Raw genomic sequence first — 144179 nt, forward strand, 5'->3', positions numbered from 1 at the left:
TGCCAGTGGGCACATGCCCAAAAAGACAAGCAGAAGACGCAAGAAGGGTCAAGAAGTCGGCAACAGAAAATCGAAGTCAGCTATTGGCAACTGAAGTCGGTATCGACTAAAGGCAGCCGAGTGCAGAGAAAGAAATTAATTAAACGGGACTCGGACGTGCACTGAGCGAGTAGACCAACCAGGACAGAAACACGGGTCCCCTAAATGTGCGGAAAGTTCCCGAAGAGTGCTAATCGCATTATTAAAAGCGCTCAGTCTTCAAGTGCGAGGTGACCCTTCAGAAGCATAGTTGCGCGTCCAAATTTTAACGGGATTGGTATTGTCGGGATATTTCACGCACTCACCGGTTAGTTTGTGTGTTCTAACCGTTTTCCCGCAACTTCGGTTACTGGGTAGTCTATGGTTTAATGGGTAGAGCATCGGGATGCTGTGCTGAGGGAGCAGTGTTCAAAACCAACCGTTGGACCGGCTTGGGTCAATGAGTACGTTACACTGGGTATACGCCACATTTTAATAAACTTCCTTGATGGGCCATGGGTACGTCCCGCTATTTATTGACAAAAAAAAACTCGAAATTTTTCTGGTGCTGGGCGGTACCGAACTCACGTCATTTACGTTCAGACAGTCTTGTCTCGGTCGCACGCGGACTTCGTGGCGGCGGCGCTAGATGGCGGGGCGTGTCCAGAGAAATGAAGTCCCCCGAATAAAACTAAAGGTAGCGACATTCTTCTATCTTGCCGCCGCAGCTGCTGCGAGGAGCCTGAGAGGGGGCAGGAGAGCAGGTCTGCGTCTTCCAAGTGGATGGGCGCCGTCACGTGGTATCTTTCGCGCCCTCTTCTCTATTTTTTTTTCATCTTTTCCGCGTCTCGGCGCACTCACCACCATGACAGTGGGCCGTCGAGACTCTAGGAAATTTCTTCAAAAACGAATAGCCGTTAGGCTATTCACCACCTCAGGCCTCCTGATCCGCCTCAAATTCCGCTTCTGCTGGGCCACCTCCTATGGTCTATCACCAGTCCACTCCTCCGGCCGAAGCCACTGGGCCTTCCCGGCCGGGCTGCTCCGCTGCTGCCATGGCGACTCTCTACCTTTCTCCCTCCTTCTATCTCATTCACTCCCATATCCACCCCACTGCTGGCGCTGAGCCGTGCTCCCGCAAGGGTTGCAGAAGATAGTGCCAGCGTTTCCCCCTTTCCCCACAAGAACCACTTCTCTCTCGAGTTGCTGCGGCGAGTCATTCGAAAGGGATTTGACATGTTTTGGCTAAGTTTCGTGGCTACCCGCCTCACTGAAGAGCTATATCTTTGTTTGTTTTATGTTAGGGGTTGCGTTTAAGGCTATTCTGAACGTGCCATTGTGTACGAACAGAGCTTTTTTTCTTCGTTCACGGGTACGGAGGCCAGGCATGGTTAAGCTTATGCACGGATAGACTTTCACGAAGGTTGCTTTCTCAGTTCTCGTTCAGGTATCTTTCACCTGCTTGCGCTATCGTCAACAAGTGTATGAAGCTATAGAGTGCGTAGCACGTCTGCTGTCATATATCGTGCTAAAGACGTAGCACGCGTTATTATTGTGCTGCTGAGAGTGCGTAGCTTTGTCAGCCCATACTTTTGTTAGGCGCTACAAGTATATTTTGCGACGACAAGCTGTTGATGACAAGTGCAAATGATTTTGAATATTGTGAGTAGGCTTTCTCCCCTTCGCCGTCTTGACGGAATAAGGGAAATTGCGAAAAAAAAAAATAGTTGGGGTGGGAGCGGCTAGCTAATGAACAGGTATGTAACCGGAAAACGTATTTTATATATATATATATATGGTGTGTTTCTGGTTTCTGCTCCCTGTGTTTGTATAAACATTCATGTGTCTTTCAATTATATACCTGTGGATAGCAGTGTTCCGGTTTCTTTTTTTCTTCTTTCCTTTCTTTTTGCCCAGGTTCCAGGAAATCAAGCAATGTGATGCAAGTGTTCTCGAAGTGGGGGTTCATCAGTTGTGAGACAGATTGATCAACAGCTGTCCAACAGCTGCCGTAAACATCCGACGGCAGCAATAAACGGCACATTTGTGCAAGAGGGAGAATCAAAGCGCTTAACACTCGCGCTGCAGCGAACAAGGCCAACAGTTGTAAGGTGCCTCGCTGCTGGAAACCGTTCCTACGTGTAACTTCCGTCCTTGCATGCGCTTTGTTTGCAAATGAAGTACAGGTTCCACTGGAACGTTCGCGCTCGAGAGCCAGCGGCGCCAGTTTGTCGTAAAGGCGTCTGACCAGTTTCACTGCATGCACAGATGCCCAGCGTCATGACGAGACGACGAGAATAGTTCAGATGCCCCGCGTTGATCGCGCGCGTTCCTACATGACGCTCGCGTTATTCGAGCCAATATGTCACGCGCCTTACGTTCGGTCGTCGTGGTACTAAGATGATCAAATGATAAAGCTGCACAAGCTCGCTACATCACAGCACTCGACCGGGTACACGCAAGTACACACGTACGCCGTTCGAGCAGAGCAAACACATCCGGGTTGTTGAATCAGCAGGTATATACACAGTGCTGCACATACGAAAAGGCATCGCCTTTCGCGTATACCGGCGAAACCTTGACTTCATCGCAGCCCTTTCAAGCCAGGCAAGTGTCTTTAGATAGCCAAATCAAGAATCTGCAATGCAATAGAAATAACTCGCGAAGCGGCTTCATCTATGCAAGCCGCGACAGTGTTATTGCATATACACTGTGGATGACTTAACACTCAAATAAAGCTCTGGCAGGTAAAGGAACATCGTCTACATTAAGCGTACATTATTGGCGAGACAAAGAACTTTGATTTCTGTGCTAGTAAAATAGACTAAAAGAAATTTGTCCACGAAACTGGCCTCAAAAGGCTTCTAACTAGAAGCAGGCAGCCAACCCGAAGCGGCAGAACAAGTGCGCAGTTATGGCGCCGATAGCATTCAGTCGTCGACCGGCACACACAATAAACAAGTCTATAATATACGCTAGAAATCCACGAGCAAACAACACCCAACAACAATTTTTAATGTCTCAGCTCGCGTAACTCTACGGGCGAAGCCCGGGGCGCCCCAGAGCGAACGAGCAAACTGCGAGGGCGAGAGACAAGGGAAAGGGAGAGGGGCGAGGAGACCACAAGAAGGAGAGGCCGGGCGAAGAGGAATGCGGCTACTTTTAGTTTTGTTGAAGGGGAATTACGAGAAATGAGCGAGAAGGGCGCCCTGCTGCTTTCACGCCTCATGCTTGACGCTTTCCGTCGGTGGCAGTACGGTGTGCCGCGACATCGCTTCAATCCTATACTCGCACTAACGTCGGCAGTCATCCTGCGATGGGTTCTATCGGAATTTTTACCTTCACTTTTTGTTACTAACCCCTATTCTTTCTTTTCTTGAGGGAGGGGGGGGGGCAAAAAAAAGGGCCTGTTCCAGTTGATAATTTTCTCCTTTCTTGCCGCCGCTCTTCCTATCTCCGTTGAATGTTCCTCGAATATTGGGCAGTTCGCCTACGTAACTTTGTTTCCCCCATAACTTTGTCCGCACGCATTTTTGCTGCAATGCCGTGACCACAGTGATCACAGTGGCCACGTAGTTTCCTTAGAATGGCATCGAACTTCTTTCGTTATATGCTTAACACGCTGGGAAGCAACGTAATGGGAACGTCTGCGGCCAGCGGAGCAGACGACCGAACGCGCCGCACGCGCTGTACAGCCAAACACAGCACTACAGCGCAGACGCAGCAGCTGAGGGCAAAATGCTGCAGTTCATCGTCAAAAAAAAAAAAGGGCGCCGTGAAATCTTTACGAGTGCTCCACGACAACGGAACTGCAATGGCGAAAAACCACCGCCGTGCATACACGTGTAAACACTGTCGACTAGTAGACGGCGCCAGGAGCAATTCACCCCAAATGTAGTGACGAGTGCGACTCCGCTCGATTTCACAGGGAACGGTGTCCTAGGACATTCCGTATATGCTGTTCTACAAGCCTGCCGACGCACATTTCAAATAATCGAGCAGAGCACATCGGCCGACAGCTTCAAGTTGCCGTCACGTAGCGAACGTGTCCCACCACTGAGTCACACCACTGACGTCACACGCGAGAGAGCGCCACTCAAAAATCTCGGGGCTAATAACCACAGAGGCGCAGGCCTCGTGCACGTGCGCCGTCGTAACACTCTTTCCCCCTCTCCCCCAAATGGTCGGCTGCGCGCGCGGTCCGCCAACACCTCCTAGACAGAGGGTGTTGGTTCAACACCCTCTGTCTAGGAGGGTGTTGGTTCTCTAGAGGGTGTTGGTTGGTTCCGCCCAGGGTACCCCTCTGGGAACGCATGCGGGGCATGCATGCAGGGGCTAGAGGTTAACACTTTCGCTGTAAAAAAAAAAAGTAACGAGCAGTCAGAAAGCAGACACTAGAGGACACAATGACCGAATAATTTCATTTCTGACAATGAATTCAAAGGGAAAAAGGTGCATTACCACCGGCACCGGATGGATGGATGCTATGAGCGTCCGCTTTGGAACCGCGGGGTGGTGGGTTGCGCAACCAAGCTCTTATTATTATATTGTCTGACGTCCTACCTACGTTAAAGAAGAAAAAAAGAAAAAAGCCCACGATAAATTCCCATAACCAAACTTTCTGAACCCCCATTGTGAACTTTGTTTTTGTACGCCTCCGTTGTTTGTCGTTTCCCTACTTTTCCTCCACCAATCTTCCAATGGCCTCTTACTAATCTCTGTTGCGAATATGTTTACTTTCCCCTGCTCTCGCTGAAAACCCAAGAGCTTCAAGGAGGCCAGAGGCGCCTAAATCGACCGCTGGGCCGATATATCTACCCATTCTAATAAAACATGCTCCATCGTTTCCCTAGCTTTACCGCAGCAAGCACATGCTTCTTCTTCCTTGTTGTATCACGCTTTATAAGTGCGTTTACGAAGGTATCCTGAAGATCGCTTCGAAAAGTAAACAGCTTCCGTTTCAGTTGTCATAAATTGTTTATTTCCTGATTTCGTTTTTTTCCCTCTTAAGTAGTTACTCATAGCAGGTTTATTTTCCACTGCCGCCACCCATGAGATTATCTCAGCCTCGCTGACTTTCCGCTTGACGTTCTTTGTTGCTGTGATGCTCACCATACAGGTTGTTGGTAAGTTTCCTAGTTCTTTTCCTCCACTGTGAATAAATGCTTCTTCCTGTACAAATACCTGAAAACTTTCCCGGCACATTTACTTTCTTCCATATTCCTCAGTCGCTCTTCATAATCAATTTTACTGTGAGCTTCTCTCACTTCAAAGCTTGTCCAGCCCATATCACCCTGCACAGCTTCATTTGTTGTCTTCCCGTGAGCGACCAATGAGAGGCGCCTCACTGACCTTTCGTTGCTATTGAGTCCTGATTGTGCCCCTGATTTCAAGTAAACAACTACATTTCCGAATGTAAGTCCTGGAACACTTACACCTTTCCACATACCTCGGAGGACCTCGTACCTATTGTATCCCTATAGCGCTCTGTGCTTCATTGTGACTGCATTTCTCTTCCCCTTTACTGTTATTGTTTTTTCCTGTGTTTCCATATATCTATTGCCTTCGTTCATCCATATACCCAGGTATTTATATTTTTTTACCCGAGGTATTTCCGTTCTCCCCTAGAGTTGGACAGTGCGTGGAAAGGGTTCTCCCACTGGTCGCACACACAAAGGGGAGCGACCGGGGTGTTACATGCCAACCGTAACACCTTCATTTCTTTGTTCCTGCCATGGGCGGTGAGGACGTTGCCCAGGTGAGGTTCGTCCATCGATGAGAATTAGTGTTATTGCGTAACGAAAACAAGCGGCAACATTTGCTTAGACCACCGTTTTCAAACTATTTCGTTCTGTAAACGCGTCATGCGTATTTAGAACTAAAGCAAGAAAAGTGAGAAGCTTAGCTTCGCTGGTTCTTGACCGAACAACTAGCTGGGGCGTCTCTCTCTCTCTCCCTCACACACACACACACACACACACACACACACACACACACACACACACACACACACACACACACACACACACACACACACACACACACACACACACACACACACACACACACACACACACACACACACACACACACACGCACGCACGCACGCAGGCCCTCCGGCGTTCTCAATATAACATAATTTATATATAACATATAACAACATAACATACAACCGGGATTATATAACATATAGCCCCGGTTTCGAGGAACATGCGCGCTCCAAGCGGTTGCCGGACATCCTAACTTATTTTTTTTTTTGCTTTCTCTTTTAAATTTAAATCGGGCGAAACGCGGGAAGTGGTTGTCTTTGTGCGTCCGTCGAGCTTACCTCTCCGCTCACCCTTGCCACTCGCTCAGTGATATCACAAGTCGGATCGCGCTTGGTCATCTGCTTCGGCTGTCGTCCCAAGTATGAAGATGAGAAAGACAAGACAGAAAAGCTTGATCAGGCGTGCAACGAACGGAAAACGCAGGAAACCAGGTCAACCAAGCATTAGACGAACATGGCTAAATCGGGGCATCACATAAGTTGTGCTGCTCTGCGGTGTTCTAACACCGGGAATTCCAGTTCTGCGAAGTTTTTCAGGTTTCCTAATGAAAGCAGGTAAGTGCAAGTATATCACTTTATTTTCTGAACAGGTATTCATTTTGCACGAGTGAGCCAGTTCTATGGGAGCCCGAGTGGATTGATGTAGGAGCAGTGTCGCTCGACCCATTCGTCATGACGGCAGCCTATCTGCTGTCGGTGAAGTACTTGTATTGAAATGCTTGAGTGCGTGTTTGTTGGGTTATACCTTTTGTGCACTCTTTAATTTGTTGACACATACAAACAAGGCTAAAGTAAAGAAAAAAAAAAGAGACACAGCCGTGATGTTTTATCAAATTTCAAGAGAAGTGACGGCAAAAGGATGCACACACGTAATTTCTTGTTGCATTTTGATGCACCACTACTAAGATATCGTACTGAACTAGGTTTAGGCTCTCTATTTTATCTGAATTTTAAAGCGTAGACGGTACTATACGCTCAGTTACCTTGCTTTAGGCTCAGCTTCGGTGTGTGCAAGCTTTTCAGCACTTGTATTACACGAGGCGCAATGCTATTTGTTTTGCCGGCTAAATGCATATTATAATACCAGTAACACAAGTATAGACTATTTATTGCTAATTAGGTACGAACTGGTAATCCTCAATGCGATGAAGAGTGCTATTAATTTTTTTTATGAATGGTTGGTTCCTTGCGTTGCTGTTATGTCAAAATAGTGTCCTAATACTCGCCGTGCTTTTCTGTATATATGAGTATGACGCAAAGTATGACGATGGGCAGATTATATGCGCTTGAAAACACTATAGAGATATGCCCCTTCATTCGGCATGTAGTCCAAATAATGAAAGCAATTATAGGCTACTTCCTGTTCATGCAGATGCATGTAGCCAGTTTAAAATTCTGTGGGTCCTTACTTCTCATACTGTCAATGAGATACGTGCATTGTGCTCTACCTTCTTTCTGTAAGCCACAAAATGTACCGCCGTTATAACATACGTGATAGTCAAGCTCCGTGTGACCAGCCCGTGATGGTTAATTTTCGCATTGGCTTGGATCTTCTGGAATCTATGTTCGCTCATTATGTACAAATTTCAGTTGTGAATGAAAATTTCTTTTGCAGATTGACACTTCCACATTGCGTGGGCGTCAGTCTTCTTGCAGTACGGAATATGTGAATAAAAACAAAAACGTTCAACTTTTGCTTGTGCTGAGTTTTGGCTGACTGAAAAATCGACCAGCTTTAGTTGATCCACTTCATAACACACGAACAAAATTAACGAATAATGGTGCCAGGAAGTTATTTATACTGCTCCCCCCTCACTATATGTGTGGACTAGTTGAACTGCAGTCCTAAACTTAACCGCAACTTGGGAATTTCAAAACGACTACTTTCACGAAATGACAAAGTGTAGTATATTACCTGCGGCTATTGGTATTTAACGACGGTCTGCTATATATATATATATATATATATATATGGGTTGTTTGTTCACCAGCCTACTTTTTCCCCACTTGTGCATTGAAGTCGCCCATTGCCAAGCAATTATAACGAAGCTATATATATATATATATATATATATATATATATATATATATATATATATATATATATATATATATATATATATATATATATATAGTTCTCATTATAGTTGCTTGTCAATGGGCGACTTCAATGCAAACGTGGAGAATAAGCAGGCTGGTGAACAAGCAATTGGCAACTACGGCGTGGGTTCTATAGGAATACTCGAGGAGAGATGTTGGCAGAATTCGCGGAATGGTATAAGCTGCGAATATTGAGCACCTTCTTCGGGAATTGTTGGAACAAAAAGTGGACCTATAAAAGTCCAAGTGACACGTGAAACAAGAAATGAGATTGATTTCATTACTTTCTGCCGATTCCAGCATAGTGCAGGATGTAGATGTGTTAGCTAGGGTAAAGGTGCAGTGATCATAGGTTAGTGAGGGCTAGGATTCACTTCAATTTGAACAGAGAAAGAGTAAAATTGGTCAAGAAGGAACAGGCCAACCTATACGCAGTAAGGGTAAAAACAGACCAATTCAGTTTGGCACTGGCAAACAAATATGAAGCTTTAGTAGAGAGAGATGAAGATGACATACATGCAATGAATGAAACCGTAACTAGGTTGGCTTCAGAAGCAGCAATTGAAGTGGGAGGTAAGGCACCAAAACAACCAGTAGGTATAAGCTCTCCCAAGTAACAGAGGACCTAATAAAGAAACGACAAAGAATGAAAGTTTCCAACTCAAGAGATCAGATAGGATTCGCGGAACTGTCAAAACTAATCAACAAGGAGAAAATAAGGGATATTCGAATTTATAACGTAAGAAAGAATGAGGAAGCAGAAAAAAAATGGACGCAGCCTGATATCGGTGAGAAGGAAACTTGGCGTCGGACAGACCAAGATGTATGCACTGAAAGATAAGCAGGGTAATATCATCAGCAATCTCGAAGATATAGTAAAAGCCGCGGAAGAATTCTATACTGCCCTGTACAGTACCCAGAGGAGCCGCGATACCTCCATTCGAAGTAGTAATGAACAGGTTACAAAGGCTTCTTCTGTACTAGCGGTGAGGTTAGAAGGGCCTTATAAGGCATGAAACGGGGAAAAGCGGCAGGAAAATATGGACTACCAGTTGACTTATTCAAAGATGGAGGAGACATAATGCTTGAGAAACTCGCGGCCCTTTATACGAACTGTCTATCGACTTCGAGGGTCCCAGAGAACTGGAAGAATGCCAACATTATACTAATCCAAAAAGGGAGACATTAAAGAATTGAAAATTTGTAGGGCCATTAGCTTACTTCCACTATTATATAAAATATTCACCACGATAATCTCAAATAGAATAAGGGCAACACTGAACTTTAATCAACCAAGGGAACAGGCAGGTTTCAGGGAGGGATACTGTGCAATAATTCACATTCATGTCATGATTCAGGTAATCGAGAAATCCGCAGAGTACCCTCAGCCTCTCTATATGGCTTTCATAGATTACGAAAAGGCATTTGATTCAGTAGAAATACCAGCAATCATAGAGGCATTACGTAATCAAGGAGTACAGACCGGTTACGTTAATATCTTGGAAAATATTTACAGAGATTCCACAGCTAGCTTAATTCTATACGAGAAAAGTAGAAATATACCGATAAAGAAAGGGGTCAGACAAGGAGACGCAATCTTTCCAATGCTATTCACTGCGTACTTGGAAGAATTCAAGCTATTAAACTGGGAAGGCTTAGGAGTAAGGATAAATGGCGAATATCTCAGCAACCTTCGATTCGCAGAAGACATTTTCCTGTTCAGCAACTCTGGGGACGAGTTACAACAAATGATTGAGGACCTTAACAGAAAGAGTATAAGAGTGGGGTTGAAGATTAATATGCAGAAGACAAAGATTATGATCAATAGCCGGGCAAGGGAACAAGAGTTCAGGATCGCCAGTCAGCCTCTAGAGTCTGTGAGTGAGTATGTTTACCTGGGTCAATTACTCACAGAAGACCCTGATCATGAGGATGAAATTTACATAAGAATAAAAATGTGTTAGAGCGCATTCAGCAGACATGTCAGATCCTGACTGGAGCTTACCATTATTATTAAAAAAAAAAGGTGTACAATCAATGCATTCTGCCAGTACTGACATGTGGGGAAGAAACTTGGAGGCTGACAAAGAAGCTTGAGAACAAGTTGAGGACCGCGCATAGAACGATGGAACGAAGAATGTTAGGCGTAACGTTAAGAGAGGAAAAGAGCAGTGCGAATCAGAGAGCAAACAGGGATAGCCGATATTCTAATTGACATTATGAGAAAGAAGTGGAGCTGGGCAGGTCATGTAATGCGTAGGTTAGATAACCGCTGGACCTGTAGGGTTACAGAATGGGTGCCAAGAGAAGAAAAGCGCAGTCGAGGACGGCAGGACTAGGTGGGGTGATTAAATGAAGAAATTCGCAGGCGCTACGCTCCGTTCCATACATATATAGCAGTGAACACTGTGGAGGCTTCAGAGACTTCTTGCCATGGCTTGGTTCGCACTTGAATACAGTTCGATGTTTTTTGACGGCAACTGTGGCCTACTGTTGTTTATATATAGGCTCAGTATTGAATGAAACAAGTTTTAACCCTTAGTAACAAACGCACTGCGGTATACGGCTGGTAATACGTTGTTTTAAATAATTTTTCATTTTTCTTGTTCTTTTCGTGCTTTTTTTATTTGCAGCCCGTCACCAGGCGCGTTACGTGCATGCTTGCTCGAGTGAACGCTATTGGTGTGCAGCGAAGCATGGACGAAGCATAGACGGAACGCGCGGAGTGATAACTTTTCTTGACCGAACTTCTTGCGTAGCTTCCACAGCGTTGACTGCTATGTATGGAACGGAGTATAGTTGGAATCGGTTGGCACAGAACAGGGGTAATTGGCGATCACAGGGCCTTCGTCCGGCAGTGGGCATATGAGGCCTTTATGCAGTGGGCATATGAGGTCTTTATGAGGCCTTCCTCCGGCAGTGGGCATAAAATAGGCTAATGATGATGATAATTGTGGTGATGATGATGTGTACGAGCGCTGTTCCAGTGCTTTAAAGAAATGGTTAGAAGCTTCCAAGGTAAACGCGGCAGAAAATTAAGCGCTTCGTAAACACGGCACACTTCAGCGGGTTTGCGCCGCGATTTGGCCAACGTCGCCGCGCGGCCAGCAGGCCTGTATGAGGGCCAGCAGACCTGCACAGCCTGCTTGCATGCGAAGTGAGAAAGGAAGGCTTCTCGGCAAGCCTCCTCCTCCTCCACCTCCTCCCGGCGGCGCGCCCCGTCTCTCTGCCTTCTGACCTCATCAGTGACGTCATGGAGGCAATGTTTTGTTTGTGAATTATTTCTGGTTGGATATCCGGCAACCGCCAGTGGTGGAAGCGGGGCTGCCGCCGCGTGTCGGAATGGGACCGAGTGTCGCAAGTGAGGTGTAGGGAGTTTCCGCACCCTGCTGAAAGTGTGTTGAACAGAAATAGCCTTGTGCTAACCTAAACAAACACAAAATTTTTGTGTTGGAAAGTCGTAATGCGACCTATTTGCCAAGAAAATAGCGTAAAGCATGCTTGGCGATTGCGAAACATGATAGACCGTGGTGCATCTAATGTCCGAGACAAACCGCTTGTCAGGAAAATTGTGATATTTTCCTTTTCAGAAGTTTGATGCTTGGAACACCAAGTGATTAGAAGTACGCGTGAAATCTAAAATTTTGTATTCGACTACAATGCCACTTAACCAACGCGAAATTTTGCGGATGAGCGCTGCGATCGGACTTCATTTCCAAATGTGCGTGGAGTCTAAGTTACCCGCTCGGCGTGACGCTTTATGACTAAGTCACGAGTTTTACGACTATCCCTGCCAGCGAAGGCTCTGACAATATGAAAAGAGGTTTCTTTACATAAAAAACTATGGCGGAACCACCACGTAATTATTAGGCATGCCGTAGTAGAGGAGTGCGGATTAATTCGGACCACCTGGGTTTCTCTAACGGGCATCTCAATCCAGCTATACACGAGCGTTTTTACATTTCGCCCACATTGAAATGCAGCCTGTGTCGAATCAGCGCCCACGAACTTGGCAGCGATATGTCACAGGCCCTGAGCGAACACAACTGATGGCGACATAAAATATACATTAAATATATACCATAACGCAGTGATTTGGGCTCGTTGGTAAGACATCGTGAGGCTTGTAGCGCTGTAAGCCTCACGATGTCTTACCAACAAGCCCGAATAACTGCGTTACAGCATTTAATTTCTAGTGCATCGGGCTCCTTTCTACTAGCGCCTGTGTGTGTCACGTCTTGCTTTCGTCCTTGTATTTTTCACTCACTATAAGCCTCACGAAAAAAAAAAAATACCTTTTGTTGTCCTCCTGATGCTGTCATTTGTAAATCAAAATAAATAAATAAATAAATAAATAAATAAATAAATAAATAGATACCAGCAAGAAATACATATAACAATAGGAGAGCGTTCGAGTCGAGGCACGACAAAGGAGAGTCCTCCGTCTGACGTCACCGGAGAACCGTTTGCAGCGCCGCCAATCAGTCGCGCACGAGATGCGTTGGAGGTGCCGGAGCTGCTGGAATGGGGACGGCTAGGGAAGAGGGGGAAAGAGTGTGGGAGACGGCGCCTGTGCACGTGGCCTGCGCTCCTATGGTTACAACGTCACGGCGCGGCTGCAGCAGCGGTTGCGGCAGGTGCATGGGTGGTGCGGTGACTGCTACGGCACTTGTGTCGGCCTAGTGTGGCGCCGCATGAAAAAAAAATATTTCATAATGTATGCAGCTCACGTATGCAGCCTAAACAGCTTCACTGGTAATCCGACCCCATAGGAATGTTGCGGCCCAGCGAATTAAAAAAAAAATTATTTCTTCCTTCTATATTCCCCGTCATCATCGTGGGTATGAGCCATATATTTTGAGGCAACAACGGCAAAACACCTACTCGCTCAGAGAAGAAGAAGCTTCCGCGAAGGCCCCTGCAGCAGCGCGCGTACGCCAACCCAGTCGCTTTTTTGAATATGAAATTACCCCGTGAGTACTGTATTTGTACGAATGTGACTACCGTAAGCGTTTACCGATGCAGTTTCTGTTACGGCAACTGTGACCAAAGGGTGTTCTTCTGTAAGGCAGCGTATTTCGACGACAGCTGTCGGACACGTTGTCGTGACTGACTGTGGTGGTCTTAAATGTGCACCAAAAGGAAATATTAGGTTGTTTCCGTAATTACATACCTAACCTCTACGTCAATGAAAATGTCAGTGTTACCACGTGCCTGTATTATGTAAGACTCGAAAGTGGACGGGGGAGGGGGGGAGTTCAGTAATCTGGAGGAATAGGTGAAGTGGCGACACTACTTTGAGGTCACCGCATTATGAGCTCCCCGTGGAGTCTTAGATTCTGATAGCATGCATCTGGTCAGGAATAGTTAACGGATCACCTAGGGCCGGTGTACGCAACGTAGCGTTTCCATTTGCTTGGTCCTATTAATTGTCTATCAACCACCGCTCACGACCGGCTGACGTTGGTGGTTATGCACAGGCGAAGCACCACTTGGACCACTGACGGAAGAGCTAAAAGGAAAATAACCGGCACGAGATATCTTACGCTATCGCGGCCTATATAGGACTGCGTATTCATTTCATTCTAAAGGAATTCAACCTTGAAACTCAACTCCACCTTGAAAATTTTCAGAACTTTCACAGCCCAAGCATGCGAGAATGCATTAAAACCCGTGTCGTCACCCCCACGTATACCGGTAACCGCGGTTTGGGCTAGAAAGAAAGAATTGATCGAAGCTTTGGCCTTCATTTTTCTCCGCTAGCAACAGGCCTTTTCCTTCTGCAAAATAAACGCTACCTGTGACTTGAAAGAATACATAACTGATATAAAATAAATTAGTTTCACCCTTTGGTGACACTTAAGTGGGCGCCAAAGAGTAACACCAAATCAATTTAGATTGCTAAATCATGTTTTCATAGCTATATTCATCAGGCGGGGCAATACGGTGTTTACTGTAGTCCGACGAGCAATGTAGTCCGAACTCTCTTTTTTGAATGTCGCGCTGAAACCTCGTTGCCTGTACGTCAGTGTGACGTCACGGATCTCGAACGTCGAGGTGTATGTCGAATGTCTGCACTATTTAGGGAAACAGTCGCTTGCATCTCGAGCAGTTACTTGAACATTGCAAGAAAGTCGCTTTAGCCTCAGCCTGTTCGCGTGGTCGCCTTTGCTGCGCAGCAGAAGAGCCGTGCCCTGAAGACATCGTCTTGCAAGTTGTGTAGGCTATTCATGAACAGCGAATATCATCTGCAACACGGCTGATGCTTTCTTTTTCTGCTTTTGTTTTTGTTTTCTCGTTTTATCTGCTAACCGTCGGAATAGTGCAATCGCGTAAACCACCAAATGGAAAGGAAAGGCCGAACACCTTCGCTGTCATTTTAACGGTGCGCAAAATTACGGTTTTAGTGCTCCGCGAGGGTGTCGGCTCAAAGAATCAGTCACGGAGAGATACAGGGGCGCCAGAGTCCTGTAGTATATTTAAAATGTGGAATGACTCTTGTTGCATTTGGGTTCCGCTTTGAAGACGAAATGAAAAAAAAAAAGAGAAAGAAAAAAGAAAAAAAAAAGTCGCACGGAAGTGTAGTGCTTATCGTGGTTTCAATTTTAGGCTGACTTAGAAGACAGATGCGGTGTGTCGAATCCCGGTGCCACAAAATTCACAGCAGTGACACACAGTTTCAATGAGCTGTCTCATCGAAGGCGAGAAAATAAAGCAGCCAATTCGTGGCATTTTCGATTTCGATCACAGCAGATGGGAGCTGCAGCTTGTCACCTGGTCCGACACAAACAGCCCTTAATGCTACGACTAAGTGGCACGGCCCCCTCGTAACGTTGTGCTCCGCCCTTCAGTTCTCAGGACGCGACAGTGCAATCAATGTGACAGATTCGCTGCTCAATGTCAGCTGTCCGAGAGAAGAGCTAATGAGTTCTGTGGAAAGCCGCGAGACGGAGCAGCTTCCAGCGCGTCGAGTTGCTGCTCTATTGCTTCCGAGTAATTGATTTAATCTCCCTCGCCCTGTCATCTGCTCCTGATTGGCTCTGTTAATTAAAAAAAAAAGACTGCCTCGAAAAGGCGGCGGTGGTGGGTTCAGCCACTCGGATCAGGACGAAGTTTTTCTCCAAATGCGAATTTTCTTTTCTATGGAGGCCGTACGTGTTTTCGTTGTAGCTTTATGCTTGTTTCAAATGGATCCCAGCTGTATATCTTAGAGAACGAACAAAACAAACAGCTCATATCAGTGTAGCTAAGTGCTACCAAATAATTTCTTTGCTCGCTCTTTCAGCGACGTGGCGTGGAGGCAAAGAACGTTTCAAAATTTCCCGCTGCATTGATCTACTTCGAAGGATATATCTCGAGCAGCATCACTCTTAAAAATGTTTACGCCCTTTGGGGCTTATCTCGTCCCACAACAATGATCGTCATCCGCCTTGCCCGCGCTACCTTTCGCGAAAACTCTGCGATGGCTACTTTCCTGTGGATAATGCTGTGTCACGCTAATAACGCGCGTGCGGTTCGTGACCTGGACGTATCAGATGTGCAGCGTTACAGAGAAAATTCAGGCGAGATAGATGACGATTATCGTTGCGCCGCAAGATAAGCCCCAAACGATGTTTAAGAGTGCTCACTTGCGACAAGGACACAAAGGAGCAGACAGGACACGTTCTGATAAGCCCGCGGGTGTTCGTTTTATTGCGTCATTGTGAGGTTCCGTACAAGGTCCAAGTGCGATAACATCGCGGCGGCGTGCTATATGCTGTAGGTGCGAGGGAAAGCAAGCAACGGGGAACAGAGAAGTATGGTCGCTTGATGCGGCGGCGTCTGCTCGCACCCGCAAGGTAGGAAGGCGAGGAGCGTGCGTGCCGTCTTCTCACGCGCGCAAGGATGGGGGAGCGGGCAGGTGTGCGCGCTTTAGGAGGGGATGGGGGACAGGTTAGTTAAAGCCCCTTAAACTTCGTAACGTAGCGATACTGTCCTCGTCCGCCTTCACTCCTCCTCGTTCCTCCTCTCTTTCACGCTCCCTCCTCTACCGTGGCGCCGCCTACACTGCTCGAGCGTAGCAACGGCGCCATCATGCGCTCCTCGCCACTCCGTAGACGCTTCTCGAGCAAAAGTGGCGCTGATGCACGGCGCGAGGGCCCACGTGATGCTATAAGGCCAATAGCAACGCGGCGTCGGCCCCGGCCAGAGCGCGCGAGGAGGAGGCGGCATTCTGCAAAGCGTGTCGCTACTTTACGAAGTTTAAGGGGTTTTAAGGTTAATGCGCATCCCCTCTTCTCCGGCTGTGGTGGCTGAGCGCGGCCGCGCGCGCCCTATCCTGGAGGTAATCTGCGGTGGGTTCCAAGTCTAGGCGACCCGAGATAGCTGATGGCTTCGTGTGCGCCGTGTTCTGGCGCGCCTAGTTCGCGATAAAGCGAGAGCTAGCAGGAAGGGGATTTCGGTCGCCGCTGCTGGCCCCTCTTCACCACGCCAGCGTTCTAAACGGCGAGTGTCCGCGGTCATCGACTTAAATATGTGTCTGTGTTTGCATGTGCGCGCGTGACAGCGGTGCTTGTCAATTTAGTTAGTAGGCGAATGCTTACGGCAGCTTATGCAACCGATAAAGCTACTAATTTTACTTCGTGTAGTTGCCTATAAGTTTGTTATCGCAATCAGTGCTTCGCCTTTTGGGCGAAACTGCGACTTTTTGTGTTCTTGTCTTAACAAGTGACGCTGTTCGCAATATATCGCAAGCAATTCGTACAACTTTTTGTTCTATAGAAGGCGAACCAAACAATTTCTGAATGCGCAGCGCAGTTTTCGCTAAAAGATACATGCACGTTGCTTAGCTGCATTTCATGGTTGTTCGGTGCTTCAATTGTGTTAAGAGCATTTACGACTTATTTTGTACCAGCGAAATTAAGAATGTCCGCAGTCACACGGCCGTATAAGTAAGATTCACAATTATTGGCTTTGTTAGCTTGACAACGTTCACTTTGTTTGAGCTCCTAGTAGATGACTTCCATTGCTTGCTATACTTTTTCAGGAACAAAGGGAGTGATGTGTACTTTTCTATACGGGGATTAACTGCTCGTCCATTATTTAACTCCGTTTTGGAGAATTGTCTTACACACCCAGTAGGACACGTTCACTCTGCTTGTGCTCAGTTAGAGTGAACGTGTTTCGAAAAAGTGGCTTAAAGGCAAAAAAGAAAATAAAGAAGGAAATGACAAGTTGAGTTAACAAATATAACGATCTTATAAATTGGTTAAGATCGCAAGAGGGGTTGAGAGGACTTCCTTTGTTCTCAGTGGGGGATGCATAGTCCTAATCTTGCTATACTTACCGAAGCGCATTTATTATCTGATCTTGTAGTCCAGTTTGGTGTGGAGCAAGGTGGAAGCAACCAAGCTGACATACAAGGTACGTTCAGTACCGTCAGTACTGTCGCTGACTGTAAACTGCAAACGGTCACGTATTGAAAATTCGCGAGGACTTCTGTATCCAGCGCTTTGACTCCTGTCAAGCACTGTATACATTAATATATGCGACGTTTCACGGTCATTAAGCAGGATGACCTTGAATGAGGAAGCGCGCGCGCACACACACACACACACACACACACACACACACACACACACACACACACACACACACACACACACACACACACACACACACACACACACACACACACACACACACACACACACACACACGCACACACACACACACCTCTATTAACTCCCTCATCTGTACATATCACCGTGGCGCGGAATCTTCGAGAATAAAGAAGTTCCTCATTTTCCTCTCTATGAAGCTTTCTTCAAATGCAGCGAGGCAGTACCTAGTGCACAGTTGTACTAATCAATGGATAATTTTTATTAGCAAATAGCTTTAGCATTACCTTTGTACAACGTTCAACATTAGCGCATACATTGCGCTGATGAAGAAGTTAAGAGCAGAAAGCAGCTGCAAACTGCCTATATTCGGTGCCAAGTCAAGAACGCGAGAGAGGCTGTTTTCCAGAAGTTCTGATGCGCGTATACCTTTCAAACCTTCGGCGTTTCAAAAGAGTTGTTCACTTGCAATGCTGCCGGTACTAAGAAGGGGTACCCCAGAATCACCGAGTTTGGGCCGAAGACAGCTCAAAGCGCGGGAGAGTAGTTTTAAAAGGGATCAGGAGAAATGCTTTTCTGACGCGCACTCCACAAAGTGCTGACACCCCATGCACTCACTTCCTGCGTGGCCATCGTGCCAGCGCCAAGCGATGCACCGCCAAAAACCGAACGGCCGGATTACAGCCTTCGCAGACGCGATTGTCACTCGCTCCCGACGAACGATATCTTCCCTATAGCCGGCCGATAAGTTTCAGGACAAGGAATTGCCCCAGGTGCGCGAACGTGGGCACCTGCTCCAATGAGTAGAGTAGAACAAGGCGGCTGCCTTGCGAACGTATACCTGTTTACTTTGAGGACCCCTTACCGCTGTATTCTTCACCTGTCAGTGATTATAGTTACGGCGAGCGAGGGGGTTTCGTGCAACTTATGTAACTAAAACGTAGGCCTAGAATTGTAGAGGAAGGGACAGATCGGATTCTCTCTGATCTCGTATCTCGTTAGCTCTAACGTGACGCAGCCAAAGCTGGCGGCCGGCGTACCGGGAAAAGACGTGCACCCATTCGGCTTACCGAGACCGTGCCGCACGTGCTACTGCGAACGCAGTGTAAGGTCGCGTATTGCCAATTGCTCGCCATTTGAGATCCGGCTCATCCCGCGCGCTTCCTCGATAGTCCGGGCGAGGGCGCTACAAGCCTTTGCTCTTACTCCCATGTCACTCCGTGCTATTAATAGACATTGTTACTCCATGCTATTAATAGACGTTCGACGAACTCGGGCGAATGCATGTATAGGGGCAGCCGGCACTGTTATTGAGCTGTGGTCCTTGGAATGACCCACGTGGGCTAACAAGGCGAACTCTAATCTTCGCCTTCATTGGGCGCCTCTCAACTCGAGCATTAGCCGCACTGTGCGTGAAATAAGGGAGGAATAAACCACCGCGAAGGGTTTGCGGTGGTTTATAAACAGAAGGCTTCCGCATTTGCGGAAGCCTTCTGTTTATTTCTGCACATTTGGATTACCTCAGTTATGAAGCTAAACTCCCAATTATGAATTTGGCAGCAAATCGCTCTATATATCCATTGGGCCATCGCGGTCGGTCGAGTTGTACATATAATATTCAAGCCTTAACGGAACTGGAAGCAAAACAATATTACGTCTATTAAGCAATTGCATACGGTGCATACACAGTATTGTCGGCACTTAAATGGTGCACTTAACAAGTAATGAAGACAACGTGACTGCAGCATTTCTTGCACACTTTAATAGGGAAAAGAATCATTGATATATTCTGTCAGACCGGATCTACAAGTAAAGATAAATACTACGTTGCAGGGTTTCATGCCATACCTAGCTGTATTGCACGGTGGAACAAGGCGTTTGATTTAAGAGTGGACCACGTTGTAAAGCCTGTCGTCTGGCTGCCGCATTCTTGTCCTCAGTGAAATGGTGTTCTCGGAAAACACCCGCCTTTTCAAGCGGCGAGTTTCTCACTGCCAAGGCCGGCGCCATATACCACCGTTTTGCAACCCTTCAATCACCCGCGTAGAATGTCGTGATACCTTCCAGTGTCGCTCCTGCAGTTCTCGATTCGTGACGAACTTAAACGTTCCGATTCGTACGCACGTCGTCGCTTTGAACAACTCGTTTCTCTTTTGCTCTTCCAGAATCTTTATGGAAGACGTACACAGGCCGTCTAAGAAAGTAAGTATACGAGAACAGAGCTGGAATGTCATCTTCATTGCGGCATAACGACGAAGTGCCATATGGAGGACTCTGAATGTGACTGGTACGATTAACGGTATATGAGAGAAGCATACTAATTAAGACGCGCAGTATGTCAGCAGAAGTTCGCGCAGTAAGAGAAGCGCCAGATGCGCGACGCCGAAAACATTTTTACGATTAAGGAAACCTCAGAGAGCATAAGGTGTGCGTGCAGATAGTACAAGGAGAGGTAGCATGAATACGGAAGAAAATGACTGCAAGAAAACCACGCTTTCTTTTTTTCAATAAGTGCTCTCATTTCTCTGAACAAGAGCAATACAAAAGAAAGTAAGGGAGTGGCAATATTCGGAGCTTTGAATACGAATTGAGCAGTTTTTGTTCTGTTTACATTTTGATGGCCTTTACAGCCACACATACAATACGAAAGAAAGGATGGGCAGAATAAGAGAGCGCATACTTCCAACTATACAACAAAAAGTTTTGTTTTAATGAAGGACAATCTATACACCGGTTGAAAGGAATCAAGGTAGCGGGAAGCGATGATATCGTGAATAGATAAACTGTCGTGTTTCAAGTGCGGGCCCACAGCCACCTCAAAACTCGGCAAGATACTCAAATTCATGTCTTTACAGCGCAACGAAAGCTGCACTAACACACACGCCAACCAGATTTCCCCGGTGAATGCTCAGATGATTCTGCACAGCATTGCGACCGTTGTTATGACACTCACTCAACCCCTCGTTGAGGCATCTGCCAGTCTGTCCGACAGGTCACATGTCATTCCTCCACACGTCAGTGGTATTGAATACACGACGCCCACGTGACACAGTGATTCAGTTATACATTCAATGCGTTCAGTTCCTGTCATTCACTAAGAATGTGCCTAGCTTCAAGGAGCCTACGAATTCGTTGCATTGGTTTAGGCTAAGCAATCGGTTATATAGCCGGCCTCACCATGGTTTCATTCATGTAAAAAAAAAAGCAAACAAACAAACACCCTGCGGTGTTGTAGCATTAGACTTGCTTCCTTCAACAAACACAACACTCTACCTGAATTTGCTGAACTTGTTTTATTAACGCTGGTGTCATGGTGCACCAGATAAATGAAAGCAGTTGTTTCCCATTTTTCAAGCTTCTCAGTTGACCCGACGTCTAGTTGGGAACTGCATTACATGCACACATAAAATAATACAAATAAGCGTTTTTTTTTTAACCGGACGAACTTCACGCAACCCTTTTTTTTTACTTTTTATTTTTTTATTTTATTTCAAGATACTGTCAATCCCTGGTGGGATTGTAACAGGGGTGCGTACAATAACATGTTGGCACAGAGTTTGGATAAAATATACCAAGATACTTTTATTGGAGATGAGAGAATATTCGATGTTCGACTCCATACTTGACGGTCGTTTCTTTCTCGACTGTTCTTACTCAATTCGATTAGGAAATTTCACTTCAAACACCTATGAAAAAAAAACCCATAAGAATGAAAAAACGAGAAAACGAAAGGAGGAATCTGGTGTCGTACGTGCTATATTAAAACAGAAAAATCAACCTTAAAAGAACAAATTGTTTGCATACCGCAATGTTTAGTTTAGATCAAATTCACAAACCTTGTTTGTTTGTTTGTAGCTATCCTCGGTACATTCTGAGTCAGATTCGGCGTACCCTGTCATCGCCACGCGCACCGAAAACCTTCGCAATTTGATCAAGTGACTCGTGAAGTAAAATCATGTGATTTGGGTGATGAACTTTACATGTTGCAGTGCTGCCAGGTTGTCGCGTGTATTTGTGGCACATTTCGAGGCGAAAGCTTTATTTTTTTTTGTTCAACTACTAAATTCTCCATTCTTTATTACACAATCAGTTTTATTCGAAAAAAGATATTAAATGAACAAACAAAAACTTTACCATAAATCTTATACTTATTTCTAAAGAAATATCGTTTTCAGAGCATCTACAGTTGTAATCAATGCCTTCAAACCTTAAATAAAATAAAATTAAGTCACATTCGACCAGGAAACACCCAAGAGACGACTGAGTGTCACATGTGTTCCTCTGTGGGCGGCAGTCTGAAGAATAGTTTAAAAACAAGGTTCAGCGCCCTGATGTAGCATTTCTTTTCTAAGCCTCAGACATGAAACGTTGTCAGCTTTTCAGACTTTCAGTCTTACTGTTATCTTCATTCGGCAAGCGTTACATAAATGAACAGTTATACTTCCCGCTACATATAAGCGTGTTTCAAGGATCATAGCTAGCTGTGAAAATTAAAAACATCACTCAGTCTTCAGTTTTCGACACGCGGGCATGACCTTGCCAAACGCACTCTAATGAATGGCACAGAAATGTATAAGGCCACACTAGTCGTCGCATTATTTTTTGGAGCATGTCGGACCTTTACCGAAGGGTTGTCCAGGTAGATTTGCAGAAAAATTTCCCAACATGTAGCTGTACCTGCGTTGCGATCACCAAAACCATTCTAAGGAAGCTTCCGTGAGCTCAAGTGAACGTCCATCTTCGCAACCGTCCTTGTAGCCACCTTCTGCAAACACGACGCCGCAGAACACTCGGATTTCGAAACTATGCAAAGAAGCGTCTGTGCCTATGCCTAGGCATGTCGGAGTGACTTGAATTCATTTGGCTACTCACAAAAGTAATTGTTATTGCCACTGTTAGTACTAGGCCCCACCAAAAAGAACAAAAAGTTTTTGACCTCGTGAAAAAATTTCCCACGCTTCTTGCAAAAAAAAAGAAGTTTCACCTTTTTCCTCGGACACCTAATTCCCCCCCCCCCCCCCCCAATATCGAAAATTTCTTGCTATTTGACAAGATTGATTGGTTAAAAAGCCTGGTCTGCTCGAAGCAACGGGCCCGGGCCAAGTGCACGCGTAAGCCGGCTTGCATCCAACCAAATCCACAGCAGCCGCTGCCGCAAACCGCGAAATGGTCATCTCCTGCGAATGGCCGTTACAGAAAATACGCCGATTTATCCCTTGATTTTGCTTCAAGAATTTCTATCTGATGAAGACTGAAGAACTTTTCTCAGGCGCAGCCAAAAAGACGCTCACAAAGAGCGACAGTGTTATTCGCCATTGATGGACTTTTAGATACTTGTAGTCGGTGAGAGACGCTGGTCTACGTTTCCGAGAGCGGCATGTATGTACAAGCTCGTGAAGGCTTCCTAGTTCGGCAGAGGTTGGCATGCTATGTTTTTGCGTATGTATATCGTATAGCGGACAGTGACTGGCCTATAACAATGTACCGCGTGAGTTGTAAAGTCGAACAGGCTAGCGAGCCACAGTTTGGCTAGCCAAAAGAAATAGTCTCCGCGAAGTGCACTAACTGCCTTCTTTCTCTCCCGCATGTAAACCCTCGTGTCGGCCAGACTAATCTTTGCAAACCTACCTCTCCTTTTGTTGATCATCGGCTGCCTGCCGCTCTTCCTCTTGCTCGTCCCTACTGCGTCGTCCCGTAAGTACGCACCGGCAACCTCGGAAAGTACTGAATGCAGCGGTATGTCAGGCCATCATCATTGCCGTCATTACCACGCGTGTACTGTGCTAATACTGTCAACGCAAAGAGATGAAGTCTTTCCGTTTTTCTGCGGCGAAACGCCGCTAATGCCCCTTCGTGGGTTCGTCGCATTTCCAACAACAACCTTCTCGCGGTCATGATTGTGTACATATGTGGACGCAGCGAGTATGTATACACGAAATGACTAATGTGGACTTCCCACCCTTTCCTGAGTGATAGGCGTCTGCGCCAAGCAATCGACTGTGCTTCCGGTACTACATGGTGCTCGTCTATAGTGGCGCTGTTTGTGTGCGTGTGACTTGTGTTCGTGTATTTAGCGCATGTTGATATAGTTCTCTTGTCTGCTTTGTTTCTGCTTTGTTTGCTGGATGGCATATTTGGGATAGCTGACCTTAAAGACACCGGCCTTCCTATTTTTAGACAACAACAACAACAACAACAACAACAACAACAACAACAACAACAACAACAACAACAACAACAACAACAACAACAACAACAACAACAACAACAACAACAACAACAACAACAACAACAACAACAACAACAACACAGAGTAGAGTACGCTAGTATTTTGGTACTTGAAGAATGCAGCACGGAGCACACAGGCAGTATAAAGTAAGCGAAAATGTCGCTCGCAGTATTGGAAAAATCTGTCTGTCTGTCTGTCTGTCTGTCTGTCTGTCTGTCTGTCTGTCTGTCTGTCTGTCTGTCTGTCTGTCTGTCTGTCTGTCTGTCTGTCTGTCTGTCTGTCTTCAACAGTTTCTTCGTCATTACTCATGTGTAGCCGTGATTGTTTGTTATCGCCCACAGCGGAGTAAGGCTCTGGAAGCAGTGGCGTAGCTAGGTCGTCTGGCACCCGGGGCCCATAGGCCTTCTGTCACCCCACTCCCCGGGTGTAGCCGGCGGAAAGAGAGGTGCCTTCAGATGTATGACACCCCCCCCCCCCCCCTCACTGGCCCCTTGCACCCGGGGCCCACGGCCCCCCGGCCCCCCCTGCTACGCCACTGCCTGGAAGCCCACAGAGTAAAAATGGAGCTACTAGATATCTTCAACAATTGTCGCTTTAGCACCAATAAAAAATTCGTCGCCGATTACGGTGCTCCCTAATGCGAAGTTTGAGTGCAGCTGTATACACGTTGTATGCTGTATGCATGCATACGCTGTCCGCTTCTGTATGCATGTATAAAGCTGCGGACAGTCTGCCTCGCGCGGCACGTTGCAAACGGAGCGAAGTGTGGCGCGACTGCTTCGCCAATCGGGAGATCGCGAGAGACAACGCGTGGGTGACTCGCGTGGGTGCGAGTCACAGCAGCAGCCGCAGACAGACCTCTGCTCATGCAGTGCTTTGTTTCTATATATGGTATCAGTGGCGTCATCGGTGAACAGACGACGCGGGCTACTCTGGCGCCATCTCGTAGCCATCGTCGCCGAAAAACCCGTCATGGGCGGCGCTACGCTTTTCTTCTCACGCTTTCGTCATACCCTCCTCCTCCTCCGCTTTCCGCCTCATGATTGCGCTGCACCCTCCTCCTTCGCTTTCATCCTCGCCCTCTTCACTGTCGCCGTCTTTCATCCGCGCTCCGCGTTCACTCTTTCATCCTTCGCTGCGCTCGCTCGCTCGCTAACGAGGACGCCGAGGGACGACGCCGACGGTCGCCGCGGGAACGGGCGCCTAAGAGCTTCTAAGAGCTGTGCTCTAAAATCCTGGCGAATACAGTGAAGCAGACAGTCTGATCCCTAGTGGATAGCTGGTATTGACCAATACAGAAATGATGTGAAAGAAAATAGACTAGGAAAGCACTTCCGGGTATTAACGTCAGGGTGAGTAAGGACTTATGAACAGATGAGAAACGACTATAGCCGTGGTAAAAACGACAGTTCTCGCGTCTCAACACGTGTTCAGTGCATTGCAACTTAGCGTAGCCGGTTTCCTCAAGTAGCGGTTGTTATTATCACGTGGTGATGTTTCTTTTATTTTTTTTCTCCCTTTGATTCTACACCACAGTGAGCTCGCATAGCGCGCAGCTGACGCCTCTCAGCGACGCAGCTGAGTTTGATAAGCCGGCGAGCTCGGGAGCTGCCAACGCTGCCTCCAAGACGACCAGGGCGCCGCCAGCCGCAGCCGCCGCAGCTCAGAACGACGAAGTTGAGGCTGCCGCCGAGGCCGCCACCATGGCCGACTTGCAACACGCACCGCAGTCGCCCGAGCGCCGCCACCCTCACGTTACAAAGAGGAAGCCAGCGCGCAGAACCGATGGCGCTACGCATCACGAGCAGCGACGCCGCACGACACGACGACGCCACCGCGCGATAGAAGGAAATCCAACGACCCGGCGACACCGCACGACGCAGGAAGAGGAGGAGGAGGGAGAGAAGGAAATGCCCGCGACGACGCCGAAGCGACGTCGAGAGAGCAGCTCTCCTGCTGACGAAAAGCTTGCAAAGCCCGAGTCTGAACTCGGAAGAAAGCAAGTGGCGTCTCGGACGCAAGGCCCACTGCAAGAGCTGACGGGACCCAAAGGAAGGCGCCTTGCTCGACGCGTAGTGCGCAAGCGCCGCAAAACGACCCCACTCGCCGGCAACACGTCTTCCGCAGTTTCCGCAAGCCCAATGGTCCTCGAGACCACAATGGTCAATGCCGACGACGGTTTGGAGGACCGAAAGCTGGACGAAGCGCAGGAACTCGCCGAGCGTCTTTGGGGAATCATTGCCGAGACAGTGGCCACGCATTCCGGTCGCATCGGGATGGCTTCTCGAACGAGCGCGGCGTATATCTTGCCAAGACGTTCGTCTCATGTTTACTCTCAAGCTACCGAGGCAGTCGGCGACATAGAAGGTCGACGCCGACTGGACATGCTGGCACCGAATTTCGGAGGGAACAGTGCAGCGACTTATGGGCTACCGACGAACGAGACCTGCGTCAGCCCTTCGCACTGCCGGGCTCCTTCCTACAACGACGGTAGTGGTTCGCGCCGAGCGCCGCTGGACGATGTGGAAACTGAAGAACCAAGGACATTTCAGCACCATGCTGAACTAACACGTGACTCAACGCCGCCCAGAAGAACGCAGGGCAAAGCGTGGGCTCAAAATAGACCGACGAAACCAACCGTGATGTCCAGTGGAGCGCTAGACCTATTAGACTGGCTGTTCGGCCACGGAGTGAACAATGGGCTGTCGAATACAGAATCTGCGGGGAAGAAGGAGTTCAAAACCGAGAGTTCATCAGGCTCTGCAGCGAAGACTAGCGATGACTGGTCTGACCAATCCTCGCGGTTCTCGACCGCCGGAGCTGGTCCTTCCTTGGCAGCCAAAAGTCGCGAACTGACTTCCAAAAGCTTTAAGAACCGGTCCTACAAAATGTCGGACCGTATCATTGGTGTAGAGACAGCAGCGACGTCATCCAGCCATAAAATAGCGACCAATTCTGAGCTGGAAACTGCGACTTTCCAGAACATATTGAATCGCAGCGACGCATCCTCGCTCAGTAGTACATCGTCGCCATCTCAGACTCCACTGGAAGCCTTTTCAGACATGTCCAGTGAACTCCGAACAGGTAAAGTTTCAGAAGGCACGGTGCCTCTGTCATACCTGCCTCCAAATGAACCTTTAGCCACTGCGAGCAGAGAGATTCAGCCGAACGGCAACAAATTTAGCGCGTCGGTCGGCAAGCCATTTCAATTTTCCACAGAAAGCGATGCTGAAGGCGAAAATGCCGATCCCAGTCTGAAAGGCTCAATCCTGGCTGACGAAGGCTCAAGTGAGGATGGCTACGACGACGGCTACGAAGAGGACGAAGAGGACGAAGAGGACAACGACGACAACGATGAGCAAGACGCTCTTATAAAGAAAGGCTTATTACCAACGTTTGGCAGGCGTCAAGGACTTCTGTCTGGCCCCGAGAGACGAAAGTACAGTGACAACCAAACGAGAACGCCTTTCAGCGCAAGTGATAAGAACTTGGTTTCCAGGAGCCATTTGGTCTCATCAACTGAACATGAGAACAAGGAACCATCCCGGAACTTTGGGGGCGCAACTCAGAAGCATGGGTCCGATGTTGGTTCCGAGGATGGTGGACATAGGCATAGCACAGTTCGTGGTACCTCTGGAAGTATCAGAAACTTGCGTTTGAATCCGCCCGCCCCGAATGACGTCTCTGGGCGGAGTTCAGCGCCCGCACAAGTGACGACTGAAAACTTCACGGATGGGAGAACAGCGGTAGCAAGCAGCTCGCCCGACAGCGATGAACTCCCAACGACGTCTTTCGCCGAGGAACGTATGGGCTCGCCTACGAAACAGAGTGGTATCCGTGACGCAGAGGCTCGAGGTAGCCCTGTGCAAACCGCGGCAACTGAAGGATACACGCCCTCGTACGAACCCTCCGAAGAGGTTCCTCGCCTCGTCTACAACTCCGAAAGCCACAACTCGACCGAACCGACAAATGCAGCCGCTCCCACAAAAGCTTCTGGGAACATGGCATCTGTGAACGCGACCACAAGCAGCGAGCATGGCGGTACCGCAAGCGGCGGCGCAGTTTCCAGAAATCATACAGGCTCGACCGTGAACCTCCGTTCAACTCCGCCACTGTCGCACCTCGGAGAAATTCCCAATGCTTCAGTTGTGCCCGAGGTACTGAAGACGGAACTTTCCAAAGAACTTACCACAAAGGCGTCTACGAGAAGGCGCTTGAGGTTTGAAACAACACAGCACAACAGCGCTCCAGATGTCCTCGAGCTCACGTCGTCGACCGGAACCGTCAGTTCCAAGGCGCAAGGTAGGTTGCCTGCTGGCATCATTGGGCTACTGTATTTCGCCTCACTGTGCCTAAAGTGACATAGTTACAGTCACTCGCTCGCTTGTTGCCTCACGGATATGCCGATGGGGGAGAAGTCATGCGAGAAAACATATAGCTTTAGTTGCACGCCGCCTATGCTTGCGAAGAAGGTGCCTTCATTTGTTAGCTCAGATGTCTGGATAGGCACAAGTTGCAAAGGATATTAGAACATTCCTATTAAGCTTTAATCAACGAGAACGATTCCTCTCAGGGATCGATACCCCTACCACCACCAAGCTCGAAGTAGCCATCAAGCTTCTTAAAGGGTTGAGCAAACCTGTGTGAAATGAAATCAATGGCAACTTTTTAAATCAATAAATGAATGGCATAAAATGGATTTGTTGGCCTGCACGCACTGGGGAAAAAACGCGAACATATTACAGAAAAATAAAGAGTTTTCTTCGCTTGTAACACTAAAATTATGGGGTTTCACCTACCAAAACCACTTCCTGATTATGAGGCACGCCGTAGTGGAGGACTCCGGAAATTTCGACCACCTGGGGTTCTTTAACGTGCACCTAAATCTAAGTACACGGGTGTTTTCGGATTTCGCCCCCATCGAAATGCGGCCGCCGTGGCCGGGATTCGATCCCGTGACCTCGTATTCAGCAGCCCAACACCTAGCCACTGAGCAACCACGGCGGGTCTTGAAACACTTCTGTGACAATGAGTGAGTATGATAACAATGCTTAGGGAATATGTTATGAGTTGTCTCTATGCTACTTACTTTGTGGCACATATATTTAGAAGGGCGGATGTTCGGGCTAGTAGGTACAACATTTTCTTTTTTCTTTTGAGAAAAATTACCCACAACGACTTTGTCGGCATCACTGCGGGAAGCACAAGGCTTCATAAAAGAAATCCGCAGTTTTGCGCAAATCAACAAAATCTGCTTATAAAGAATTACATGCAGTAAGCTTTTTTGGGAAAAACGAATGCTTAAAAAGATCAGACCTGGGGTCGTATGGTCGAATTTTATTTCGAGGTCCAAACGGGAGGACAGATAGTGCGCTGGCTGACCATAGGTTGAAAAATTAATTCCCGTTTCCTTGTTATAAAGTGAGTAAAAAAGTTTCAGCCTTAACTTATGCCTTCGATCGTTTAAACATTGCCATTTAAAGTCCGTCTTCACGTGTCGGATGCTTTCAAATCGGTCGTACTTCCTCAGAACAAATCTAGCTTCGAGCGAATGAATTCGCTCCAAAGCATCAATATGCACCTCATGAAACGGATCCCACACAGGGGAAGCATATTCCAGTATAGGTATCACATAGGCTTGATTTGCGATCTGATTAACTTTTTGGTCATGTGCTTCAGCTTTCGTTGCAGAAAGCCGAGGGCTTTTCCGGCCCTGTAATAACACTTGATTTGTTCTCTCAATATGCAATCTTCAGAAAACGTGACACCCAAATATTTTTAAGGGTCTTCCTTCATAATAACTCAATCGTTTAAAATGTATTGATTCGTGAACTTATTGACATGTTTAGTAAAGCTGACGTGGACGCACTTGTTACTGTTCAGTACCACGTTATTCTTGTTGCACCATACCGCTACGCGATTATGGTCATCCTGAAGCTATGTGGAATCCGTTTCGTCATTCAAATTAGTGTAGAAAGCACAATCATCGGCAAACATTCTGATATTGCACTTGATTATATCTGAAATATCATTTATGAACACAAGGAACAAAAGTGGGCCCAACACAGAACCTTATGTTACCCCAGAAGTAACAGAAACTAAAGAAGAACATGATCCACTTAAAATGACTTTTTGTTTTCTCGATGTCAAATAGTATATAAGTAGTTTGCTGTTTTGTCAAGTAATTTAGAATTTGTGATGTAATCATGTATTACGAATTTTTGATGTAATGGTCATTGAAGGGTGTATTCTTTGTTGCTCGTCTCGAGCTTCACCCTGATGAATAACACAATCAAGCGTTTGTGTCTGCAATCGTTTTTCTTCCCTTAGATAAGTTTCCACTGACAGCTCAACTGTTTGATAAACATCCCTCTCAGAAACACGTACCCCCGGCCATCACAAACTTCGTAGAAATTTCTAAATGCTATTTTTTTTCTTTTAGGTCACACCTTGCCAGAGAAGCTGCACATCATGTGCTCTATAGGGGCCACATACCCTGGCCCCTATCCCGTTGAGCTGTGCGACAAGATCATGATCAAGGACGCGGTGTCGTTTGATCAAGTGAGGATCAAGTTCACGGTCCGGTCGTATGGCAAGTATTGCGCACTGTTGGAGTTACCAAGTCGTGGTAATAGTCGCAAACGTCCCGTAGACGTAACAGTACTAGTCTTTCTTGATCAAAAATGGCGAAACTGGTATGACCACAGCCTTAACAAGACAGGAGTGGTTTTGTGAGTGGGCTTATAGACTGGTAATTCAGCGTCAGTCCTGAAGAGGGTTGAGAGTAACATCATCTCCGGTCAACCTTGGAGGGGTTCCAGGTCGTAAGAGAGGTCTCGTCCAGCCTTTAGCTGCAGCGGGCTGTTTGGTCGAAGTATGAGCACCATCGCTAAATTCGCAATCAGCAGGATTTCTTGCGAGGGTCGCGCGGAAGTATACGAGGAAGGAACCTTGAACAGAGACAGCGCAAAAGAACAGGAAGTAAGTGACAGACAACGGCGCTGTGGCCTGTTCTCTTGCGCCATTTCTGCTCAAGTCGGGAACCAACCAGGCCAAAAGCGGACGCTATTGAATGAAATTCATTCTCGCAGACGCCTTCCTGGCGCTCAAGGCGCAGCAGGTAAAGCGGCCCTCGTTCAAGATCGTCGGCCTGATGACTTGGCGCAACATCGAGCAGTTCCGGTTGCTGAACCCGTCGAGCGACGCCTTCGTGGGGAAGGTGGAGCGGCTTCTGCTACGCATCAACTTGGACGGCCTCTGCATGGACCTGGCAGGAGTGTCACGCGGAAACATCATGGCCTACAGGCACATCCTCAGGGTGCGCCTTATCAATCAATCAATCAATCAATCAATCAATCAATCAATCAATCAATCAATCAATCAATCAATCAATCAATCAATCAATCAATCAATCAATCAATCAATCAATCAATCAATCAATCAATCAATCAATCAATCAAGTTACAGCTTGAGTGACATTGTGAAAGGAAGAACTCGGAAGCAATATTTTCATAACTTGTTTGGGCAGTAACTAGCGTATGTAATGCGGTCCTGTACAAAGGGTTGGGGGCCAAAGGACGCATTTTCTGAAGTTTTAACTGGTTGCCCGGATGATTTAATTTTGTTCTCGCAACGATGCCCGAATGTTCTCGTCCGAGTGCCCGGATAACGGCTCTGGCTCTGGCTCTGGCCCAAGGTCACTTGAAGGTCGCAGACAACGGGAGCTGAAAGCATGTCATGCTTAATGAAGTAAAGGTCAGCTAGCCACTGCCGGCAGCCACCGTCGAACCATTATGTTTCTATTTGTGCGTTAGGTCGCATAAAGTGCTTATTAATGTGTAAACATTCTTTGGCGATTACCCCGTCTGTCATGCGAAAAGTCTGATGCCTTGTATCTGCATAAAAATGTGTAACTTGCGAAGAAATGTAGTCAATGTAATAGTGTAAATTAGATTACTGGTAGCTTTATAAGCGATAAGGAACAATTGAAATAAAAATATAAAACTGATCAGACAGAATACCGACAGCGATACATGGGGCGCCATAGAAAATGAATGGTGAAGCTTATAGTAGGTGTGAACCAATTGAAATTTTGGGTTGGACCAACTTGAAATTTGGGGATTGGCCAACTTGAAATTTGGGGGTGGGCGAACAGAAATTTAGGGGTGTGCCAACTTGAAATTTAGAGGTGGGCCAACTGAAATTTGGGGGTGGGCTAACTTCAGTTTTTGAAGTGGGCCAGCTTAAATTTGGGGGTAGGCCAACTTGAAATTTGCAGGTAGGCTTTCTTAAATTTGGGCGTGGGCCAAATGAAATTTGTACTTATGCTTACACGCATGCCCTCTCCAGTGAAAACTCGGAAAATCCATTCGAGTGTGCGCATACTTTTCTGTAGCTCGTATTGAGCAACACGAAGATGTATCGGGAATTTTTCATATTGCTCTACAATTTTCTCATTCACACTTTTAATCTAATTATAATATTTAAGTTAATCAATTATATAAGACTAATTATGTATTTATGCGGAACGAAAAAAATAATCTGAGTATCTCCAAGCGACGGCAAACAGCATTACCTTGGTTCTGTTCAGCTACGGGGCATTTGCATATTTTTAATGTTCTCCTAAAGTTATGTGGGGCCCTCGGGATAAGCACGTCTGTTCGCTTTCGGCGTCTGCCAGTGACTGCACGAGTTATTAGTTCGCTACAGCGGCGTGTGATACTGCTTCGAAAGCGAGCTTCTGGGCTTATATGTAATATAGATGCGGTATTTGTACCTTGCAGCCACTATTTTCCCATGTTTGAATGTAGCGCCATTCTCCCTTTCTCGCCTGTTTCTTTCTCCAAACCTTTCAGCATCTGCCGTCGGTGTGATTGCTTATGTCTGCTGAAGAGGCTGCAAACTCGGCCAATATGCACGTGGTAATCACTTTGGCTAGTCACCGAGTACAATACCTAAGGCGGAGAGGAAAGCTCGCGAGAAAATGAAAGCGGTTTCGGAAACAAACAGTGGCGCTACCGCCACGTGGGTATATAGGGACCTTCGGGTACATCGGATCTTTCCTAAACGTCCTCACCGCTGCGCGCGCCGCCAAATAAAACCTCAGGTGCTTCAAATCATCTGAGGTTAATTAAAAGGGACAGTTATTTTCGGGGTCCTCAGCTTCTGAGCGCCTGACCTGCTAAAGAAACCATGTTCCAGAGCTCGGCAAGGGATCTTGCTATTCGCAGAGTCGCTTCGAGACTGCTTACAAAAACTACACAGCGCCGGGCGCGGCGCAGTCTTAATAAGTCAGCGGTAATGAATGAATGAGCCTTAATAAGTTGGACTTTAGCAAATGAATGGGTGAGTCGGTTCTTTGGTAACAAGGACTCCTTCAAATGCCATGTATTCGTTGTTGCGACGGACGTACTTTGTTTGTACCCGCCGCGAAATACCTACTAATGAAAATAATCTTAGGACACCTAATCACTTCTTGTGAATTGTGAATGCGAAAGCATCAATGTCCACTTGGACGCCACTGAGCGTTCCTTCGAGTTATGAACTGCTCGCGGGCAAGCGAGCGCGCTGAGACGCTTGGCGCATTTTGATTTGGCCGAGGCGCAGTTAGAACGCGGGCGAGAGCTTGCGTGGGCAATGAACGCGCGGAGAACACAGGCTTCCGAGAGGGAGAGCAAGGGTGACGTGGCGTCGCGGCGATGCCGTCCTCCCACACGCAACACCTGGCGCGCTAACGCTCCACAAGGCGTTCCCTTTCGCCCACTCTGCTCCGTCGAGGCGCGCTCGTGAGTCGTGACGCGACGTCACAGCCAATGACAATGAGAGCTTAGGTGCTGTTTCGCTGTTACAGGCGACAGCAGACGACAGACGCAAGACGTTTTCGCTTAAAGGGCCATTTGACGCTTTCGCACAAAAGAAAAGAAAAAACAACTTTTGAGTGAGTGTGTTACGGCGTGGGCGTCTTCACACAGCACCACGTGACACGCCCACGGCTGTCGGCTGGTCGTAACCAACCGTACTGCGTCTGTGTTTCTCTTCTCTTTCCGCTGGTGCGCTTGTGAATGTGCTAAGGCTTCATGTGCACGTGAACATTTTGACATTGACTGTATACGGGTTCACCAGCGCATTGAAAATTATCCTTGCTCTACAGAAAATCTATGAATTGTTGCACGTTATATACGCACAATGAAGACGAAAGCGCGAATGTCTGAAGGTTCCTTAAGTTCCGATGCTCACTTCGGTGCACCGTTATATAAATGGGGTAACAATTACGACTGAGCGCTTTGTTAGAGGAACATAGTCCTTAAAGTTAACAGCAAAATGACGACTCTACGCCAATCGAAGTTCAGGGACAGGTAATGTAGGAACTAAACTGCTTCTTAACTATGGCGACGTACGCAATCAGTCATTGACTTTATCTGGGCCCGTATTCACCCAAGCGTTCTTACTCCAGAACTGTTCAAGCCGTGAGGACGCTCGACTTTCACGCGTTCCGTGATGATGTTTTCCCGGCATGGCTCGTGTCTCCTGTAATCCGGCTTGCCCGCGTAGCCGGGCGCCGGCGGCGGTTGGTGTGGTTGCAGACAAGTACGAGATATGGCGCGAGTGTTGCACTGCTAACGCCACCTAACGGCGGGGTGACTCGGGCGCAAAAGGAAGTAGCCTGTTCTTCCTCTGGCTTGGGGTCGACGAGCGGCGCAGACTTTTCGCGCGTGCGCCTACACGCTTCACAGGACCGTCCCGAGAAAGGCTTCGGAGTGGGGCACCGAAAAGGACGAACGCGACACCATTCGCATGACCGCAACACGCGAACGATTAGGCGTTGGTTTCAAACATGGGCGCGAACATATTCGCTCGCTATTCTGTCGCAATGAGTCGAACTTCCTCGATTCGTCAGCGCCCACCGGCACGTTCTATTGGTTGCGATCCAGCTGGCTAGATTGCTGTATAAAAGGCGCGATAAATGCCCTTGTGGTTGTCTGCACTACTGCGTTGTGTTTTTTTTTTTGTCCCAGGAGCACGTGTGAGACCACACAAAGTGCAGGCACGAGTCAGTTGTGACACATTATTTAATATTGACAAAGACAACCGGTCAATCTCGAAGAGCACTTACAAACGAAAAACTTTCTGAATTCGGTTCCTGGTGCGTAGAAAGCCAGAAGCTCTTACACGGACGATTCTTTTTCCTAGGATATGCGTGTGAGGCTAATGGACACGAAATTCCTGTGCTCCCTCTTCGACTACAATGTGCTCTACAAGGCCTCATTCCAGGACCTGCTTTCCTTGCTCAGGTAAGAGTTCTTTCAATAATGGTCAAGAGTTTTTTTGGGTCCAGACGGTGCAAATCATTCTTTGACCCTGTGATTCGTGAACCTTTATTTCGTTATCTAGACGCTGAAGAAATGACTCGTTGGTGTAACTGCCTGTCAAATATCAGAAAAACGTATATAAAAAAACCTTGATATGAAAGACGTCAGAAAGGTTATTCCCCAAATGCTTTCGTAAATTTTTGCTCGTGCGTCTCGCTTTGCGTCCGTTGAGGAAGCCTCTTTGCATATATTGAAAGACACGCCCGAGCTATCACGGCGGTGGCGAACTTCAGAAAAGAAAACGCATTGTTCTAGACACACAGGGAAAGAACACAGCCTCCTACAAAACTTCCTTCAGGGCAATATTGCGCTGCGATCTCTCCGCTACGATGGGAATAACGGTAAAGTACGTGTGCTTCGCGTTCGCTTCGCGGTAAAGTACGTGGACTTCACGTTCGCGAAGTCCATCTACTTTACCGCGAAGTCTTTGATCGCGAAGTCCACGTATCTTCGTGCTCGTGGCTTCAGATGTTCTGACTCGTAGTTTTCTAAACAGAGCAAGACAATCGGCTTCTGCGCGTGTGCGTGAACCTTTGCGAATTTTTACATCTTAAGGCAATATTTGGTTGCGAATGTCCGATTTTGTTGCAAATGACGGATTAATTTCGGCCACTTGGGATCCTTAACGTGCCCCCGAATGCAGCGGGACGTGGGCCGGCCGCCGCGGCCGGGATTCGATCCCGCCACCTCGTGATCCCGACACCATAGCCGCTAAGCCACCGCGGCGGGTCACTGGGGACCGATGTTCGAAGCCACCATCGGTTGCATGCAGTTAACTCTTTCCGAAAGTGTGCATCATTCGGTAAGACAGGAGCACCCAGCAGTTGCAATCGGGAAATCCCTGGGAGGGTTCGCAAATAAAAAGAAAGACAGTCTCGCTTTATAAAGAATGTTTCTGGAATTATTTTTCCAGCGCAACACTGCTCGGCTTCGCGCGAGTTGGGGCTTTCGTGCAGAATGCGCTGGTCAGAGGACGCGCCAGAAAGCTGCCATCGTTTTGTTGTCCTTGACTCGCAAGCAGACGTAAATTGCTTGGCGGGCGGGGGTGACTCCGTAGCAGGAAGTTGCTGCCGCATCGTGCAACTTTTGCGAATCTGTCTTCGTGGTGAAATTTCGTGGGCGTCCGTGTACACGCGAAGGCAAGAAGAGGCTGAAAGGTATTACGCGCGGGCCCTGCGAAATCGCCGCACATTTTGCTCCTCGCTCTTCCTTCCGTGTTGTGGCGGTTGCGCTTTTCTTTCTATTCCTGTCTCGCGTTTGATGAGCGGCTCGCGACTTCTTGCGCGCAGGGTGCTCAACACGACCGTAATATACCAGAGCGTGCAATCCATCTCGAACATGGAGACCTCGGTGCCCAACGCTCTTCGCCACCTGACCAGGAGGAAGTACTCGCTGGTACGCCCGAGCTTGCGGCTGGCAGTATTGTCGTCACAGTACAATTAACGTTAGTAACTACGCGGCGTGTTTCGGCGATGGCTGTTTCAGATGATTAAAAACGGATGATTATAATTTTTTTTCTTCTGGACGACCTTGACCGAATTGGTGGACATGCGAATGGTGAACATACCACAACGCTGACATCCATAACTGTTGTTTGTTTTGTTTCAGAGCGGTTGTTTGTGTCTGGGCTCCCTGCAGGCTATATTTAAGGGAGTTTCGGTAGTATGCCATTAGTTGAAGCGTCCTGGGGAACGGAACGTCCTGGGAAAACGTCCTGGCTGTACTCACCGTTCGCAAGTTCGGAGGGTCAGGAACGCCAGGGGAACCACAACACACAGCCCAAATACACATGTAGCGAAACATGGCCTCAGATATCATGCGCTCAATTTGAACTCGCGGAGTATCCCGTACAATATATTCAAAGGCTGTATACATATGTCGTCTGCCGTCATAAGTCGATGACAACAAACGCAGCAGCTTATATACGTGGAAATGCTGTTCTCTTTCTTTCCGCGTCGCGCGTCAGTCTGCTGCCTTGGAGTTGGCGATGGAGATCCGGGGTACGTCTCGGCATCGCGGCGTCTGCTGGACGCTGACCCCTTGGGGCATGGAGTACAGGCTGCTGCTCCCCAACGAGGCAACGGGTGTCGGCGTGCTAGCGCGGTTCGTCCGGACGGCAGTGTCCGGATCAGACGTGAGGCGCTCCGCGCAATTACAGTGCGGACTCGCGTAAGAGCCGCACTTATTTTTTTCTTCATTTTGACCAGGTGCGGCCCTTACACGAGACCGGGCAATTTTGGTCTAATTTTCTTTTGAGATATCAAATCTGCCACGATCGTCTGCTCTCGTCAAGTGTATAGCGGTGCGCGAAAGTTTATATATATATATATATATATATATATATATGAAATTTTAGGCTGGGGACCAAATGGGGGGTGCGGCCCTTACACAAGTGTTTTACGGTGCCTAATGCGGATACGGTATTGTGAATCGACGGCGCGTCCCAAGAAACCTTACTTTGCGCAGTTGTGCACCACGTACCGGAAGTTACCCAGGACCTATGACAACATGACGGCCACCTGGTACCTCGTGAACAACACCAAGTGGGTGGCCTACGACGACCGAAACTCGCTGGAGCAGAAGGTGACGTCAAGTTATTAAAGCCACGTTTCGCACGAATCCGCACTGATTGATGCTAAATAGCTGCGTTAGCCAAAGAGCGAACGCACCACCGCAGCCGGTAATGCCTACACCTGGCCAGTTGATCGGACCGTTAAATCCTGGTCACGCGACACAGCGCAGCTTCCCGAGTGCAGTGCACATAAGATGCATGCAGGTTTTGTGTCGTAAAAAGAAATGGTACCGGACGCTTGTAATTTGGCGAAATAGTCTCATTTTGTTTGCATCTCGGTTGTTGATTCCCCACGAAAAGAGATTAAGGGATTTCGCGATTGAAACCATCTTGTTAAAGGGAGCACGCTAGAAACTGGCACATCGGCCTACAAATGAATATCACCTCTAGCTGAATGCGCAATAAATCCAAAAAGAAAAGGAGAAATAAGGAAACAGAGAGTGAAATAGATAAATAAATAAATAAATAAATAAATAAATCAGTCAATCAATATATAGATAAATAAATAAATAAGGAGGCCGTTACGTAAGCTCGAATTCAGATGATTAATTTTATGAAGAAGACACGTGCAATTTTGTGGTGAGATATCGGATAGGTTGCGCTTTTCTGACGTGCATTGGCGCTGTCAACAGGTAGGGTGACAATAGCTGCTTAAAAACAGTAAAGCCTATTTTCAAAGTAACGCTAGCCTGATTGAGCATTTCAAACGTTCAATTTAGCCATCGAAAGGTAGTGTTTCTTTAATGGCCCTTTTAAAAAGGGCGCTGAATATCAATAGTAAGCCAGTTTTGGATTAGTTAAGTATTCTTTGAATGGCTCACGTTTCGTCCATTTAGCGGGAAAATACTGTTTATAAGGGGATGTAGTGAAGGTCATAGTTTTGTTTTTTTGAATTTCAAGCAAGTGTCGTACATGGCGTTCCGTAAAAACAGAGGTGCTTCAGCAAATTTCACCGCAGTGCAGATATGCATTGCGGTGAGATTGTTTATTATGTGAAAATAAAGATATGCGCAAATGGAGGCCTCAAAGGAGCTTCCGGCTTTGCTGCTTTCGTTGCCTCTTTTGTATACTAGAGGCACCGTTAAAGTATGACACGTTGGTTAGGCTTAACACTTGCGCAAATTCGCTTCCCTTCGGCGAAGTATATTGCGTGTGCTTCACCGCACTACGTTGCTGTACTGCACTGAAGTTCAATATGGAACAAACATAAAAATTCTGCCAAATTTTGCGTCCATACCACTGTGCCTGCTCTATTATGTGACGCACAGATTTCACAATGTCTTCTCGCGTTTCGACCGTCTTGGCGCGGGCGTTATTCTCTAAACTTCGTCGGTTCACCCTTTGGTTTCTTTAGTATGCAATTTTCCCCTTACCGACATGCCATTGGCATTATCCAGATGACGTCATCGAAGCGCGGGAAATTTGAGGTGGCGAAGCCACGAATGTTTTGTTTTTGCGTCTTTATTTCGGTATCCTCAATTAGTTTTCGTCCACAATATCGCTGTCATTTTCGGTGTTGAAGTGTAACTTGCTGATCAGTTTTAACTCGAAATTGTTCTTTAGCGTCTTTCCGGTCGCGGCGGCTACGTTTCGACGGTGACAAAACGGAAAATGCTCGCGAACTTAAATGTTGATGCACCCTAAATAATACCACGTGGTTAAAATAAATCCGGAGCCCTTCACTGCAGCGGCGTCTCCCATAGCGCTCCAGTTGTTTCGGTACTTAAACGCAATCAATCAATCAATCAATCAATCTTCTACAGTGTCCTTGATCTTCCCACAGGATAGTTCATAACGATTTATCCGGGTTTAAATTGGCAAAAAAGAAGTTAGGCGTGCAGATGTACACACAAGAGGGAAACCGACAACACAAACGCCTATTAACGCGATAGCGTTAAGGAGCTCGTGTCGCAGAAAAGCCGGTGTCGTCGGCGTCGGTGTCGGTGTCCGCGGCGTTGGCCGTGAGCGATAAATCACGGCAGGCGCTTCATAAATAAAAAGCAACTTCCAAGATAGGCTGGGTGGGAATCGAACCAGGGTCTCCGGAGTGTGAGACGGAGACGTTACCACTGAGCCACGAGTTCGATGCTTCAAAGCGGTACAAAAGCGCCTCTAGTGAACGCGGTGTTGCCTTAGAAACAGCGTTTAGAAACAAGCTGTTTCTAAGGCTCAGGTGTGCGTCGCTTGCTCAGGCGCACATTTCGTTGTCGCGCCGAACGCTGCGTTGCTCGACGCTCACCGCGTCCGATGCGGGGCGCGTAGTCGCTGCGCCGTAGCCCATTGTCTTACACCCTTTGGCGGGTCGACGGGAACGCTGTCGCGTTCCACTCTTGAAGGCGAAGCTTAAGCGTCCTCCAATTTTTGTCACAGGTCGCACAGTGATGGGAAATGAAGGTCCCTGAAGTAGGCACATGCGAAACTTACCAGCGCATGCTCAGGAATTCGCCGACAAGTTTTGTCTGTCTTCCTTTCCCGTCACTGTGCGACCTTTTAGTTGACAGCCGGCGTTTGTTTTCCTCATCTTGTGGCTGTGTCTGGGCGCCTAACTTTTAATGGTTGGCATTAGGAGTGTCAAAAGTTGAAAAAGCGTATATATATATATATATATATATATATATATATATATATATATATATATATATATATATATATATATATATATATATATATATATATATATATATATATATATATATATATATATATATATATATATATAGTTCGCCATCAGTTGCCCTTCCCTCCTCGAAGAGGGGCAGGGCGTGTGCCGAGTGAGCTCCTGAGCAACACCTTGCAATGTGCTGAACGCGCTTGACGTCAGGCATCCGGAACTTCAAAGAGGTGCGACGTTTTTGCCAACGCACTTCCTCTCGCATTTTCCGCCAAATCACCGCTGGATTCTTCCGCTATAGCGTGAATCGCTGCCAGCTATAGTTGAGCTCTCTGCGGTTTTTTTTCGAGACTCACGCGGGCCTCGCGCACGCAGGTCCCGCAGCTGCTGGCAGCGTACGCGCCGGACTGCGTCTACGTGGAAGACGTACAGCGCGACGACGCCAGGGGCGTGTGCGACCGGCCTTTCCCGCTGGTCTCGTCGCTACAAGGGATGCTCGCCGAGGCCCTCAAGTACACCACGCACCTCGCGCGCTCGTCGACCACGACGACGAACTTCGCGCTCGTCGGCGATCGCCGGGGAGAAGTGGTCTAGCGCACCACGGGCGCGTCTCGCGGAGGCAGCAGGGCAGCAGCAACAGCCATTAAACGCTTCGGCGGCGCGATCTCTCTTCCTTGACATGCTCATCTTCGTATCGTTTCCGGGGTCCTTGGTGGGCTCCACAGAAATGAGTAACGAAGCTAATTATCAGTGCAGGAAGCATTGGAAAAAGTCAGCAAAAAAAAAAGATTATGCAGAAACCATCGCGGGATGCTTTTCAAAGTCAAGTTTTATCTACAGTGGTCGTGGGGGTAAAGTTTTGTTTTGGACAGGGTGATACCAAGAAAGGAGTCAAGAAGGCGTGGTCACGATAACAAATGGGATTTGAAGATGTCATCGCGTGAAATCGTATTAGTTATTGCGTCGACGCCTTCGGGCCACCTTTCTCGTCCTCGCCTTCTTGTTGGTGAGCGGAAATGACGGATACAGCAGACCCAGTTTCAAGCAGTTTCTTTTAACTCGTTTCGCATTAGGACTACATCGAAACCTATACTGGGATCGGACTGGCTAGGCAGAGCTAACGGCGTCTTCGGATCGCTTGATTGGAGACACGACATCACCAGCTTGACTTGCGTTGGGATTTTGGAAAGACGGGTGATAGTCACGCATAGATCTTGTGTGTTGTGGTGTGCCCCCGGTAACATTTGTGCTCCGACGTGCAGTGCGCTGTATATTTGTCGTGTAGCTGTTTATGAAACGGAAAATGGTCGTCCACCCCCCAGTTGTAGCAAAGCTACAAAACAAACACATTCCGGTTTCTCAGAAGATTCACAGTTGAAGAAGGAATTAGTGCTGGTCCGGGGATTGAACCCTAGATTAACGTCTTTCTTGGGCGGTCGCTTTACCATGACGGCTAACCAAGAGGCTGGCGTATCGCAGAGCGAGGCCAAATTAATCGATGACTCGATATACAGGCACACTGAAATTGTCAAATTAGTTCTGCGAAAGCCCGTACCGGACTCATCAGCCGGCAAAGGATGTCCTTCTAGTGTCGTAACTCAAGGAAGTCCAGGCGAGACTGCGTGAGCCACCAGGGGAGAGCGCTTAAAGTAGCCTCAATGTAGCAGCGGTGGTGTGTAGGTGAATGTCTCACTGTGACTGCATCGTCTGCTTCGGAGCAACAGACGGCTAACTGCATGACTTCCGCATGACCATATTACGGTGGGAACCGCCTTTGCGGTGAGCGCCCACTACAGCCGTTAGTCTATCCGCAGGCCCAATTCTATCACGGCCCGCTGCCAGGAAAAGCGTTTGCCGTCGAGGACCATCTGGCTCGCTTGACGACGAATGGCCAGACTGGGGTGGGCGAGGAGGACCTTGGCAGGGATAGTTTAATGATTCTATTCCAATTCTATGTCTTCTCGCGCTTCGTCAATGGTCTCAGCAGCACTCCGTCTGTGCGTTATCACCATGATCGGCCGATCATGAATGGAGGATGGTAATAAATAGAATAGAGCGAGATGGATTCCTGTTTTAGAGAGAAATGAAGAGAGAGAAAGTTAAATGGAACCTGTAGAATTCAGCCCTCATTGTGCAGGCCTTTGCTACTTCAGATGAGGCGCTTCAAATGGCATCGAATGTACAAGACAGTAGATAAAAAAAACGAACAAATCAATTGTAGGCGACAAAAGGTCGGCTAACGTCTATAAGATTGGACTGGCGTAAGCACTGACGTAAGGGCCTTCGTATCTCTGAATTCATCCTCACTTCGGTTCCAGATGGCTGAAAAATAGCCGGTCTGTATCTGTCCCCGTATATCAAGTGAAGTCGTTGCAGCTAACCATGTACGCGGCGGTATAACGGTGGCATGGACAAGGCACGTGATCAGTATGAGATGGCTTTGGACGGTGCACAGTGGTGCACTGAGTTTCCCGATCTTAAACAAACCTTCACTAGTGTAGGCTACACGAAGACTCAACCGATGAGTGACTCCCTCGACTTGCTTTCCCAATCCTCGACGGACGCCCCTGATATCATGGCGGCCATTTAATTTAGAAGGAAAATTTAACGCATTCACTACTTGGCAATGAAAGTCCCGCGCTCCTTGTTGAAACATAGACTCGGCCTCGTCACTGGTTCACTCTAATATCACAAACTACGAGTTGATGTTTACTAATACAAGCTTTTCGTTCGAGGGCAGGGATGTGCAAGAAATACTGCAAAACTTGTGGAGATAGAAACAATCAACGAATACAATTATCGCCAATATATTACGCAACAACAATGACAACAATAAAAAACTTTCTTGGGAGCACGTGAACCAAACTTTGGGACCCACTGAAAGCTCAACACAACGGTGATAACTACAACAAAGAAGTTACTAAGGCACGTGCGAATGCAGAGACTCGTTCATCCAAAGCAATCAATACAGAGATGACCTCGTTTACTGTCTATACGGTCAATGCTCTCGATGACGTCAATGACGGCGATAACGGTGGTGTCAAGGGGGCGATTGCGCTGTCGCGCATGCTGGAGTGCAGCGGTTGCGTACGAGGTCAGCAGGATTTCTCTACAAGTCAATTCGTTTTTCGCACCTTGTCGGGCGTTATAACACACATGCCAGCCAACGACAGTCCCCGACTCCTCCTCCCGCTGTCGTGCGACGGAAAACGATGTTGCGTAATGAGAGAGACTATGGCGAACGCTGGGATCCTTCCTGCCCGCCGTGCGGATGCCCTTGAAATTACGCTTGGGTGCGGCTCGACAAAGGTGGTAGATATCGCGCGATTCGCATTCAGACGGGCTGCTAGCGGCCCTCTTACGAAATTAGCGGGGCGGAGCTTTTGCGAGATCGCTTACAGTCTTTGCTGTTACGGACGCGAATGTGTTATTACCCCAGACCCTCTGTTTATCCAACAACGACGCGTATATCCATTTCTCCCTTTTTTCTGGCAAAACAAGCTGTGGTTGTTGGTTTGACGTGAACAAATGCCTACCGAAAGATCCGTCCGTCCGTCCGTCCGTCCGTCCGCCCGCCCACCCGTCTGTCTGTCTGTCTGTCTGTCTGTCTGTCTGTCTGTCTGTCTGTCTGTCTGTCTGTCTGTCTGTCTGTCTGTCTGTCTGTCTGTCTGTCTGTCTATCTATCTATCTATCTATCTATCTATCTATCTATCTATCTATCTATCTATCTATCTATCTATCTATCTATCTATCTATCTATCTATCTATCTATCTATCTATCTGACTGACTGACTGACTGACTGACTGACTGACTGACTGACTGACTGACTGACGAACGAACGAACGAACGAACGAACGAACGAACGAACGAACGAACGAACGAACGAACGAACGAACGAACGAACGAACGAACGAACGAGCGAGCGAGCGAGCGAGCGAACGAACGAACGAACGAACGAACGAACGAACGAACGAACGAACGAACGAACGAACGAACGAACGAGCGAGCGAGCGAGCGAGCGAGCGAGCGAGCGAACGAGCGAGCGAACGAACGAACGAACGAACGAACGAACGAACGAACGAGCGAGCGAGCGAGCGAGCGAGCGAACGAACGAACGAACGAACGAACGAACGAACGAACGAACGAACGAACGAACGAACGAACGAGCGATCGAGCGAGCGAGCGAGCGAGCGAACGAACGAACGAACGAACGAGCGAGCGAGCGAGCGAGCGAGCGAGCGAACGAACGAACGAACGAACGAACGAACGAACGAACGAACGAACGAACGAGCGAGCGAGCGAGCGAGCGAACGAACGAACGAACGAGCGAGCGAGCGAGCGAGCGAGCGAGCGAACGAACGAACGAACGAACGAACGAACGAACGAACGAACAAACGAACGAACGAACGAGCGAGCGAGCGAGCGAGCGAGCGAGCGAACGACCGACCGACCGACCGACCGACCGACCGAACGACCGAACGAACGAACGAACGAACGAACGAACGAACGAACGAACGAACGAACGAACGAACGAACGAACGAACGAACGAACGAACGAACGAATTTTGTTGCGCAGTGAATAACATCGCAACACGGTCGACGGAGGCGCATACATATGGATAGACACCTTGAAGCTGCCTGATGATAAATCTGCCTTAAAACTGCTTAAAATTAGGCAGTGTTGTCCACTGGATCAAGCGTATGAAGCTCGGAGAAAACTTGTCACAGATGGAATCCCCCGCCCTCCCCTCCTCCCCTCTCCGTTCTCCTACAAAAAGTGCGCTGGCCTAAAATATACTTATTCACCTTGTACTCTTTTACTAAGCTTTTTTTTGCCATAATACGATAGAAAGGAAAATAATATAAATATTTGAATATCTCAGTCGCATATCATGCGACTTTTGATGATCTTAAGATGTTTGTATATTCACCTTCACAAACTTGGGATGAGTTTATGTAATACTGCTGTACTCTTAAAATATTGCTACGCTACAGTCATAACAATTGCGGAGCGATCTATGAAACTTCTGCAAAACAGAAGATTACCTTGCTACTGATTCTCTAGATTTTATTCATTCTCTACCACATCCCCACGATTCATATCTACTTTATGAAATTATAAAATTCATACTTCAGATAGACAAATTAAGAAAGAATGATTTCAACATCAATGCCCTTTACCCCACTACTTTGCTTTCTCATAGTTCTTTTTACATATTTCTATTACGCACTCTTTATTTGATCTACAAACTGTTGCTTTTTGTTTTTTTAATTTTTGCTGCTAATAACCGCCGAAATCTTGTCATATCACCCAGAGGAGGTTTGTGTCGATTCTGGAGTAAATCATTATCATCATCACCCTCACCAATCTTCCACGTCAGTAAACAACTGACGCTTGTCCTGCTTTCGTGACCGCAGGCGCAAATCGTTACCTCGTTTTTAACCAGGCCGACTGCTCAAAATTTCCAACGATGCCCAAGAACGACGGCACGTAAGTATATGGAGATGTAGTCTGAGCACGTTGTGGCAGTTTCTTAGAGAGAACAGCGTGTTATGTCCGTGTTGCAAGAGCCCGGCGAAGCGCCGAGGCCCCTACGGTCGCCGCTTTCCTGCAGAGCTCTGTTCGACGTGCCGTAGAGAGCGGACGTCAACGGGGCAAGTTCTACGATCAGGGCAGATGGGCCGCCCTCATCGCTGTCGTGATAGCACATGATCATCCTGTTCGCAGAGGTTTTGTCCCGTCGTTTGCACTGCTCGCCATGCTGAACGCTAACCAACAAGCCCAGCTTAGAACTCTCGCACAGTATTGTCACGTGATCACGTGATCGCTACATAGAGCTGAGACCCTATAACGTAAAACGATTCCAATGTGTTTTTATTCCAATTTCCTGACGTCAAATTCACGTAACCGCCGACGCAAGCTTGGAGTGGTTACCCGAAGCGTTGTCGGACCAGCCCAATCAAGCGCCCTCCTCCTTTAATGGAGCTCACTTTTGTTCGCTTTCAAAGCGAATAACATTGCCTACATTGAGCGGTTTTTCTTATCGAATTGGCTGACGAAAGGCGAGGAACACGCTCAAGTAGAGAGGGTTTCGATGGGGCCGAGCCAGCGCAGTGAAAATAGATAGCCGGATAAAGAGGGGTCTGCGATTGGTCCGCTTCCCCCTGCCCTTTTCGACCATCTTGAGGTGGCTGGTAGAAAATCGCGGCGGCGTGCAACGGAAGGTTAAGAATGCCGCTAAAACACATCCTCAGCAAAAAAGGAGTTGGCACAGCGACGTCGTAAACGTGCCGAAAGGGCTCGATAACGTTGCACGGCCACGCAAAAAGTTTTATTATACGCAAATAAGCCCGCGCTCTCTTGGAGGTGCGAGTAGCCAGTGTCTGAGTGATCGGCGGGCAGCCATCTTCTATTACTTTCGGAACGGGGCAGTCTCCGGCTATTTAGAAACAAATTCAGTTTTGTTTGGCATAATAATGCATTTTTAACGCGTACACGTCATTTTGACACGGTGAGTTATCGCGGTTTTGTGACGTCGCGTGATAGGCAGGCGAAGTGGGCACAACCCGAGGACTTCTGACCAATAGCAGAGGGCTAATGGCGAAAAGGCGTCGAATCAGAAATAATTACATTTTTTTCTTTGGTCTAATTAGGCCTAATCAGTGTGTACAACTCATATCAGATGTGGAGTTGTCGCGGTTTTCGTGACGTCGCGTGACAGACAGACAAAGTGGGAGTGGTTCAAAGAAGCTTTTGATCAATCGCGGAGGGCTGATTGCAGAATTGGAATACAAAAAGTTTGGAATAGCTTTACGTTATAGCGCCCCTGTTCTGCCTTTGTCGGGGGACGCAGTGGGGGGTGGTGGGGAGGGGGCTTCGATTATCGCTGCCCGAAGGCCTCGGACTGCACGGGTCGGTGCTTTCAGCCAACGAGCGTTGCGTATGCAGCGTCTTGGACAGCACTGGACAGTCCGAGACGACAAATCGAAGAGACCCAGCGATGACACTACCTGTGCGAGCGTAAACGGTCCGCGTCACAGCCTGGCGCCTTCGCTGAAGGCTCTAGGTTAGACATATGTTGTTTACGTCCATACCCACACACACGCTGATTTTTCAAGAAGGGTTTTAGAAACGCTTGATGTTCAGTAGTACATAGTAAAGGCCATACAGGGATAACTGTGTCGCGCTCCGGACAACCAGACATATCGTACGGCTATCCACAATACTTCTCTAGCCATCGCGCTTTTGGCCTACGCGTGTGTCCCAGACTAAACGCAAAGACTGTGCTGCCGTTCACTGCAGAAAGGGCTCCTTCAGGGGGCGCTACCGATTTGCTAACACGCGTACGCGGGCTGCAGAGCGTGAGGCAATGAAGAAGCGTTGGCACTTCTGTTACGTTCTGCACGGACAAAAAGAAAAAAAAAGAAATCTGCAACAAAAAGAAACGTTCCAATGAGGCTTGATGAGGTGACCTTTAACGGCGCTGTGAAATAGGCTTTTCTGAGAGAAGAACAAAGTCTGCGCCCCTGTGTTCTGAGCCACGTCATTCCCGTCTATTATTTATTGTTGAGTGAACTCGGAAGGGGAGGCCGTGGTGTTCGTAACCGCCTTTACACTCCTCTGTTTTCAGGCACGGGCGCAAAAAGGTTGCCTGCTCGCTGTGCACTGTGTCCATTTTAACTGTCACGGCGCTCTCGGTCGTGGGAGTCTACAGGATCGCAAGTCGCGCAGGTGAGCGGAGCCGCTTTCTTTCTTTTTCTCCCGCTATCGGTACTCTAACACGTGCGCGACATGCAAACAACGCACGAGCCATAGTTTAGGCGCAAGGTAAATTAAAACATGACGCTTAACATAATCCGAAGTCGCACGATGGGTTATGAAGGACGCCGTATTGACCCCCTAGGAGTTTGATAAGTTCCAGTTCCAGTTCCAGCCGCAACGAACGAACGAATGAAAAATAATGCGCGCAAAGTTAAAAGATAGGAACGCAGGGGTGTGGATTAGAGAGCAAACTGGTTGATATAGATGATATCTATATTCGGAATTGGAAGAAATAGAGTTGGCCAGGCCATGTGTAATGCATAGAACAGATAACCGATGGTCTATTAGAGATATCGAACGTGTGCTACTACGGAGTTGCTAATGTAAGGAGACCAAAGTCGAGGACGGCAAAGAATTGGGTGGTCTGATGAAATTAGGAAATTTATAGGCATAAGATGGTGTCAGCTGGCGCAAGACAGCAGTAATTGGAGATCGCTGCGAGAAGCCTTCGTCCTGCAGTGGACATAAAACAGGCTGATGAGGATGACCTGAATCGCGCGAGACGAGCGTTTTTGGCATTCCGCCCTCATCGAAATGCGGATGACGTAGCCAGGCGTCGAATCCATGACCTAGCGCCAGTGGCGTAGGTCGTCTGGCACCCGGGGCCCATAGGTCTTCTGTCACCCCCCTCCCCCCCCCCGGGGTGTAGTCGAGGAAGGCGAGGATATCAACAAGTTCCGGGTGTCTTCAGACGTATATGACACCCCCCCGCTGGCCCCTTGCACCCGGGGCCCACGGCCCCCCGGCCCCCCCTATTGCTACGCCACTGCCTAGCGCTCATCAACAGCGTGCCATAGCCAATGAGCCTTATCGGCCTCAGTGGCTATGGTAAAGTAGCTGAGCTCTGTTAATCAACTAAGTTAACGCGTGGTAGTTGGGGAAAGGAAGCTAACATCATCAGCAGCAGCTGCATATTTTTATTTCCATTGCCCAGGATGATGGCCTCTCCCTGCGGTCAGACGTGGAGCTGTGGCGGTTTTCTCTGTCTTGTGCTAGCCCTGTCCCTGTCTTCTCCCTGTCTTGTGCTAGCTGATTCCAACTTGCGCCTACAAATTTCTTGATTTCGTCACCCCTCCTAGTCATCTGTCATCCTCGACTGCGCTTAGCTTCCCTTGATACCCATTTTGTAACCCTAATGGTCCACCGGTTATCTAACCTACGCATTACATGGCCTGTCCAGCTCCATTTTTTTTTAATATCAACCAGAATATCGGCTCTCCCCGTTTGCTTTCTGATCCACACAGCTATCTACCTGTCTCTTAACGTTACGTCTAACATTTTTCGTTCCATAACTCTTTGCGCGGTCCTTAACTTGTACTCGAGCCTCTTTGTTAACCTTCAAGAGTCTTCTCCACATGTTGGCACTGGTAGAATGCAATGACTGCACACTTATCTTTTCAACAACGGTGGTAAGTTCCCAGTCAGGATTTGATAATGCCGGCCGTATGCACTCCAACCCATTTTTATTCTTCGTTAAATTTCATTTTCATGATCAGGGTCTCCTTTGAGTAATTGACTTAGAGTAACGTGCTTCTGTACAGACTGTAGAGGCTGACTGGCGATCCCGAATTATTGTTCCCTGGCCAAGGTATTGAACGTTATCTGTGCCTTCCGCATGTTAATCTTCAATCTCACTCTTACACTTTCTTGGTTAAGGTCCTCAATCACTTGTTGCAATTCGTCCCAAATGTGGCTGTACACTACTGCTGAACAGTGTTGCTGAACAGTGTTGCTAAACGAAGCTGTATCGTTAAGTGATTCTCGGGCGTGGCGCGGCCAAGCACCAAGTCGCGGGTTCCTTCCCGGCCGCGGTAGCCCTGTGCTTGATGGGCGCGGAATGCAAAACTGTCCATGTACCGGTGCAGTGGGTGCGCGTTAAAGAACCCCAGGTGGTCAAAATTAATCCCGAGGTACCACTACGGCGTGCCTCACAGTCAGACCGTGGTTTTGACTCGTAGAACTCCAGAACTTAATTCTTGTTCTCGAAATGAACAGTTGTAAGTTGGCACCGTATATTCGTTCTTACGTCTGCGCCTCTCGTTTTGTGGCACCCACGCTGGAGAAGGGGAGCCACGGAATGTTGAGCGCCCAAACTTAAATTTGGCGACAGGGTTCGGTAAAAAGGCCACGAAAGCTGGACGACATTTTCAACGATAACAGACGGGCGCTTGCATCAACGTTTGTTTAAACCAGGTGCATGTAATCAAGCTCTGTATATGGACATGCGCGCTGTGAGGAGCGCATATGCTCGCACGTTCTGACACACCGCTGCCCAGTGACGTCAGAAGTTGGACACATGTGCCACAAGATGAGCGAATAAATAATCTGTTGAAGCGAAAACATATCCTGCGCTGCTGAAAAACGTTTCCTCCGGTTGCTAGGCTGTGCGTTATGGCACTGCTATTGACCCGCGAGATTTCAACACTGGATGACCTTAGCGCTGTTTCGATTTCGCAGTATGACAGACCAATTAGTCCTAATTGCTATCTTGGTGGGATTTGCGCCATCGTGAATTTACGTCATTGTCAGGCTTCCGTGTGACCGACAGCGCAGCTTTGGTATCTCGAACACAAAAGGCTTCGACATTACTTATTAAATAAGTTCCAACTGGCTCATCGTGTAGCGACTAAGAGAATAGAAAAAAAAATGTGTAATAATTTCCGTTAAACAGAAGGATTCTTTTTGTTTAAGCACTATCACTTGAAGCAAACGTGGAGCGTTTCTTAGCTGAGAATTTTGCGTAGTATATACGTCGACAAATGTCATTAGAGTAATACCGCTAAACCTAATGTCATACCGAATGTCATACCGCTAAACGGAAGCTGACGGGGCGGAATCCCGGGTAAGCGGGGCCGTAAACGTAAGTGGCCTGAACGGCGCAGCCACTTGGTAGCGCATAGCTCAACCAGACAAACACAGAGCTGCCACTGCGTTTACCAAGCGTATTATACTTCGCTGCTGGTGTAAATTTTCGGCAGCGGTGTAATCGTGTCGGAGGAATACCGCGATCGGTACTCGAATACCTCGGATCCTGATCGAGGATTACCGGGTGAGTGGGGGCCGCTTACTTTTGCGCCCTCACACGATATTCCGCCCGATCTGCCTGCGTTTAACGGGATGCCGGACACGCTAAAACTCCCTATTTTCGACTGGTCGTTGTCGAGCATTCTGGCAGAGCTGCAAGAGTCGGGTTAGGTTAAAAAACTAACGAAACTAAGTCAGCCTTGATATGCATAACGACGCCCGATTATTACGATTTGTCGCTCGAGGAAGGCGCGCTTCGCGGTGCTGTATATGGCACCACAACAAACCTGATTTTTACTTCCAGAGCCAACATGTCTTCGACATTCCGTAGGAGAAGTTATTTTTTTTCTCGACTTTCTGTGCACTAATGATAAGTGGAAGGTTGCCAAAGGCTTGCTTTCGGATACTTGCGTTTCAGCTGACGCTGTGGCGATAAAAACAATCTGTTATCTTACAGGGACAACTCGACACCTTGCAGTTGACGGTAAGCACCACAGTTCTGCCTAGTTCTGTCGGAGCTGTTGGAGTATTCACCCGCGAAAGCTTAAGTAATCTAAAAAAGATAACCATTGAGGATGGGCAAGTCTGATATCGTGACTGGTTTCAGGACATCAAATGAGGAAGTAAGGACTTAATGCACGCGCCGCTTAGAGTTCAGAAATGTTCTTCATATGGGCGCCCCGACGTAGGCTTTCCAGTGTTCATTCTGCAGAAACAGTCGAGTGCTCGCGACTCATGTATGCAGGACTTTATTGCCGGTATCTATATTTCAAGGGACATTGACGCACCTTTCATGAAAGCTGAAAAAACGAACCGGTATGAGTGCGGTAGCTTTAAGTACGAGGGCGAATCAGAAAGTCCTTGCCCCTATATTTAAGAAAAAAATTACGGCTGTAAATGCGGAGTCAACATATCCATTCCCAGCGGTGTACCTTTCTTGGACCGGCCCGGCCTTATCTTCCGGTAGCTCCGTGGTGCGGCGCTGCTGTCAGTTGTTGAAGATGGCGGCTGTGCTTCCAAGCCCACGGCGTACGAGCAACGAAATGTGATTCGTTTTCTATGAAGTAAGGGAACGAACACCCATCGAAACTTACAGGGAAATGCAGCCCACGTATGGGGAAAGGCGTCTCGCTTTGAGAAGTGTGAGGTGGGCGGTGTTGTGAGTTCGTAAAAGGGCAGTGACGACTCGCATGACAATGAGCGTTCGGGGGAGGCCGCGTGCGTCGCTTACTGACGACTGCGATGAGACGGATTTAGGAGCTGCGACGAGACAAATGCCTGAACCGTTGCGGGGAATATGTGGAAAAATAGTCTAAGGTACGTAGAATAGTACGTATATCGGTAAACCTGTACGCACCTTATTTTGACCAATAAGAAATAGGGGCAAAAAACGTTCCGATGCGCCCTCGTAAGTGTATTCTCGAAGATATTTTTGAAAGTGATGTACCAGCGGTGACGTAATGAGCGTGAAGTTTTCTTCCTCGTTGCGCACAGACTCATCCGTTCCCTTCAGGTTGTTGTGGCGCGAATAGAAATGCCCTGGCGACCCCTACCGCTCCTACCCATTTCTTGTTCCCGCTATGTGACCTTCCGAGGTTGGCGTTCGACAACGGAGCCCGAGAGGGACAAAAGACCGGTGAAATAGCGGGCGTGCGACGCGTTAACAACCGCCAATTTTGAGCTTCCTCGAAGATGCGGAAGGGCGCGCATGCAGGAGCGAGTCTTTGCCAGCGAGTAATTCATGGCCGGGAACGATCGCTGAATGGCTGGCATCCGTGGCCCGTCGTGCCCCACGAAGTTGCGCGCGATAATTACTAGAGGAATATCTGGCGTAGCGATCCTTCGGTCCCCGTGGGAATGCTAGTTTAGGGCATGGATTTGTCTGATCTTCGGGCTTATGGTTTGAGAGCGTTCTTCTGGCTTCGTGTACTACGTTTTATCGGCTTAAATTTCAAAGCAATCTGTAGTTTTTGGAAATGCAGAAATATATAAGACTCCGTGAACGTTTATTACCACTACTAATTGCAGCGGTTCTGCCTGTCCCGACGTGCTCCCGAGGCGCAATGGTTGCCATTATCGGACTTGTGTGCCAAAGGTTCTCCGTTCGAATCCCGTCCTCGGGCAATTTCGTTCGTTTATTTTCTTATACTAATTTAAAGCGCAATGTTTTTTTCTTGGAAATGATCAGTTTGCAAGGTCGCAAAGGCGTTCGAAGCCAGAAGGACGGAGTTTAGGCAAATCCCCACGTGCTGGCAACCATCATTCCCACGTTGGCTGAACCGCCCTGCTTTCAGCTGCCGTCGACACTAGCGCCAGGGTTCTCTCTAGTAACTATTGTGGGAAAATTTCTGTGGTTTGCTGGCCGTAGCGTCATCGCTGCCGTAACGTACGGAGCAAGGGCCTCGAAAGCTGCGCGCGAGAGCAAGCGATTTACTGTGCCAGATTAGAGGCTCCCTGATGCTCGCGTCGTGAATATCACTTGGCTCGCTTGCTCACGGGGGCAGTATTGACTACAGGCCGAGAACGTTTTCATCCCGCGTTCTTCAAAAACAAAAAAAGAGTATTTCAGTTACCTTCTAAGTTCTCGTGCATGTACACCCTGACGGAGTACGTTGACTCCACGTGTGCCCAATATACACTGCGTTTAATCAGTGCCGTGCAGTACACCAAAAGCTATGGAGGTCGCGTCCGTCGACCAAAACAAAGAGCCGTCAAAAAATGCGTTTCTCCGTAATTGTCCGCCGCTGATCGCAACCCGCGCGACGCTCGTGTGAACGGAAGCTCCACGAAAGGATCAGCGATGCACCATGGGCAAGCCGCCCTTGCTTCTCTGAAGCACGAAGCCAGCTCTAGTTGATTGCCATGCGGCACGAACCTTAGCTTTCGCCGCAGTGCATATAATTGGTGAGAGGAAGCTTGTATAAGTGAATGGAATCCACCGGGCCGTGTGAGAACTCCTGAAGGTGGAAGTATGCGTCGGACCAGCATTTACACTCTCAAGAAGGATCTACTAACACGCTATTTTTTGTATAAGAGAAAAAGCGCTAGGAGGTGACAATACCTGAGTGCACTGACTCTCTCTCTCTCTCTCCACCTTCGGTCAGAGTAAGCATCTTAAGTACCATACTACCGCACATTTAGCCTTTAATCTACGAAGGTTAGTCTTAATTGTCACCATCTAATTTCGGTTAGGTGAAAGGTCGCGCGATCGTGTGTTTTTCAAAAACTTTACTACCACACTGAATGTCTATATGACACAAACGTCTCCCAGAGCCATCCCTGCATAACGTCCCGTACTGATTATCGCTGTATTGTTCACGTTCTTTGTTGCGCAACGGATCAATTCTTTCATTGCTTTGTTCCACAGACAGGCCATGAAGGAAAACAGTCTGCCGGCTTTTACTTTTTCAAACCATAGAGTTGTGTATGTTTATCGCTGCGACTGAAAATTACTTTGGCTGATTTGTGTTTGCTCTTAATTTTGCCTTGTGATGGCCTTGTTTGTGTTGCTTTCTTCTGCGTCCGAGGAGTTTGTACTTCATTCATTTCTCCGACATATCTCTGCCCTACGTGTGAATCTATCTCTTTTTGTATTACACCAGTACTCCATTCTGTTGTGGCTGGCTGGCTGGCTGGCTGGCTGTGTGTTCCGGTAAGCAGCTGCGCCAACCGTAATATACGAGTTAAAATAAATTTGTTTATTTACAAGCGTCTATCTCGACCATCTTTCTTCTCTTCTTTCTGTTCCCCGAGTCTCTTCTTACCGAAACATCACAATAAATAAATAAATAAATAAATAAATAAATAAATAAATAAATAAATAAATAAATAAATAAATAAATAAATAAATAAATAAATATTGACTGTCCAGCTTCCTGTCGCACAGTATTAAGGTTTCTGCTTTGTCCATCCTACCAGAGAGACCCCACAGGGGCCGCATGCTGTTGGCCTTATTGAAGAACTCCACGCATCCCGCAAACTCGACATGGGATCGCGCCGGTTTCCTGTGGGACCGCTTCGTGGACAAGGTGAGGGAGGCCCTCTACACAACGACGGCGCGCCGCTCGTCAGGGTCTTCGACGGCTTGGAGGCTGTCTCGCTCGGAAGAGAAACCACCGACGAGTGTGACTTCAGCGGCGTCTAGCACGTCGCCAAGTTGGGCGGAATCCGTCTCCTTCGAAGAGGACACGACGATTGTCGACTACGGCAAGATCGACGACCACGTCATACTCGACGCCGGGCGCACTCGAGCGCACTCGAACGATTCTCGAGCGCACTCGGAAAGGCACCGTCTAAACCGAACGGGAGGAGGATCGTGGGACAACGACGCTTCGTCTTTCAACTACGATCGCGTCGAACCGGACGTGAAACTCGGGAAGGCTGCAAACGGTTCGAATGAAGCCTTGAACGGGTTTAACGACAAGTCAGGCCTCGGGTCAGCGGCGGGAACTGAACACGTCTACGCGACATACGGCGCTGGGGCTCGCAAAAAAGCCTCTAGAACGAAAGGTACGTCGGCCGCGTGGACAGATCACGAAGGTGGTCCGATCGCCAGCTCGACGCCGCCCCCGGACGCGAGTAGAGCCAGCGAAAACAAAGCTCAGGAACGTATTAGTTTAACTCCGGTGAGCCCTTCCTCCCTGGAAGCACCACGTGGCGAGATCGAACCGATCGGTGCGCTATCCGCAAATAAATCGGACAACGGGACGATGCGAGGCGCAAGAATGCAAGAGACGCAGCCGGAACTAGAATGGGGTAGTCCTTCAATTCAAAGGAAAGACTCGGCGCCTCAAACAGCGCCAACGGTCGAGGGCAAGTACACGGAAACCGGAAGCACATTCCTTGGGTCTGGGGTCAATGAGGTCGTTGGAAGAGTCACGTGGACATCCCGTACTTCCGAGAATAACGATTCCGTAGATCCCGCCGAACTCGAAGGTTGGCCGCTCGAAGAAGTACGGAGAGGCGTCGATGCCGAAAGCCCCGCGGTCAGTCCGAATCTTCGTTTACGAGGAAGCGAGAACGCGGCCTACGCAACTACGCCCACTTCGAAGGTTACACTAAATCTGTCGGGTTTGAAGGGAACTGGTATTTTGAAAGACAGCGAAGAAAATTTCAGTTGGTCCAAAAATGACGTTGACATTTTGGTTGCGCCGAAATCCGACGTCAGTGGCGCTACTTTTGGCGTAGCTCGAGCCGTTCCAGGATCTAATCGGACAGCCTTCGAGGGCCTCTCCAGCGTAACGCTTGGCTACGACGAAGGTATACTGTATCCTTTAACAAAGCCTTCAGGGTACGGAAGAAGAATGAAAGTTTCAGGAGCAGGGAGTGCGCCTCACTCATTTGCTAATGAAACTGGTAATCCTGCAGTAAGCTTGGTGCCACCGAATAGCGTTCGTGGAACAGTCGGTAGCGTACTTGCTGGCGACAGTGTGTATCCAATAAAGACAGATAGCCCACCTCCGAGATCAAAGACCGAACACTTACTTACTGATGGCTCTGTTACACGCCTGTACCTGCTAGATGTGACCGAAAGTGATGAAAGTACTTCGTCGAGTCCAGAATCGCTATTTCCGGAGACGTACCGAACTGCACGTACGAAGAGCAAGACAGAGCTTACCGCTGACGCGTGGTCTGCGAAGCCATTAGATTTGAACAGTTCGAAACGGACCGAAGGCTGGGTAAATGCTGGCGAACAACGAACACGACCAAACACTGTAGACGATCTTGCTTACGACCGTACCCTTCTAAGACGTCAAACGGCTCGAGGCGGCAAAAGCAGCGCCGAAGGTGGACGTGGGCTCAGCGAGCGACCGCTGCTCAACGTGGAGGCGTTGACCTCAGCCTCGTCCGCTGGTTGGCGGCCCGCCGAAGGGACAGGGAAGTTCAGGCAGCTCCGCGTGGCCGAGAATGGTGACCCCAACACAGAGCCTTTTCAGGAGGACCTACCGCCGGGAGAAGAGGCCATGGAAAACAAGGCGACGCGGGCAGATCCTGCACCTCCGTCACTGGAAGGGCATACCAGGGACTTCCCACCAATGGCCGGAGGAAGTTCCTCGACGACGACGACCGATTCCTTTAATCTGCTGCGCGAACTCGACCGCATCGCCGACGAGTTCACCGAGTTCCTCGACAGGAAGGAGCGGCGCGAACGGGATGAAGATCGAGTTTATACCACCGTTGACCCGGAGAAAGAGCTGCTCGATGCGGACGAAGCGATAACAACGATGGTTGACGGCGACCATTCTTTGGCTGCTTCTGCCGAAGTCGATGACCTCGGAGTCGAGTGGGATGCGAGGCACATCGGTGGTCCGACGAACCCAGAAGAGGCGGGCCCCACAGTCTTCCCCGCACGCGACGACGAGCAGTTCTCGGAGCACCCAGCAGAAGAGAGGAGAAACCGCATTGCCAGAGCGAAAACAGGTGAGACGGCGAAGGAGAGGCTCACAAAAGTTGTCGACGTTTAAAGACGAAGGTCCTAACGATAATGGAATTATTTGTACGCTTTTGATATCGTGTTGAAAAAGGGACACATTCCTGAATGTGTGGGTTCGGCTAACCAAGTCGAAAAAGAAAGCCCTTTGTAACGACGAAAAGTGTGTTCGTATTCTGATACATTCTTGCTGTCCTCACAATATGTTTTTCATGTGGCAAGGTATGCGTGTCGTAAAATACACCGTCTTATCATCACCACATAGTGAACTTTGTCCTAACGAGAGTAGTCTCGGCTGTGAGCCCGATTGCCTTTGGTAAAGACGAGACCAGTTCTGTCAGCACCGTGCAGAAAATGTTTGTTTCCGGCACAAGACACCGGACTAGTACGGCGCCAACCTCGTATTCTGACACACTATTTGCTGTTGTTTTCTGCTACGAACACACGCGAAAAGAATGAAACGTAACTTGTATCTAGAGACAGGTGCGGATACCTTGTTCATTTTCTGCCTTTCGCCTTCCAATAAAGCAACGTACTATATATTGAACGACGTAGCGTCCCATACGAAGCGTAGTGCGTCGGATAGATGGCCCAGCAATTATTGTTGGAATTTGCTGCAAAATTGGTCAACGGTGGTCGTACGCAGTCACTAGTCGAATTCCGAGCTGCAGGTGAAACGCCTCCTTTGATGTCTCCTGCTTACGTAAGGCTTACTATCTATAGGTGAGTAAAATGAAATGAAATCATGTCAGAGTAGGTCTTGTACAATTAAGTCTCTGGTTTGTGCAACCGAGCCCGCGTATTTGGTTTGCGATCTGCCCTGACTTCTTTTTTTGTTTTTATTTTTATTTTGACAGAATCACCATTATACTGCTCTGTCGGGCCAACATACTCGGGGCCTTTTCCTCCAGCACTCTGCAGTTACTTCGTCGTTTATGACTCGGTGCATTACGATTCAAGCAAGAACACTTTACAAGCGGTCTTCAGAGGTACGTTCCTCCTCTAATTTACAAAGTAGGAAGGGCTAACATTCCTACTATTTTAAATGATGGTCACTTTCGTTTGAAGGCCGATTCATGTAAGTCTGGTTGTTTTCGTTATGTTGTGCTGTAGTTGCATCAGCTTGTATGGTTAGCAAAAAGGAAGAAAAAAGACGAAGGCTGTCTCTTTCCGTGCATTTGTACCATACGCAAAGCATAAGTGAGGCTTTTATCCTAGAGCTACAAGGTTAAGAAAATGACGTCGTCTCGAAATCAAGTAATCTTATAACACATTTCTTGTTTTTATATCTCGGGAAAAATGACGATAACTTTAGAATTGGCAGCCACTTCTGCAAATGAAACTGCCCAGCACTTCTTTTGTTCATTTAGTTTAGAGCGATGACGATGAGGCTGGTTAAGTGTCTGCGAGAACGCATTTTATCTGTGCAACCAGATGGAGACATCCGTTGCTCCTGCGGTAGCCTCCATGACGAGTGGCTTCCTTGATGCCGGTGCAGCGATGTGTGGCCGATATTGGTTTCGCCTTTTGTGGAAGAACACAGCGTTCCAAAGCAGCGTCGAGTAAAGGCGGTCTCTCTGCTTCCAAGGTTCGTGGAGCGAGGTGGCGGACAGTGAGGACCGCTTCAGGCTCGGACCCCGCGTTCTCCTGGCCCTCGATGCCAATCAGTTGAGGGCCGTGGTCGCGGACTTCCCTGTGTTCGCGGTCTTCGCTGCCAAGGCGAGGTCGTTAATTCAAGAGGGAAGCCTCACCGGACTTGCCTTTGACCTGAGCCTGGCGACGGACTACGACGTCCGCTCGCACGCCACGCTTCTCCAGGTAAGGCTGACTGATTGATATGACGGAATGATTAGTTCATTTGATCGATTGGATTGCTTGATAGATCGCGACTGATTGATTAATGCGTTATTAGATCTGTCGACTCACTGAATGAATATTGGAAGCACGTGATATCCCGGGTTCGATTCCTGTCGCCTTCTCCTGCCATGCGATTGGGGCGGAGTACTTAGATTTAGGTGCATCTACGAGTAAGATTTGCTGATAAGGTTGTACGACTTATTAATTTTTCATGGAATGTTTATTAATTGGTCGTTAACACCAGTGTGGTGCAGAATGCTCAGTTGCATCTCTCACGGCGTTACAGCAGTAGTGTCAGTTTGGAGCTTGAAAAACCGTGAACTAAGTAACCGGCTTATTTGTTAATAATTAATTAGACGTTATGTCGTAAAGCTGCACTTGGGCGATGCGATGCGCCGCAATAGAACGTTGCGAACTCGTTTTTGTCTACAAGGTTTTTCTTTTACGCACACCAAAATGTAAACCCGTGAAGCACTTCATTATTGATTCTGGTATTCTGGGAATGCAAAAGCTGCGGCTTGGAGTCGAACTCGCTACCATGCTAGTTTCTAGGCGAGTGCGAGCGTATATTTCATACTTCGCGTCCGTTCTGGACGGACTGTCGCCACCAAGCGAGTACGCAATAAGCAGGGGAGGTAGCCAAGCAAACACATCTCGGTGGAATGCCGAATGTAGCTGGAAGCTCGGTAGCCCTTTGTTACAGCGACGAACGTTACTATATAACCTGTCCAGTCCCGGGATTCTAAACATACAACCTAGCTCCCCATCCTCCCGAACTTGACAGCCGTTCTCCTCTGGACATTCACTTCAGATGTCGAGTGCTGTGTACACAGGTACGATATCCTCTGCACCTGTATACGGGACGGCAACGCGTTCGGTGAGTGGCGGAGGAAAGAGCGACTATGGGTAGAAAAAAAAAATAAAAAAAAGCGGTGACGGCCTCACACAGTGATGGACACAGCCGCGGTGTCTGGGTTGTGCGTTCCGTCAGGGTTCTGCGTGTCTGGTCGAGCCTTCGTCTGGAAGTCTGGACAAAGAAAAGACAACGACAAAAAAAAGAGACCATTTGGCAAGACGGCACCACAACATAAGAGAAAAGACAGAAACAATGAAATAAAGGCGAAAAAAAAAGTTTGTGGTGGAGCGTGGTGGGGGGGTGTTCCTTCCGTCGCCGCGCATCGAAGACGGAAAGTCTCTTTTGTTCTCGCGGGAATTCCCTGTTCCCGCTTCCGGGATCCCCGCGGAGGGTAGGCCTTCTTTCAGCTCCGAGGCCTTGGCCTCTTGGTCTTCATCCGCTCTTGTCGTGGAGTAGGCGACGCGACGGGTGCTTCCAGAGGCTTTTCCTGCCTGAGCGGGGGGTAAATCCACTTGTAAGTGGGATAAATGCGCTATATATAAAAAAGATAGACTGATGCAGCGGATCATCCCGAGCTTGCAACGCACAGACCGTTACACTGTGGTAGAGGCTCTGAAAGGAGACAACTGTGCCGTTAAGGAGTGGAACACGCGTTCTCAGGCGACGCTCGCGACTGCACGCACTTCCTCCACGTGATCCGAATGTCGTTGATAGGGTTCGATTTATCTGTTTGTTTGATCGGATCACACCCAGACAGCAGGCGGAGTGAGAAGCCGTTCGATAACGCCTTGAGCGCTTCACTCTTATTTGGGCACACGCAAAACTGGGAGCGCGTACGATTTGATCAGGGCGGCGAAAATAAAGCAGGGGGTTGGACGCAACTCACGTATCTCAGGTTTCAGTGAAATGCGGTGAATGTGTCTTTAAGCAGAACGTGACAGTAAACGTCGGTTTTGCCCAGTCTTACAATGCGTGACATTGTAGACACGGGAGACGGTTCACTTCAGTAGTTCAGACACGACTGAGCTGGTAAGTGGAATTGTGGCTGAATCATCGTACACCTCATGTGCAGAATGGTCCTCTACACCTCGTTATTCAGCTGTCGATTACGGCTGAGATATGCGATGAAGGCCTGCGAATTATTTTTATGCGTGGATGTCGGGCCCCAGTGCATCATATCAGCCAATTTTCCACGCCACAGTCGAGCAAATATTGCAGTTACAGTGTATTTATAACCACTTACAAGTGTTTCCTTTAAATACTACATCGCCTTGTGTTGCGTATTTCCAACCGTAGTACCTACATTTTGCATATTTTCTGCTTGTGTTGTACTGATTCAACATTTGTGGGACATTACCTTGTACCTTGTATCTCAGTTGGAAGATTACAAGTGCATTACCTTGAAACGTCAGTTAAAAAAAAGAAATTCCCTTTGGTTTCATGTTCTCTCTATTACTTTAACGCTTCGCAAACTGTAGTGTGAGTGGCATTGACGAAACGTCCATATCTTTTTCCTTGTTTCAGTGATTTAATTGGTTTAATCACATATGTGTAGCGCAGATGCAACGTGAGGAAAAGAAGCTTCAAATGAGAAAAAACCACATAATGAAATGCTGCTCATACTTTCTTCTTACTATATGTACAAACCGAAAAGAGGAAATGTTGGGCACAGAAAACAAGGACAAACGAATGGTGTCGTCCATGTTTCCTGCAGCCATCATTTCGTCTTTTCGGTTTGTACATAGCGCTACAAGAAAGTATGAATAGCCCCCAACTAGCACCCTTCATCGCGCTTTAGAAAGGCTGCCTTCTTTCTGTTCACTCATCTAGCATCGGAACGTTAATGCGGATTAGCTATATCTTGGCCGGAGAAGTTAATTAAGAACAAACACGTGACGGTGACAGGAGTGCAAAGGAAAGTGCGATAGGTTTGACGGTGTTGAAAATGGGAATCAAAGAATCATTACGCAGAGGAATGACGTGTTCTAAGGTTTACCGGACAGCAACAGTGGCGAGAAACAGTTTATTTCTTGTGGCTCAAATTAAATTCTCCGCATCCGAATACTTGCCGTTTTCTTCTTCTTTCTTCTTCCCTTTAATTAGGGGACGAGAGACTACATGCCAGGCTATCACTTTATTGGTCTCATCGACTTCGTCGCAGCAACCGGACTTCTGCGAACGAACCTAGCAGAACTCGCGGGGTAAGCTCATTGCCTAACGTGCTTTTTTGCTGAGATGACTGTTACTTTAGGCAGTTTTCGAGGCGTGGGTCGCAATTGAATAATCGTTTTGGCTACTACCATCATGTTTTCATGACAAAAGCAGTTGTTGTCAGAAAGCAACGACTTGCCCTTCCCCAGGATTCGAGTTTAGATCGCTCGTACATGATGTGTGAGTCGCCGTGGCGGCGTTGTGCCGTCGTGGTGGCGTTGTGCCGTCGTCGTATTCTCGTCGCAGTGGTGCCTTCGTCGCGTTGACGCCGTTGTCGTCGTCTTGGCGTCATCGTAGCAGCACCGCCTTTGCCTGCCGCCATCATCGCTGTCCTTATTATCGACGTCGTGCCGTCACTGCCTTTGTGGTCGTCTGCTATCGTTGTCCTTATTGCTATCGTCACAATGCGTTTGTCATTGTCATGATGTCGTCATTGTCGTCGTAGTCACTCCTTCTTTTTCTTTTCAGTAGTCGTCTATTATCTATTATTATAATTGCCGTCATCGTCATGCCGTCATCATCGTTGTCGTCATCATCATGCCCCCCCTCGCCTTTGCTGCCGCTGTGATCTGTTAAATTTGTCGTTATTGCCATTGTCCTCGCGCCTTAGTCGCTGTCATGTATTCACAATCTTCGGGGTCGTCTGTTATCTACGCGGTCATCGTCGTACCTTCGTGATGTCATGCCGTCATTATCGTTCTTCTTGTCGTCGTCGTGCCGTCCTCGTCCTCCCAGTCGCCTTCGTACATTATCTTCATCATTATTGCTATCGTCAAAACCATGCCTTCGTAATTATCGTGCCGTCATCCTCACCGTTGGCTATGTCATTGCCGGCGTGCTACCTTCGTCTTTTCAGTCCTCATCCATGCATTATCGTCGCCGTTACTGCCATTGTCGTCATCGTCATGACTTCGTCATTGTCATGTCGTCATTATCATCTCCTTGTCTTCGTGCCTTCTTCGTCTTTGCAATCCGTCGTCGTCTGTTACTTCGTCTTTATTGTAATTGTCATCCCCGTCACGCATTCGTACTTGCCATCCTCGTATTATCTGTTCTCGTTGTCTATTACCCTCGTCGTCATTATCGTCGTCATTGTCGCGATGTCATTGCTGTTGTCGTGCCGCCATTGTTGTCGTCGTCGTGGCGTCCTTGACTTTTCTGTTTTTGGCCTCTATTATCTTGGTCATTATTTTCATCGTGGTCACCTTCACGTCTTTGTCACTGCCGTTCCGTCGTCATCGTTGTACTTGCTGTTTTAGTAATCCTGTGGTAACCTTATCAGTTATCGTCTATAATCGTTGTTGTTATCTTCATCGTAATCGCCATGCCTTCGTCACTGTCGGACCGTAATCATCGCTGTCCTTGTCTTGTCGTCGTCGCGCCATCTTTTCCTTTCCCGTCGCCGTCGCCTGTTACCCTCGTATGTCAGCGTCGTCGTAAAGCCACCTATCGCTTGTTTCGGATGACACCTGTGCCCGTTCGAATGATCGCTAAGATACTTTTTATTGCGATAGCTTCACAAGCGGACGTCACCCGTTTTGGAAGTGTCGTCGTCTGGCTTAAAGGTGTGGTGCCGATCCCGAAGGCAGTTCCATCTAACCAGCGTCTAAAAACGCTGGCGGTCACGAGGGAAGTACGCTGCATGGGAAGTGGCACGTGACCGACGCGCCAGACGTTTCAAAGAGCAACATTCACGGGAGAAGCGCGCGCAATCGTGTCTAATGGTTAGAGCATTGGGCAGCTACGCTGGAAGGCGGACAACTAGATTACGTCATCGATCACGCGTTTGGTTATAGTGTCATAGGCGGACTCCACTCACTTTGGATGCGCCTAATCGACAAGTCGAGGCGTATTGAGCGAACGCGAATGCGTCACAGTGTGCCCGAAATTGCATGCTTGTAAGGGACCCGAGGTATTAAAAGGTCACTTTGCAAAATGAGAGTCTGCGAGGGCTGCCGTGGCGCATGCGCGCGAGCGTAACTGTCGAGAAGTCGCAATCATCACATTCGAAGTATGCTGCCGTATACTTGAGGATCCCCTGTCCGATTTTCATCCAATCCTGAACGCTGCTGGAGCCAAATTATACGCACGAACGGCTACATATCATCTAACATAGCCGCCACAATGACTTAAAAAAAGCTTTGCAAGTTTCTGATACATACTTCTTTAAAATATCTAGCAAGAGCTACAGAAATGCGTTTTTTAAAACTCATCTGTCGGCAACAAACGTCTTTTAGTTAAATATTACAGGTACTTTTATTAAGTATGACAACGCCCTATAATATATATCAAGTTTTGCAATAACTTGTTCATGGCAGTATGCACCCTCTCAGTCTTGTTCTAATGCCGCGCCCGGGCGGAAGGCAGAGCCTTTCCACGATGATGCCGCCAGATAGCGCTTTACACTGTAGATGTGTAGTTTTGAAGTGAGGGAAGCTCGCAGTAAAATTGAGTATGAAGAACGGCTGAGGAATATGGAGGAAAGTAAATGGGCTGGGAGAGTGTTCAGGTATCTGTACAGGCAAAACATTGATTCACAGTGGAGGAAAAGAACTAGGAAGCTTACCAGCAAGTATGCGGCCTGTGGGGTGGGCAACACAGCAACAAAGAAGGTCAAGCGGAAAGTCAGAGAGGCTGAATTAATCTCATGGGTGGCGGCAATGGAAAAGAAACCTGCCATGAGTAACTACTTAAGGGGAAAAAACGAAATTAGGAAAGAAACCATTTATGATAACTCAAAGGGAAGCTCATTACTTTTCGAAGCGAGATCGGGATGCCTTAGAACACGCACCTATAAAGCGAGATATAAGAAGGAAGAAGAAGCATGTGCTTGCTGCGGTAAAGCTAGGGAAACGACGGAGCATATTTTATTAGAATGTGAAGACGTCTATCCAGCGGTCGATTTAGGCACCACTGGCCTCCTTGAAGCCCTTGGGTTCAGCGGGAGCAGTGGTAAAGCAAACAGGTCCGCAATAGACATCAGTAAGAGGCGATTGGAGGATTGGTGGAAGAAAAGTAGGGAAACGACAAAAGACGGAGACGTACAAAAGCACAGTTCGCAATAGGGTATCAGAAAATTTGGACGTGGTAGTTCATAGTGGTTTTTTTTTTCATTGGTGAATCTAGGTAGGATATTAGGCAGCATAGTAGCAAGAGCTTGGTGGCGCAAGCCACCGCCCCGTTCCAAAGGGGACGCTCATAACATCCATCCATCCATCCATCCGTGCTGGAGCTGGAATGGGTTATTGCCAAGATATCCCACCAGTATGACTGGCATGAAACGCTCATGTTCAAGAAGCACTCGTTTTCGAAGCACATGGGAGCGTTGACAGGTCAGCTGTCAAGGTAAGCAACAGACATTTAGAGTACTGATGGAAAACAGGAGACAAAATGTATTGGTAGAACCAAAGTAGTTACAAGCACAGGTAACTGTGCGCTATATATATATATATATAAATGAAGAAAGGAACGGTCAAGGAGGGTTAGGCAAGATTATAGACTGCGGTAGACAGAGCCTGATAGCTCAAGCAAGCTAGGTGGCCAGTTGTCACCAACCAGTTTGAAAGGAAGGTGCCGTTGAACATCGTCATCATCATCATCATCATGCTCATAATACGTAATCGACAACTAACAGCGCAGAACAACGTGAACGAGGGTGTACCGAGTGCCTATACTAATTCAAGTATATGATCTTGAGATGTGGACGTGTCTTTCCACTATTTATGAATTTGCTCGGCACTTCGTGCGTAAGCCGCGTTGCACGGTTCTGCATCTACGATCAGATCACGCTTCGCAAGCGCAGCTAGGTGCACACGACTGACGGAACAAGAAATAAAGTTAAATTAATTAAATTATGGGGTTTAACTTGCCAAAACCACTTTCTGATTATGAGGCACGCCGTAGTGGAGGACTCCGGAAATTTCGACCTCCTGAGGTTCTTTAACATGCACCTAAATCTAAGCACACGGTTGTTTTCGCATTTCGCCCCCATCGAAATGCGGCCGCCGTGGCCGGGATTCGATCCCGCGACCTCGCGCGCAGCAGCACAACACCATAAGAAATAAAGTTGACAAAGTGTTCATTTGGAATCTATTCGTGTACAAACGGGACTGAGAGGTTCCATAATTAGAAATTAAACAACAGAAAAGGAAGCATGAATAGAAAACGCGAGTTTGTTCACCAATACGCGAGATTTACAGCATAGCTTTCGAGGAAGAGTATACCCACAACAGCGGAAAAGGAAAGTTTTTTTTTATTGCGATAGCAATTATGTATCGGCAGTCGAGGCGCGTTCACGCCGTCGCCGTCGCCGTGCTTTCACTGTATCGACTACGTTCGAGCGGTCCTCGCGCGGAGGGTTAGGAAGTGTCGAGAGATGCGATAGACGCGCAGTGCGTTTCACCGCAAACAACGACGAAGCCCAGCGGCCGAACCCTCAAGCTCCCTTCAATCCGCTCTGCATTCAGCGCTATAGCGCAGGATTCCGCGTTTCCGCTGTCGGCGTGAGCGTCGTGTGCACAAACGCGCACAGCGTGCCCGCTGAACAGCTGCGCACATACAGTGTAGTCTGAGCTGAACGAACACACAGTATACGCTTCACGCTACAACAAACACCGGCGGTTTTCCTTTCTTTTTTTTTACCTTCAGGCCGAGATGGTCAAAATACTGCACACGTTCCGCTATCAGGCGCGCGCGAAAATCAGAAGCTTTGCAACAACGAATTGCATAGTGCGCTGTTCGATTCGGTCTTCGAATCGAATGCATCACTGTTGGTACGTGCGAAAATTTTTTGTTCGAATATTCCTCGAATACTTCGATACATTAAGTGTGCGCCACTAGACACAAAATTAGAGCGAGATACGACAACTTTCATGCCAGCGGGCATCGTGTAGGCATGAAACACGAGAACGTACGTACGCGTAGTGGAGCATGATATGCGTCGCTCAAGGAGCCAGACTCGACCGGCCGAACAGCGATGACTCGCACTCTCCGACAAGTCGTGCGTGCGCAAACGAGTTGGAATTATTTGTTCCTGGTGCTCCGTTTATTTGCTTTTCAATAAACGACGCTTCGTAACGTGCATTGCAATGACAGATGCTCGCTAATCTTATGAATACTGTATAGGATGTGAGCATCGTTTTATATTAATTGTCAAAGCGGTTGCTCATTTTCGACAACAATTAAAAGCGTACGTGCTCGATATTCGATTCGTATTCGACTCGATTCTGGTACTACTCGATTCGTATAAGACTCGGTCTCAAAAAATTACTGTTATTACACCCCTTCTGCTATTTGTCGTTGCAGGATAACGTCACGCTCAAGCTTGATCCGCTTGGCCAAAGGCCTCTTTCTTTTTATTCCTGTAACGTACCTAATTGGGAATTTATGCGTCATGCAAGGTGAGGTTAAGATGGAAAATCGCCTGTGGTGTAACAGCCATTTAATAGAAAACGCGGCAGGAAATAGATTCAAAGTGCGGCTCAGTCACGTAGATCTTTTTTCTAGCACAGTCTGCAATTGCAGTCGTTATAGGTCTACGTCCCCGAAGAAATAGAGAATGCCACAGGCGCCGAAGCGGCTCCAAATTGACTCCTCTGGACGACTACGAGCAAAATAAAACAAAATAAACAAAATAAAAGGTTCGGCATGACTCGCAGCTGCAAAAGTTCTTGCAAGATGCCATCATTAGCATTGATACTTATTAGCTCGATTCATGGCGTCCCCAGAGAAGAATGATGATTCGAAATCGCACCGTCATGTTCGGCACTGAATGCTAAGTGGATAATTGCGGGGCGGCCGGAGGCCGGCGTATGTAGGCTCGCCTCTCGAATGCGGATAAATTACGGAACGTCTCCGGCGCTGTTTACCATAAGCGGGGGACGCCCCCCCCAGACCGGTCACCTTCGCATGCAAATTAACTCGTTTCGTGGCGACGCCTATAACTAGTCCGGCGTACACGTGTGCGCAGTGCGAAGAGAACGTCGGCTTACGGCGTTATCAATTTCCCGGCGTAATTGTACGCAAGGACTTGTCCGTGATGCCTACACGCGCTGCCGTGATTTAGGATAAACACGAAACGTTATATGCTGTGGTCCTCACTGGAAGCGCGAGTCCTTAACGCCACGGTCTTCTTAAATAGACCTCTCGGAGAGCTCGCCCTCATTAACAAGACTGATTCAGCTCGTTTTGATATGACAAAGAAATATTGAAAAAGTGGCAGTACTAAAGGACCGGTTAATGTGGTCTTACAGGCGTCGATGACCAGCCGCGGTATGAAAAGCGCCGACTTCTTGTTTTTTTTTGTTCGTTTTGTACGTTGTCTCGATCGTGTAAGGCTTAACTTGACAGCAAGCAGCGCTGGCTATCGGGAACCTTCAGTGCTGTGCTCGTTTGCGTGGCGTATGAAAATAGTACTGTACCGAGGATCTGTCAACTTAGGTACAGACAAGAATAAAACTAAAAAAAAAGACACAGAAGCATAACACGAGTGTACGTTAACGGCAAGAGACAAGCCTTTCGTTCAGCCATCTGAATTTTTACCAGCAGTATTGTCGTGTTTGTTCCTCGTGTTGGAAGTGGTACAAGTGGTGACGGCTGCGGATGGGCAGCTTGGGAGAATTCCCTACTACAGACATTGCAAAGCGTTTCGTTTGTGGCGTGAACTGGGACAAAGGGGTAATAGCAAGATAAACCGCACGCGAGCAAGGAATGCATCAACCGGGAGCCAACGTTTTGATAAGGAGTCTTCGGAGACAGTCCACGAAGACAAGCCCCTTCACGAAAGGTTGGCTCGGTGTTGAAGCTTCCTTTGTTCACCCCACAATGCATCGCTTGAAGTGGACACGTCAGCTATTTACATATAGACTCGGACTACACTCGGATGGTACACCTACAAATATCTGACCGAACCCCATGCTGCTCTAGATTCGGTGGCTTGACGAAAACCGGTGAATCCGTCGTGTAATGTTCGAGTCTCTTGCTCGAAGTACGCTTCCTGTATAGTGTTCATACCGAGAAGACCTTTTATCACCGTTCGTCATGTAATTCTCTTTCATAGAAAGCTACTGCGCGATTCAATTTTCAAAACTACGTTGAAGCTGGCAAGAGGACAAGCAGTTAACTCTATTTGTGTTCTATAGGCTGGTCGTGAAGTTATAGGTTAGATTCGCACCACCCGTTGACAGTACTCGACTAACCAGGTTTACTTATATCAACCGTTTATCAAAAGGATAGCAGAGGAAGCTAGAAAACGGAAGGCCACATGAAGAACGTTATATTACTTGGCCGTCTCGTAAAAAGATGGACATGCTTCAATGTCCGGTATAGAAAAAGCAGCTCACTAAATGTGTTTCACGATTTTGCCAATCTTACTGTCACTGTCATAAAAAAAAAATTCGGAAGAATTCAAAAATAGGACAAAATAGAACTAGACAGGTTTATGTTTCCTCTTTTCTACGTTGACCATAAACGCTGACGACTCCGGAGCGAGACAGCCCGTGCACAGACACGACAGAGCATTCGTTGTCACAGCTGGGCATACCATTAGGGCGTGGCTTTTGGTTACTGTAGGTGTACGATATGGTATTGCGCTCAGGGTGACACCGCGACTGCTGGCTGTGAGACAGACTGAGATTTGAACGATCTGCAGGACGTTCAACAATAACAAGACGTAGCGCTCACCGCTCGCGAAGAAGCGCTAGAGCACTCATGAAACAGTCGAAATTTTGCTGTTATGCCGCAGTAAGTGTGGATATCAGTGTAGTATTCTTTTTTCTTCATACAAGTGAGGTAAGTGCATCGATAGTGCTTTTTACTATACTGTAGATGACGCGAATTCGCAAATGCAGCCTCTCGCCGTGCTAGTGCTCGAACATGGCGGCCACGATGACGTCACCCAGTGCAACGTATCATCACTCGTACGTTATTCTGATTTTTTTTTTTACAATGGGCATTTTTCACCGGGTTATCACTGCTATCGATTTGTCGACCGACGCAAGACGCGCCTGTCGTGGTGCCACATTTATCGTTTCTCGATATGCTAGTATACCCCAAGATGGCAGCCGTGATGACTTGAATGCAAATCATTTGTGCCTGCTGCAGGTCAGTGCACAAGGTATTTCTGCGCAACGACCCACGCAAGGTACACGCCATCGGTACCTCGGTTCCAAATCCCTTTGCTTCGTCAAACCGCAAGTCCTATTCCGTGGTGAGTCCGCACGCCTACACGGCTAAGCTCGCGATGATAATAACAATATAGCAATAAAACACGCATAGACTGCATGCAGCTTGCGTCACGTTTGTAGAGAGCACTAGAGTGCGGTATGAGCCTTTGCCAGAGTCGCTGGCGATTTGGAGGCTCGAAACGTCCTTGCCGCCCATATATTAAATACCGCATGAACAAATGAGATCGTGCTTAGTCGGCTACAGTGCTCTTGGTGCGATTTCGTAGCTGGTAGATGCCTATAACTGCCATCCAGGCAACGAGACTGTCAGAGAACTAGTGGACCATTAAAAAAGAGAGAGAGAGAGAACTGTTAGGTTGTTGCGAAATTGATATCTGTTCCTGAAAAAGAAATCCAACGTTTTTTGCAGGTTAGATAAGCATTTTTTGGGGGGTGGTCCATGTGTTATGGGCAGCAGGATGGACCCTGCGACTTGTGCAGTAACTGTATACGCTGTCACCGTGTTGATCCCCATTGTATCTGTGAAGGCGTTCCCTCAGGTGGTCCCTGTGAAATATATCAGCCGCTCCTTTAAAGGAGACGCCATTCTTCAAAGCTGATGTTCGGGCCTTACGGGAGTGCAGTTTTGTCATCGCTTAATGTCGAGTACGCTTCGCTTTGAACACCCCGTCAGGTAAATGCGCGCAAAACTAGTTCTCTCTTTTGCGATTCGAAGTAATCGGTCGAAAAAACCGAAGCCTCCTATTCGCCACTTGCTACGACTGGTGGAATCTAACCAGTGGGTGACCATTTTACAAATGGGACAAACACTTGGTTGTGACCATTTCACTATAACAGGACGTCTACGCCTAAAGGGTATTGTTACAAGTATTACATTCGACTTTGACAAAATTGGTTGCTGGGCTAGTAGGTTCACGCTTAACAACTGAATACTGGTAAGCGCAATTCTAAGACGGGAAAGAAGATGGACACAGAAGCACGGGACAAGAGCTAAGCCGCCACTAAATTTTATTCTGAAGATTTCGCCTACTTAAGTACACAGCAGACCAAGATCGCGCAAGCGCACTGCCCACCAAGCCAATCAATGCATCATATCAAGAAGCATATAGATTACGGTATCATTTGTAAAAACTGCTTTTCTTTGCTACGCAAAACAACCGATGCATCACTGTGCCTGTATTAGCTATGCGTCGGTTGTTCTATGCTTCTGTGTCTATCTTCTGACCCGTCTTGGAATTGCGCGTGCCGGTATTCAGTTGTTATCCATTCGACCTGCGCATCGAGTGTTCCGCCAACTGTCTTCAGAGCAATGTGTGCGAGTAACAATCGTCTTACATCTGCATTTTCGCCCAAACGCACAAATCATTGGTTCGAATCGACAGTAACGCGATATGCATATAAGATGTTTGCTTTACGTTCGTTTAATTGTAAACGCCAGCAGATTGACTAACGAGCTACGCCAGAGCCGGCGTCTAAACTGGAGCTGCACCGAGAAAGATCGTGCTCAGTGTTTGGTACGAGAAAGTGGCCGAAAAAGAATGAAATGAAAGAAATCGCAACATGACATCCTTTGGCCTTAGTTCACAGGTGCACATTCGCCTTGTCCACACACAGTGACACCACCGCTAATGTTTTTCTTTCCTTCCATTCTCTCTGCTTCTGCTCTTCAGGAGAACGCGATGCGGCTGGCAGAGAGCTTGAGGCTGGTGTCCCCGGACCGCGACCACGTCTGCTTGAGCGTGTCGCTGGCCGTGTACAAGTTTAACGTCTTCGACCAGGACGCTGACGCTCCGTCCAACCCCGGCGTTGGATCGCTGGCCTCTGACGTCAACACGGCTTTCTCCTACTCGGAGGTGTGTGCGCTTGTTTCCTCTGTGTTCGGAAAACCCCATTTAACATACACCGCCATACGCGCGACAATGTGAGGCTCGCATTTAGCGCGCCAGCGACAGCTTGTTAGTGCGATTCCATTCGATTCCTCAGAGGTGTGTCAATGCATGTGCTCAGCGATTGAAACGGGATGCTCGGACCGCATGGCGGCCGGCGCTCTACACGTGCCGCCGGTGAACACTGGGTGTTGGCTCGGGAGCCAAACACAGTCGAAATGCTTCAGAAAGACTCTTGCTTCCATCGTATACCGCAATGCATCAGATCGGTGTCCTCTGAGACAACCGGTGGTGCAAAAAAAAAAAAAAAAGCAGCACCGGTATACCATGCGCTCCGAGTGTCGGGTTTTGAATCGCCGAGTACTGCACGTAACAGAAAAAGAAGATAGCAATCGCTGCTTTCGAGATCGTTCAAGGGCTACGCTTGTAGAGGAGGGGCAGGTCAAAGAATTCGCTCTATAAACCTCTACGCCGAATAAGCGCGCTTAATGGCACTTTGCATTTACATATGAGCTAACGTAGACAGATTCAGTGTCACAATAGCCCGTTTTCAACAGATTTTATATCAGAATATATGCGCGTAAAGTAACGTGCTTTTTCTAAATAAACGAGCTATTACGTCAACACATGTGCGTAGGCTAGTGCGTAGTGTATGGTATGTTCGAACCAGTCGTAAAACGTACGCCTACTGTACTCTACGATACTTCTGAAATCTCCCCTTGTTGTTAATTTAGCGCCGTTAAACATTGGCTAGCGTAAGCCTTCCTCATTCGCGCCAACAACGTAAAGAGGCGCGTAATTTTTTTCACGGAGCGAAGGGTCATGTATACAAACAGCTAAGCAGCGGCTGTCTGGGGATTCCGCGGAATACGTTCGTCCCATTTCGCGGCGTTATGAAATGCTTTGTCATCACTTACGCGGAGGAGAATGTTCAAGAGCTGTGGTGGAATCTTATTGGTACGGAACAATTGTATGGCAACAGTACGACTAAGGGTGTCTTATCAAACACCTCGTTGTTCACCGCCGAGATGCAGTTTCTTATCTCAAGCGCCTTTCCCATCGCCCCAAGCTGCTCGTGGCAGGCTTAGCTGCAGTCACGCGAGAAAATTTAGACCTAAGAATTTTATGCTCTAAATGTCCAAGGAAAGGTTAGAGAGAAAGTGACATCGAAATTTCAGTGGCTGAGCTATATGGTCCTTCATAGATTGTAACATCGTGCCACGCCGAATGGTTTCTCCACGCGCGACGTTGGCTTGCAACTAGTTAGAAAAAGAACAAATGCTTGTAGCCACTTCGAAACATTACAAGAACATGTAATCATAACAGTAGAGCATTTTCGATGTCACGTGTTGTTTTTTTTCTCTTTTCACCCTTGTCTTGCACATCAGCTTTGCGAGGAGTACAAAGATCTTCACCGGCACTTCGACGATGCCACTCTCTCGACGTACGTGCACGTAGGCGGGGCGTGGCTCGGCTTCGATGACGACATGTCGATGGAGATAAAGGTAACTCGCTTTTGGGGGTTCGCATCATTGTTATGTTCGCGTAGGAGTGTTCAAGTGTCACGGCAAATGCTTGACCTCTGACGACGGGATCAAGGAGGTGGGATCCTCGATTGGGGCAGCGGTCACTTGATAAGAGACTGAGCTGCTCGGACAAGTATCCGCAGCAGAAATAATCCTTCAGTATGGAGAAGAGTGGGGTGGTGACACCCTCTCCCCCCTCTCTTTTTTTCTCTCACCTTCGACGCTGAAGGTGACACGTGGTGGCACTGCCTTAAGAACCAAACAAAATTGTCAACCAAAGAGGCTGTCACCTTCGACGCCGAAGAGTGGCGGTGCCTTAAGAACCAAACAGAATTGTCAACCAAAGAGGCGTTCAAAATGTGACGTCTTTCAAGTAATTGTCTTACAGTAAAGTGAAATTTAACTTCAGATCGTGCAGAATTAGATTGCAGTTCGCCAGACATCCCCCGAGGGCATCTCACAACAAGGTTCTTGAAGCCAGCACAGTCTAACGTGTCGTCTTGGTAAATCTAAGAACAGAAAACCAGAGAACGGCATTTAATGGTAAGAAGCGCGTGGCGCTAAAATTGTGATATCCAGGTCATGAACACTCGGCACGAAAAGACATTCAGGTCGTCCCATGGTGTTGCATGAGTTCTAACAAGAGAAAACGTCGCCCTCTTCTTCATTATTATTGTTGTGCAAAAGAGAAAATAACATCTATGTCATACAGACATAGCACTTGTTTCCCAAATCAAGCACCGCTGCCGGCCTGTTTGAATAAGTTCATCCATAAAGAGCAATGACTATATCATCATTGCTTATAAACTACATGCGCCTCCGCCTATCGCAGAGTCGGAAGTCATCGGCATAGTCTGCACCCGTCGTTACTGATGGCGCGACGTCTTGCTGCGCGCATTTGGGGCTCTGGTTGCAATTTGTCCTAGCAAAGCGAAGGTCGGCGTGACTGCGATGAAGGTCGACACCCTTTGCTTTTGCTGCCTGTCATTTCGTCTTGTTCCCACTGCGCTTGTTTCCTCTTGCCTTCACATCGCTGATCAGTTGAGGTCGGTTGTCTAACTGAAACAAACAAGGTTTGGGAATTCGTATCAGCCTTCGAGATCAATCCGCGCGTGATAAGGCGGATAATGCACCACGTTGTATATGTGACGCGGACGCGTTAACAGTGCCAGGCTCCCTTATGTGAGCCGACCGATTGCACTTTGTCGGGGAAACACCACGTGTACCGAGAGACGGGGTTCCCTGCTAAACTTACTAGATGGAAATGTGTCTCTGCGATTGTTCGGCGTCTAAGGGAGCCTGCATGCTAGCCTTGCGTGAAGGCTTCCCTGTCAGCGACCACTAGAATGGTGATTTGCCATAAATTGTCTAATCTTAGTGATTATGGCTTGAGACGTTTTCGTTGCGCTATTTATTATTGTTTTCTTCCTAAATTTATGATAAATCACGTGTTTCCAAACGCGTGAATGCAAGAGGTTTGTGAGCACGTGCATAATAATAGCAAAGTCATGCTCGCATTTATAAAGCAATATTTTTAAGAATGCGATATATTCGCAAAGCCAAAAACGCCGTTTTAAAAGCAGGAAACCGATGTTTAGACAAGTCCATGTGTACTGCCAATCATTCACACGCTGACTCACCCACCGTACTAGCCTAGAACGACGAATACATTCCTTACAGAAGTTGTTAGATAACTTATATTGTATTTCTATTAGGTTATTGCTGACCTACATATTCTTCCTGTTGATATTCAATTGAATGTGATGTATCATTTTTGTTAAGGAGATGGGGGTGGGGTTAGGCACCTTGGCGTTGCACCTCCCTTCACCCCCTCCCTTCCGCAGCTTCTTGCTCGTTCTGTTCATCTACGACGAGCGTTATGCAAGCAGAATGGGCATAATTAAAGAAACTGACTCATCTCATTTGTACACGACAGCCAGCTGGGATACTGGAATTGTTTTAGGCATGTTTCCGAAGGTAGTGTCTTGATTCAAAGTCAAAAAGCTAGAGTCAGACTGCCCTCAGGCAAAGACAGGCATGTTTAGTTTTATCCAGCGGAGGTTGCAGACCTGCGTGGTGATTTAATTCGAACATATGTATATGTATGCGACACTCCACGAATGTGACATGCCTCCGTTCTTCGTTTATTTCAGACACATGTACGTTTAGGTATTTGTTTTTAGCCATGCAGAAGCGGCTGTGTAAAGCTGTCTTATATTTATGCAAGGTTCTTGCGAGTCAATTTCATTATGGATTCAGTATTTAATGATGACACTTCTTCCGACACGTGGCTATTACTTGGAATGGTTGCGCTTTAGGAATAAGAAATTAAACGCGCAGTCATTCGCTCCTTTGTTCTTTATTCATTTTGATGAGGGCTAGCCTTCTTGATGTCACAATGGATTTATTTATTTATTTATTTACAGTACCTTACAGGCTCCTCGCACAGCGCATTGAGTAATTGGGGCAGGAGGGGGTTACAAGAACAGTTTTTAAATCAGGAACACAATACATCTGCTAATGAACATATTAAATATTACGAGTTGTAATTATAACGTACAGATATGGATACACAGAAAACCAAGAAATGGGTAGTGACTTTTGCATTAGATAGTGAAAAAGTGCCAGTACAAATGACGCGCGCAACAAGAGAAAACAAATGCCCCTGCGGCATTTCCCGAAAGGCCACTGGATCGGGTAGCGAAACGATTTCACCGGAAAGGCCATTCCAAAGGCGGATAGCACGCGGAAGAGCAGATTAATTGAACATCTTGAAGGGGCAGCGCAAAAAAACGACGACAGAAGGCAGGAACACACAGGTCAGCGCTGTCCTGTGTGTTCCTGCCTTCTGTCGTCGTTTTTTTGCGCTGCCCCTTCAAGATGTTCAACCAGTACCAACTCGCCCAAATGTCGATCCTTCTACAGATTAATTGAAAGTCAGCGTGCGACCCGATATGCGACTACACCTTAAGTGACTGTGAAGTCGGCTATAGACGTGCGCCTGGCTGTTCCTGGCTCCCGCGGACACTAGCGCCTCAGTTTCCTCTGGTGATTTTTGTAGGAAGCTCTACGCAGCACAAAGCGTGGAGTCGGCGGGACCAGTGTCGAGATATAGTGCCGAGAAAACTTGGAAAGAAAAATGCGGTTGCGCTCGAAAGCAGGCTTTCGAGAAACCAGGAAGTCGAACGTGTATCTCTTAGCCCACTTTGGTCACAGATATATGTCACTACAGTGTCAGAATTTCGGGTAAAAAGAATGACTTCTGCTCGGCTTCAGTCCCCCCCCCCCCCCAATGCAGTATGTGGCTTACAGTGAGTAGTGATCTTGTAGAAGGTTACAGATTAGTTATTCAAGCAGTGTGATTTGTCATGCCCACCTTTAGTATAATAGTGAACTCTAACTAAAGAAAGAAGGTAGGAAACAAGGAAGGAAAGAAATGCAGGAAGGAAGGAAAGAAAGAAAGATGGAAAGAAGGAAGGAAAGAAGGAATGTTTGTTGAGTATTTAACGGTGTTTCAGCCCGCAGGTATTGGGGAAAGGTTACATTTGTCACCCTCATTTACAAAGGCCAAGACGCTGAGCAGCGTCTCTTTCTTTATTTCTTGCTCTCTGCGTCACTCAACTAGATTAGATAGAAGCCGTCCGCGGCAGCATCCATCCTGAGATTATAAAAGCGTGCACGATACATCACGTATCGTTTCCCTTTCTTTTTCATCTCGGCATGAAGATGATATAGCTAATGAAACAAATAAGGGTCACTAAATTAGGTATTCGTCGTTAGCAAAGAAGTGAAAGGTTTACTCCAACCAAGATAACAAGAAAGTTTTATGAAGTACCTGGAACTGAATTCGAACTGCGAAAACTGGACACAACTCACAAAACGAATATGAACAATGAACAGTAATGTCAGCGCTGTGGGTGTTTGCTCATTCACAAAGAATTCTCTCCAGTTTCCGTTCTCAAACACGCCTTAGTGTGGCAGTATGGGACGCATACGAAGTTGCATGAGTAGACAAAGCACAGTTGCGTTTATATGCTGTCCGTGAATTAAAGACTGATATCGACCCGAATCTGACACAAACTCTTTTTGTCAGATTGCATTGAGTGTATGGGGCTAGCCAATCCAGCGTCTCGACTGTCTAATATGTTGATCTAAACTTTTCCATGCAGCACGTTCTCATACTTAACCCATTGGCACAACAGCAATGCGTGATATATATATATATATATATATATATATATATATATATATATATATATATATATATATATATATATATATATATATATATATATATATATATATATGGGTTTTCTTCAAAGTTCAGCACGCAGGACCCGACGTAACATACGCAGGAAAGAGACGACGAACTTTTTGGGAGACTTCTTTTACTTAACGTTTTCGGCTGGTGGACCAGCCTTCGTCAGAGTACAGCCTTCGTCTGTACTCTGACGAAGGCTGGTCCACCAGCCGAAAACGTTAAGAAGTCTCCCAAAAAGTTCGTCGTCTCTTTCCTGCGTATATATATATATATATATATATATATATATATATATATATATATATATATATATATATATATATATATATATATATATATATATTATTGCGATAGCAATTATTTGGACACTCCAGGCGTATTTCGGCCGTCGCCGTTGCCGTGAGGTTCCGTACGAGTGAAAGTGTGTGAGGGTGAGCTGGCGAACGCCGTTCAATCTCATGTGCGCGAGCGAGGAACGCGGCCCGGATGCATGCCTTCTCCTCCTGTGGCGCGCGCGGCAGGGGGGTGAGGCGAGGGAGAAAGGGCGTTCTCCTCCAGCGGCTGCTACTGTGCCTCGTTGTCCTTCTCGCCTGCCGCTCCGTAGGAGACAACCGCGGCACGTACTACGGCGTTGGCCACGCGAATCGCAGACGCCGTAGTGGGGCTCTTGATAGCGGAGAGCCACTTGTCCAAATTGATTTGTTCCGTGCCTCGTAACGAGGGGCAACGCCAGAGCATATGGTCTAGGCTAGCGATGTCATTGCAGTGCCTGCAAGAACTAGTGGCATAGGTGTCGGGATAAATTTTGTGGAATAAAGCCGGGTTGGGATATGAACCTGTTTGCAATAATCTGAGGGTCAATGCCTGCGCTCTATTTAACTTCTTGTGTGGAAGGGGAAAGTCTCTCCTGCCGAGATAAAAGTGCTGCGCAATTTCGTTGTATGTGGTCGGTTGATATCTGTTCTCCACCACTGCGGGCCGGCGTTGGAGTTCTCCATGGTCGCGGAAAGCGAGACCTCGCGCCTTGGAGTGGGCCAGCTCGTTGAGGTTTGTGGGGCCTCCCACGATGGATCCCATGTGAGCGGGGAACCACGTGAGAGTGTGGGTGGCGATGCTTTTGCCTTCGAGGATGCGACAGGCTTCCTTACACACGGCGCCAACGCTGAAGGCGCGGATGGCTGCCCTGGAGTCGCTAAAGATATTGGCATGTCCGTCGTCCAGGAGGGCCAAGGCAATGGCCACTTGCTCGGCCGCATGCGACGACGTGCTTCGTACCGAAGCGGCGTTAACGGTCGAACCTCTGTGGTTGATTGAAACTACCGTGAAATTGTTGCTGTTTGCATACTGGGCCGCGTCAACGAAGCAGCTGCCGCCAGGGAGTTCGGTTGCGCGGCGTAGGAGCGCTACCGCTCTGGCCTTCCTTCTTTCCACGTTGCGCTGGGGATGCATATTGCGCGGGGCGGGCGATATGATGATGTTATCTTTCTGCTCTTTCGGAAGGCCCTGGTAGGCATCTTCGACAGTGGCCGGGGGCACGCCCATCTCAGTTAGGAGTCGTCTGCCCGCCCTGGTGCCCGAGAGCCTAAGAATCTGTGCCCTTTCTTGTGCTTCTGCAATCTCTTCCAGGGTATTATGAATACCCAACTGCAGGAGTCGGTCGGTGCGTGTGTAGGTGGGTAGTCCGAGCGCGCTCTTGATCCCCCTCCTTATCATGGCATTTAGCTTGTCTCGCTCGGCCCTCTTCCAGTCGTGCATGGCCGCTACGTACGTAAAATGGCACAACAAGAAAGCGTGGACTAGCCTTAACAGATTCTGTTCTCTCAGGCCTCTCCTTCTGTTAGCTACCCGCCTGATTAGACCGATGACGCTATCCGTCTTTTTTGCTAGTTTTTGAATGGTGATGTTATTCGAGCCCGCCCCTTCGAGTGTCATTCCCAAAATTCGAATGGACGCGACTTTGGGAATGGGATCTCCGCAATTGGTGTAGAGATTAATGTCAATTTCAGAGGGGGGTTTCCAGTTCTGTGGCTTGCGGCCCTTTCTACTTGGGCTGTAGAGAAGGAGCTCCGATTTCTTTGGGGAGCACCGGAGTCCCGTGTCAGTTAGAAAACGCTCTGTAGTGTCGACAGCTTCTTGGAGAGCGGCTTCGACTTGTCCGTCACTGCCACCCGCGCACCAGACAGTGATGTCGTCCGCGTAGATCGTGTGACCGATGCCCTGGACCTTGCCTAGATACCTTGAGAGGTCGACCATTGCGATGTTGAAGAGGAGTGGTGAGATGACTGACCCCTGGGGGGTGCCTCTTCTGCTCAGCTCAATTTTCTCCGATTCCAAATCTCCAGCCTTGAGGATGGCGCATCGTTTGTTCAAGAAAGACCTGACGAAGGCATGGAAGGACGAGCCCAGGTCGAGTTTGGAGATGACGTCGAGAACGGGCTAGTTGGTTTGAATCTATTATAGAATGTGTAAGCGCTACTGGACAAGGACGTACAAAGAAGCAGACACACAAAAACAGCGCTGCCTCTCTGTGTCTGTTTCTTTCTACGTCCTCGTTGTGTCACGCTTGCATATTCTATCATCGTTAATTTAGTCAGCAAGCGAATGTCTACAAGTTTATACGGCCGATAAAACTACAATCCTTACTTCGTACAGCTATCTACTAATTTGCTATCTCAATCGCTGCTTCGCCTTTCCGGCGGAACTGCGAATTTTTCCTTCATGTTCTACAACCTGACTTAGCAATCAATGGGCTTCGTAGATTCCTTGCCCTAACGCCACCCTAAGCCACACCAGCAGGGGGGGTAGGCAAAGGCTAAAGCGGGCGTAGGCTATGGGGCCTGTTTTCGGCGACCACGATGCATCGTCTACGTTGTGTGCGTTTGTAGTAGCGCAGCTGCTCGAAGAAAGCGCAGCTTTACATTGAGCTTCGGCCTTTTCTAGGAGTTTACTAGAGCTTTCAGGTACAACTAAAAGCCTGAGATTTCTATGAGCTTCTCGGTCTTTTTCTCAAGAACAGATTGGAGTCTCTAATTGCATTCAGAAGTCAGGAGCTCATAATTATTCGAAGTAATTGATCATGATTGTGTTGCACTTAGTATTACACTGACGAAATAACTAAAACACTCCCTTTTTTTTTGTTCTTGGATCATTGTAGTACTAAGCGCAACACAGTCACGAACGTCTACCAATTAGCCCCTTTCATTGATTTACTAGAAGTAATTGAGTTAGATCATGGTTAGATAATCAATGACGTTTTCCTTTCTTTCTTTTTGCGAAGGAGGCAGGCAACTAAGGATGCAAAAAGTTTTACTTAACGATGCGGGCCAAAAGAACATGTAATGTGTAGCTGCGAAATTTGAGCAAGAATAGCGGCATGCAGGCGCAAGATCTTTCAAGGTTATTATAATAAGAAAGCAGCTGAATGTGCATTTCTCGATCACTTGCAACTAAGAGATGCGCAACTAGGTTCCCCTTTTTCGCCTTATCTGACTATTGTTTACGTCAAACTCGACAAACTGTAAAACTGTTAATTCACCTCTAGAATGGGCATGCAGAAAATCCGCGACAGCGCAGACATCTAAGGACGTATACGATGGATAGTTTCTTTATTTTATCACTCCCCGCTATGGATCTCGTTAGCGCGCACTTGCGCCGTGAATAATACCCCTGTGACCTTTGCGTAACCTTGTCGTTAGTTTTCTTGTTGTCTTTGTTTTTTTACTTCTTACGTCCCGGTAACGTCTTGTATGCTGCCTTGGCGCGCCGGGCCCTTTGAACGTCGCAGATTGACAAGCTGTCTCGAGGACACCGCGTCGGCTGCCTGATGGCCGACAACATCGACTTGGACGACTTCAGGAACGTTTGCAAGAAGGGCGACTTCCCAAGGCTGTGCCTGCTCAAGCGCTCCGTGTTGAGCCGAGAGCGACGATAGATTCCTGCTTTCCCGCTATCAATCGCCTGACCAGACCAGCGTCATTGGACTGCAGAGAACGTAGTAAATACGAAAGAAAGCATGGTCAGCATAACATATTTATTTTCAAAAAGAATACGACAAAAAATGCGTCACTCATTTCTGTGTCGCTGAAGAGAAGCGTTGTCTTCATCTGTAGACACTGGTCCCACTCGTTACAGAAAAGAAGGCTGAGTTAATTCTGAGCGGTACCTGATAATTGTTGCATGAACAGACAAGTGAGCACTCAGCTACAAGCGGGTAACTTTTGCTCGCTTTGAACCAGCATACAACTTTCTACGTGTTTCCCGTACTCCACCAAGGATTGCTGGCACACAACGTAAAGAGCGCTACTACAGGGAGCGCTAGTGATATTTTTTTCCCGCTTGGGGTGCCACGCTGCATAACGTCAGTATGGAACTAAATATAAGCATGCAGGCCCGTTTGGTAGAGATCCTGCAATAGTGACTTATAAAATGTGGTGTCCATGTCCATCTTTCATAGTCTTCAGCTCGATCAATTCTTAACCCGCCGAACATTTTCTACACTTGTAGACGGGCAGCAGTCCGGTTCTTTTACATGAAGGCTCCGTTCTGGCACCGTTATTAAGCTTGAAAAGTTTTCACCTCGCGTTGCCGGCGACCTTCAAGTGACCTTGAGCCAAAAGCCGGATCAGTTACCCGCGCAAGTTGCGAGAACAAAACGAGATCCGGGCAACCAGTCAAAACTTAAGAAAATGCGGTCTCTGGTCCCCAACTCTTTGTATAGGACCGCTTTACATACGCTAGTTAGTGGCCAAACAAATAAAAAAAATATTGTTTCCGAGTTCTTTATAATGTTTGTTCACAATATTACTCAAGCTTGAACTTCTAGTACGCTGAAGTTTTGCTTGTCATTTCCAATGGCGACGTGCAAAAGGCAGATAGAGGGCGCCACACACGTCATTGTGATCCTTTGGTGCTGAGACAAGGTTGCCTCTTGTGAACGCCAGCGGTCCGTGAGTTCCGCGGCGCGAGTTTTGCGTCGCCTCCTTCAGGCGGGCATTGCGCTCTGTCTCCCTGACGTCTTTCACTGCCTGTCGGGCAGGCTTCAGGCAGTTTTCTTCAGCTAGCTGGGAAGCGTCCATATGCACTAGCGCACAGCATGTCGGGGTGCTATGTGGTGCTGTGCGGTGTGGTGGGGTGTGCCGTTACGAACGTTCGCGACAAACATTGTAAGATTGTGGCTAGTATCATCTCCAACCAATCTGCTTTGCCTGTTGCCATTTCATGCTTACTACTACTCTCGATTGCGGGAGAGCCAGCAATTTTGATTTCATGTTGCCTTTAAGCCTATAGCGTATAAACTAGAGGACGTTAATTATATAAGATTTCTCATTTATTCCGAGGACGTCACACTGTGGTCCACTCACAGATACTTTGAGATACAGTGTAAACAACTGCAGAAAAGTCTTAATGCGTCGCACGAATACGTGCAGTCCGCTGGACTCCAAATATCGACATAGAAATCTCGCTACATAGACGTTGCCAACAAACTGCCGGGCAGAAAATCCATTTGCGACACCGCCTGTCGTCTCAAGATTGGCTTATCGCTGATTCCTGAGACAGAAGAGCGGCGGGTTCTTGGTCTGGAAAGTCACCAATCGTGGTCTAGCTTGAATTGTATCAAGAAGATAAGCAACAGGTCAGCAGGAACAGTTGACCATGATTCGCAGAATTGCGCCACGGACGTGGTGGGCCTCGCACCGACATGGCTCGTTGCCCCGTGAGCTCGTCCTACAGCCAGTGGCGTAGCTAGGTCGTCTGGCACCCGGGGCTCATACGTCTTCTTTGTCACCCCTCCCCCCCCCTCCACGGGTGTAGCCGGCGGAAGGAGGGGTGTCTTCAGACGTATGTGACACCCCCCCCCCCCACTAACCCCCTTGCACCCGGGGCCCACGGCCCCCCGGTCCCCCCTGTTGCTACGCCACTGCCTACAGCCTCGTCATAAATGACAAGCGCAGTTCCTACGAATGACTGCTCAACAGTGGGACAAACTTCTGGTCATCAAGAGAAGTACCACGAGAGCAATTACGGCCCTCCCTGGTGTAACGCCTATGCGAACGCTACAAGAGCGCACACAGCTAGGGATTTGTCAATACCAAAAGAATAAGCAGTGACGTCAGAACTACCAGGTTTTAGTGATGAGCAGAAATAGAAAATTATTTTCCACGATTACTAGACTTCCGCGCAGCAGGATGTATACCTGTAGCATTCAGCTGGAAACTTATGAGTTTACGTATAACTTTGAATAAAGGCAGATTTTACGTTCAAGAATAAATCGCGAGCAGTGAGCTTAAGTTTTGTTGGGGCCCATTATAAACGGTTGCGAACGACTCAAGGAACGGGTGCAAAAGCATGTACCCACCTAAGAAGCGAAAAAATATTTAAGAAATTTATTCCCTATTTTATAATACTTCGTCTCAGGCACGAGCTTTGCGACATGAACTGCTTGCAGGCCAACTGCTCTCTGTCTGATAATATGGAACAACTGCAGAGGCAACGATCTGCACTGGTTACTGCACTCGAGATGATGTCAAACACAAGACATCGCATTGCACCCATCAGTCGGTATACGTTAGTTCACGTATAGGCCCATCGGTTTATGGTTGGCCAATGAAAAGTGGTGCAATGACTGCGTTGAAGATAGTTCGCGTTTAGTACTGACAATATGGTAAAACTGCAGAGGCAACGATCTGCACTGGTTACTGCACTCGCGATGATGTCAAACACAAGACAGCGCATTGCACCCATCAGTCGGTATACGTTAGTTCACGTATGGGCCCATCGGTTTATGGTTGGCCAATGAAAAGTGGTGCATTGACTGCGTTGAAGATGGTTCGCGTTTAGTACCGAGGGAAATGCACACAATGTTTGTTTGGCCTTCTTGAAAAGCAAGACCACACGAGCTTTCAATATGTGGCCTTGCAGTACCCATAAGTACTCGTATCTTTCTCACCTGCCTAAATAGAAAGTCTATAAGAAGCAATTCGACTGCAGGAACCAAGCAAAGTATCCGGAGAGTGCACATGACATACGCGCTATGTTGAGGCCACCACGTTGTCCTCATGGAGTACAACAGGTGCTGGTTAAGAAATCTGAGCCATTGTAGCAAGGTGTATAATGGCGACGAGTGCTAGACACCTTTGGTAGGAATATCTTGCACGAATACACGAAGACGACGCGAACATTCTGCCCCGTGCTTACTGCAAACAAACCAACGGTTTTGCTGGTTGCAGTAGCCGTCTCTACTTTTACATTTCGTACGCAAAAAAGTCAAGCAAACAAATAATTGGGCAGCCCAGCCAATAAGGAAATGGTAAAGTTTGGGGATAGAAAGTCAATAAATTCGTCTGCAAGAACCATGGTCGGCTTGTCGCTGTTTCAGAAGTAAAAAAAACGAAGAGAAGCAATACAGCAAGGGACGATGGGATCGGTCATAAAGGAGCAGGAAAGATCCTGTACATCAGCGAAAAAAAATTTTACGGCACACAAAGTTCGAGACGGAATACATTTCACCGTCGTTATTGTGCATTGTGCGCAGCTCATATGGTCCGTTATACAACAGTGACACGAGCTCGGTACTGTTTTATAATTGTCTCCGGAGTCACATAATATAGTTCGCCGGTCTGTCGACAAAATTTTGTCGCTTAGAAACGAAACTCCATTGTTCGAGATCAGCGCACACGTGCGGAAGGAACCCCTTAATCAGCCATTTACTTCGTACAGTTAGACAAATGAGTTTTCGAAAGAGCCTCTGTTGAACGAGGTAGTTTGGATGCGAGGTGAACAACTGATAGTGCAGTTCAGACACAATGAACTATGTGGCATATTTGCGTTTGCAAATAGAAACCACTTTAACGTGTTTACTTCACTCAGGCACTTTTGCTGCACGGGTTTCGAGCGCTTTGCCAGTGCGAAACCGCGTTCTTTTCAACGCGAACAATGCTGGCTGAGTCGACGAGCACCCCTCGGCGTTGCCTTGAATGCGGAACTCTGGTTCCGACCATCGATCAGCAATACCAAAAAAAAAAAAACACTTTGCATATCAGGCATTGCACTCAGCAACTCACTGGCGCTGTTTTCAAAATTTTTTGTTTATCGGTCGAGCACAGGTGGGATTTATGAAACGTTTGCGTGCAGCTTCAAATGACAATGATAAATAGCTGTTGTGAATGCGGAACTGTGGTTAACTGCTTGTGCAGCGGCATGCGGATGATTGCTGAGCGATGAGGCGTGACCGACTGTTCGCTGCTTCCTTGTCGGTAATAGCTGTGGGGATGCCTTCACGTATCGCATATGTATCGCTTACGACTCAGGATGCCATTACTTTACGCTTACGCGGGCATGAGAGAGAAATCTGACGCTTCCTTTCGCAAGTGCAATCCGAAGACTAGCCTATATGTGAGCGCGTTCCCATGACTACTCTAGCCGAAGCAGTGGTAAGATATATAGAGCGTCCCACGTAACTTCAGCCAAAATTTAAAGATATGCAAATGATGCGTAGCTGGGCAGAAGCAAGGTAATGTTGTTTGCTGTCCCTTGGAAATGCTCAGATTATTTTTTGCGTTCCACCTAATTGCAGAATGAGTCTCAATTATTTATTCAACTTCAATTAATCACTTAGATGAGAAGTGTAAATGAGAGAACTTCACAGCAACATGAAAAACTCGCAATACCGCTTTCCATTGCTCAGTACATGCTACATAAAAGTGTTTTTCTAAGCATGAAAGAAGCCGGCAAATACATGAAAATTGCCGCGTGACTGGCCGATCGAGGCACTTTTCGCCTATTCGGGGGCTTCTCACCTGCTTGGAAAAATACTGTTACGTAGCACGCATTGAGCAACAGAAAGGTGTATCAGGGGCTTTTCATGTTGCTCTATTTTCTCACTGACACTTTTATCTAAGTATAATATTTAAGAATTTCATTAATTATTTGGGACTAATGAGATTAGGCGTAATTCATGAAACAATACGAGTATCTCCAAGTGACGGCAAGCAACATTTCTTTGGTTCTGTCCAGCTACGTGGTATTTGCATATATCTAAAATTTAATTGCGGTTAAGAGGGACACTCAGTAGACGGGGATTGTCGCAAGTCCTTACAGCCACCATGGTGGCTGTAATGAGAAACAGCATGCAAGGCAGTACTGTACACAGTCGGAACTGCTGGTTAAGTGACCGGTGATGTCATACAACCAAAGGTATTTTCTGTATGAAAATTCAATTTCGCAAAGGTTCACGACTATTAGAACGCTTACTTCGTCACCGGTTCGACACTTTAGCTAGACGACTGCAGTTCTTAGGAATTGGTCTGGTGCACTAAGCGCTTCAGGAATATAAGCCATGTTTACCTACCTCTTATGTGGGAGACCGAGCTTCATAATCATGCCTAACCTTTCGTTTTTATGCCTCAAATGCAATGTAACGTAAAAAAGAGGTATCTGTAGTCATGTTAGAGTACCGTACACATGAATACCGCTTCGACAGCGGTAAAAAAAAAAAAAAAACGCCCCAAGCCAGCGCGCCAGCAGCGCGACCAGCCGCTACTACATATTGGTAACCACATAATGGTGATGACATTAGTTTTGATTTTGACAGCGCCACCTCGAGATTGTGTACATTAGTTCACGACTCCACCGTTACACTGATTGAGGCGAAAGCCTGAAGTTGCTGGTACCCCCGATGGTCTGGAAAACGCGGCGTGCGGCACAGAAAGTCATGTCACCTACGGAGATGCAATTGAGGCGGATGAGGCCACAGCAGATTTCGTGGGTGTATCGACTGTAGAAGTTGCAGGGTCAAGTGTTTTATCCGTGTTTGAAACCTCGCTGATATCAGGAGGACTGATGGAAGCAGCCGATGTGGAGGCGCTATTGGCCACAGCATGCGCGTCCTTCGCTGCTTGGAAGACCAGCGAACATGGCGTGTTGCGATCCGCCACGTCATATAGCACGGTCTTTTTCGGTCGAAGAGGCCGGCGAACATAGCATGTTGCGATTGCCGGAGCTGCAAGCTTCTTCTTTGTCATTTGCCGACGCTGGTTGGTGCAGTGTCCAGGCAATTTCTTTGGTTACGGCGCCACGCGCAGTCGCAACCGCAGCTGACGGTAAGAGGGGAAAGGCTCCAGCAGCAGCGTCCGAGTATGAACGCCGCACAGAGCACGCGATCGTCGGGTGACCATCCCCGCAACGCCGACAAGGATGGTCACATCCGTCGCTTTCGTCGCCATGGACACCACAACGGCCACAGAACGCTGCGGTGTACTGTGTACGGTAGTGGTCGCTGGAGCCGCACCGACGACACACGCGTTGCAAGCCGCGGTAGTCAAACATCACACGATGACTAGAGACGCTCAGGTAATTGGGGACAGCGGTCGTGGTGTTCATTTGCATCCGAACGAAGCGGGTGCCGGGGAACAAGCCACGTCGTCTGCGCGTAAGACCAGCGTTGGCAGACAGAACCTTGTCGTATAGCGATAGTTCCTGGACGGAACGGAACTTTGTTCGGAACGAAGTTTTAGAAAAAGTTTATTTAAAAAAAAGACGATACGAACACTAAGTGATAATGACGGCATGATTCCACCAAGAGGATAACATATACAAAGTAGGAAGCATTGTATAGATGGCACTTTTTCACAGAAGTGTCCGAGCCCACACTCACTAACATATAACCATAGAGAAAGAAATTCAACAAGAGGGGACACTCGGCGAAAACTGGCAACAGGAAACAGGTCCCGCCTAGTGTTAATCCCATCTGTTAGTTCATGCGAACATTGAAAAAAAAGAAAAGAATGTGCAATGAACTTACAGACAACGTTTTATTTTAACGCGATAGCGTTAATGAGCTCGTGTCGCAGAAAAGCCGGTGTCGTCGGCGTCGGCGTCCGCGGCGTTTGCCGTGAGCGATAAATCACGGCAGGCACTTCATAAATAAAAAGCAACGTTGCTGGGTGGGAATCGAACCAGGGTCTCCGGTGTGTGAGACGGAGACGTTACCACTGAGCCACGAGTTCTTTTTTTTTATTGCCGGAAGTTTCACCAAGCTAACAAAAAGGGCATCATTTCTTGAAATAAGGTAAGCGATACATAAATATACACTAACACACATTCAACTTTGTGCGCATGCATATTGTGCTGTCAGTCACATTGTGGCTGGCCATGTCAAGTTTAAAATTCCTTTAATGTGGCGAGGGGCTCAATCCTCGCCAGCCAATCCGGAGGACATTCTTGTTCTTTAATTACATCAATGAACTTGGAAATAGCTTCCCGGAAGAGCAGCCGCGCAGGCCGGCTGTCAGGCTCACAAAAGAAACCGGCCATTCGAGCCCTCCATAAACAGTGGAGGCCCATTAGCATAATTAAGTCCAATGGCATGCCGTCCTCATTTTCTACCGTCAAAAATCTAATACCTAATGGGCTTAAAGGCAACTCTTTCTGTAGTGTTCTTTGAAGAACGTCCCAAAAGAAAACCCCTGCCCAACAATGCAAAAAAACATGGTCAATTGTTTCTAATTGTTTACATGTAAGGCAGTTTGCTCCCCATGGCAAATAAAAACCCTTCTCTTGTAAAAAGGCCCGTACCGGCAAAGTTCCGGTATGGAACTTAAAGAAAAAGGATTTAGTGCTTGGCTGCACCTGCATTTTCTTAACACGCTTTAACACGTCGTTTCCCTGTCCTCCACTGTATATGGCTCTGTACATCGGAACCGGCATAATCATGTCAACTACATCCCTGTACAATTTATTCCGCGACACCGAAAAGAGATAATCATTAGAAAAACGTACGGACAGAAAACGGACACTGTCAACGACTTCCCTTAGGTACCCTCGAAGAGCACCAGGCATACTTAAATTGCAGACCACGTACATCGGCAGATGCTTGCTCAGTCGTAATTGGCACATTGTGCGCAGAAAGGGGTCATGCACGTCTCGAAAGAAAGAAAACCGGTTTACTAGCTGCTTTACAAAAAGATGTGACAGGCCTAAGCCCCCGTCCTTGACTCTCCTGAACAAGTTCGTGCGGCTGCACCTCTCCCATTCTGATGCCCAAATGAACACAGCAAAAACTCTATGGAACCTTTGCACATTTAAACGAGAGCAACAGAAAACTTGCATAACGTACCATATTTTGCTTATTAAAAACAAGTTACATACAGTAGCTCTCGCAAACATCGAGAGATGAGCACCTTTCCAATCTTTTGTTTTTTCCTTGAGTCGTTTGGCCTCTTCTAGCCAATAGTCCTCATTCCGCCGGTAATGTTCGAGCGGAACGCCCAAGTATTTAGCTGGCGCTTTAATCCATCTAATGTTGGCGAACATTCCCGGTGTTGACTGCCATTCACCATGCCAAAAACCGAGACACTTATTCCAATTTGCAAAGCTCCCTGTTGTGTTTCCGAAATGTTTAACAATGGTTGTTACCTCTGTAATGCTTTCTTTAGTTATACAGCACACCGCTACATCGTCTGCATATGCCAGGAGTTTCACTTCGGCTTCCATGAGTTTGAAGCCCTTTATGCTACTGTTTTGAATAATTGTCAAACAAAAGCTTTCTAGATAGATGGCAAACAAAAGCGGGCTGAGAGGACACCCCTGGCGCACGGAACGCTCTATCTTAATGGGGGCCCCCAGTGTCTTGTTAATAATCAGCCGTGTTGAGCAGTTCCGGTACGCCAGAGCTACCCCATCAGCGATGATTGATCCTACATTCACGTACTCAAGAACTAATAACAAAATTTCATGTGGGACAAAATCAAAGGCTTTTTCTAAATCTATCTGCAGGATGGCAACGGCATATTGAAAATCGTCACAGCATTCCAAGACGCCTCTCATCGTGTGTACATTTGTCGCAATAGTGCGTCCCTTTATACCACAAGTCTGGTGTGGTCCTACAAGATCCTTAATTATTGACTGTAATCGGCTTGCAAGAACTTTCATTAAAACTTTGTTATCCGTGTTGGTCAATGAAATGGGTCTGTATGCTGTGACTAGCCTCAGCATTGCTTTTTGGTTCGTCTTAGGAATAAGGACGGTATGGGCTTCAGAGAAAGACGGCGGTAATCTGTTGGTAGCAAAAACTTCGTCAAACAACGCTTTCAACAAAGGCACCAACTCGTTCTTGAACGCTTTATAAAAGGCCGCGCCAAGACCATCCGGGCCTGGCGACTTATTAGGGCTCAGGTTATCTATAGCACTTTCTACTTCAGCATGCGTAATGGGTGCTTCTAGAAGTGACTTCGTTTCCGCTGATAGTTGAGGCATACGGGAAAGATAGTTTGCTCTGTATGCCTCGATATCGACTGGCTGGTATGCAAAGAGCCGCTCGTAATGCCGGTGAAAAGCACCTGCGATGCTCTCCCGGTCATTCAGTTCTTGGCCATTCTCTTCAATCACTTCTATTTCGTTTCGCCGCGCATGCGTCTTCTCGATACCTAGCGCCCGTTTCGTGGGTGTTTCACCCACGGCCCATGATTGTGCTCTGGCTCGAACGAGCGCCCCGCGATAGCGGTTCTCCTCGAATTGTTCCAGCTGTTGTTTTATCCTAAGTAGGTCTTCTTTAAAAAGACCTGGCGCTTTGCTTTCCAGCGCAGTTAGTTTCCGCAATGTTTCCTTCAGCCCGTTCTCTTTCATTTTTTCACGGTATTTCAAGACGCTGCTTCTTTCGATTGCCTTTATTTTAAAACTTTGTTTTAGTAATTCCCAATCGACACCTATCTGCTTATTATCGTCCAGTTTAACCTCGTTTATTTCTTCTGGCACAAAACGGATAAAGTGCTCGTCGCGTAGTAACGTTGCGTTAAATTTACACAGATCCCAGTTAAAACTATTACATCTTTTTTTTTCACCCACATGGCATTTCACTAAGCAATGGTCCGAGAAAGAGATGGGTAGTACAGTGTAAGTGTTACATGCAGGTATGATTTGAAGGGACACGTAAATCCTGTCTAGCCGAGCATGGCTAGAGCCCTGAAAATGCGTGTACTGCACCTCGCGTTCCCCTTCTAGACATTCGGCAACGTCGGCAATATCATGCTCGTCTATCAGTTCCTTTAACAAAACGGTGCTCTTGTCGTTCGGTCTCTTCTTTGTCGCTATATCCCTCCCGCTCAATACGCAATTAAAATCCCCTAGCAAAACCAGTTGTTTCGTGACATTGAGATGCTTCTTAATCTCCGAAAAGAAAATGGTTCGGTCTTTATCCGCGTTTGGTGCATAAATACAAATGGCCCGCCAGTCACGCTCGCCCAACGAAAAATCGCACCACACAATCCTACCCGACACACATGAGAAATAATTTTGTATCACAAGGCTTTGCAATTTTTTAACAAAAATGATGCAGCCAGCAGATGTTCCCACGGCATGGCTAACAAACACAAAATACTTAGACGTGAAACGAAGCACCATGCCTCCGGTTTCCTCCTCCCCTTCAACTTTTGTTTCTTGTACTGCCAACACCTCAATGTCCTGGTCCACCAAGAGTCGATAGACCTGACTCTGCTTTTTCTTGGCAGCCAGTCCTCGCACATTAAGTGTGGCGAAACTAAAAGACAGGTTGGAAGCCATCATTCACTGATATTTTTAAAGGGAAACCCGAAGCATGGTGCTTACCTTTAACGTCTAGCACAACGCTAGACGTCACCATGCTTGTCCGGTTGCCCGGTGTCGTTTTGTTGCGGCGCCGGATTGTCTCCGACAGGCCTCCCTGCCCCGACGTTCGGCACTGGCTTGTAGCCATAGCGTCTCCCCAGAGGCGCCTTTGCAGGCGGTTCATCCGTCTTGTTTGCCTCATGGCTACCTTTGAGGTCTCGATGCTTCAAAGCGGTACAAAAGCGCCTCTAGTGAACGCGGTGTTGCCTTAGAAACGAGCTGTTTCTAAGGCTCAGGCGTGCATCGCTTGCTCAGGCGCACATTTCGTTGTCGCGCCGAACGCTGCGTTGCTCGACGCTCACCGCGTCCGATGCGGGGCGCGTAGTCGCTGCGCCGTAGCCTATTGTCTTACACCCCTTGGCGGGTCGACGGGAACGCTGTCGCGTTCCACTCTTGAAGGCGAAGCTTAAGCGTCCTCCAATTTTCTTTTGAATTCTTTCCCGCTAAAACTACAAAAAAAATTGCGTACAAATAAACTTATACGTCGCGACTTAGTTTTCTTGCGTTACCTAGGAAGTAGAAGCTAACTGCACTGCCACGCGCGACAGATGCATACGTCATGCGCCAGACAGGCCACCGAAGCCAGCGAGGCCGGATGTGCATGTGAAGTTCGTCTGTTCGGCGAACCGTCTCTTTTGGATGTAGCGTGTTTGTTGGACTCCCGGCGTACTCTTGCGTTCCTTCTGCACTTCGCACGGCATCAGTGCACTATTGGACTACGGCAAGGTGAGAAATTTTGTTTGCCAGTGTGCGACGCTTTTCTAGCAATTTTGGCTTCACGGCACGGAACCGGGACTTGTGATGCAACTAGTGGAAAACAGCTCGGCCATCCTGGCTTAATTGATTTGAGTTAGAGGCTCGTACTGGGAGATGTTTGCGACGCTTTGTATGAGCCCCAACGTCATTATAACTTTTTCGGTAGCTTTTGGTCACGCTCGCCACACCTGGCTTTGTGACGCAGTTGGGGAAACGCAGCTCGGCCGTGTGCCGCAGTTTCGCGTGTACTGAATCTTACTGGGACAAGTTCGTGACGCATTCTCTGACCCCTTAAATTACTTACTCGTTACTTTTTGGGATACTCCTGAGGCACGCTCGCCGCGCCTGTGGTTGTGAGACAGCAGTAAAGCAATCCGGCCGTGGTGACACTTAGCTTGGCGTTTACAGAATCTTAGTGAGAGAAGTTCGTGACGCTTTCTATGGCTCCGCAACATATATACCTCCTTTCGGTACTCACGCTTGTCGAAGACGCGACAAGCGATTGCCAAGAGTGATAACACTGGACTGTGTTGCTTGCGCCGACAGAACACGCAAAAGATAACGCCGAAGAGCTTCAAAGCCAAGAACTCGAAAATTCTGCCTTCTGAGCGACTGAAAACGGGCTTTGCACCCACGCATTTCTCTCGAGTGCGAGTAGAAGGCATTCTGCGAGTGTCTAGCATGGTCTGGGTGAGAGCCTGTGTTGTGGCACCTCTCTGTATGTAGCGTACTATCGCATCGGCTCTGGCCAACTTTTTCGTTCTTTCCTTTTTTTTTTGTTGAAGCGCGCATTCGCCCGTGCTTTGGAGCTCTTAAAAGTGCAGCAAATGATGTCCCCGAATGGGAGAATGCCTGGAAATCTGATGTCTTCTTCATAATTTGTAGTACGGCTTGGACTGAGTCTGATATTTTCGACGCCATGTTTGTAGAAGCGAATTACTTTTGTTTGCAATCTCTCCAATTCAGCACTTTCGCACGTTTCCCCTCTACACGCATTATTCCTATAAGGGTAAATACCGAACTGACACTAGCTTGTCATTTGTGTTCTTCAGCTGATGCCGTCCGGTGGAGCTTCGTACGGGAACTACTGCTGCTCAGCTGGTGCCACAACGTTAATGAATGCACAAAAAGCCCGGAACGAGCCTTTATGTACAGCGAAATGAACATTTCCACTTTTACAAGGCGGTTTGCGTCTACTTTATGAAATCGCACGCGTCACATTCGATGGAGGCTTGTAAATATAGTTCGCAATCATTTTAATTAAATAAACGATTCCGCACAAAGGCCGCGCGCAATTGAGCAGCAGAAAAAAAAAAAAAAACAAGGGCGCCGAGTAGCGCTGCTGGCGTAGTGCGTGCGAGCTAGCGTTCAAAACCGAAACCGGAAGGAGTTAATACCGTCCGCTTGGTGCGCCACAGTCGATTCGGCTGCTGGGCTCTATAGCAGTGTCCACTCTTGTTGAATTTATTTCTGTGTTTAGAAAAAATTTATTTAAAACACAGACGATGCGAACACCGAGTCACAATCAGGGCACAATTCCACAAAGAGGATAATATATAAAAGAAACGAAGGATTGTATACACGGCCCGTTCTCAAAGTAGTGTGCGAGTCCTCATTCACTCGACCTTTTGCATCCGCGATGTGGCAGCAGTGCGTTCATGACCCCAGGGAACTTCCGGTCAGCCAACTTCGACAGTCCAGTTAGCCAAGAAAAAAGAAGTATTTTGTCGCATGGTATACCCCAGGCACATATTCTTGCTGTTTTCAGATATAAGAAACGTGCGCTGAACATCAAGCTCATGTAGGGGCTTTTTTTGTTGCACTTAACACTACAATTCACCTGCGTTCCAACTCTGCAGCAAAACTGGTGCCAGCTGGAGGGTCCTATAAGTTTATAGGCTATTGTAACATATGCCGCTACTGAGGGCTTAACCGGAAGTCTTCTGGGAGCTCTGTTTGTAAGCATGAAAACGGTCACCACGGGAAAAAACAGTTACAAAGAAACTGATTGCCACAAGTCTACTAGAAGCTACGGGAGCGCTATTTCGGAGCCGAATTTGCAAGAGCAGCACTGCTTAAAAGCCATAACAAGGAACCCCCTATCCTGCTCTAAGTAATATTCTCTATTTAGATGAACGTTTTCTTTAGTGCTTGCGACAATTGTTCAGCTTAAGTGGCGTTCCTAACAAGTTCAATATTGAGCATGGTTCTTTTTATTTAATCATGACCGCGCTCTTGTTGAAGACAATATGTGTAAACTAGTAGAATAATATTGCGAACAGGGTTTCGTTTCCGACATCCACGTTTTTAATAGCGAATCTGTTCTTGCTTGGCCTAAAATGGACCGCGTATCACAAAACTCCACCGACGCCCACCGACGTAGACACTGCGCGCAGCAGGGTGGCCAGATTGGGCTAATAATAGCCAAATTGGGCTACTTTTTGTACGAGTTGGCGTCAAAATTTTCCTTTTGGCTATGTGGCTATTTTTGGGGTACATATTTTTCCTGCGTAAAGTAAAGCAACAATAGTTAAGCAGAAATGAAAAGCTAGCTGGAATCAAAATGCAGACGACAGCAGGTTAAAGAAATTCAGCGCGTCTGCTACAAAATCGAAATTTGCAAGTTCTATGTGAGAGAACACATACGCATGTGAAAAGGTCAAGGATCGCGTCCTCTTGATAATTTTAATTAAGAAAGCTGGCCTCGGGAAACACGTCTCCATCCGCGAACTAACGCTACCCGCGCGCGCGCGCCAGCGAACATAGACTGTTGCTAGCTGTCTCCACATGTGAGCTTTCGGCGTCCTAGGTACGTTTCAAGCATGAGATGCTTTCAGCTCCCGTTGACGGTGCGCTGCGGATGACCTCGGCGGCAGAATGGAGGGAAAACACCGAGCCGAACCTAATCTACATTTGCCGAATTTTCTGCCTGCTGCATGGCGCCTGCGTGGCAATTCGCTCGGACCCTTCCTGCCCAAATTGCCCCTGCTCCAACGCCAACGTAGAACATACTTATCCTCTTCCGTTGCCCCACAGCCACTACCGCCTTCCGTTCCCTACACAACTCCAAACCCTCCTCCGGTATTTGCTATCACTACCTGTATCAAATGCCGCCGTCGAACGAGCGTTCAGCCAGGTCTCGCTCATTAAAACCGACCTTCGAAATGGAATGCCGAACGAGACATTGGTAGCGCTCCACCACCTGAAGTTTGGCCTGGCCAGGAACGGAGGCTTCTGCAAGGATTTTAAACGGGGCCAATAATTTTTGTCCCGTTTCAGCTATGACATTTTGTATGGACCAAGCAGTTGCACTTCGCAATAAGCTCGTGCTGCTTAATCATAGCGTACTTTTTGTGTCTATATATCGTACTAGATTTTGTACCAACCGCCATCTATTGTGTTAGACTTTGTCTTGCAATTTCTTGTAGTTTTTCGTTTAGTGCATTGTGTGTTGTCTTTACCGAAACTATCATGAGTTGTAAGTAATAATACTGAACGCCTGAATGTATGCCATTGCTTAGCGTGTTTAGTGCGCGGTGCTATTGTGTGTCGTTATTTTCGTGATCTTTTGGTGCTCTGGGAAAAATAAAACAGTGCATTTGCAATGAAGGCCGCATTTACCTTATCATGAATGTGCCTGCATGTCTGAGTTTCTGCACTTTTTGCGCTTGTGCAGCGTGTGTTTTCCGTGCTGCATGGCCTCCGTGACAATGCGTGCGGAGGTCATGCGTGGTCATGCGTGGAAAAACTAATACGTAGGTATTCTTGCTTGAAATTAATTCAGTATGCTTTATAAATGACTTCAGAAAAGATAAAGCTTCTTGGCTACTTCCGGCCTACCCAAATGTTTCGCTTTTGGCTACATTTGGGCTACTGCGGAGGCCAGTTTGGCTACCTGTGGTTGGAGCGATCTGGCAACCCTGGCGCGCAGCCGGTTTCGCCGCCGCACCGAGATCTGCGCATGCGCAGTGATAACGATTAGTAATGCGCGTGCGCTTGATATGAAAGCGCGTGCTCGGCGGCGCTCGCTCAGTTCACGCCATGGGGCTGCCTAGGAAAGTTCGTACTTACGAAGAAGAGGCTCCGCATCGCGAAGCTAGACTTGCTGCGGTGCGGGAGAAACAACGGCAACGAGTGGCCGATCCGACCTACTTGGCCAGAGAGGCCGAAGCCAAGACGTGGTGAGTACGCGCAGACCCAGAATACACCAGTCGAGAGAGAGCCAGGATCGCTGCGAAGCATCGACGATTACGCCAAGACCCTGCCGAGCGGGAGGCAGAGTACGAGCGACGCCGAGCTAGCGCTTCAACCGGGGGTGCCAAGCCTCGGTTTCAACGCGAGTTCCCCTCGTTGGAGTTTGGACATTCCTGCAGGGTGTGCGATCGACTGTGGTTTGACTCGAACCTATCGACGCTCAACACCGCTCGATCTGTCGAGAAACGTGCACAAAGCATGTGTATGTCGACATCTTCCCGGAGGCCAGCGATCGCGACGAGATGCGGCTGTGTAGGACCTGTCGAGAAACGGTCTTACGCGGGAAGGTGCCGCAGCTCAGCGTGACAAACGGCTTCAAGAATCGGACCCAAGCCAGCGGGACTACCACGTTTGAACGAGGTGGAGGAACCAATGGTAACCCCTCGAATACCATTCATGAACATTCGACGGCTAACGCATGGCTACGGTCGATACGGCATGATGTCTACCGATCAGCTGGATGCAGTCGGCATGAGGCTGCGGCACATCACCCAGAAGTAGAGTGAGGATTTTGGGCGACTGGATGTAATTCTCTGTGGCAACTTGCGGCAACTTTCCACCTTCCTGGGTCCGGCTTCGGGAAAGCTTAAATGCGGAGTGAAGGTCGTTCCACCCACGGCCACCGCAGCATTGCCAGTGTTTTTCCCTAATTTGGGTGAAAACTGCTTGAAGCCAAGCTTCCATCTACCAGCAGCGAAGTTACAACCTAACAGTAGCCGCAATAGCCCCTGATCGACCAGCTTCGCTGTTTCAAAACCTCGCGCGACCGAGTGCGAACTTGCCCACTTCTTTGCCGCTTTCTTTTCCGCACTGGTTCTCCTTCCAAACCGGTGACGTGCTTATTGCAAAAGAATCTTCGCTCTTGCCAACTTTATGACGCTCTGTTAACAGTAACAGGGCAATGCTTGACGCTGTCGCTGCAGTGGCTCTCTTCTCACGTCGACGTCCACAGGACAACGAGGAGGCCGACGCCCTGGCAAAGGCACCACACCACGCCACTGAACCCGTCGGCACCGCTGTAACGGCATTCCACCTATATGCAACGTACACGTTGCAGTGGCAGCTCGCGGCGCTTTACCCAGATCGGCGCGTCGCCAGCGGTCAACCCTTTCCTGATCGCAGCCTTACATGACAGGAGCGTTCTCTCCTGGTGCGGCTCCGGATCAGCTGCTCCTGGACGGCATTCCGGAGGTATAGCAAACACCTGGCTCTATCCCCGGCCAGCTCAGCATGCGGCGAAGCCGAAACGATTACACAACTCCTTTTTTTTTCTGCTCCGCCTTCTCCAAAATTCGAGGAGCCATTCGATTTTCACCCCTTCAGTTGCTTTACGAGCTTCAAGCTTCATTTAGAGGGAGACACGCTACCTGATCACGTCAAAGTGGGATACGTGAGACACCCGGTGCGTCCTTATGTGCCCCGACCACTGCAATGTCACAAGTGCTTAAAGCTACGCCATGTCGGGGCTGTATCCACAGGCCAGACGGCATGCCTCCGCTGTGCCAGCAGCCATGACCTATCTTCATGCACAGTAAAAGAAATGAAGTGCTCGAATTTCGATGAGCCCCACGAGGCCAATTCCAAGGATTGTCCTAAACAGAAAAAGGAGATCAAAATACTGACCTAAATGAGCAAGGCAAGTATGTCCCACAAGGAGGCGGCAGCGTCAATGCAACAGCGGACGAGACGAACGCGTCGTCAGCGTGGACAAGCTGTAGGTCCATACGAGAGCTCCCGGACTCCAATTCTGCAGGTCCAGGAGAGGGTAGTTGAATCGGCACCGATAGATTTATCCCGACCATTGCTTCAAGCCAGCCGCGCAAACCGGCAATTGAATGGATGGCCACGCTTTTCGCCGCGCACACGGGCCTTAGACTGTGAGCACGAGCAAGTACAGTACACTCAGATATCAGCATTGGACTGGGACATCGACGCAATCATGCGATAAATAATCGGCACCCTGCAGCTGCTACCGTCTGCTTTACGTACGCCAGTGGTGGTAACAGCGGCAAAAATCATGAAAGCTATAGACAGTCTCCTAGCTATACTGCAGTAACTTCTACCTCTGACCGCGAAGATGACTGTGCTGTGCTGTGAAGTGTAAACACGTGCGCGTTGCACTGGAACAGTATGCTGTACAGCCCTCATCATATTCACCATACCACTACCCTCCTTCCTCTTTACTTGTTATTCCCGTAAACCCCTTCCCCAGCGTAGAGTAGCAGGCTAGAGGCACATCACTCGGGCCGACCTCTCCCCCTTTCTGCCATTAAATATTATCTCTCTCTCGTCATCATTTGGTAACTGGAGTCGTGATATCTTTGTGATTACTGCGACATACAGTGATTGGTTCGTTTACAACCTTAGATAGAATTTTAGTCAAAGTTAAATCTATACACCACCGTTGTTGACCATAGAGTTATTTGGATTGATGTGGCATTTTCTAGCACAAACTGAGTGAATCATTTCTTGTCTGGTTTCGAAATGTCTGCATTGAAGTCTCCAACGATTATCACAGGGGTAGTGTGAACACGGTTAACCCGTGCAAAGAGCGTGGTCATGAAATTCTCGCTATCACACTTGGAGATTTATGCACAGCGGATGTCACATTCCGTCTTTAGTTAGTGCGGCACAGACATCACTACAGTCGATGGCATTGTCCTCTAGGGAGTTGAGGGTGTACGGTTTTACATACTTTTTGTCCTTTGCAGATATGGCAATGCATCCTGCTCATGGCCCATGTGCTGTGCACAAACGATTCAAGTATACCCATCGACCGGAAAGAATGCATCTTGATTTATTTATTTAATTTTTTATTAGTTAATATTATTGTTATCAGAAGCCGGGTGCTTGAAACCTGCTTCATCTCCACCGCGGGTCGGCCCGGTATTTCACTACCTTTGGGATCGGCCCACATTTTTGAGCATGGGCACGACAAATGCATTGCGGGATAGAGGTATATAGTTTCGCGGTAAAAAACATTTATGCTAGAAACAAGTATTCAGAGAACAACACTTTCTCCTGACATGATGAGCGTAGATGCAGTAACACGCCGTTTATCGGCTGCGAGGTTCGAGAGAGCTTGTCGAATGCGCTGTCACAAAAAGAAGCAAGAGAAAAATAAAGAATGTGACCAGCGGTGGCTATGCTCCATGCTTTGTCGGAGAACTGCGTTTTATAATATTTCAAACCGTGTTTTCACTGCTCAGTTGCGTGTTCGTAGAGGAACATGACACCATTGATGTATTAAATTACCCGCGTCGGTGTCGCCGAGTATTTGTGATTGCGATTTGAATTGCCTCACTCAGGCGGTGTTTACTACAGTAAAATGTGTTACTGACCGTAGTGGTTCAGTGGCTAGGACATCCTGCTGCAGAGAAAAAGGTCGCGGGTTCGATTAACCTACAACCACTTTCTCGTGGAAGCAGAATGGAAGGGTAATCCGAGTCCTCTATATGGGCTTGTCCGAGAGCCCGGGTTCATGGTTTTGGAATCAATCAATCAATCAATCAATCAATCAATCAATCAATCAATCAATCAATCAATCAATCAATCAATCAATCAATCAATCAATCAATCAATCAATCAATCATGTGTCGGCCCTCTTCTTGTTGTTCTGTCTGACTCTGCTGGCTATAAGAATTGGCCATTTACGAGCCGTATGCGGAATAACAGGACTGAAGTTGCCTTTTAAGCAGCGATCCTCGCGTTTCTTTATGCCACGCAGCGATACATCGAGAGTTCTGCCTGCACACAGTTAAGGCATGCGGAGGCCACGACATCTCGCGCGAAAGAGGCGTGCGCAAATGGCGACAAGGTTTGCGAAATGTCGTCTGTCGGAACGTATTCTAAAAACACAGCGGGCTTCGCCCACCCGTGATTAAGTGGCTGGAGCGACAGGTCAAGGCCCTGTCTCGCTCCCTCGTTGATTTATCTGTTAATCGCCGTGCGAACATGTAAGTTCGTAGTTCGAGAATAAGATTGACGCACAGTTTGTATTGTGAGATGAAAGCGTTGTCATCAACACGAGTGTAGCACCGAGCTACAACGGAAACGCATACGGATTTATCGGTAGCAAAGCCTCGAGGTAAAAAATAAATAAACGGCGAATCCCACTTTCTGAGAAACCCTCGTGAGTTTCCTTCGTAGCATCTTACTACTGTAAGATAGATGAAACTTTTTTTTTAGCAAACTTCCGCCACCCGGCGGATTTCTAGGGAACTGATTTGACGTACTTAAATCTCGCTGCCTCTACGAGCTGACATGAAGCGCTCCGCGTTACTTCTGTTCCCGGAAGCACCAACATTCTCGCGGAAATGAAAAAAAAAAATTAGACGACCGTCAAGTACAGAAAACTTTAATTAATTTCGATGCCTATAGAACCAGCAAGTGCTGTGGCCGAGATCAAATGTCATGAACATCTCGTAGGGCGTTTCCCCTATTCGCGACTTAGTCTGAACAATTCAAAATTACATGCGTTATAACATTGAACATCAAAGAGAGCGCGCATACTTAGTTTCCAATGCAAATCTTTATGCAAAGTCTCGAAGTATCTGCATGAAGGCCGAAGGAACGTGATGATGAGAAAACTTCCTCGCCACATTGGCTCAATGGCTGTGGGGTTCTGGTAGTGAGCACGAAACTGCGGGCTCGATTTCCAGCCGTGGGAGCCCAATTTAATTAGGTGCACATAATGAGGAACCATAGGCTGTTAAAAATTAATCAAGAGTCCTCCCCTACGGCATATCTCATAGCCCCAGTAGTGTCAATAAATAAATAAATAAATAAATAAATAAATAAATAAATAAATTGATTGATGACTGAAGCAACGAAGAGTGACTAAATAAAGGTATCGCCTATCAAAACTGCTGGCAAACGGCAGGCATAGTATGTGATGATGTTTCCATGTACCGATTCTATATGTAGCTATGATCAATACCCTGTTCACGCAATATTCCAAATCTGGAGCCCATGACGCACTTCGAATAAGAAAGTAAATAAAGCTTTTCATAAATGTTGGCTCGAAGGCCTACCAGGTGGACTCGAAAAAAAGGTGGGGCGTAATTCAACCCTCAGAAGTGCGGATTATCGCAGGGGCATAAGAAATGTTACATGCGAACTGAACCTTTTCTTAGTGGCGTCCTTCGTAATGCTTTCTTTTTCTTCATTTCTTGGTGTCGTACTGGAGCAATATTTTCCTGGATTTTCCTGGGTTTTCCAGGGGGGGGGGGGCTGTTGGGAGGGAGAGGAAAGGAGGTGGGGGCTCCGTGTCGGAGCACAGCTAACTGTGCATTGAGGTAGGCATACAAAATAAACCAGTGATTGTTGCGATTAAAATTTGGAAGTTTACTTACGCATGGTTCATTCTTTTGTACAAAGCGAATCTCTTTGGAACGTCCAATAATAACATGTAACCACCAAAGAGCTAACGCATGCATTCGGTCCTCTCTTAGCCTATAATTGTGCGCCGCTGCTTTTACTTCCTGAAGCACTTCCATAATGGCGTACATGGAAACCACCGTGAATCTTACTATGTAATAAGATTACAGCAGCATCCTACATGTACAGAATTAAGTGCAGCCGGTAACTGGGGCCGGGTTACGTTTGCAGCCCCCGGTGGGAGAGGGGGGGCGGTGAGAGCACCCTCCACCCCCGCTATAATTATCGCTTATGGTAAAGAGTTGAAGCTGCAGCTGCATGTTCTTGTCTGCTCTTCGGTCTGTTCTCATGTCTTTGTCGGCCCTTCCGCCACTCAATTCGTATTGTTACGTTTTGAACTTATCCGATCTACACGGAAGCGGAAGTTCTTATTGTCGAGGACAGACAGGTTGCGGCACAGATGGAAGACGATACGATAAGAAGAGTAGAACAGGGCCAGATTTTAAACGATGGATTTTTAAAAAAATCTTTGTGTATATTTTAGTTAGCTGAAACGAATGTGACGAGAAATAGTGGCACATTCCCTCAGCAGAGTTGGTTTCTCGCCGTGTAGTTACCTAGTATTTTGACATGTTATATCATAGGCCTAGTGATGCTTCGCGCTTGCACATTACGTCCCGCAAAGGCAACGGTGTCCCCCGCAATCAACCATCTGCGCATAATAGCAATGATCGATTAACCAATCGATAATGTCGGTGTGGTGGCCGAGGGGTCAAGATTTTTTTATCCTTGTCGTATATAAGACGTTATATATAATCTAGAGAGCCTCGGAAAGGCTAATTCACTCCTACACACTTCACATTTGCGTTTTTAGACTTGCTTGCGTCCAACTTTCTGTAGTAACTCGCCGTCCACATCACGCTTGTCAGCCTAACTGATGTGGACGTGATGTGGCAGCGCTATGACCCTCTCCAGCGATCTCCAGTCATTCATGTCTCACGCTAGCTGACATTGCAAATTTTCCAATTTCATCGCACCGCCTATTTCTGTGCAGTGCCTGATTGCGTTTTCGTTCCCTTGGCACCCATTCTCATACGTTAACAGACCGGCACTACGCATTGCACGACATGTTCAGCACCACTTCAAAACGAAGCATATTCTTTTTGTCGACCCTCCCAGGCTCTGCTCACCGTGGCTGGCGTCTCGCCGAATATATTTGTGGACATACGTGTATACGAAGGTTATATAAAGGCACCATGAAGGGGCTCATAGGAACGTTGTGTGCTGACCGCGTACTTCCAGCTATGTGCCACGTGTGCGAAAAAAAGAATAACTTCCTACATAAAAGTGCGAATGTAACGTCGGCTCACTGGCCTCCTTAAAGCACGGCGATGTATTCAGTGAATGGTGAATTACATTCAACGGCTTCCTAGATTTATTTAATCCTTTCTTATTTAGTCACTCAGTATATAGGCCACTGAATTCTTCGCCAATCCTCCAGAATGTGCATGATGCACTACCTACGATTCCTACACAAAACGTGAAGACATAATGTCGTCTCACAGATATCTCTAAAGCATACCGATCTGTTTGTAGAATGGTTATAACTATATTTCACGAATTCTCTTGAGTTACTTTACTTTCTTTAATTTAGCCCATTCGGTATGTGCCCTGGGTGTATGCGACCGCTTTTGGCCAATCCTCCATAATGGGTATGTCCCACTGCGACACAAAATGTACAGTATCCATAAACGTTGCTTCACATGTGTCGTGTTTTTATGTGCACACACCTGTCGTCATCACCAAATTGGACGCATCGTTGTTTTAATGTAAAAACGTTTAATTACCCGCTTTATTTAAGCTTCGCTTCGTATAGATTCCCACATGTGCGTTGGATCTGCGTGAATATTTTAATACTTTCCTGTTAATGTCACCAGTAGAACATCGGCTAGCTACACCCCGTTTCCTCTGTAATCTCCACCACTGCCTTGTTGTGCATTAACGTTACGCCCGCCATTCCTCAAGCCCATTGCTCTTTGAACGGGCCTTGGCTTGATGTCATGCTCCTTTCCTCTTCTGCTTGTTTTAGCCCAATTGTTTAGTACTGGTACGGTGCAACGATTGTCCACTCTTTTTTTTTATTGTGACGATAAGGTGCTGGTGGCGCTTGTTCGGTGACTATCGTGCTTCGCTCGCTTGTGGTATCACCCCATTCCTTACGAAGGTGATATACCTAGACTACATGATCGAGTAAATATATATATATATATATATATATATATATATATATATGTGCGTACACTGGTCAATAAACCCACACATGCTAGCTGAAGGCATCGATGTTGCCGGATTCGAGGCCCTGTTTATGTAAGAATGAGAAGACAGGGGGTTAACCGAGTGGCCCGATTTTTTATTAATCGTATCATAAGAAGCCAACTAACGATGACACCAAGTACACCATAGGAGAAATTACTTGTACTTACTAACTGAAATAAAGAAATTATAAATTAATGGAAATGAAACTAGACTTTACCCAAAAAGATCACGTATTCGTATCGCCTGCGGCTGAAAGTATATCCCACATCCGCCGCCAAGGTTTGTGAGTGGTGGCATTGGCTATCACTCCCAGGATTAGTTCTAGTTCTACTGGTAACTCATAAATACACCCAAAAGTGGATGGGAAAACGGCGCCGTGGTACCTCAAGTTGTAGAGCATCGCACGCGTAATGCGAAGATCTTTCATCCACTTTCATTTCCAATAATTTATCATTTCTTTTTTCAATTACCAAGCACGAGCAATTTCCCCTGTGTTGTCCTCGGTGTCTTTGTTTGTTGGCTTCTTATGATGTTATGATATGATTAATAAAAATTGGGCACCTCGGTTAACCCTCTTCTTGCGGTCTGCGAGTTGGATTACTCGGAGCGGCGGGCATTACTCGTACAAAAAGTCAAACTGCATACGTGACCAATTGACAGAAACTCGAAAATTAAGCTTTTATAATTAATTTACAGAACGTATAGAAATGTACGAGTTGTAGCCAATGATGTTGCAAGGCGTGTATCCACTTGGAACGAATTCAAAGGATCGCGGCGCGGATGTCGAAACGTGCGCCGTTTTACTCGCGGTGAAAATGCACTGCTGTTCCACTTACTGGAACCTGGGTCGCCCACGTATATTGTCGCACACTTTGGGAATGACTATCTCGAACCATGGCGTTATCCTGGAGATGTGTTCCAAGTGGATATGCCTTGCGAACTCCGCGGCTGCATTTCGAAAGTGCACTATGTGCAGTTAAGTAATTATTTAAAAAGAGGTAATCAGTGAAGTTTTCCGAATTTGCGGATAATGCTTTTCGATCTTTTAGTGTCACAAATGTCCGCCCGCTTCAGTAATCCAGCTTAATGACCAGAATTATGCTATCTGCCACAGATTAGTTCCAGAAATTCTGTGTGGTATAAGAAAATCACATAAAGGAGAGAGAGAGAAGTACTTTTATAAAGGCTGCAGCGTAGTTTATCTGGCGACAGGCGCCTAGCTTGGTGCTACGGTTCAAGAGGATGACAAATGAAATGAGTCCCACTAGGCAAGTCACAGACGCACAACATAAATAATTAATTTAATTATCTCGTCGAGACCCCTGTCTCCACCTCGCAGAAAGCTCGAAAGCGCCTTCCTTAGACAGGGACGCATTGCCGGCACTTCTCCACGGTCACAATCTACAAGAACTACGCTTTTGATTAAACGCTCGATTTTCCGGTTTACCAGCAGTTCTACATGACACCTGAGCGCACATTTCGTTGAGTCGCACGTCTTGCGACAGACGCCAGTTCGGCATGACGTGTGGGGTAGCGGAAACACTTGTAGCCGTGCGACGCGCGCAGTGCAGGTGTATATAGGAAAGCGAAATAATTTTCTCGGCGTTAAGTGTGTGTGGGGGGCTAGGAGAAGGGGGAGGTTCTGCTATTGTAGGGTATCCCAACGATTGCCTCTGAGAGTTGCAATCGGCGACCAACTCGTTGCAGGTAAATGAGATTGCAGGACCAGGAAAACGAACTTGTTGGATCCTCGCCATGTTGCCCAGACAAGTTTTAGTCCGCGAGTTGAAGGCGCGATCGTTTTAGCTTTGAACCGGTACGGCGCGACGCATCGCCATATCTAACGACCTACGAATGCGCCGAGCGAATGGAAATCCGGGAGAGCGCTCGCAACCGACTTGACTAGCTGATGTACATTTTGTCGAGATTCTTGTAGCGTACGTCACGTGAGGGTCTAACTTACGTCCGACCAAAGTGCCATCACCGGGAACTCCGCGAGGTGCCTCCCACAACGATTAATTGAGCAATATTATGAGGTCTTGCGTTCCAAAGCAGCGCTGGGGCTATGGGTTACCCAACACAGTGAAAGCTTTGGAGTTTTATTTATTTATTTATTTATTTATTTACTTATTTATTTATTTATTTATTTATTTATTTATTTATTTATTTATTTATTTATTTATTTATTTATTTATTTATTTACAGGATACTGCCTGCCTTAGTATTAGGCATTTCGCAGGAGTGGGGAGTGCGATATACAGATGAACAAAGAAATGAACAGCAATAAAAAGCATTGCAAGAATTCAATGCATTCTAGTAGACAGATATTCCGTGAATCGCACTAATTGTACAGAACATATTGATAACAACACTATATTGATAACAAGAAGTAGAGAAGGAATCGCGTTCATACTAGTATGCTGAAAGACACCACACATGCTCGGTTGGTTGAACCGAAAAAGAAAACACCTACGAAGAATAAGAACAAGCAAGCGAACAAAGAAGTTGCTTGTAATGTCACAAAAGAAACAACAACAACCCTGTTACGTCTAAATGACATTCAGCATGTTGCAGAAGGAGTGGGCGGTCGGGAATTTCACTGTGCTGGCGATGAGCACATTTCACTCGCCTATCGTCGGAGGAAAACACGAGCTTTACAGCGAAGCTGTCTATGATTAGAATCTCGAAAAAGAAAGATGTGTCCGAGATGTTGACAAAAACAAATCATCATGCGGACCGATCCTGGTGATAGTGCAGAAAGGGTCCAAGCTCAATGGCACACACCCCTGTGGGCTCGGGGACCTGTAACGCGCCTTTGGAGTACTCTTGTCACGAGTGGAAACCAAAGAGGCCGCAGGCGCGAGGGTAAGAACAGACGTTTCCGAAAAAAAAAAGACATGTTTTGTGCAACTTTCTGAAAAAGGACTGTCAAACATTCTCGGCGCCAACCGCGAAAACGCGCTAGTCCCAGTGCTCGCGTTCGTCGTCGTCGTCTTCTTCTTCCACAGAGGGCGATGTTGTGAAAAAGACTGTCATCATCAGCAATGGCTCGAGCGTCATCGTCTTCCATAGCTGGCCCTGTTGCCGCTCGTCATACCAGCGTGGAATTTCACTTCTCTTCTGTCGTCATAGTGGGGAGGCCGCGTTTACGCGGCCTCCCCACTCATTTAGAGCGGCCTCCCCCCATTCATTCAGAGGCGTAGCAAAGGGGGGGGGGGGTATGGGGTGCACGGGGCCAGTAGGGGGCGGGGGGTGTCGTATACGTCTGAAGACACCCGAAAATTGTCGATATCCTCGCCTTCCTCGACTACGCCCGGGGGGGGGGGGAGGGGGGGGGAGGGGGGGGTGACAGAAGAGCTATCGGCCCCGGCTGCCAGACGACCTAGCTACGCCACTGCATTCATTGTCTTAAGTGACGTCTTGCATTACGTGACGTCTTGTGTTCCATTAACATTCATTTGCATGTGGCGCATCATGCTTCTGAAGAAATGAAGCTTCTTATGAAGAAATGAGACCTGGGGCCGCTCGCGCCTACATTCAATAACGAAAATAATTAAGAATTTAAGAATGCTTTCTTAATCCGTCGGCAACGCCTAGTCCGCACAAGAACGCGTTCTTAAATTCGGTATTACTTTCGTTATTAAATGTACGTGCAAGCCGCCCCTAGTCATTTACTCTATTAAGCTCTTAATACAGTATACAGTCATCTGCAAATAATCGTACTTTCACGTTCACTTCTTTTATTAGGTCATTGACAAAGACTAGAAAGAAAAGGTGCCCAAAGACGGACCCCTGTGGAATTCGCGATCGAACCGGTGTTGAGCCAGAGCGCGCGCCGTCGACACTTTGTCGCATTAACGACAGGTATGCGGAAATCCATGAAGTCAGTGAATAATTTTTAAGCACTGTTTGTAGTTTTAGAAGTAGTTTAGAGTGAGACAAGCGACCTAATGCTTTGTCGAAATCTAAATATCATATCAATTTTGCCCTGTCTGTCTAGGATTGCTGCAAGTTCGCGGATACATAGTTTCGAGAGGCTGTGTTGTTGCAGACAGCCCCTTCCGAAACTTGTGCTGCCTGGAATCACTTACATTGTTGTCATTCAGGTAGGCCGAAATATCTTTAAATATGTTTAAATATGCTTAAATATATATGAATATAATATGATCGAGAGTTTTCGCGCATGTCGGCGACAATGAAATCGGTCTGTACGAAGTGATAAGCGACGTCTTTTCTGATTTGGGTATTGGGGTAATACCTTTGCGTACTTCCAATCATCCGGAACTTCTGCACACGATAAAGACTTGGTAAATAGAATGCACAGATATTTCGAGCACAACTCGGCATATATCACGAGGAAAGCATTAGGTATGCCGTTCATTACAGGCGATTTCTTAGTATATAAATTTAACACGAGATTTACTGAAATATTTTCAGTTGGCAGGCAATCAACTGGAAAGTTAAAGCTTGGCTTGCGACAGTCGTCGTCCGTAAATACCGAACAAAAAAACTGATTGAAAGGCTTTGCGATCAAACTTTCATCAGTTATAGTTTCTCCGTCTATACATAAACTGGACAAGGGCTGCTTTCTTGAAGAAAGATGTCGCCAAAGCCTTGCCGGGGAGAACAGCAGAAAATTCTTCACATGTACACTTTGGTAGTATTCCTTTAGCTTTTGAAAGCTTTTCTATTGGTTACTTTTAGTAGCAGACGTACGTTGGAAAGATCACTGGCATTACCCTCTGTGGTACACTGACGGTGCTGTTTTCTTACATCGAATCCCGGCCACGGCGGCCGCATTTCGGTGGGGGCGAAGTGCGAAAACACCCGTGTGCTTAGATTTAGGTGCACGTTAAAGAACCCCAGGTAGTCAAAATTTCCGGAGGCCTCCACTACGGCGTGCCTCATAATCAGAAAGTGGTTTTGGCACGTAAAACCCCAAATATTATTATTATGCTTTCTTACTCGTTTAGGGCCGATTTACGCTCGAGCCGCCCTGCGCGGCAAGCCGCACCGCACGCTTGCGGTCGCGCGAAAAATTGCACTTATCCAGCGCTCGTGCACAAATTACCATTTACACTGTGTTGTCGCTCTGACAGCGCGTGGACTCTTTTACTAGCTGACCTAAATCACGGAATGCTACAAGGTCAAGAAAAGTTTCGGCAGCACTAGAAAGGGGCTCAGGAAAAGCGGTACTTCATTCGATTGAAGTCTTATTGAAGTCGACACCTAAGAGGACATTACAAGGATAGCTTTTGCTAGAACAAAATAATTCGTTAAGCTCGAGAAAAAAAAACACGTTATCTTCAGTAGGGGGACGGTAAAAGCCTCCTACGATTATACTGTACTCATCAAAATGTATGTTAATGAGTATGCACTCAATTGCCGGTCTAGGTAACCTAGACACCAATAATGAGTTAATAAATAATTGGAGCACCACCGCCGCGCGAATTTATATCTTTACGATGAATCCTGGAACTTAGTGGTGTTACTTCCTCGTCATAGATAACGGGGTGAAGCCAAGTGTCGGTGATCATAAGAATATGCGGCTTGTGCGTTATAATGACACGTTAAGTATAATCAGATTCATTAACGATGTATACGTGCACTAAGGCTGATGCAACGGAGGGACTCTTTAGCATAGGTTACGATTCATTGTGACCAGTGTCTTCTGGTCTGCCTGCCTGTGGGAATCCTACTTGCGCTATCCCATCGGGTTGCTAGCCATTAATCCTGATTTTGTCATACACTAGTTGGGCTTTACCCCCATGCAGCTCTAATGTCGAAGGTGCTAACCCAGAGTTTCTTTCTTTTGAGTCTTGTGGGTGCTGAGAGGTCTTCAGAGACCGAAAAAATCTTTATTTTTCAGTTTAGAACAATTCCGTAGTGCGGCCATTTGTCTTTCGCGGTGGCAGAGAAGCTTGGTTATGACCGGGCGTGGTCTATACCCTTGTCTGCGCCCAATACGATGTAGTCGTTCAGACGAAGAAACTTGCGCACCAAGGATGATCTCAAACACGCCCTCTCGCACAGCTTGCCTCAGCTTGCCTCATCATGAGTTTCGACAGATGTTTCTTTGACACCAAAAATCAGAAGGTTGTTCCTCCAAGAACCATGTTCTAGATCGACAAAATTATGCTGCAACTTGCCGACACTTTTCTCGAAGCCAGAGACTTTATTACTGACTTCCTTTATAACTGATACCGACTCCTCAACCACCTTTAGTTTAATTTCAATTTTATATAACCTCGTTTTTTTTCTATTTTCTTCTGACCATCAAGTAGTTCAATTAACAGTTCCTCAGTAGTTGGCCCAGACCCAAAATTAGGCTCTGCGTTCCCAGAAAGCATGAGCAAAGAGAAGACTAAATGCCGAATAACCAAATAGAGCGTACAAAGGCTGCGTATAGGCACGTCAGCTGGATGAAACATCTATCACTGGATTGAAAAGTAGAAGCTTTGTTACTGACTTGCATGTAAAAGAAACTGGACGCCCCTAGCGTATCCTCCCTGGCTGACGGGAATGACAGGAGGGCGCTCGCTACCGATGACAAGGTAGCCAGCATCGAAGATTAGAGTCATGGAAGCCATGCTTTTGACGGTAACTTGGAAACTGAGACTTCCCATGTACTGAATGCCGTAGGCCTCAGGGAGGCCAACTACTGAGGCCGTCGCGTCATCGACAGTCTCGGAACCATTCGCCGTAGGGAGAACAACGCCGAAGACTCGTTGGTCTTTCGAGAAAGTCCACGACGCTGTAGGTGCCATGACGTCAGAGGTGGACGTCCCTGACACGTAGGTAAGTCCGCAGAATGTCTCTTCTTCTTACGCGCAAGCTGAAAATTTGTGTTTAAAAGAAAAGTTTATTAAGCAAGAGACGATTTGAACACAGAATCACAATCACGGCACAATTCCACCAGGACAATCACACATACAAAGTACGAAGCGCTGTATACACGGCACGTTTTCAAAGAAGTGTCCGAGTCCTCACTCATTAACACATAACCACATAGACCCACGCAACACACAGTTACAGAGAAACTAATTGTCACGTTAAATAAAATGGTGTTGATATATACAGTGTACAAAATGTTTATGTACAGTGATGATGAGACAGAGACATCTTACATATGTGAAGTGTTGCTATGATCAGGTATACGAGACCACGCACACACAGAAGTGGCTGACAAGGAAACTTATTCACCCGTAGGCACGCTTACAACTGTGGTATGAACTAAATGTACAATATAAGGTACAGCACATGTAATACATCATACTTGATGTAAACAAAACAGATTAGAAAATGAAATAATAAATGGTGTCTGCTTGACACTGGCATTGCCGCACAACAACAACAACAACAACAACAACAACAACAACAACAACAACAACAACAACAACAACAACAACAACAACAACAACAACAACAACAACAACAAAACTCATTTCAGCATCCACGCAAAAGCATTATTGTCAGACTCGAATTTATGAAAGATACCCGGGGCACATACAAATACAGTCTCAACTCACGCAACAGAATTGAGCATTATTCTGGCTGTAGAAATAATTTGCCTCGGGAGACGGTTATGTACCTCGTAGACCAGCGGCGAAGAAACTCGGCTTCACCGAGTTTGAACAACTGTTCTTCAAGATGACCCCATACTATCACCCGTAGTTTTCGCATTCTGAGGTACATTGCTCTATTTGATTGCCGAGATCGTTCTGCGATGTTGCGGAAGCACCACAAAGAGATTCGCAAACCGATCTCGGCACTGTGGTGATCACACGATGGATATTCCAAACATTCTGGCAACTAGTTTCCAGAAGGTGCGTGCTACAACGCAGTCCTTTACTACATGCGCGTTGGTCTCTGTTTGTGCGCAATATATGCATTTATAATTCGCTACCATATGCCAGCGTTCAAGCCTGTCTCTTGTAGGTAGAATGCCCCATTGACATTGCCAATGAAAATCGCTTACTTGAGAGGGCAAATAAGGTGAAAGTACGGCTGTCCATGTTTGTGTAGTAGCTGTCCGTGGAGGTACAGCTGTCTCACACAACATTTCACAAAGCCTGGAAACAGATATCGCACGCCACTTTGTAATTCTTAGTTGTACAAGCTGGCTTTGCAAGCGCGCAGCCGCCGCACACTGCGGTGCTGGCGTTAGCGCCGTCGGAAGCAAGTTGCCTGTACTCTGCGGCATAAGCGTTCGACTGTAATGGACCAGCCAATAAAGGAGCAGTGGCCTACCAGGGTACCCATCCTCATGAAGTTGATCACATGTACTCTTAGTGCACAACAGCCTACCGAATGTGACTATGCACGGCAAGCTCCATCCTCCGCTGGATTTCGGCAGACGCAAAAATTTCTGCGCTACGTATTGCGACTTGTTTAGCCAGAATCATGAGAAAGTAAGTGAGTTTACTACTTGTACTGTTGGAGACGGCGGCAGAGCTACCCTTGCAGCAAACCACAGTTTACTGCACAATACGTTCTTAATGAAGAAAGCCCTTTCTGTCAGCGGCAGTGGCGACGCAGTCACTACTTCCGACTGTTCTTTAATGGAGCTGACAATGTCTCGCCACTTGTGAGGTGAAACAACACTTGTACAAAGTTTGGTACCTAGTACTTGCATATGCTCGGTCTGTTTAATGTCCCCTGGTAGCGTTATTTCAGCGCGACCTAAATTTAATGCTTCACATTTTCCCATATTTATTTTGGCCGCTGACATTGAAGCATATTGATTATAAATACGAAATACCTCTGCAAGACTGTACCCATCTCGTAAAAACAAAGTGATGTCATCTGCATACGCTGATACTTTTACGGCGTGCCAGAGTAAAATAGTGCTTGCTCCTAAGCACAATTTTCTAGCGCTACAATGCTTGCAAGCCGTAACAAGGAACCCCCTCATCTGTTCAAAGTTATATTCTCTATTTCGATCAACGTTTTCATTAGCGCTTCCGATAATTTTTAAGCTTAAGTAGCATTTCTAACAAGTTCAATATTAAGCATGTTTCTTTTTACTTAATGATGACTGCCTTCTTGTTAGAGACAACATATGTAGAATAGTATGATAATACTGGGAACAGCGTTTCGTACATTTCACCCCCCCCCCCCCCCCATTTCCGTACTAGTTCTCTTTCGAAACCGATGGCGTACTCATTTGAAGAAAATCATCGCTCCTGCCATCGATCTTTATGACACTCCGATAACAGAAAAAACCAAACTAAACGTACGCCTGCCGGCGCGCGACAGCTCACGTCTGAGCGCCTTGCGTTTGCCGCGCCTCGCGTGGAATGGCCGTTCGAACCTAAAAGACGCGCGCCAGCGCGCGTCCACTTGGCTCACATTTTCGCTTTGGTAGCCACCGTTTCGTATTTTTGTGAGGCAGCCAGAGCACCGATATTTGTCTGGAGAAAATATCAGTGCTCGCGCCACGCTTCGACGCAATACAATCTTTTCTGCACCGTCTGCGCATGCGTGAGGCGTGGGGGCGCGAGCTTTCGCGCTCGAGGCACGCGTACGTGTAGTTTGGCTTTAATCTTGGCAGCGCTCGAAGCTGTCTCTGCAGTGACTCCCCTCTCACATAGGAGTCGAGGGAAGCGAGGAGGCTGACGTCTTGGCAAAAGCAGCACACCACGCCACTGAACCCGTCAGCACCGCTGTAACGGCCTTCGACCATACATGCATAAAACCCCTTAAACTTAATAGAGTAGCGACAGTCTCCTCCTCCGCCTTCACTCCTCCTCGTTTCTTCTCTGTTTCACGCTCCCTCCTGGACCGTGGCGCCGCCTACACTGCTCGAGCGTAGCAACGGCGCCAACATGAACTCCTCGCCACTCTGTGGACGCTTCTAGAGCAAAAATGGCGCTGATGCATGGCGCGAGTTGTTTCTGCTCCGCTTTCTCCAAAATTGGAGAAACCCCGCCGTGGTTGCTCAGTGGTTATGGTCTTAGGCTGCTGAGCGCCAGGTCGCGGGATCGAATCCCGGCCGCGGCGGCCGCATTTCGATGGAGGCGAAATGCGAGAACACCCGTGCACTGAGGTTTAGGTGCACGTTAAAGATCCCCAAGTGGTCGAAATTTCCGAAATCCTCCACTACGGCGTGCTTCATAATCAGGAAGTGGTTTTGGAACGTAAAACCCCATGATAAAAAAAAACATTGGAGGACTCTGGGACGCGGCTCTCAAATGTTCAGAGTTGGCTGACCATCTCTGGGCCGTCCGGCAAGCCAAGGATGCCGTTCGAGTCCAAGGACTTCGAGCCGCCACATGAGCCACCACAACAAAAACTGCCGGACCATTCTTTAATAAAGTTCCTTCTTCTTCTTCATCTTCTTTTGGAGGAGCCATTCCACTCTGTGCAAGTTGGACGTCCAGTGAAGCCGTAGCACATCACGATGGGTTAGACAAGCGTTCTTGTATTTTTTTCATCATTTAGTAATTGCAGTGACGATAGCCAGCTTCGGAGTAAGTATAACTACGAAGGGTTATTTGAGAAGCATCCATAGCGCGGCACACAAGTGTACTTGTATTTAGCGCCTCATTGGAATAGTGGCGTTATTGCCAAGGATCGAGTTCGGGAGCTTGTAGAACGATATGGTCATAGCCGCAAAACCCCGAAGAGTTCCCCGGAGGTATCACTCTAATAATACCCCTGTCAGTGGGAAAAACGACGTGAATGAAGCTTCTACTATTTACACTTCACTCCTCATACAGCTGGCTCCGTGAAAAGAGAGATAGAGAGAGAAAGGTGCAACTGAGGTTGCTGGGGAGGTTCTGACTACCCAGAGCGCTATTATCCCTGGCCATCACTCCGGAACCCGCCGCGGTGGCTTAGCACCTATGGTGCTGCGCTGCTAAGCACGAGGTGCGCCGGATCAAATCCCGGTCACGGCTGCCGCGTTTCGATAAAGGCGAAATGCAAGTGAATAACTAAATAAATAAATAAATAAATAAATAAATAAATAAATAAATAAATAAATAAATAAATAAATAAATAACTCCCGTGTTCCGTGGATCGGGGGCACGTTAAAGATCCCCTGGTGCTCAAAACTAATCCGGAGTTCCTCCTTTACGGCGTGCCTCATTATCAAGTCGCGGTTTCGGCACGTAAAACCCCAGAATTTTAATTCAATTCATCATTCCGGAGGCTTCCGACGTAAGCGCATCCTCTGGCGAGTTCGCCACGTTAGGCATTCCTTGCATCGTCGACGCCTTGTTTCGTCGACAGCAGAAGAGCAGAGGCGTAGCCGACACGACGGGATTGCCGGTGGACAATGCAAATCCGTTGCGCACGCGCGCCCTCATTCAGAGAAATGCGGGGTGCATGACGTCTCGACGCTTGAATACACGCAGACGCGAGAAAGTACACGCTGCACGAGTGGTGCACACTTTCGGCGGAAACTTCCGAGAACGGAAGCCCTCTCGCTTCTTGAAGCGTTAGCATTTCATGAGGGCACTCAGTCGGAACAAGAAACGAACGAAGGTCATTTGAACAGAACGGGAGGCTATTAGAAAACATACGAGAAGACTCTCAAGAGTTGGGCGAACGTTCAAGCTTCTTTTACGTGAACTCAACGCCTGCGGTTTGAGTCAAAAGAATAGCTGACACAGACTGAGTAGGCCCTGTTTACGTGCATTTTTGCCGAGAGGGTTGGACGAGTCAATCCACCCCTTGGAGGACTCGTTGACCCAACTCGCTTCGACGCTCACTCGACCCGACCGGCTACCGTTTACATGCACCGCACGACCGGATTTCAGCCCGACAAGCCGATTCGATTCGAATTTGTCGGCTTCGTGCAAACGCAGCTTCAAAGTTCTGCGTCGTAGGAGGCGCCTACGCCTGAGCACCGAGAAAAGTTTTGTTTCCTCCTGGATTTGGGCTCTCGTGTATGGCAACAAATAAAATGGTTTTGCGTGCTGCTTAATTAAGAAGGATGCCCTTCACACTCTTAGCTAAAACAAGCACGCTTTCTACCTGCCAATTCGGCGTACACGAAGTTGTATGTATATCAAGGGCAAAATCGACTTTGCATAATAAACGAGACTGAGTTACCCGCTGTGCACCGAACGGTCAACGTTAGGATTGGCTCTCAATAGGCTTTTCTTTCTAAATTATGTCATCCTCGCGCTCTCATCACTATTGCTATTTATAACACATTGTGGGCATATAGCTTGCTGTTTCCCGTCTGTAGCGGGAAGCAAGACAGATCACACGCACAATCCACTTATTCCCCCACAGGAACACTCATTCCCTTGCTGAGATCAAAAGATCTGCACGTTTTCCCGTTTATTCTTTTTTTCTTATTATGCGCGCCTAGTATTGATGACTTTCCTTCCCTTCGTCAATTCCATCCTATACGTGGGATAATAAATCTGATTTTATATACCACATGCACGCGTGTAAGCTAGACCCGCACTTTTTTTAATGTGAAGGCATTAGATGGGGGGGGGGGGGTGCATTACGTGAATATCCGTAGGCGTGACCGGGAAGTGGTACAAAAAAAAAGAAAGAGAAGTACGGCCTACGCCGCAAAGAGTAAAATCACGTCAAGAAATGACTCAGGCGTTTTTCGGGCCTGTCTGCACGAGCAGTGACCCTGAGACTGCAGAATAGTGGCTAGCCAGGCTTGTTGGTACGAACACATTATTTAGCAAATAGCTCGAATAAAGGTACACAGAAAAGAGGCACATGACTGGCAGGCCCAGAGGTCTGCTGGCCTTTCTTGGCTGTGGGCAGAACAGCACTGGCTGCTCCTGCCAGGGCTGCTGGCGGCGTAACCGCCGTCACACTCCGTGTGACTCGGGCGGCCGCCAAAAGATGTAGCACTGCCCCCGGTGCTTTACATCAGTGTTGGAAGGACTGGACTGATTGTGGAGAGGGAAGTGCTTACGTGCCTCTTGGAAAGATAGGTTTAGTTTTACTTTCAGTTGAATGCTTTCTTTCACTTTTTTCCACGAAGGAAACGATCTAGAGTAGGCGGGGTTGGCAGTTCGCAGTTGGCACAGCGGGCTGCTGAAGTGCAGATGTCAGAAGTGTGTTCCGTAGAACTACACTTAGCACAAGTAGCACGTCCTCTACAGCATTTCCATCAATGCTCAAAATGCTGACACTGGAAGCACCGATGCGGGTTCGGGATGTATGGTCTGACACGAAGCTTAATGTAACCGGTTTCGATAGATTCATGTAGGTCATCTTCCGAAATGGCACCGCGCACTGTGTTCATCGACCTGCGTGAGCCCGCTCAAACAGGAATGTCCCAAAATGCTACAAGTATCGAGAGTTTGTTGTACTGTGCTTTGTCGCGAACTTCGAGAAGAAGATCGCCGCTTCCCATCTTGGTTACTCTATAACCTGGGCCAGTTGCTTCCGTGTGAGATTTGGCTACAAGAAATGGTACGATCATTCGCTCTGTCTTAGTTTCGTGCTGACTGTGTACAGAGTGGTATTTCGGCGAAAAATGTTTCGGTTGCATAAAAAAACTGAATGTTTCATCGGTGCACCCCCTCTTCAGGGAGCGGTCAGGTAGTGGGGGAAAAGCGTTTGCCGTATAAAATGGGAAAACTTGGAAGCCATGGTAGCCACGCACCACTGAGCCTAACGCTAGTAGGTTGGAAGAAACCTGCAGACGCCAGCCATGCATCGCCGCTATAATCTAATATAAAATACCCAAGGTTGGATAATTACCCCAGGTTAACCTTTGCCGCCCAGAAATTTGGATGTGACAAGTGAAAAGAAGACAGGAAAGGAGGAACACCCAGAGAGAAAGCAATAAGATTGAAGAGGAGGACAGGAAAAGGCGACTGCCAATTTCCTCCAGGTAGGTCAGTCTGGAGGCCCCGTCTATGTGAAGCAGAGGCCGAAGAGGTGTGTTGCCTCCGCCGGTGGGCCTTATAAGTCCGAACCTTCGGCATTGGTTCAACTCCTAGGATCCCCCTTTCCCCAGACACGGCTAAGCCGCGCACGGCTGCCCGCAGGCGGGTCCAACCCTCATGGACTTGGGTACGTATTGTCACAACACACCAAACACCTGCTGACGCAGACGCCCCTGCGGGGGAAAAGGAGCCACGCAAGACTCTTTACAAACAAGAGCGCATCATGTAGAAAGCTGAATTAGAGCTACAAAGGTTTTTACTAATGAGGAAGCGGGGAAGCAAACTTCAAGCATAACTGGTGTGTGATCGGAAATATAAACAGGAGATAAAGGTAACGCTATCACATCAGATTGTGAGACATACAGAACTAAATTGCTTGAAACAGAGGCACTGTCTAACTTGCTTGACGACGCGCCGCGTCGAAATGTCCAGACAAATGAAGAGCCGTGAAAAAGTCGATATGTATCCAGCAACGAAAAGTGCTGGACGAGGCGGCTCAACTCCCGTGCGTTCCAATCAGGCCGACTCCAGTCCGGGCCTCGCACATCTGCTCGCATGTCCAAAACACAATTAAAATCCTCAACATGCACCGCGTGACGACCATCCAGGAAACACACGTCCTGGTCAGGAAAAAAATCACTGGAGTTAGTGCCTGCGCCGGTCCATAGAGGCACAAAATACGTAACCTAAATAAAGATAGCACACAATCAAATGCCAATATCCACCCCGTCCCATCATAAACAAAGATCATGATCCCGCAAGAAAGCTCTTTTGAAAATAATAATACCGACTCCACTAGAGCGTGATGTCACGAAAGAGAAAAGAACAATCTCGGTTGAAAATGCGTTTGAAAGCAAAAACATGTCCAATGGTGGAAAAAATTGACTTGCAAACATACAAGGTAACAATTTTTAGCGTGGGCCGCACTGATAATTCCGGCTTGCTTTATAGAACTTTGAAACTGCTGTGCGCGTAATGAAATAATATTCAGGATGTCAGCCATGTTTAGTCATAAAGGTGGCACTGAACTGACCTGAGTCGTGTTGGTCAAGTCGGTGCCCCAGGAACAAGTCCAGGGGACATGCACCACACACGTCACTTCTTCGACCCTCTCGAAGAAGGCCGAGGTTTCTTTGGTCACTGTAACTCGGCGCGGCCATCCGGGGCGTCGTCCAAGCCATGAGGCTGACGCGTGGGCACGCTTTACTTCGCGTGTGACCACCATTTCTACGTCGAGTCCATCGATGCTTGGCGAGAGTGCAACGCTACTGTCAACTCTGAGGCTGAAGCTGTTTTATGATGGTAATGATGTCCGTAGCGGTTGCGCTGAGGGATAGATATCATCGCCACCGACAACTTAGGCAGCCAGGAGCTCATTCAGACGCAACGGCGCAGTGGATTTTGCAGAAGAGCACCAAATCGGATGCGGCGTTGTAAGCGGCGTAATTGAGGGAGGTCAAGCCACAGCAGATTTCGTGGGTTTATTCAGCATAAAAATCACAGAGTCAGGTGTTTTAGCCTGGTTTAAAACCTCGGTGCGATCGAAGTGGAGGCGCTATCGGCCACAGCAAGCGTGTCCTTCGCTGCTTGGGAGGCCAGCGAACATGGTGCTTTGCGATCGGCCACGTCATCAATGACACGGTTTTCTTTTTCGGTTGAGGAGGCCGGCGAACAAGGCGTCGCAACATGCGTTCGTAAGCAAGCAAGAAAGCGCTGTTCCGTCGCTGGCCTTACCAGGTTATTCGATGGGGCCTCGCCGTGCGACGCTATGAACCGTTTAACTGAAGAGGCCCCTCCCTGGTGTCTTGGTGTACCCTTTCCGGGAACGGCTATATATCAGTCGGTGATGGACCTAGGCACACCAAACTGATGTCTGTTTCTTCTCCCGGTCAGGAAAACACTGTCTGGTCGGCTTCTCTTGCATCTAATGATTATCCAAATGAACTTGTCTTACGCAGGGGACCGGTCACCTTTCCTGTGGCCCTGGCACCGTCCAATGGAAGGTCAATTCAAATGAAAACCCAAAATTCATTCAAGAAGAGCATCAAAAGGTGACACCTCATTACCAGCTGATCACCGATGTACGACAGTTTGATCGCGGTGCCATTCTCTGCTGTTCACCCGACCAGGCCTGCATCACTTTCTCAAATGTACAGCATTTGCCTCAGCCTCAAAATTTCAGCACAATTTCAGGCATATGCGGGTCAGGCTTTGTGTTCAAAGTGTTAGTTTAAGGAGTATGAAGGACGCTTAACGATTTTTATCGTCAAATTTCTGCGTTGTCATTGGCCATATTGCTAATTAAATGTGCAAAAAGAAATTTGCAAACAAACCGGGTGTCAGCACGGAGACCCAGGCGCCTTCCTCGTTCGCTTGCTTCGCGACTTCAGACAAAAACCACCAATTTCAAAAGCTAGCCCGTTACGCTTGTGGCGAAGAAAATTGATAACAGCTTTTTCACTGCCCGATTAATAGCCGATCCCCCAGAGTTGGTTGCGCCATTTCACTAGGCAAGAAGAACATGGCGCGTTGTGATTGCTCGAGCTGCATGCTTCTGTCATTTGCCGACGCTGGTTGATGTGGTGTCAAGGCAATTTCTTTGGTTACGGCGTCACGCGCAGTCACGACCATAGCTGACGCCGGCGGTAAGGGGAGAAAGGCTCCCGCAGCAGCGTTCGAGTATGAACGCCGCACAGGGCACGCGACCGTAGAGTGACCATCCCCGCAACGCCGACACAGATGGTCACATCCGTCGCTTTCGTGGCCATGGATACCACAACGGCCACAGAACGCTGCGGTGCACTGTGCACGGTAGTGGTGGTTGGAGCCGCACCGAGGACACACGCGTTGCAAGCCGCAATAGTGAAACGTCATACGGTGACCAGAGACCCGGAGCTAATTGGGGACAGTGGTTATGGTGCTCATGTTGATCCGAACAAAGCGGTTGCCCACGAGCACGCCACGTCGTCCGACCATAAGATCCACGTTGAAAGACAGAACCTTTCCGAATGGTGATAGAACCTGGACGAGGACATCGTTCGGAACAAAGGACGGCAAGAAGAGGCAGGTTATGCTGGTGACCTGCAGGCCGACGGGAACGATAGGACAACGCTCGCCATCGATGACAACGCAGCCAGCACTGACAATTAGAGTCATGGAATCCATGTTCTTGACGGTGACTTGGAAGTTGAGGCCTCCCATGTGCTGAACGCAGTAGACCTCAGGCGAACTATTGAGGCCGTCGCGTTGATGACGGTCTCGGGGCCATTCCCCGTAGAGACAACAACATCGAAGACTTGGGCCTTCGAGGGAGTTCACAACACTGTAGGTGCCATGACGTTAGAGGTGGACGTCCCTGACGTGAAACCCGCAGGGACGTTAGCATCTTTTTTCTATCCCGATCAACCCCAATGAGCTGGCTCACGACCAGGCGCGAGGTCTCGTCAACCGCGCCGGTCCGAGGGGCCCGGCTTCGCAGGGGATCGACCGAACCACGGACCCGCTGCTTACTTTCCACGAGGTCACTACCACTGCCACTACCACTCACTCACTACCTCACTACCAGCTGGGATGCAGGCAGTTTCCGGCTCTTCACCCGAAGCTAGGCAGACCCCAGGCCTCGGTGCTAGAATGCTGCAGACGGGCTCCTTTCCGTCTAGCTCAAGGCTGAGCCACTACACTCCAGGTGTGGATCCCCGCTGCCCAGACTGCGGCGAGGAACGGTCCACCTTGAATCACATTCTGTGGCAATGTTCTCCATTGCGCCACTCGCCTTTCAACAGGCAAGAAGGCTGGGACGAAGCCGTCAAGAACGACGACCTTCAAGTCCAGCTTCGGGCTGTCCAAAGGGCCTGCGACAGGGCTGAAGATCACGGTCTTCCGTCCCCGGCGCGAGCCGCGACTACGACAACGTAGTCCCTTAGGACCAATTAAAGTTTCCTGTCTGTTTGTCTGTTCCTTCCCTCTTTGGGAGCTATTACGCTAATAAGAAGAGATACTACGGATGGTGTGAGCCGATAAGTGATTTACGAAATCCATACGCCAATCGACTGCCTTGCGTCGGAGCCAAATCGTAAAGGGCAATACTGCTTGGAAGCCATAACAAGGAACACCCTCACGTGCTCTGAGTATATTCTCTATTTTGGTTATTATTTTCTTTAGCATTTGTGACAATTGTTAAGCTTAAGTAGCATTCCTGGCAAGTTCAACATTAAGCATGTTTCTTTTTACTTAACTGTCACTGCGTTCTTGTTGGAGACAACATATGTGAAATTGTAGGATAATATTATGAACAGTGTTTCGTTTCCGAAAAGTATGGACAGCCACATTTTATTCCGATTTTTTTTCTACACTAGTTCTCCTCCCAAACCGGTGGCGTAGTCATTACAGGAGAATCGTCGCTCTTGCTACCTTTACGGCACTATGTTAACAGTAACATGTCAATTCTTGACGCTGTCGCTGAAGTGGCTTCTTTCTCACGTCGGCGTGCAGGGCAACGAGGAGGCTGACGCCCTGGCAAAGGCAGCACACCATACCACTGAACCCGTCGGCACCACTGCAACGGCCTTCGACCATACATCCCCCATATGCAGCATGGCCTCACAAGGCAGGAGCAGTCCCTCCTGCTGAGACTCCGGAACGGCTCCTCCTGGACGGCATCCTGGAGGTAAAGCAAAGGCCTGACTCCAACCCTGGCTTGCTCAGCGTGGTGCGAAGACTAAAAAATCGAGCAACTTCTTTGTTTCTGCCCCACTTTCTCCAAAATTTCAGGAGCCATTCCACTCTGTGAAGGCGGATGACCCGCGAAGCTGTAGCCCATCACACAGGGTTAGACTTCACCAAGTAGCCCAGCACTAAGTTTTATTGAAGGGTACTTGTATTTAGTTGCATCATTTGGTAATGGTAGTGACGATAGCTTTGTGATTACTGTGACATACGCTGATTGGTTTGGCTACGATCTTAGACAGAATCTTAGGCAAAGTTTAATTTATACGCGACCGTTGTTGACTAGTTGAGTGACTTGGATTGATGTGGCACTTTAAACCAGACTCTTTTTGCACAAACTGAGGGAATCATTTCTTGTCTGGTTTTGAAATGTCCACATTGAAGTCTCCAACGATGGTTACAGGAGTAGTGTCATCGCGGCTAAACCATGCGGTCATGAACTTCTCGATATCAGACTTCGGGGTGCCGGGAAATATTTACACAGTGGATACCAGAACTCCGTCTTTCGTTTACATGGCACCGACATCCCCCACAGTCGGTGGCATTGCCCTCTTGCGAGTCAAGGGTGTATGGTCGTATATAAATTTTGTCCTTTGCTTATATAGCAACACCTCCTGCTCGAGAGTCCGTGTGCGGTTCACAAACTATACCGACTTGAAACAGTGTATCTTGATTTATTACAGTGAAGCTGTATATGCCTAGGCGAAGCGTTCGCGATCCGACCACAGAAACTCTCCGGCGGAAGGTGCGGCGCGCCATTGGCTACACCGATTGTGACGTCGTTTCTCTCTCGCAGCAGAGCGCGCGCGCAGCACTCTCTCTCCGACTTTGCAATGGGACGGCCGCGCATCGTTCGTTCTCCCGAGGAGCAGCTGGCCTACGAACAACAACGCCGGGAGCTGGAGCGGGAGAGATCTCGTCGGCGTCGTGCCAACGCCTCGGCAGAAGATGGGGCCCGCGATGCGGAACGCCAGCGGCAATGTTGGGCCCACCTGGCCGATCATGCAGCCAAGCTATTTCGCGAAGCGGAGCTAAAGCGGCAACATTACGCCGTCGACGCTGCGGCCGAGCGAGATCGCCAGCGGCGACGTTGGACCGAAGATCAGTGGTTCGAAAATGTGTCCCTGTCTTTAATTATACGAAGTGTGCGGCCCCGATGTGTCACTTGGTAACTACAGCGCATAATCGAGTCATAAACACTGTGATTAACGCATTACGAAGGACAAATGCGTGACATAATTAAGAAATACCTTAATGAACCCGCTGGATTAATGCAAGGAACCACTCATTGCACCCCTCCATGATGGTGATTATGCGAAGGGTAATGTGCGGTATTTCAAATAAACGCTGCGATAAACCCAAGCCAAATGCGTGCGGAACCTCATTATGAAACACACAGACGTAACCAATAATTGAGAACGAGTTTAATGAACCATCGGAATTAACGCTGCGATAAACACCGGGGCCGCACATTTCAGCTTCGCTGGTTTATCATCTGTACGGGGTGCATGGGGGGGGGGGGTATTATTAGGGGCGGATTTCTTGAAGCCCGCTTCACCTCCGCCACGGGTCGGCCCGGTATTGGGCACTACCTCCGCGATCAGCACACATTTTTGCCCACGGACACGACAAATGCATTCTTCGCTGTAAAAACATTTCACTATAGGGACTATAACGCTTTCACATTCTCCACACGTAAGCAGTCTTTAATGTCTCCGCCTAATTCTTCTTTTTAAAAATCTTGGCAGGGTACGGCTCCTACACGAGTTGGACATTTGACTACCCGCCCAAACCGTGGCTGAAGTAGCGAATGATGTTCACAACAGTCCATAAACTGGCCACAAGCTACGCATACTTATATTCGATATTCAGCATACTGTTCAAGTTCCTCTTCATTTGTCAGTACTTCTTGCTCTTGACATCGTTCCCGTTGTTACCAATACATGATACTTCATCGGCACACTCCCAAACATGGTCGCCCTCGTCGCTATTCACGCTGTTAGATTCTCCAGCAACTTTAATAAATTTCTTGGCAATGGTATCACCTGACACCGAAAGCTATGCGCTCCGAACCTAGCCTTAAATTTAGCACTTACGATGCCAAATATGGTAAAAAGCTTTGTCTTTTTCAGTAATGGTTCACACGTGGAAACAGAAACTTCTAGACAAAGCCGAACATTTTTTTTTCTATTTTGCTGCCGCTGAACAACTGTTGCCATCCAAGCTCATCTGTCTGTATTTAAAACCATCGAAAATGTTTTTCGCGTTCGTTTTCACGTGGTGGTGCTTTTTGGTATGGCTGCGCTTTTCAAAGGCTTGTTGCTCCTTCAGTGCGATCGATGCATCCGGCACACCTCATCACGTGACAAGTAGCAGTTTCCGTTTCAGGACGAGTGAACGGCCAACTATGCGAACCAGGTTTTCCCCGCGTGCATGGCGGAAACCGAAAAAAAATAGGACAACTATATGCCAGACACAAAAACTAAGTAAAAAATAATAAAACGATTTTTGTTTCGCATTGCGTAGGCGTGTTCCCATTTGATGTTGCCTGGCGGCCTAGTTGCACAAGGATCTTTCGAACGTTTCGTGTCGTACTCTGATTTGCTGTGTCAGAAGTGTTGCATATATCTGCGTGCTCTGAGGACACGCGAGTTCCTTGCCCACCTTTCTTCCCACGCTTTGCACTGGAATGCTCAACGAGCCTGGATAACCAGGATAACAACGATAATGCCTCATCATTATCAGTTAGTGTGTTCTTGCGAAGGGTTGTGGGACAGTGCGTGTAACGGGTAACTGCGCATGGCTGAGCGTGCCCAGCCTATCAAGAAGACAAATGTACGGGTGTATGAAGCATTTTATGAAGATCTTGTGCGCCGGATAGAAAATGGGCAAAATAAATAAAGCTCCAGGCTTCAGTGATTACGCTGGCATCGCGAACTCGTTAGCTGCTGGCAGCTGAATCCCTCTTTCACAGCGGACGCGCACCGCCGTCTTCTCAAGAAACACTTCTGTTGGATGCGCTCGACGTCGTCTGCAGCCGACACCGTATTGCCGGGGTCTTGGCCTCCGAAATACGCGCGCAGACGTCACCGCTCTCGGAGTCTGCGCGCTACACAAAGCCTCCCGCAAATTGCCGAACGCAATTGTCTCGCTTTAGCCCGGTGGTGAGCGTGTCAGACTCCCAACTGCACATTGCCGCAGGGACGTGAGTTCGATCCCCATTGATGGCGCTGGTGGGCGAGGTCTTTGTTTCTTCTCGCTGCATGATGAAGCCGAGGGAAACGGCTGGCGACGTAACGAAGACGCACACACGCACGTACAGCAATTCTAAACAGTACTGCTTAAGAGAGGTGAAACATCAGCAGCCACATATGACAACGCCAAACCTCCTTATACAGAAACTGAATATACCGGACCAAGTGGAATTCCTATTGGAATCCTCATAAAGAATCATGTTGCAGTACATGTAATAATGAACATAACAAATTAATTCTGGCTCTCCCTTCAACCTTGTTATAACGGGGCTTTACATCCAAAGCTTGGTGATACGCAGCTTATAATCATGGAGGAAGGAAATAGACAAGGGAGGAGCTTGGTGGGCCTTCCCTCCCCTCGCGGCCGATCTGCGCGTTAGCCTATTGCACGCAGCACCCCCCCCCCCCCCCCCCTAAATGCTCCGGGAACCATCAAGGCATTATTTGGTTCAAACTAACTCATAGTGAAGACTACGAGTTACTTATGAGCTATGAGGGAAGTTATGACTTACGCAATTCGCAATGGGCTCTCGCCCCTATATGTCCGCTCTTCTCTTTCCCGCACTCTTCGGGTGCTCGCCGGCTAGAAATTACCGCTTGCATGGCACGGGGTGAGGGCCTATTCCCGGCGAGCTTTTCGTTTTATACTTTCCTTTCAATGACATGGCTCTCGTCTAGTATTACTTTTATTCCTCTATGCTTGTAACTAATCCTGTTTCTTTCCCTGGCTTTCGGGTCATGGCCCGAGAGGCGCTGTTGAAGCAGTGAACTGTACCGACGATTTGTGGCACTTTTTTGTTTGTGCTTTAGGTCTTTCGCCGCAGGTCGAAAACATTATCCCGATATTGAGTTGGAGCACGGGCTTCTTTGTCTCATGCGAGAAAGATTCTTCCTCGTTTCAGCACACCACAAAGGTCTATTTTTCTTTAGCAAATGTGTCTAAGAAGATGCAGGCGCCACGTGGAGGTGCCGGATAGTCCTCTGCTACGACGCTAAATAAGAAAGGGGTACACTGGGAAGAACAAATCTACAGCAATTCAAGTGCAATCAACGTGGGTGGTATATAGCCTTTTCTGCTTTGAGGCCAATATCAGAATTGCAAATTCCTCCCTCGTAATTTATTTCTAGTGGATGAAGGTGTGGCTTTAGTGTGCGAAAATTCCTCGTGAAGCTAGCCAGTCAGGCAGCCATCCAGCTATCGAACCGTGCAGCTATTCAGCCAGCCAGTAAAACATACGTACAGACAGACGACCTTGGAGATATATTTGTTCAAGATTTGGCTTACTTCGTGGTGTCAGGATTGGGGGCTCAATCCCATCGCTCGTGATCCGTTGTCAAGATTGGAGTGCGGCATGAATTCGAAGGTAGTTGGCCCATGCCGTCGTCCAACTTATCCACGCTGAGGACGTGGATGAAAGAAAGGTCTGCTTCTCATCGAGAACGAGGAATATGGGTTTATTTACAGTAATTACATGCAGTTCATCAGTCTAGCATGACTGCGAGAGAAAGTACGTCAGTCTAACACGACTGCTTGAGAGAGTGTCTCAGTCCAACATGACTGCTTAAGAAAAGTGTGTCGAGCATCCGCACAACAGCAGTTTTTAAACACTGGGTCCTCCCGCGATACAAGGTGACGCGAACGTTCGTTTAGTCCTCGTAAACTAGCCGCCTCTCCGCGGGACGGTTTACACACACACATGCACACACACATGCACACACACACACACGTGTTCACGGTCCGAAACCGACACGACACGAATTTCGTAGAACTCGGAGCCAACCGGGTAGCGCGCCCGGGTAGCACATTGTCTTGCGTCTTGGTCGGCGCGTGGGAAGGAGCCCACGACGACGTTCCCGCGGCAACTCCCCCACCCGTAGCAGATCAGGTCTGCGTTGTCGTGTCGCCCACAAAGCCTGCTTCGTCGAACTCCTTCAGTCACAACGGCGACGAGGCTAGAGCGTAACGGTGGCGGTTTCAGCACAAAGCCTGCTTCGTCAAACGCATCCTAGCTGAAGCGACGGAGAGTGGAGGACGTGCGTATTGTTCCCGACACAAAGTCGACTTAGCCACGCCGTGGCTAGAGGTTGGCGGCGGCATTCCAAGATGAGGTTGCCACCGCTGGCGTAAATGGCTGGCAAACTTGCACTGCAGCTGGCCGTTCTTAACAGTGGTTCCAAACCAGTATTTTAGTAAAATGCAGTGTCGTATTAGAAAATTTACCCGTCATGAAGAACATAATCATCTTATTACCTTCGGTCTAAGGCGAGAACTTTCAGCGCAGGTGAATTGTTGTCTGCTATTGCGGTGTCATGCGAGCAGAGGTATTGGAGAAAATAGCAGCGTAACGAATCAACCAATACGAGCGTCATAAGTTGACTTTGCATTGATTTGGAACTAGGCTAGGCCCCATTATTCATACTTTTCCAGTTATTAGGAGCATGGCGACCAGCCAGAAGCGCAAGGCAGAAAGAAAAGAAAATGAAATTCTCGTAATGGATGCCTTGCACGGGCAAGCTTCGAAAGGCTTGAGCCCTTTCGAGTTAGCTTTGGCGAAGAAATGACAGGAGAGAAATGCTTGTTATTTCCGCTACATTTCAGGAAAAATCTCTCGTAAATGATAAGAATGTACTGTCTACGCACGTCAAGAGCTTTTCGCTGCCAACATAATCACTGCCTTATCGATAAGCTGACAGACATCGGGCGCAGTCGTCTGCAGATATCCTCCACAATAAAAATTATCTTGACCGGAAAGGAACATTCCGATGTCTGAAGCACGAGAAGTGGGTCGTCACTAATGGGTGTCTTGTCAAAGTCGATTGGGATGAGGCAGCAAGTCTGGCATTTCGTTCAGCAAGGCAGGCCAAGGTTCCTCACGGGTTGTGGTGCTGATCGCAGTGCCATCTGATGCACAGAATTTCTTTCTTCGCCCTTTATGTTTCCGACTCTTTTCATGAATTGCAACACTTTCAAGTCGCACTGGCACTTCATTTTTGGTAAATGTGCCTTGTTGGGAAAGTTGGTACATGTTTAGAGGACTAAAACGACGGCAGAGTTAACAGGGTCGAGGGCGGACACCTCGCAGGTGAGCACCTGTCCGGTGTCCTCTATCATATGTTAACTTTATGCTCGTTTTCACCCTCTATAGTATAAATGAATAAATACTTAAATAAATAAATCTATCTATCTATCTATCTATCTATCTATCTATCTATCTATCTATCTATCTATCTATCTATCTATCTATCTATCTATCTATCTATCTATCTATCTATCTATCTATCTATCTGTCTGTCTGTCTGTCTGTCTGTCTGTCTGTCTGTCTGTCTGTCCGTCCGTCCGTCCGTCCGTCCGTCCGTCCGTCCGTCCGTCCGTCTGTCCGCCTTTGTCCTTCTGTCCATGTTTTCTCTAATCTTTGGAGAAGTTCAGTCACGAAGACCCATTAACCGCATCATTACCCTCCTACTCGAAATTGAAATAACTTGTAGCCAAGTTTACATTTCAACCACTGCTACCATCTCGCCGGCTTTCCCTTTGCTACCCGTTAAAAGCTATTTCATGGATGGATTTGTGAGACGGCTGTTAATAGTCTACAAAAATCTGGCCATATGATTGCCTTCCAGCAGCAGTGCGAATCGAACCAATGCAGAGGGTTTCACGAGCAGAAGTGCCACATCCAGCAGAGATCTGCTGTTTGTCTGCCATGTTGATACTCTAACTCGGAAAACATGTTAATTTAGTGCCAAAGAATGGGGACGGATGCAAGACGTGGGCACTTATTTATTTATTTATTTATTTATTATTAGGTTTGCCTCTTTGTTTCTTTGTTTATTGCCTCGTCCAAACTCTTCCTTCCGTCCTCCTCTGCTGGCGCTTAAGATGTTTTCCGATCTAGAAGAGAATACCAGTCTTCTTGGTTCAAGTGGCTTTCGACTGATTAACCGGTCAATTATTTATACACCATGTCTATTTATCGGTCACCCGGCCTAGTTCAAAACAAAGACGAGGACAAGCTGGCAGATATGTAGATATGAATTGAAATTGGAGAGCCGGTTCCCTCTCCAACTTCCAGACATAACTCCTAGCCAGCTCCTTCAACACAGCGCGCGTGCCCCTCTGTCGCTTCTTCTTCCGTCCGTGTTTTGCTGCGCTGTACCAGATACGACTCCACGATGAGCAACCAACAGGCCCACATCTCAACCCTCGTCTTCTTCCAACTCCTATATCTGAGCTTTACTGCCCAGAACTTGACGCTTCCGGATCGCCACGGATGGTCTGTTTTTATTCGAGGAGACCCCCCCCCCCCCTCCAAACCACTCTCTTCAACTATACTTACGGCACTCATGCGTTTCTCATATGTTAGAGAGAGAGAGAGAGAGAGAGAGAGAGGGAGAGAGAGAGAGAGAGAGAGAGAGAGAGAGAGAGAGAGAGAGAGAGAGAGAGAGAGAGAGAGAGAGAGAGAGAGAGAGAGAGCAAGAACAACAACAACAACAACAAAAAGACAGCACCTTGTTTAACGTCTCCAAATTGCACAATGGGTTGTAAGGGACTCTTTAGCCGAGCGTTTTTTTTCCGCCCCCGTCGTGATGCGGCCGCTGGGAATCGAAACCACGCCCAGCAAGTAGCAAGCACTATTGCCACTGAGCAATCGCGACGGGTCTGATGGGTGTAGAGCGACGTATCTATCACCTGTTTAGATGTCCGCATTTGAGGTTTGTTTCTCGAAACATCAATAATCGGCGCGTACGCTTGCAGCTTAAAATCTGACGGCTCCTGCAAGATCAGCGATAAATGTTTTTTGCCCAGAGCTTCCGCCGACCAAAGGGAACGTGAAGCGCGGGCAGAAGGTTACCGCTGGTAGTCTTTTCACGTTGGACTCACCTTGGAACACGCGATTTCAAAACGTGCGCGCCGCGGTGAAGACGAAGTGCCTGCAATGCCAAATGAGAGAGGGAGACATAGAGAGAGATAGGACTTCTACGAAGTCAGGAGCAGCATTGCTGCAGTGGCAACAGCAGCCATCAGCACGTCTCGCTGCGCAACTCTGTGGCCTACATAGTCCGCTCGCTCCTTCTATAGTTCAGTGCAGTGTTGCCGGAAATGAATGCGAGGCAGGCAGGCATACAATATACCGTCAGGTGGAAGCTACTGTATCTAACTGAAATTGACTGCTGCATGGAAGCTGCAGGAGGCGTTAGGGTGGCCGTATCCCTGCGGTTCTTGCTTTTGCGGAACGTGCCCGAATTTCACGATTTGTAGATCTTCCTTCGCGTTTCACGACGATGTGCGAATCTGCGTGTCGCTGAGCTGAAAACAAGCTTGTATAGACACCGAAGATGGATGGTTTGTTCGGCGAGTTGGTGCCTATAGTGAAGATGTGATATATCCAGCAAGGTGAAAAGAGGAGAACACAAGTGGAAGTAGGACACAGGACAAGCGCTGGACTTACAACAGGGTTCGAATTGTTAGAAAATCCCGCCGATCGTGGCCGCGCGATAGATGAAAAATAATCAAAAGAAAATGAAATAAATAAATAAATAAATAAATAAATAAATAAATAAATAGCGACGAAAACGTGCTCAGCGTGGTATTCTGCCTGTGCTCGCGTCTTTTCACCTTCTGCAGCCATCCTACCGTAACGCGGTCACTGAAGTTGTCCGTGGAGAAAGCGACAGCGAACTTCACACGAAATGGGGCTGGAAGTCTTAATTCACAAAGCATGGAAGGCGCGCATAAGCACACGACACAAACGGCAGATATCATTGGTTGTTTTAAAGCACGGCGATTGTGCAAGAGAGCTTTTGCAAAGCAACACAAAGCTAAGGCTTTATTTCCAGCATAAGGGGACTTCAATGGCGACAGTGAAGACGCGTCACTACAACCAGACCTGCTATGAGACAGCGCTAAATTTTCGTACTCTACCTTCATTCATTTGTGTCAGTAATTTCTCTACCTTGATGCATGGGAGGAAGTGTGAACTTGTAAGTGCTGCAATACTGAAAACAGGGCCGGGCAGCGGATATCAGATCACGCTCAAGCGCACACAAACAAGGACAAAATGAGGAGCAGACAACACACGCGCTTTGTTGTCTGCTTCTCACTTCGTCCTTGTTTGAGCGCGCTTGACCGTGATCTTCTTTGCGTAACCAACTGGCTCTAAAGTCGGTGCTCTCGGCCAGTGGAGTAAGCGGTCGCACTACACAAGACGAATTTGATAAATAGAACATTCCAGGAACGCACGCGCCATTTACAGCCGCGTTTGTAAGAAAATGAAGAAAATGGAAGGAAATGTCGCAACAAACATTGCGACATACTGAAACCGCTGGTCGAATAAATAAAGCGAGCACGTTGACGCTATGTGAAACAAAGGCCCAAAAACACTGCGCTGTATTCGTGCGTCTCTCGTTCTTACAGTGTACTTTTTATGCGCTGTTCTTTGACGATCTCGCATCGCTAAGCGACGTATTCTCAAGTTAAGCCTCGACTCAAACATTTTCCTCGAATTCACGGTGATGACTGTGATGACGATTTATTGGCACCCCCTTCGAAACGGTGCAGTGACAGCCACTTAGCCACATTAAGCTAATCAGGTCCTCTATGCATGATTGTCACTCTATCACTCTGCCTATTTCTCCTTAATCTTTTCTCTCTTCCTTAAAAACTTCTATATACACCTTGTATAGTTAGCTATGCCTGTAACGGATCCGGTCGTATGAATTTGTTCCTTGCTTTTTTTTTTCCACCGATACACTGAAGGTATTTTGCTTATCTCGACTGCTGACCGGTTGATGTTTCCATCCACTTTAGATCGCCGCTCTTCTGGAAAGTGGCCGTTATCTACGAGTCTCGCTGAGTGAATACCTTCCCATTCCACGTAGGGTGAGCTGGGTGGTCACCAGATCTTTTCTGCAGCAGGCACATGCCTCATCCTCTTGCGAATATTTGCTTCGGCCTGTTCGGTTCTTGGGCAACCAGTGCGAGCCTCAAACAGCAAGGCACTGACCTTTGTGTTTTCGTGCAGATTTTCCTTTCTAATTTCTTTCTTGCAGTTGTCGCAAATCTTCAAAGTGGTTGGTTCCATCCTTTTCATCCGATTTACTGCCTCTCTTTGCCTCACTTTCCATTCGATGACTCCTGGTTTTCCATTTACGCCACATGTGCTCCACCACCACCACCACCATCACCACCACCACCACCACCACCACCACCACCGCCACCACCATTATTATTATTATTATTATTATTATTATTATTATTATTATTATTATTATTATTATTATTATTATTATTATTATTATTATTATTATTATTATTAAAAACACGCACTATATACGATTGCCGGTTGACGCTCCTGTGAGCTTATAGCCCGTTGCATTACACGTCGGTCCTTGGAACGGGAGAAATCAGCCGTTACGTAACTCGGTGACCGGAATACGACCGCCACCGCCACCGCAGCCGCCAGCACTGCCTCGCCAACCACGTTCAAGAACGGCCCTGCTCCTCGCGCGTGCTCCCGACGGTCCTTTCTTTCACTGCACGGATTTAGTCGGAAAGAAGGTCGAGGCGTCAGCACGTGCACGCGCCGCTTCTGCCACGGAAGAACGGGCGCAACGGTCGGCTCCAACCCCCCCCCCCCCCCCCCTTCCCGTTTCTTTTTGTTTTCCTTTTAATTTGTTTAGTCATTCTTTTTTTTCCTTCCTTTTTTTTCTCTCTTTTCGACTCCGAGCAGTCGGCAAGCGCGCTCGGCGGGGCCTTCCCGGACGACCGGCCGGATTATGCGCAAACGCAACACGCACGCGTTGCTCGAGGCGACACGCCCGCGAAACACTGCCGCCTGCTCCTGTCCCCACTCGGCGCCCGTGTCAAGAGCTCCAAGCGAGCGCGTTGGTTCTGCGTACGCGACTGTCGCACGCCGATGGTATATGCAGCTGTGTCCGCATGCGTGCGTTCTGTGTTATTGGGGGGAGGAGAGGAGGAGGGGTCTCTCTCGTTACTAGGTCACTGCCTGCCGGGTAAAAAAAAAAAAAAAACATGGCGCTTTCACACCGCGCTGACGTTTCCATAGACTTTCTGCAGCTATCGCGAATGTTCTCTTTTCTTAACATTTTTTTTTAAACTGTCGTTGAATTTTAGGTCACGTTCCAAGTCAGCGCGCAGATACCTGCCGCACTCGTTCCGCGGCTGTGGCATTCCGCTGCCGAGCACGAAAACCCGGGTTCCACCCACTGCGCCAGCCGCCACATGCGCGGGGTTCAGAACGCAGGTGAACCTGCTACTCCATGGGCTAGTGAATACTAATTATGGTCCAGCAAGCAGAGTGTCTCCACCACAACCAACAGAGTAACGACTCTGGGGCGCGCAGAAACGCATATCAGTCGGTCGCTCGCACTCGTTGCTTATCTGTCAATAACGATCTGGAAGGCCAATGTTACGGTGTGTGCGGATATCGATGACGCACGAGGGTATTGCAATATCAACGAAGAGATTTATTTTTATTCTATAACCTTATAGATGTTTTCACTAACGGGCTTCAGTTGCGCAAGTGGTGCGTGCGATAAGTTTTGTATTTTCTCATTCTCGAATACTTTGCCCTCGGATACTTCTGCAACACTTGAGCAATGTTGAACGTTGCTCATCGCCGCGTCATCAAGCAGTTTCTTTGCTTTCCTTGCTTCGATCCAAAAGACGTTAATAATACAGAGAGGAAGCACACAGAGTAGCGTGAAGTCCTAAAAGTACGAAAATTGAATGAAGAGACACAAATGGCTGAGGGAAAAATTTCACCAAGAAAAACCAAACAAACAAGAAAGCGAGAAGCGGAGTTGGTTGCGACTGGAGGAAGCAAGAATACCGCTACGTACGTGCGTCGGTTCTCGTAGCCACCTGTGACGACAGCTACTTCCGACGAATTGACCCGACGAACGAGATACGAGGGCCGTCGGTCGGATATTCTGCACTAGCTGCAGTGCTCGCACGATTCCGGTGGAAAGGGGAGGGCAAAGGTGAAAGGGACGCGAAGGGCAAAAGGAATGTTCTTTTGTATCGACTGTCTGGCTGAAGGTTGATCGGAAGTCCTTTATCGTTAAAAAAAAGAGGGGGTGGGGGCGGAGGCGGGAAACACGATGACGACGAACGGATCAGTGATATCTGCAAAGACACGTCCCAAGAGCTTGATGTTCTACCGTATCTTCCGTACTATAGTCTGCGGGCGGTACATGTTTAAATTTCTTGTGGCGCGCAGCATACGCTGCGGTCTATATAGGTGATTAAATTTTTAATAGCACACGTACGCTTCACAATAAAAAAAAAAACAGTTAACAAAAACGATGCCCTATTACGCCTATATAACATTTTGCCCTGCTAAATCACGCAATAGAAATCGATTTGACACTGGCGAAACGTACTGCACTCTGGCACCGCACATATTTTAAAGAAAACGAGTTGTTTTCAGCCGGAATTTGACGCTGGGTGGGCGAAATTCGACCACCCAGCGGGTGCGGGCCATAGTCCGAGAGAATATGGCACCTTCATCAACCATTCTTTCACGCTTATAAATAAATTAGCGTATATAGTATTAGCTCAGAGGCTGTCCGGACCCGCCGTGGTTGCGAATAGTGGCTATGGCGTTGGCGCTGCTGAGCACGAGGTCGCGGGATCGAATCCCGGCCGCATTTCGACGGGGAGTGAAATGCAAATAAACACCCGTGTTTACCGTGCATTGGGCGCATGGTAAAGAAGCCCGGGTGGCCAAAATTAATCCGGTGTCCCCCCCCCCCCCCCCTCTGCCATGGCGTGCCTCATAACAAAATCGTGGTGTTGGCACGTAAAACCCCGGAATTTGTTGAATTCCTTAAAGATTGTCAAATTGCTCTCCCATTTCCAATTCGCCAAGAATGAGGAACTCACGCCTCCCGCCCTCCCCCATTACTCTGTACGCTGTCTCGTATCGGTAGCATTGAAACACCAGCGGCAACAACTCCCTGCCGTTATCACTCATTGTTCTCGTGAACAATGAGGGATGTGCCACTTCGCGCACTGCGTGAAGGGGAGCGCAGTGCGTGACATGGGGCAGCGCGGGTACGATGCACTCCAGTTTATTATTCTTCTTATTCTGCGTATCACGTGCGGATCAGCGAAGCAACGAGGAACTTGTGTCTGGCACGATATATTCACACGGGGGTGCAAGTGCCGATTGCTTTGTCCTTGAGGTCACGCGATGCACCTGAAACAAAGAATCAGCGTCTCCTATTCCAGGTCCTAAGTTGTGACAGAGTTAAATAACAAATCGTGAGTCGTACGTGCGCGCGCGCTGACGTTCTCGGGGACGGGGGCGTGGAGGTGTGCGAAAGGGTGCGACAGGATGTTCCTCGACCCGCCAGCTGGCGCAGTGTCTGAACCCGCACCCTCTTTCCGGTATTACCCGTCTCCTTCGTGTCGCGATTTTAACTCCCTGTGCGACATCCCCGTGTTGATCGAACATACCTAAACGGACACGTTTTCACCGTAAAACATTGTAAAAATTTGGAGGACGCTTAAGCTTCGCCTTTAAGACTGGAACGCGATAGATTTCAAAGATTCGTGACTACTTGTGACGCTTCCTGGAAACCGCAGCTTTCTTGTGGACGCGCGCAGGCGAGCGCGATGCTGTTCTTGCAAGGAACCGAGCGGGCCGCACCGCTCGGAAAATGGGTTTGTGATTGAGTGTCAGCGTAACAGAATTTTGTTTTCTCGTATATTCCAATTACAGTCCGAAGCTATCATTTTTGTAGGTTGTGCTTAGATAGGACTTTACAATTTTTCTGATCTATTTTATTTTGAGGAATTCATTTAGTTCAGTAATACCTCTGCGCCACACGGAGGGCCTACGTGGCTATGCTCCGGAATGACTTTACGGCTAGCAACGTCAGACGCCGACATCCAATTTCTTGCGACAGGGGGCCCTTAACGCTATCACGTTAAAACAGCATTGCCACATTTAACACGTGCAAATAAATAAATAAATAAAATGTGCCGCCATCTACCGTTCTGTGCAATAAGGAAGGAAGGAAGGAAAACTTTATTTGGTCCTGCAAGTAGTGATAATTAACCACTAAGCGGGCCGCTCCCACGTCGGGACCGGAAGGCCAGGTCGAAGTGAAAACTACGTGTGCAGCTAGTTTTGTTTTGTTTGGTGCCTACGTATGTGGCTCAACCCACTATACGGGGGTAGGCCATGAATCGGGCGGCAGTGGCAAGAAGGGAAGAATACTTAAATACCTCAGTTATGGAATACCAACACGCCCTAACCTACGCTCTTTCAACTTAAATAGAATTTGCAATTAAAAATATTAAATGAATATCGTTATTATCAGCTGGACGCCATGACAACACTAGAGGTGAACTGACATCGTCGTCCTCATAAAATGCGCATATTTTTCACGCACCCGCCAAAATAAATATTGCCTGTACCCCCTTCTGTATTGCTTTGAGGGAAAGCTAACTTTAGGACGAAAATCTATTTTTTTTTCATGGCACACTGTAGAATATCAAATCTATTACACTGATAGTGTAGAATAGAACTGGGTAGAATTGAGTAGAATACAATAGAGTAGAGTAGTACAGAGCGGAGCAGAATAGAAGTACAGTAGACTAGAATACAGCAGAGTAGAAGAGAGGGAGAGAGAGAGAAACGAAAAGGGAGAGGTAGGGGAGGTTAACCAAGGACATGCCCATCTGGTTACCCTAAACTTGGGGATCGGGTAAGCGGAAGAGTCGATAAGAAGGAAAGTAGAAAAATAGCTGTTTAGATAATAGACTGCTCTCAGAAGAAAAGACCCTGGGACTATGGCCTAAGCACTCTCGCATGCGAAAGGCCACAATAGGCCTTCCGCAATTCTTGAAGGCTACTAGACAGCACGAGCGCTTGTGACAGTGGCCAGTCCTCTGCGACCGACTCTGACAGAGTAGAATAGAGTATGGTAGAGTGGAATATGGCGGAGTGGCGTAGAGTAGAATAAAGGGCAGTAGAATAGAGTAGGGTAGAATAAGGTAGATTAGAGAGAGAGAGAGAACGGAGCAGAGACGAGCGGTGGGCTAAGATGTTTTCATCTAAATAGCTACTCGGCGCTGGGAGAAGGTAAAGACAGAAGAACAAGATGAAGTAGCGACTAGGAGCGAGAGAAGAGGCAAAACACATAACAGCCACGTTCACGCAAAGCCTAGAGTTCAAATTTAGTGAATTTTAACTCTAGGCTTTGAGTGAACGTTCACAATGTTCACAATGTGAACAAGGCTTCCGTGCGGAAGCCGCAACGTCTTGTCTTTTAATAAGTTTTACTTAGTCGGTGTGCGTCTTTCTTTGTCATGTCTCATCCCGAGCACACGGGCTTCCGTCGAACTCTCGGTTACGTATTGGGAGCATAGTACACGGTCCATACTTTTTACCACGTGGCACTGCTCGCAATCCGTAAACTCAGTGAGTCATAAAAAGTGCAATATCCGCATAATTTGAAACGTGAACCAGTCAACGGCTAGTTTGCTTTGTTACGTTTTCTGGCTCGACCGCTTTTCTATTCTTGACTTAATTTAGGATGAATTTGGTCAGAAACTCTCGGCGGAATGACCGGACATCGCGCTACCACTTAAGTGCGCGTAACATTTGTTCTGATCAGCTTTTTTTTTTTCGTTCGTAATTGAATTTGTGCTCATGGTGCGCACAGGCCTTTATGCACCGCTCCTAACCTAAGCATTTCAAAACATGAATTGCAATTCTTTGGTTAAGGAGAGCAAGCCTATTAGAGAAATAAAATTAACAAGGAAAAGAATAACTAGAAAGAAAGACAATGTTTTCATCTTAAATTCTGGGCCGAACCTGCGGCTCTCAGTGTTTAAATGTGACGTCACCAATGTCATGATATTTCGCACGTATTAAGAGCGTTTTGAAAAGTTTCCAGGTTGCATCTCGTTTACTCTCATGTGCTGTGTAATCGACATTAGTACAAGATTAACTAGCGTCGTGCGGGAGAAAGAGAGAGAGAGAGATGCAAATGAGAGAAAGGCAGGGAGGTTAACCAAAGTTAACTAGCGTTGTGCAAAAGCTATTTTATCCATGACGTCTCGCATAGTCGGTTCGGTAATTCTTGGGTGCTGTCGTCATTCGTCTTTCTTTAATGCATTCTTCTGGGCTTTTTAAGCATTCACTCTCGGTAAAATTATCTTTCATTCTTTTTTTGGAAGAAAGGGGTTGGCTAGAAGAGTGTCTACGGAAGAATTAATGCAGCAATCTAGCTAAAAGCGTAAGATATTTATTTATCTCTGGTATGCCTTTAATGAGATATACCTCAACAAAGAGAGGCTCATTTTTTAAAGTGCAAAGCGTTGCGAGGCTATAGGTCTTGCCGCAGCTAACCAATACGCTTCTCCTCCATTAACTTTTTTTTCGTAGTTCAACTTTACCTGTAGAAGCTTTGCAGCATGCAAACTACAAACGCGCACGTGAAAGAAAGGAGCGAAAAAAAAGATACAGAGTAAAAAAGAAGAGGATAGAAACTTTTGTGAAATTTCTGAATGGTTAACATGCAAAATTCTAGCATAGGTGAAGTGTAATTAAATAATGCAATCAGATGACTGAAGAGTGACAATCGTCAACGATTATTACAGTTCAATTTTCTTAACAAAAATGTTTATATCAATTATACTGTCTCTTTTGCTTTGTGTGTTGGTTAAGAGAGATTCTTATTAAAATTGTTAATTGTTACATAATTAAGAAAGAATGAAGTGCTGACGTGATATGAGAGCATTGCGTCAAGAACTCATGCATTTCATATATATATATATATATTCTATCATATTTAACACAGCGCCACTTTCCGTACTTTCTGGGATGGCAGGCATTTAATTCTCGTATGCGTTGCAGCCGATCTTGTATGACCGAGTCGGCGAATGGACTCTCGATCTGGCTTGGAAAAATTTGACATTGTATAACCAAAATTGTACATATTGTATTGCTAACATTGTATAACCAGGAATACCATGTATGATAACTAGGAACTCCATGCAAGACGTCGCTTTCGCAAATTATCTGGTAACATGTTGCGCATCCAAGAATTTCTCGCGCATCTGTGAATCCTATACCACTCCGCTCTCTGACGCCTTCGGGCCTGGAGGGCGTAAATTAAAGAATAAAAAAAAAGATATATAAAATGCAACCTTCGACGATGAACGTCAGTCAATGTGTGCGTCATCGTTGGCCAGCTCCTTGTGTTTCTGCCCGCCTTAAGTTTGCGGCTTCCGCTCCCGTCTTCGATGCGCCAACAACAGCGGCGTTTCGCGTTTCACGCACGCGTGATTTGTCGGCAAAACATTTGCCGACGCAGCCAGTATTGTGCGTGTGTTCCGGCGTCGGTCACCGAGCTCGTGACGTCGGCTCGCTCGGCGTTCGCAAAGAGACGAGAGGGAATTCGAAACGCACTCAGCCGCTTTCTTTTTTTTTTTGTAGTCAAACCTTTGCCGCGCCGAGAGATGAGAGCGGGGATTTTCCATAACGTTCCCCATGTCACAGCTTCTGGGTTGAAAAACGCGCCTGGTTCCCAAAGCGAAATAACTTTTCTTTCAAATGCGACGCGTTCTTTTTTTGCCCTCATTCTTGGCACGTTGCGGTAGGTGGGTTCCTGTCTCGCCTCGCTTTGAGTAAAAATTAGACAATGTGTGACCGATGTGGATGTCGAGCCTCTGTCGTCGAGCACAACATCCGAGTGCTGTAACCCCTAGGCCACGTTTTTCTTTCTTTCTTTTTTTGCACGCATTGTTTGCTTCGTTCCCAGGCCAGCCAGCTGTTGCAAACACGCGGTGCTTGCACCCGTGCCATTTTTGTCGTCTTCTTTGCTTGTGGCAGCTCGCGCTTTGAGGCGCGCCGTGTTAGACTGCACAATCACCGGCACCGGGCCCCTTTGCCCAGTAATTTCCTCGCAACAGCTTACGCTATACTTAGACACCGCGCGACGTTGTACGGACTTCATGATCGTCCGAGTTAATAAAGGTTTTCGACATTTCTTCGCCGGGGCACAAATGTCATTGTCGTTCTAGCACGTACCGCATGAAATAACCTTGTTTACGTTACGGTTGTGTAACGCGTAGTCGCTGATGACGTCGCAATCCGCGTTTCTCTCGCTTCCGTTCGTCCATAACCTACGTATAGAACCCGACAATCGCCATGTCGTATAGGCTCGCGTCTCACGACCGGCGTAGAACTCGCGCCGTTGCCGTCATACGATCGTCTGCAACGTGGTTGTCGCCGTGCTGCCGCTACCACGCGCACGCACGCTCGCGGCCCCACCGACACACAACTACTCAATTTACAGGAACACACGTTGGTCCAGCTAGCATGGGTTTGAGGAACCCCGAGCAATGCTGGTTAGCCACGTACCTGAAGAATGCCCCGCATATAACTGAGTTATTACTTAATATTGCCTTCACGCCTCTAGCGTATAAACTACAGGACTTTGATAATATAAGATTTGTCATTTCTGCCGGTGACGTCACAATGTGGTCCGCTCACGGAGACCTTCAGGCGCAATGTAAGCAACTGCAGAAAGGTCTCGATATGTGGCACGAATACGTGCAGTCCACTGGACCCTAGACATTTAGGCAGAAATCTCGCTACGCACACCTTGCCCATAAACCGGGAAGAAAGTCAATTTGCGATAGCGACTTCTATCTCATCGCTGATCCATCAGAATGAAGAGCTGCGGGTTATTGGCCTGGAAGTTCACCAGCCTGGTTCTAGCGTGAAGTGGATCAAGAAGATGAGCAAGACATCAGCGGAAACAGTTCACCTGATTCGCAGAATTGCGCCGTGAACGTGGTGGGGCTTGCACTGACGTGGGCCGTTGCCTAGTGCGCTCCGTCCTGCAGCCTGGCATTGCATATCGAGCGCAGTTCGCACGACTGACGGCTCAACAGTGGGACAAACTTTCAAGTTATCAACAGAAGTGTCACAAGCGCAATTACTGCCTTCCCTCGTCTAGCACCTATACCGACGCTACAAGAGCCCGCACAGCTTAACGCCGTTTCTGAGCTCACTGAGCAGCGACAGCAAGCAAGAAAGCTTAAAAGATGCAACTTACCGACAGTCGCCGCACTCCATTCCTATTGCTACGGAGATTGCGCCACGACTACGAAATTATTCAATCTTCCACCATGGAAAGTATACATCACTAACCAACAACAAGACGACAAAGCTCCGCCGGCAGGTTCAACCGATTGCAACAAGTGAAGCGGCCGTACCTACGGGACGCTGTGTAGTGTGTGTGGACACGGCGGTTAACGCAAAATGAGGACAAATAGGCTTTTCAAGTAATACGCAACCTGAGATCCGAGCCACTCGCAGCTATGCAACG

At 47.7% G+C, this 144179-nt stretch overlaps 2 protein-coding genes across 2 annotated transcripts; both read left to right on the top strand.

The window, feature by feature from the left end:
* The first annotated feature begins 16051 nt into the window (after window positions 1-16051).
* On the top strand, window positions 16052-41225 carry LOC142574499 (uncharacterized). The gene is made up of 9 exons (XM_075683562.1): window positions 16052-16067; window positions 25532-28297; window positions 30438-30587; window positions 31087-31313; window positions 35186-35286; window positions 36654-36759; window positions 37331-37498; window positions 37831-37947; window positions 40923-41225. Exons 1-9 carry the CDS (start codon window positions 16052-16054, stop codon window positions 41139-41141), a joined length of 3870 nt encoding a protein of 1289 aa, XP_075539677.1. The 3' UTR covers window positions 41142-41225.
* Window positions 41226-46019: 4794 nt separating this feature from the next.
* On the top strand, window positions 46020-82535 carry LOC142574500 (uncharacterized). The gene is made up of 10 exons (XM_075683563.1): window positions 46020-46039; window positions 48180-48280; window positions 55313-57814; window positions 58682-58813; window positions 59413-59642; window positions 62641-62738; window positions 70849-70954; window positions 72602-72784; window positions 74206-74322; window positions 82389-82535. The coding sequence occupies exons 1-10, from the start codon at window positions 46020-46022 to the stop codon at window positions 82533-82535; spliced, it is 3636 nt and encodes a 1211-aa protein (XP_075539678.1).
* The last annotated feature ends 61644 nt before the right edge of the window (window positions 82536-144179 follow it).

Source organism: Dermacentor variabilis, chromosome 3, assembly GCF_050947875.1.
Source record: "Dermacentor variabilis isolate Ectoservices chromosome 3, ASM5094787v1, whole genome shotgun sequence".
Lineage (NCBI taxonomy): Eukaryota > Metazoa > Arthropoda > Arachnida > Ixodida > Ixodidae > Dermacentor > Dermacentor variabilis.

Coding starts and splice junctions, on each gene's coding strand:
- LOC142574499 (XM_075683562.1), top strand. Junction 36,760..37,330: donor CCAGGAGGAAGTACTCGCTG/GTACGCCCGAGC, acceptor GTCGCGCGTCAG/TCTGCTGCCTTGGAGTTGGC. Junction 37,499..37,830: donor CGGCAGTGTCCGGATCAGAC/GTGAGGCGCTCC, acceptor TACTTTGCGCAG/TTGTGCACCACGTACCGGAA.
- LOC142574500 (XM_075683563.1), top strand. CDS start 46,020: ATGCCCAAGAACGACGGCAC. Junction 57,815..58,681: donor CATTGCCAGAGCGAAAACAG/GTGAGACGGCGA, acceptor TTATTTTGACAG/AATCACCATTATACTGCTCT. Junction 59,643..62,640: donor CGCACGCCACGCTTCTCCAG/GTAAGGCTGACT, acceptor CCCTTTAATTAG/GGGACGAGAGACTACATGCC.